This window comes from Pituophis catenifer, unplaced genomic scaffold, assembly GCF_029215685.1.
Source record: "Pituophis catenifer annectens isolate HBS135680 unplaced genomic scaffold, rPitCat1.0.hap2 SCAF_1, whole genome shotgun sequence".
Taxonomy (NCBI): Eukaryota; Metazoa; Chordata; class Lepidosauria; order Squamata; family Colubridae; genus Pituophis; species Pituophis catenifer.
Genome location: NW_027256881.1, coordinates 100,202,012 through 100,346,190, shown reverse-complemented (window position 1 = coordinate 100,346,190; position 144,179 = coordinate 100,202,012). Strand labels below are relative to the sequence as shown.

The following is a 144,179-nucleotide window of genomic DNA, read 5'->3' as shown; positions in this document are numbered from 1 at the left end:
ACCCTTACACATGCATTCGTTGTTCTTTTTGTGTTGGCTTTAAAAAAAAAAAAGAATAACATAACTACTCCCTGCCGATTATTTTCTCGCTTGTTTCAAGCTCTCGCATGTGCCAGCCGGGGCCATCTACAGCGCACCTCGGTGGAGACCGCACGAGCTGGAACAGCCAACAAGCTGGGACGAGCTCCTAGTGCCTATCAGACAGCTCGAATGCCCTATCAGCGAAGGAAACGGGCGGGCCTAACGAGCGGAAATCCAATAGCAGCAGACCCCCTGTACCTGTGCGGTTATAAAAACTCTGCGTGGCTTCCCTCACTTCGCTTCCACAGTATGGCCGGCGACATTAGCTAGCGCTCGCTCAATGCTTTTCTCTGTAACGGGAACACACGGAATACAAGGAACCGAACCGCACCGCATCGCCTGCACGCTTGCCTACTCCGCACTTCTCGCCTTCCATTTCCCTCCTTCCCCTACCCCAAAGGATCCTGAACAACCCGCCACCCTTTCTGCAACCGCTCGCTGATATATATTTTATATATGAGCGCGCGCACCCACACACACACACACATGTATTTTATCTTATAACTTAATATAAGATTACTGCCCCATCCAAGGTAAAACCTGCTTGGGACGGGCTGAGACCCCAAGAAGGCGCCGCGGCCCTGCCTAGAAGCAACAGTCCTATCAGCTGTAGCTGGTGTAGGTGAGGAGGGCGGCGGCGACAGCAGCAGATTTTGGTCGGGGAGCGTCGTTTTAATTTCTGTGGTTGGTTTTGCGGAGTTGTCTCACCATGATGGAGGAGAACGGTGCACACTTCTTCGAAGGGACTGAGAAGCTACTGGAGGTGTGGTTCGCCTGGCAACAGCCCTCGCCGCAGGAGCCGCACGAGAGTAATGGCTCCGGCGACCTCCGCACCATTCCCAGGTGAGTTAGGAGCCGGCAGGAGAGCCGGTGGGAAACGGGAGGGTTAGAAGAACATGGAGGGGGTTAGCCGGGCGAGTGGGGGAATATGCCCGGCCGGTGGCGCGCATGCCCTGGTGAAGAGCGGCCGTCACGCCGCACCGCTGGGCGGGAAGCGAGCGAAGCTAATGGCCGGGGAAGAGGGGCGGGCATGGCGGCTGCTCCATTCAGGACGGCGTTATGTTGCGCGAGGCGAGGGAGGGTCGGGGCCCGCCCGCTCCGAAGGGGAGGGGAGGGACTTTCACCGGGACGGCCTTGCTGGGGGCGGGCACGGGGGGGGGGGGGAGCGAGCCGGCTCCTTGAAGTAACGGCCGCTAACGTCCCCCCCCCCCTGGCGCATGCAGGCCCGGCCTCCGCGTGCAGCGGCTGATGGCAGGCAGGCCTTTTAAGTTCCCTCGTAGGCCGGCGCTCTGAGGGAAACTTAAACAGAAGAGCAGTTCACGTCGGGAAGGGCGGAGTTGTGACCTTGCTAGGGCGGGACGTGACCTTTCCGTGGCTGTCCTTTTAAATTTAAAGCAGGCCTCGGGGATTGCCGGTCGTCGCCTCTTTCCTCCCCCCCGTCGCCCCCCCGGGGGAATATATTCATTTCCAATGCACGGCGGGCTTTCCCGAGTGGGTCTCTTTATTTATTTGGCTTTGCGCTCCTTAACAATGGAGTGTGAACCTAAGTTCTTGTCTTGTGCGGAAGGGAGTGTTTGATCCCGTGGGAAGGTCGAGGGCCGCCGGGATTCTCGCAGGGTTTGGTATGAACCGAACGGGTAGACTTGATTGTTTGTTGGTATAAGAACTCGACGAACCCTAACAAGTTGGTCATCACAAGTGGGCGGGCAGGGCATCCACGGACACATCTCTGCACCAGCATGTTCTTTAAGAGCGGATTGGGTGCTTGGCTTGCAGCCTCGTAAAGAGGCTGGGACTATTCGGGTTTTTTCTCTGAAACTGGCTGCAGTTTAGTTATCTGATTCTTGGCCGCAAACCTTTTGTCGAAGTGTCGAGGAAGCAGAGAAGTTTCTTCTGCTTTTTCTGGTCTCTTCCAAGTACAGTAAAAAAAAAAAATACTAATCATGCAGGCTGTTGAGGAAGCTGGCAAGGATTTTTTTTGTAGAATTTATGGTTTGTTTGTTTGTTTTGCCCCTTAAAGGGTTAGCAAGAGCATGACTGTAAGCAGTGGCTGGGAGTGGGAGGTTTTATGTATGCATTTATTTGCCCTTCTGGAATTCAGGCAATGCAATGGGATAGACAGAAAAGCCCCTCCTGTGTTTAACTCAATTTGAAACCTTTTTTTTTTTTTTTTAAATAGGCTTCAGTCTCAAACTCCAGATGAAAAAGCTGCTCCTCCGTTAATGAGATCAAGCATTACTTTTTAGTGTTACTTTAAGGGGTTGGGTCTGGGACTGTCATCTAGTGGGCATTTCAGGAATGTGGAGGAGGCGCCAACTCCTCAATAGTCATGGGGGAAGGGTTGCATTCTCTACAGCCTTAAATGCACACTAATAGTACTAGTATTTTACTTGCACTGCACGTACAAAATAATAGTTTGAATCTGCTTCAGTAGAATTTAGACATTTTGAAAATTACAATGCCTAGTCTATATGCGTGTTTGAATGAGCTACATTTAGCAGAGAATAATTAAAGGTAAATGGAATAATGTACCCTTTCTGTGTATGTTTATTCTCATTCTCCTCTAATAATGTATGGCTAATGTGCTAAGAACATCAAAGAAATAATGGATAGTTTGGATAAGAAGAAAAACATGTAAAAATTTATATCTGTTCTCAGCTTTATGTAACTTTATGCATTTGTAATTTTTGTTAGCAAAGAGTAGTGAACTGCAGGAGTTTGTCTGCCAATAAATTACCTTTGTGGAATGCTCTCACAATAATTAGTGCACCTTCAGATTTTTTCTGTAAACAAAAGTCAATTTGGAAGGCCATGTCAAATCTCATTGGATAAGAGTTGCATTATGAATCAATTTGCCTCCTGTGCAAAAATGTAAACTAATAATTGGGTTTGTATATTTCTGACATCAAACTACATTATGCCTATATATATCAAATATGTAGTAGCATAATTTAGTTTTATATGACAGTTCTATATTGTTTGAATTAATCTGTTACAGATTTAATGGTTTTGTAATATATTTCGTGCAGATCAATTTTTAACTAAATCAGTTGTTTCACTTGATACTACATACTGGTTTGTGATTTGTACTGTTCATTTTGTAATGCAAAATCTATAAATAGCAAAATATAAGAAACTGCATAGTTACAAGTACCTAGACTGGATGTCTAATTATGTTTTTATTCTCTTTCCTTACAATATTCATATCATGGTACAAGCTTTTCCCTTCTCCAAATTTGTCCTTGAAATTGTTTTTTTATGTGGTAAATTAGGCTGAGAAATTACTGATGCATATCACCTATGATCTTGACCATACAGCATGGAATGTTAAATACCAGTGTGCCCATTCAATTATTCTGGTAAATGTTTAATTATTAAAAGTTACTCTGAATTTATCCATTTATTTTTCTATGGATGGCAACTGTATGTTTCTCTATAAACAATCATTCATGAAGTATGTCAACAGATAGTTTCAGTAATACCCCAAATGCTACTACAGGAATTACTTAAATTTATGATGGTTATAGACCCAAATTACATAAAAGAAATTATATAATGTAAAATACACTCTAGCATATATAGTAAAAGTCTGTACTTGTGTTTAGACTACTGTCATCAATACATGAATTCTGTATACTACTTTTTGACAGCAAGAGTTTCCCTGGAATTTGTTATATGCCAAAAGATACTGTACATAGAATTCATTTGTCCAATCTGGAAATGGGCGAAGAAGATGCCTTAATAGCTCATTACAAATGCCTTAGTAAAAATTACAGTAAAGCAGAATGTGACCCTGTAATTCAATACTCCATCTTTATAAGGACAAAGCTTTCCATCATGTGGAATTTTGCAGTATTTACTCTCCAACACTGCTGACAGTAAGATATTAAACTGTGGTAGTGTGAAGGCCTTCTGAAACACATGTTGATCCAAACATAATGCTAGCTTGAAATAAAATTTCCTTTGACCCAGCATGAGCTCTGATCATGTTAACTAGTTGGGTAATAAAATAACCAAGCTCAGAGATTAACATTTTTGCTTTCACTATTCTCCTGAATCAATGAAGGAGGGATTTTGATATCCGTTGGGAGATTGTTCCACAGGACTGGCATACTACGAAACAGCAACACCTTTGGTTTTAGTTCTCTTCTTTAAGCGGGGTGGGGAGTAAGAGCAGTTTCCCCTTTATAATCTAGTCAGATGGGTCTGTTCAGGTTGGAGTAATCAGTCTTCTAGATACCCAAATGCCAAGCCAGAAAAAGATCTGCAGATAAAGTCATATCCAGAAATCAATTGGTAGCTGGCCCAAGGTTCATGGCACTTGGCACATGCAGATGTGACATGCTGAAATTATCCTGAAATGTTTCTGATGTGTGCATGACAAATATGTCAAAACAAAAATGTTCTATGTACGCCAGTCGTGAATTAGTTCTTTTTTGAGATAGGCTGCAACCATAAAATTGTTTCCACTGAGCATAAGAATAACATACCCCTCTCATAATATGAACAGATGTCCTAATTTTCAGAGATGCATGATAGATATATCCAATCTTGGTAACACATAATGTATACATGTTTCCATATATTCTAGAGTTAGAGAACCTATGGCTTTCCAGGATGGCAAGTGATGAATACTGTTGGACTTGGCAGCAGTGAAATGGCTATGATTTCATATTTCTGGCAGTTTGATACTAATCCAGTCATTTTCACATAATACATTGTCCCCCTTTTTTTAAAGAGCCTGGTATGGATTGTAAATTGCCTAGTCTGAGAAATTAGATGTTATCCCTATCTCTATTGTTTCCTGAGGAAACTTAAGGAGTATGATATCTTCTTGTTTTGCAAAACTCAACTGCCAAAGCAAGAATGTGCTTCAGCAGTCAGTTTTGAAAACACACAGCTCTCTTGTAAGATTATAGTGACTGAAGCTATTGAGTCAGCCAAAATTATATAGACCTTTAAACAGTACTGTAGCTCCTGCCAAGAAACTATAGATAGGGCTGCCGTTTCCTATGAGTTGGTCATTATTTAAAGGGGGAGCATAAGGGTGGGCAAAACATTTCATGCACAGACCAAATCCAAATAATGAAAGTATTCTGTGATTCAGTTCAGCCAAACTATGACCCATCTGGAAGAGTAGGATGAACATTAAGCCACAATGTATTTGTTTGGTATATTAAACAAAATACATTTTCTAGTTTGTGCAGTAGGGTAAGCTAGCTTAATACAGGAAGGAAATATACAGACCTGTGCAACAATATGTTTGTGGTCTTTGGTATAAGAAAACTCTTGCTTTCCTCTGTACAACAACTAGGAAGTATAGAGGTGTTCTGTGGTTTAATCCTATAAAATCAGTCAAAGGATTAGTATTCTGTCTGACAACTTAGTTTATCCTCAGTTCTATCTTAAGATAATGACAGAAGTATTTGGCTTGCTGTGAAGTGTAACAGGCTTGGCATATGTGCATGGAATGGTTGCTGAGGATTTGAAAGTATTCACGAGAATTATATAAGGGATTTTTCACCTAATTCCGAGGAAATAAAAATTATTCCAGATTGTGTATTTTTATCCCTTTATTAATTTTATAAATAACCCAAGGCAGCACATTATTTTTATATATAACTCAAGGAGTACCTAATACCCTTTCCTCTTCCTATTTTCCCCACAACAACAATCCTATTAGGTGGGTTGGCAGAGAAAGTGACTGGTCCAGATAGTTTGAGCAATATGATCTAACTAGTGCAATGTCACAATATACTTGATCAAATATTCAAAATTCAAGAGTGTAATATGTAATTAACTGAATACTGTAATGTCTTTATATTTTATAGTCTATATAACAACTATATAAGTTTCAAATTTAAATAAACTATACATTTTTCTCCTTTGAAGTCATGAATTATGGTGACATCAAGCTCTATAACATAGTTTAGATTTACTACAAGTGCCTAAAGCTTTGACATTTGAATACTAGTATCAGAGGGCATTGGACAAGGTCAAAACCAGGCATTAAATTTGGTTTATAAGAAATATGCAGTATTTCAGCATGAAATACATGGTTTCCAAGAAGTTGGTAATTTAAATTGTCAAGAATCTGTAAAATTCAAATAAGTTTACAAATTCAGATAGTAATTTCTGACTTTCTACCATGTTGTCATTGTTGGTATATTTTTATGTCATTCTTAAATATACTTTTTTAATAAGTAATAATGAGGTTGATAATTATATTATTTGATTAAGTTAAATTATAGATATTGTACAATAGTTTGCACATTCTGTTAAGTTCCTTTTTTATACTGAAATGTAGATTGACCTTTTGTGATAGTACATAGTACCCTCTTATTTTAAAAAATGATGAAATTCACTTAATACTTCCTTTATTGTATTCCTTTTGGCAGGTTTGAGTGGGACAAACTTCTGGAGAATGTGCATTGTTTGATCATAAGTGTGACAAAAACTGACAAGCAGGAAGCTTATGTACTCAGGTAAGTAAATAAAATTCCTGTACACAATGCATGGTCTTGTTTTTAATGTATTACAGTTTTACATAAATATTAATTTACTTGCTACAAAAGTATAAAGTGATGTGCAATGTACAAGTAGTCCTCAATTTAACAACCATTCATTTAGTGACTGCTTGAAGTTTCAATGGCACTCAGGAATATCAGTTGCTCAGTTACCCTTCCTGACTAACTGGCTAGGATGTGATTGATCCCATTGTGTTAATACTTCCATATTGATTGGAAGTGTTCCCCTGCCTCAAGCAGGTAGTTATAAGAACATTATTGAAGAGATCATAGCATGCTTTGCTATGCAGTTTTAAGGAAACTAAATTTTTCGTTTTATGGAGAAAGTGGCTGAAAAGGAGTAGCACTGCAGCTTTTGATGCATCTAGTTAATATTGTTCACACCCATTTTTAAACAGCTTTTGGCAAGGATATACAGAGGTTAAGATTGTTGCCTTAAAGGATGACCCATATAGGTTATTGGACTGGGGAAATATGGCCTGAGTACTTTACCGAGATTTCTGTGCAACTTCTAGTAACATTTAACACTGACTTTATCTCAATGTTTTGATTGTAATGTGGTGCTAACCAATATACAGTGTACAATGTCCCACAGCTTTTTATTTTGTCCCACAAAATCTACATGATAATTTGAGTTGAGTCATTGGATTCAATTCTCCAGTCCTTGAGGACCAGGGTGGATTTGATTTAAATCGAGTTGATTTAAATCACTAGTAAAAAGGCTTGATTTAAATCAACTCGATTTAAATCATAATTTTTAAAGAGCAACTGTCATCTCTACTACTCCTTTGACCCACTGTTGACTCACCGGTAGTCCCAGTGTTGCAGAATATACAGCCTCATGCTACATAACTAAGCTCCATTTCATGCTGAATAAACTAAATTATTTATGTATCTTAAATAGAAAACTATCTTACAATAGATTTTTACCCCAAAAGTTTTTTATTAAAATAAATTCGATAAAAATAAAAAAAATCCGATTTAAATTTTAAAAAAATCTGATTTTTTTTATTTTTTAAAAAAAATCATTGATTTTTATCCACACTGTTGAGGACTCAGGTTCAACGTGTTCTGGGGAAGTTTGGTGACAGTGAAAGTTCTGTGCTAGTTAGCAGTATATTTTAAGAGATTTGCACTGAGTTTTCAAATTCTATATGGCTTAGGACTGGACTATTTCAGAAATTGCTTTTTTGTTGTTAGAAACTTGTCTGACAAGTAAGAGCTACAGAATACGCCCTTTTGAAACTATTCCACTATTGGAGGCTTACCTATTTGGCAGAAAGAAAAGTCATTCTGTGTTCTTGTTTTTGAAAATGGGATTGAGAATGAATTTTCATTATCAAACTGTAATAGAAACAAATGTCTATGGAGATTCTCAATCATCCAAGTCATGGTTATCTCAAATGTGCTTTTCAAAAGGCAACTGGGCTTTTGGGGGTTTTCCTTGAAAACATTTTGCTTCTCATCTAAGGAGTTTTTCAGTTCTCTTCAAGGAACTGAAGAAGCTTCTTGAATGAAAAGCAAAACATTTTCAAGGGAAAAAAAACAAAATAAAGTCCAGTTGCTTTTTGAAAAGCACTTTTGGGATAACCATGACTTGGATGATTGAGAATCTCCATAGACATTTGTAATAGGAAATGTTCTTCTCCATGTTATAGGAAGTAGTCCTATCACATAGATACAATCACTTCATTAGACTCCATTATAATATAGGTCAAAGTTCAGAAAAAAGTGCTTCCTTAACTGTTGATTATATTGTACATAATATGGTAAATACTTTTCACAATGGGGGGGGGAATTCCTAAAAGCACCCCATTTATAATAGCTTGTGGACAAATAATGATCATTTTTTCAAACTGCATCTGATGTCAAAAAAGACTTTCATTTCAACATTATTATAATAGTTTTCTATGTCAAGGCTTTGTTAAAATATTAATATATCAAATTAACATTTGTATTTAAATTATAATCAGTATTAAATATTCATTTTAAAATTAAGATTAAATGCTAATATATCGTACTACTATTAAATATTTTGAAAGAAAACTAACATCACTGTAAGTGCAACATACCCACATCTCGATTTCTTGGAACTTGTGTTGTATTGTTCGGATGTTTTAAATATTCATGCAATTTGAAGTTTGTCAGCCATTCTTGTAGCATGTGATGAAAACAATCATGTATTCTAGCAATGAAGTAAATTGGATGTTTCCATAAACAATTGCATGAGAAAGAAGTGAAAGATACCAGAACTAGATAAAATGCAGCAAGAGGAATTTATTGTTAAGTGTTGCTATTTAATTATCCACAGCACCTTGATCAATAATTGATACTATGCTTATATGCTGATAGTTAAGCTGGTTAAGAATGTGATAGAATTACAGAACTTAAGGTTGAAATCAGTTTATTATTTGTTGTAATACTAGATACAATGAAATGTCTATGGAGATTCTCAATCATCCAGATCATGGTTGTTCCAAAGGTGCTTTTTCAACAGGCAACTGGACTTACTGGTTTTTCTTGGAAGACATTTCGCTTCTCATCCCAGAAGCTTCTTCAGCTCAGTCCATCTGCATTTAAAACACAAAGGCCACTCTTTTGAAGGCTGCAAAGTCCACATTTTGGACAGAGAGGACTGCTGGTTTGAAAGAGGGGTCAAAGAGACCATTTATGTCAAAATTGAACAGCCCTCTCAACAGAGGGGGAGGGATACAACATAATCTATCTCCAGTCTACAATACAATCCTTTCAACAGTTCCAAGTAGGCTCCACACTCATTTGCACCGCTTAGGTGACCCTGTTGACACAGATAAACCTCCAGGTGGCCTCAACAACTCTCTAAAAGAATGCAAATGACCAGCTGTCTGCAAGGAGTAGAAATCCTTCCATTCCCCGCTATCCAGTGAGAGCTGAAGAAGCTTCTTGGATGAGAAGTGAAACATCTTCAAAGAAAAACCAGAAAGTCTAATTGCCTCTTGAAATGAAAACTGAGTAATGCAGTGTTTGTTTGTTACAGCACCTCCAGAAGATATTAGCTGTCATCATTATCATATCTTTATTGCAGAATAAGCGAAATTGTTAGCATAACAAGTAACATTTTAGTGTAATTGTGTGAGATATTCTTAAAAGAAGGAATTCTAACATATTAAAGGGGAATTTTAAGACCTGTAGGAAGCGCCACTTTAGGGAAGTAATTTCAAATTGAAGAACAAGTTAGGGGTACTAGCTTTCCCATATCTCAATCATTTTTTCTCTTTGTTTATGTCTCTTTTTTAAATTTTATTTTGGTTAACATGATGTAGTGCTTTGTCCACAATACCTGTTATTATAGAAGTATATTTCAAAATCAGCTATATCTATGAAAGGATGTCCTTATATTTATTGTGTTATAACCTACTGTTTCTCCAAAGAGTTCAAAGTGGATTACATGGGGTTCTCCTTAATGTTATCTCAGTAACTCTGTTATCAAATAGGTTCAGTTGAATTAATTAATAGCCTAAGTTATCCAAAGAGTTCCATGGATAAATAAGGATTCAAACTTGGTTTAACCATTAATCACCATTCTGATTCTAATATTTACTTCAATATCTGTATTTTGAAATCTGCTTTAATGCACTATGATGCATTTCCTTACCTCAGGATTAGATAAGAGTCTAAACAGAGTTGCCCATGTGGGTGTGGAAGAGTCAAAAGGGACAAATGATGAAAGCAGTATCACTGTAGCATAATGCAAGGTGGATCTTTTTTATGTGTTGCATGCATTTTAAATATCTAAAATCAGGCAATTTGTATCACAACAGCACTGTGCTACTTTTGTTATTTTGATGAAAGCATCAAAGCCTGCAGAAAGTTCTTACTCTAGAAAAAAAGGAAATCAGTGTTTCATGTTGCACCCTTTATACAAAGATTTATACAAATCTATCATTTGGAATTTCTAAAATCCATTCAGATACGAAATATATTAATTATATTTTTGTATTTTTCAGTGAGAGTAGCATGTTTGTCTCCAAGAGACGTTTCATTTTGAAGACATGTGGTACCACCCTCTTACTGCAGGCACTGGTTCCCCTATTAGAGCTTGCTAGAGAGTACTGTGGGTTTGACTCAATTCAGGTAAGAAAAGAAAAAAAATTCTGAGACATCTTCAAAGTTGTTAACTATCAATTATATATTAAATAGTATATTGACTTATTTTTTGGTATATATTTACAAAATATATCAGTAGTAAATGCTGAGCATCTAATAGTAATTTATTATTGTACAATATGTAAGAAATGTTTTTCAGATTAATTCTCCTAATAATATTTCTGGGATTTTCATATCTCATTCATACTCAGTCTTGCACTACATATTATCTTGTCTTCACTCTTGTAGAGCTCTGCCACTATGAATGATCATCTTAAGGTTGCTGAAGATGCAAACTTTGTTGTCAAGAGGTTATGCGGAAATACATTTAAACACTTTTCAGTGAAGTATCAGTGCTTCTGGGAGTTTGGATTGGCGAGTGTCTCAACACAAAGCCCGCAAAGATTCCTGCTTTTAGGATGACATACAGTACAAAATCATTGATCAGTATTGCTAATAATTTTATTGGTGACAAATGACCAATTTGCCCAATATTTTTTTGAAAGTTTTTAAACTTATTTTACCCCACTTCTGACTTATAAAATGCACCCCTCCACAGTATGGCTTTTAACTAATATGGCTATCAGAGGTTGTCTGAGATAGCTCATCTTCATAAAGATGGGAGTGGATATATTCAGATTTTTTGTTTGACTTAAGTTGGGGGCAGCAGGAGGAGAAAATAACATTTTCTTGAAGATGCTGAATAAAAATGCCATACCTGTAAGAAATAAGATACCAACTTCTAAGTGGCAGCACAGACTTAAATCAGATAATCCATATTCATAGTAAAGATGAAATAAGGATACTGCCTCAAATAGGCTGGCTTTAAATGATGCCAATTTAAGGTGGGGGATATTCAACATATGCTATTGGAGGCTTCAGTATGAGGCTTGCAAAATGGTCAGGAGAAGGAAAGATCTAAGAGTTCTCCTTTAAGCTAATTGGCATATATTTTATTAAAGTTCTTGATTCTCCTTTTCTATACTCCTGCTGAAACTGCAAGCAAATGCTTCAAGAATATTGTTCATATCCAACCGTACTCTTACATACTTCCTGAATAAAAAAAATGCACTTGATAAAATGCTAATAATATATATTCATTGTGTTCTTAAATATCAGTTCTGTTCATTATACAAATATGTCACGAACCAATCATTTTGAAGCTTTATAATAACAAAATAGATTATCCTTATTTGAAGAAAGAAAATATAAAAGCTATTGCTATTTCAGAGTTATTTACTGTACAAGTATGCATAACCATCCTATTCTCTGGTTTTAAGTAAATATAAACCACACTGATGTACCAAGCAGAGCTTTTTGTCTCTTTTGCTTCTTCATTTGCAATAACAGGAATATTGGGGATGGGGAGTAATATGTGAGACTTCAGGTAATCTTAAAGCATAAATTCGTTAAAAAATAAAAATAGTATATACTATATACTATATATATATATTTTGGACTATAAAACGCACCGGTGTATAAGACGCACCAAGTTTTCAAAGAGGTAAGCAAGAAAAAAAAAGTTTTTGCCCTCCCCAGCCCCCAGGAGCACTCTGCAGGCTTCCTAAAGCCTCTGTGTGCCCCATTTTTCGTAAAAATGGGATGCATGGGGCGGGGCTTCAGGAAGCCAAAAATGGCTGTATTCGATGTATAAGATGCACCAACATTTCCAACCTCTTTTTTTTTGGGGGGGGGGGGGGTGCATCTTATATTCCGAAAAGTATGGTAGTTGAAAAATTGGTCCAGTTGAAAATAACTGTTATTCTAAAGATGCCACTTTTTAATATTTATACTCCACCTTGGTATCTTTTATGTAGCAAATTATATTGTTTATGAATTTCTAAGTGATTACTGCATTCATTCATTTATTTAAGCATAGATGCATGTCTATATATGTATACAGTGGTAAAACCTTGTACAGTAGATAATTTCTTTTTATATAAGCATGCAATTGAAGAAAACATACTTACTTTATTTGAACTCTTGGTTCCCCTCAGAGCTTCTTCTATTCACGTAAAAATTTCATGAAGCCTTCCCACCAAGAGTACCCACATAGGAATTTCCAGGAAGAAGTAGAGTTCCTTAATGAAATATTTCCAAGTAAGTAAATGTATTAATATCTCTTCAATATTATCTCTTCAATAAGTATAAATGTATTATAATTTCTTCAATTTACAAGTAAATTGAATTTTCTCTTCAATTTGTAAGTAAAATCTGGCTACTCAATGTTTATGCATAGGAGACTGTTCAAATTAGTCATGATTTCATGGCTAATCTGACTGAAAGATATAATAAAAATAATAAAGCAGAAAGTTGCTCTGTCAGCAACATTTTATTTTATTTAACTTTTTCAAAACAATTACCCATGACGATTTTTACATGTGCAACATAGATGCAGTGTTGTTTACTATCAGTTTATGATAGTAAGAATGAAAATGCCATTTGTAACTGAAGCCTAATTTAATACACAGACCTTGCTTTTGGCATGATATATGTAATAGATTTATATGCTAATATTTGTGGAGCATGCATTTTGTTGAAATACTGTAGATTCTTCTACTTAGTAGTATAGAAAATGATTGTACAGGTAAAAAATAGAGGTGTACATTATTTGGATCTGAAGTGGCAAAAGGTGCTTTGGATCCAAGATGAACATGCTATGTACCTGTTGGTTCCTTAAAGAAGCTGTTTACTCAAGGAAAGGTGTAACTTCTTTAAGGAACCACTGAGAGGCTGAGTAAGTATACCCACATCAGACCCAAAGTACATTTCCTGCTTTGGAAGAAAATACTGCACACCTCTAAAAAGAAACTATGTGCTACTTTCTATAATATAGTAACTACAGTAAATTACTTTGATACCAATAAGTATGGTATAGCTATATATTATTTTCTTCACAATATACTTTTCTTTTTCTTCTTCTTCCTAGTGTTTTTTCCCCAAGTGCAGGGTTCTCTTCCCTTCTTTTCTCTTCTCTTTCTTATCAATCAAGTGTTCATCCACTGGTTGCAACAGGAAATAACTGACCAGCTTGTCACCCATCCTGACAAGATGGCTGAGAGAAAATGACTAGCCCAAAGTTAGCCAGCCAGCTTTCATGCCTAAGGCAGGACTAGAACTCACGAATCTCCTTGTTTCTAGCCTGGTGGCTTAACCACTATATACTGCAGTAGTAAATAATTAGGAAAAAATTCTTGACAAAAAAGATGTAATAGTGAATACCTAAAGCCAGAAAATAATTCATTAAAAGCATTTATTGGTACAGTGTTCCATGATTTCTTTATGAGTTACAGAATGTTATATAGATGTGTCTGTTCATATAGTCAGATTTAATCCAGGAATATAATGGAAAAAGTTCTTTTTATAAGACCACTTTTCACTTTATCTGCCACAGATGGAGCAGCATACTGCATGGGCCGTATGAATTCTGACTGCTGGTAAGTTTGCTTCTATCAGTATAACATTTGAAGCGGTATAAATCTTTTTATACCAGTTTAGAATATTTTTTTCTGAAATGCATTTTTTAAAACAGGTACCTGTACACTCTGGATGTCCCAGAGAGTCGAGTAATCAATCAGCCAGATCAAACATTGGAAATTCTGATGAGCGAGCTTGATCCAGCAGTTATGGACCAGTTCTACATGAAAGATGGTGTTACTGCAAATGATGTCACTCGTGTAAGTCTTGAATTGTGGTAATTAAAATAGATTAGATTAATTCAGTGAATATTAGAGCTTTTTGTCCGAACAGCCATTCATTTTCAGGCGGGGTGTGTGTGTGTGGGTGGGTGGTGTTTTTTTTCTTTACATACAATATGTGTTTAATGTCAATTCGTTTACATAGTAATACTTATTAAGTTCCTAATTTCTACCTCTTTTATCCAGCCATTAACAAAACAAGTCCCAGGTTTGAAAATATTCTGTGTTCTTTTCTTTTGGTGTGGTGATAAAAAATACAATTTCCCAATTTTTGGATATTATAATGCTATTTTTTAATGTGGGTTTCTTGAAGACAAATTATACCTATTTTCAATTTTTGTAATTGTGTAAAAAAAATTCCTTTTTAAGGGGGAGTTCAATCCGTTTATGTTCATTGACAGCATTCCACTTTCCTTCTCCACCTTCTTTACTTACTGGTATATATAGGTTTTATTTTCCTAGTTGTTCTTGCCTGTTTCTGTTCTTTTACCCTTGCTCCTTCTTGATCTGCCTTTTCTGTTTCTCCTTCTCATTGTAGATTTCTCTCTTCTACTGTTAGTTCCTCCAGTCTTTTATATTCCACTTTTTCTTTTGCGTCTTTTTCCCCAGACAAGGCTATATAACTATCATAAAATTCTGTTGCCTTACAGAATCCAGTCTCTATCTTTTACCATCCCAATTTATTAAAATTCCCTCTGTGATCAGCCATCTAAAATTTATTTCTCTTTCAATTAATTTAATAGTCAAAAATTTGTATTGCTTCTGTGAATCTCTTACCCTCCTAGGGATCTGTTTCAGAACCACAATCTCTTTTCCTCTATATTATAATGGATCATCTCTTACCTTTCTCAATATTTCATCTCTCATTGATTTTTTCACAAATCTCACATGTACCTCCCTAGTGACCTTGTGTCTCTTTGCATAGCTTGAATTTATTCTAAATATTTCATCTATCTTCCCGCCCCCATCTCTTGTTTCCCTATCTCTAGGGCACCCGTAACAACTCTATAATCAATTCCGGGAGATCTTCTTTATCTTCATATATGTTCTGGTTCTTAAAAAGTGTGCTACTTTTTCCATTTCTAAAACTACGACTGTAGTTTTATTTGCAGATTTTTATTTGCTTGTATCAGTCTTTGATTTATTTCTTCCATTTTTTGTTCTGCTTCTTCTGATTTGTCCTCTATTTTCTGTATTCTTTGTTCATTGTGGCGTTTCTAACAAGTCCTGTGTATAGGTTCAAGATCATCTTGAGGTGGATCCCTTTCTAATCTAAACTTTGTATACCATATATTTTTAATAATGACTTTTTTGACATGTTTATTGTTTTATATCTTTGTTGTGGTATACCATCCATGTAACTTCTTGTGAGATGGTTAGCCATATAAATTTGATAAATAAACAAAATCCTTTGGAAAGTTGATAACAGATAGTCCTTGAATTACAACCATTTGTTTAGTGACCATTTGAAGTTCAACAGCACTGACAAAAGTTACTTATGACCATTTTTCACATTTATGACCGTTGCAGCATTTCCATGATCACGTGATCAAAATTAGGATACTTGGCAACTGGTTCACATTTATGGTAGTTGCAGTGTTCCAGAGTCATGTAATTATCTTTTGCGACCTGACAAGCAAAGTCAATGGGGAAGCCAGTTTCACTTAACAACTTTGTTACTAACTTAACAACTGCAGTGATTCATTTAATAATTGCAGCAAGAAAGATCATAAAATGAGGCAAAACTCACTTAACAACTGTCTCATTTATCAGCAGAAATTTTGAACTCATTTGTCGTAAATTGAGGACTACCTGTACCATCTGCCCCTCAGCTCCATAAAGATAATTACATAGTTCAAATTTGAATGTATTCCAAATTACGGGTTCTTTTAGCATGCTAAAATATTTTCTTGACTATAATTCAACATAATTATATGAGTTTTTTTGTGAGAGGAGGGTTACTTCAAGTCAATGTTGACTCCTGGCAATTGCCTAGACATTTTTTCTTTGTAAAATTTTGGAAGGGGTTTTCCATTCCTTCTCTTTCTATGAAAGACTGCCTGTCCTAGCCACCCAGCTAGCTTTCTGCCAAAGGTGGGACTAGAATTCCCAGACTATCAGTTTTTACTCTGATCCTTTAATCATTACACCAAACTATTCTCTAAGTCATAGTTTAACCTAACAAATAAATAAATCTGTTGAATTAAAGCAGTGAATGACTCCAATCTTCTAACTAAGCAGTGCTCTTATTTCAGCTTTACACTATCAAAACTGGTATTTTTTTTAAGCATTAGTTTCTAGTTGAGTTTGATTTTTAAAAAATCTTCCGGTAAAATACAGAAGCAGCATTAAATTATCTATACAAGAATTCTAACTATTCTAAAGCTGTAGCTGTGGGGCAATTAAGCCTTCATCTCAGATGCACCTTTAATTACTATTGTTTTGCTTTGACAAGAGTTACATCTATAAATATAGAAGAGACCTTGGTTGGAAGTTATTTAACAACTACATTTACTTTTTCTTAAGCTTCTTTCTCTTTCATTTCACTTCAATTCAAAATTAACAAAATACCTAAAGGGAAAACAGTGTTTAACACTTCTCAGAATATTAACTGGAACAATGTTTAATGTTTCATTAAATATTTAATAATGAAATACCTCTAACAAAAACAAAGAGTAACAATAAAACCAAATAACATTTTTTTAAAAGGAGCAAAAGATGGTAAAACTGAGCAATAACAACAACAACAAAATAGGCACATTATTCAGAAGGGGCTTCAATCACCTTAATAAAGAGCCAGATCTTCAGGACTGTGAAAGAAAAATAATGTGGGTCTCAGATGGGACCTCATTATCTGAGAGAAGAAAAGTTTAATGATTTGGATGAAAAATAACTGTGGTAGACATAACATGAATCTTCTGAAATATTCATTAGTATGAATCTTCTTTATTTTATAGGTGAGTGGAATTCGTGACCTGATACCAGGTTCTGTCATTGATGCTACAATGTTCAATCCTTGTGGGTATTCAATGAATGGGATGAAAACAGAAGTGAGTTTGATATTTTTTTCTAAATTCCATTAAGTATTTGCAGAAACAATGTAACTACATTAAAAATACTAACATAGGTTATTTATTTTGCTCCTCTCCAGGGAACTTACTGGACTATTCACATCACTCCAGAACCAGAGTTCTCATATGTTAGTTTTGAAACAAACATAAGTCAGACATCCTACGATGACCTAATTAGGAAGGTCATAGACATTTTTAAGCCAGGAAAATTTGTGACAACTCTCTTTGTTAATCAGGTAAATATCTTTTACTTTGGGAACATGGTACAGATCTTTTAGATATGTTTTTAAAAAACTCCTAAGTTACATAATTGAATTGAGTGTTTGTTTAGTTTGGGAGTAGAAATCATAACCAGTCCCCATCTATACATAAGTAAACAAATAACAGTAACTGAATCTGTAATAAAGGGAATCACCCATCCTCCAATTGACTTAACATCTTTATCAATTAAGGGAAAGTAGTTGAATTTCATCATAACAGACTTAATTGGCATACATTTCTATGGCTATAGCTACCTCATTTAATGCAATCCTTATAAATTTATATGTAGTAAATGTTATGCAACCACTAGACATTCAGAGATGTAAATTTGAGGCATATGCATTCTCTATTATACATATCCTTAAGATAGATGATTTATGGAAATAGAGCTATTCTGTGGGATAGTACCTACAGTTGCTTCCACCATAACCAATTTCTCAGAAATCAACAATAGCTGCATAATCACTGTATTCTGATGTAAAATTTGCTAATTTTAAAGTTAATGTAATTTTCTGATTTTGAATAATTCTTGTAAAACCATAAGTTGCTGATCTTCTTTATGCAATTGATTTGTGAAAGGGATCATTTCAGTTTTACATATCCAGAAGATTGCTGCATATAAATTTAATAAGTAGCCAAGTGCATATATCCTTATATTCTACTTGTTTATTAATCTGGTTGTTCTGTCTTTCTTGTACATATTTTCTAACAGATCTATTCTGTGGTTTTGGGAAGCCAGGAGACATGCTCAATTCTTACTGAGTTCCCTCAGATACATTATTTTGTACTGGTTTTCCTGGTTTCTAAAATTCCTGAGTTTAATTGTTAAATCTATGTTAATTTCATTTTTAAAATTATTCTTTTCATCTATCACCATTGTGGAAATAACATATCCTTTCAAATTAATTTTATTTGCTATTCTATTTTTTGTTCTACATAATCTTATCAATCTCGAAATTATTGTGAAACATTTCTAAACTTATTCCCATACATTCATTCTCTTGTTCTCTTTCAAATAATTATACCTACCAGCTGTGGTTCTTGTCACTCAGCTCAGAAACTGAGTTCTTATACAGGACAGTACATGCCATAGTAATGCTTAAAGCGCCAGAGCACACACTGTTGTATAGTTGAAGATAGTTATTTCTACACATTGTAATATTCCAAAGCTGATTTTAAATGTTTGATTAGTTTTCTCCAAGATTTTATTACTTTTCCTTTCTTCTAGAGCTCAAAATGTCGCACCGTGTTTTCTTCAGCCCAGAAGATTGAAGGTTTTAAGCGTCTTGATCGCCAGATTGCCCAGTTTAATGACTACAACTTCGTTTTTACCAGTTTTGCCAAGAATAAGCAGCAAAGTTGATTAGGAGGAATGAAGAAGAAAAAACGCAAAAATATACCCAATAGAGGTGGTGGTGGTTGCTTTCTAGTAAATGATACAAGGGGCCATATTTTTCATATCCACCTCGTAGTTGCAGAAAGCCCTAGATGTAATCATAGTATAATTTTCAATTGTATGCATTATTATAACAGAGTTTTAGATATATTGCATGAACACTCTCTTCTGTGTTTAGATATTCTATTTCACTTTTGCTGTGAAACTGAAGCGCATGTAGAAACATTTTACTGTATGAGACTCTACAGCATTTATAAAAACAACTCAAATAGGTTTACATGCAACATAGTTTTTCTCCAAGTATCACCCAAAATTCCCCACAGACAAGGATTTCGTCCTCATTAGAATTTCCCCTAGACTTACTTAACTAAAAGACTTAGTTGGCAAAATTTTTTTCATTTGTATGCTGTAACAAATTTTAAAATAATTATTGAATGTGTGGTTTCTAATTGGCACATTTTTGCAACAACTGAATAACAGATTAATAATCACAGTTTAAGATGTTGAAACTGATACCGGTAGAACAAAACTGGTTATGCTTAATGGGATATTTTCACTTTAAAAATATTGAACAATTTTTATCACATTGGATCTGCATACAATTCTACAATGAATTGAAGTGGCAATTTGCTGTGGTTAGCACATTACCTTTTCACCTATGGGTGAAAATGTATTTGTTTAGTTGTCAACATGTTTTGACAGTTGTGTAATTTTTGGCAAATCCATTCTTGCTCCATGTCCTTTGTTTAAAGGCAACCCATAGCAGTTGGTGGCAGTCGTTGGACATCTGTTTTAAATATATAAACAAAATTTTGACAATTAAGGACACAGTTGATTCCAGGCTTTTCAGAGTTCAGATGCAGTTTTGGCATCTAGGAACCTAATCGGTTAGAAGATTGGTGCGCTTTATGGTAATTTTAACAGAGAAATTTGGTAGAAAACGGTGAAATGTGATTTCAAACTACTGCACAAAATAGCTGCCGTTTCTTACTGTGAAATATGCTGGCTCAAATGTTAACTTTATATTAATTCAAACACAGGCCCTTCCACTCTGTAATGTCCTGTGACAACAATGCATGTGATGTTTAAGCTAAATTTAGCAATATTGTGACTTCATCTGTGTTTCTTCCTAATTAATATGCAGTTCTTTTTTACATGGTGTAGAAGGCATTGGGTGATTTCGCTGCAGTGAGCAAATATGAGGAGCCTAAATACAGTCATGTAAAACATTTATATGTAGTACGTTAGTAACAAAATAGACATGGATTTTGCTTCATGGATATTAAATGCAAGTTCCTGAGAGAGCATGTTCTGTCACCTCAAATGCTGTGGGATTTCAGCTGTTGAGACCAGCAAATCTTATAGATGTGTCATTCTAATCCTTGGCTATGTTTTTGATTATGAGTGTTTTGTTCCTTTTGTATTTATAAAGGAAACATTTTTAGTGTTTCTATGTTATTAAACCTACTTGCTTGGAAATCAAGCAATTGGAACATTTTTTTCCTACCAAAATCAATAAATGTTGTTTCTGTGTAGCACCTAGCAGTTTATGGTGCTTTTGCTTTTTAAGGGCCAATTTTTCAAATGTTTTTATAAAGAGTACTCCAAGTCAATAGCACTCTTTGACATGAGATCTGTTCAACTACAGATTCCTTGAAGTAATGCTGGAAATGCAGAACTTTACATAAGCCTTGGATAGAAATAAAGCAGTTCAATGGATCTTCATGAATTAGTAGGCTGAACAAAATGGGAGGGGGATATGTTTGGTGTTTAAAATTATCTCTGGTGTTAGACATGGAACATTAAAATGTACAAAGATATATCTGTACCAGAAATCATAATGCTTCAATAAAAGTTTGCTTTCTAAGCTGCTGCAAATAGTAAAAATGCTACTACCCTGACTTAGATAATTCTGCTTTGTGTTTATAACAACAAAGCCTTGATACAAATTAACAGATGTTACCCATATTTTCTCAATAGTCCCTCTATGTGCTACTGAATGCCAGGGTGATTCAAGAAGATTAAATCTACTGGAAATGCTACTCTTGTTAATCAAACTAGAACTCTGTTCTATTCAATGAAAAAGCATGATGATTAAGAGTGAAAGCTGATATTAAAGATCTTTAAAAGTATCTCATTGTAATACTGTATAATCAATCTTAGAATGTTGTAAAGCTTCATGAAATTTTTACTACCATCTTTAATTTTAAAGACTGGTTTATTATTGAGATGAAAATTTATGAAATCTTCAAAGCTGAATTTACAGATATGCCATATCTTGGAGAGTGTAAGGAGCAAACTCTTATGTGTTCTACTGCTTATTTTTTACTAACTATAACATTTTAACTTGGATTAGTCTACATTCGACTGTGTAGCTCTTGGCTTTGTGCCCTCATGTATGAATTCCTATTTTCAAATCTTACAGGCTATTCCAATCAGAACTATGGTATGCACAGGTTTGCAATTGGCCTCTACAATATTATAACTTCAGAATCCATAAATTTTCATTTAATTGGACTCCATCTGAAGTCAGTAATTAAAGACTTCAAGAGAGGTGTTTTTTTAAAGAGCAAAACAGCACATCAAGTAGGAAACAAAACTCAACGAGACAGAACGAGGTTGGTGAGGGTGTTCCCCAAATAAATTCACCATTGACCCACCTCTCCATCCATCTCAAGGCACATTTTCCTACCCATTCATCAGCTGTGAGGCATACTAGATGGAGACAGTTATGAGATTTATAGGGGTGACGAAAGAACGACTATAAGCATGATTTTAAAAATACAGTAGCTTTCCCATCTGAGGAAATTTCAGGGATTGAATTTCTGCCTTTTAACTTTGGTTAATCACTGAGTGCATAGTCTATGAAGCAGCTAACTTCATTCCCACAAGTTTGTCTATTGCTTCATTAGCTCATTTTCTAGTGCAGACATGTTGGATTAAGATAAAATGTGGTTGGGTAATCTAGTTCAATATTTTGTATGAGCTTAAATCAAAATATAGTAATCACCAGGACCAGAAATGCACAAACTAGATTAAAAGGTTCATTACAGTAGTTCTTGTCTTAAGACTGTAATGGAATGTGCCCATTACAGTTGTATATCATGATGGTTGTAAAAAAATCAGGTAATTTTTAGGTTTTTTGTGGCAATTGTTAAAGCAAATGTGGCAGTTAACAAGTTAAATGTGGCAAACAGAGTTAAGTGAATCCATTGTTTATTATAGTATGATTTTCCTGAGAACAGTCACATGACCAGAGGATGTTATAAGTGGCCATAAATGTGGCCAAGTTGCTAAGAGCCTCTGAAGTGTGGTCATGTGATTGCAGGGGTGGTGGGGAACTGACCATCGAAACTTCAGAACCAGATTGTAAACTCTGTTTTCCAGATAGGCTGTCACTTCGGTCATTAAGTGACAGCTACAAGTCAAGGACCACCTGCATGTGGTTCACTATGTTGTGGCAAGTCAAAACATGATGGCTGATGTATCTACAAAATCTGACTTCAAAACCAAGGATAATTTTTCTAAAATGACAATTTGAAATGCTTATACAGAATCAAGTTCATCTATTAGGCCATATATATAAACTTTGATAAGACAGACCAAATAAAAGCATGTATGATAAACTCGATGCAAACCCTAAAGACCCAATAAAATAACAGGAAGAATTATGGAACAAATCAATAGTATTTACAAACTATGCTTTTAGAGAGAACTGATATAAAATGATTTACAGATGATATTCAACCCTGTCAATGATTGTTAATAGACAACTCGTATACGGTAGAAATAAATGCTGGAACTATCATGCGACAAGGAACACCCAAAAGTATCGAAAATTGAAAAAAAAAAACAGTTCAGAGAATCTTGAGGAACAAATTGGAAATGAAATCACTTTTTCCCTGAGTTAAGTATAAGTTCAGAACATCATAAAAACATTTTTACTACTTTTTCAACTGTTTCCACCAGTTTTTCATTATTGGCACATGATAATTTTTATCCATGTTCCAATGAATCATTTTGGTGACTGCACCCTTCCGAGTAAAATGAGGACCCAGATTGTTGAGGGCAATATGCTGACAAAACCACTTGGTGTAAAGCACTATAAAGTGGCATGTGAATCTTTAAGTGCTATTGTTCATAATCAGTTTGTGTGATCTTGCATGAGCTGAGTATATATGACATACTATTTCTTCTGCCTCTGCACAATCTACAATTTGAATCATTTGGTGATTTTGTTCAGTTCTAGCCTTGGCTCCATTGGTTCAAATAGTTTGCTTTTGCACAGCGAAAATCAGGCTTTCAGTTTCTCTTTAATGTTCCAACAGTAAGCAATTGCTAGGTTTTATCTTTATCCACTTTCCCCTCGATCTTTTGTAGAAATTGACCATTTAATACTTTTCCTTCCCAGCATTCTGTTCGTTTGTATTAACATTATTTTGATATTCATGTTTTATTTCCTGCACATCCAATAAGTTTCAATTTTTAATTTACATTGGTGCTTGTTCTTGATTTTTACATAATCAGCCAATGCAGGTTTTTTTTCTTCAACAGTTTGACCTGAAATAAACCTCTGCCTCCATTTCTGCAGGGCAGATATAATCCATATCACAGTGGAGATGTAACACATGGTTAATACTCATTAGCTATTTCCGTCCCAATTGTCCAGCTCAGCTTGTTTCCAGCTAATAATTCCAGCAATGATTGTATCATAAGTATGGCCCAGGCTTTGATAACTACTTTTACCATTCAATTTTATTTTATTTTTAAAAATACATTAAAAAATTAAATATAAAAAATTATAAAGCCAATCACTGTTGTAGAAAGTGTTAGCTACACAGCTGCAATAGTATTTCTCATCCCTAGTGATGCTAACGGGCAGAGATATTCCCCACCCTAATATGTTCACAGTAACTTTCTTACAACAAATCCCTGATAAAGCAGATGTATAAAGTGGGTTTGCATAAATAAAATGATAGGATGTGGGAACAACAAAGTATAAATCACAGGACAAAGTTAGACTTTTTTTTTTCCAAACCCTCAACCACCCTTCTCTAAAAATTAAAATCCGGGAGGCTGCTTCTGATTGATGGATTAAGCGCCACAAAATCATCACCGACTCTTAATGACCATCGAAATTGATGTTCTCCATGTGTCCATAGCCGCCCTAGTCCTTCAGCTATTCATTACTACTGTAACTTAGTCCATCCACCATGCTGCTTGGTCGTCTTTTTCTTCTTCCCTCCACCTTTCCCAGCAATATCGTCTTCTCCAGAGATCTGACTCTTAACACGATGTGTCCATAACTAGGATAATTTAAGCCTAATTCATTTCTATTTCGGAAGAAAATTCTGGTAAAAGAAGGAAAAGCCATGTTGGCAGGCGAACTCGAGTGCTGCGGACTACTCTACGCACTAGGCGCTTACCCCCCGGCGAACTGATCCGCCGTTCCCCCAGTCAGACTAAGTCGTGAACAAGCCGTGGTTAAAACCAGGCTACTGAGCTCAAGGTTCGCGCGAGGACCCACAACCCAAAACTCCCCCCCCCCTCCGCCCGCCAGGCGGCGCTTCTGCCGCAGAAGACGCGCGAGGTTTCAGCTGAGATGGCGGCGGGAGCGTCACGTGAAGCCGGCGGAGTCCCTGGTAGCATGGAGGCGGCGGATGGGACACAGCAAGAGGAAGAGGTCGAGGTGGGTTTGAGTGGTGGGGAAGAGCCCAGCGGGATGCGACCATTGCAAGATGCCTCTGCACGGCAACCGTCGGGGAAGGGACTTTCTCTCTTTCGGGATTGCCGAGTCTTGACGATGTCGCGGGGAGATTTCGCTGCCTGCGGATTGCCCTGCAGCCAGTGTACCAAAACGGGAGAATAATATGTGTAGCTCAGGGTTGTAATGAGGGGTCGTTGGTGCTCGCTGGGCTCGGTTATTTCCTTGCAGGCGTTTCATTACCCGAAGTAGGTAAGTAACATCATCAGTGCTACCATGTTACCTAGTTTGGGTAATGAAAAGTCTGCAAAGAAGAGTCTGCAGAGCGCACCAAGGACCCTTCGCTTTTGAATGGGCTGTGCTGCATTAACGGCACACACAACACCTGCAGCAGAATAAGAGCGCCCGTCAGCTTCTTTATAGGCTGGGTTGCTTTTAGGGAGGGAAGCGTGAATCTCCACCTCAGTGTAAGCTCCACTTCACCCGTAAGGAGGCGCTGAGGCTCTTAGCGCTGCTGCGTTATCGTCCTTGTTTTGAGCCGTCTCGGGCAGTTGAAAAACTCCAGCTTTTCCCAATTTGAAGTCCTCCAGATGTTTTAGACGTTGGTTCCACCAGTTCTGGAGAACCGGTAGCGGAAATTTTGAGTAGTTCGGAGAACCGTTAGTAAAAATTCTGACTGGCATGGCCCCCATCTATTCTCTGCCTCCCAAGTCCCAGCTGATATGGAGGAAATGGGGATTTTGCAGTAACCTTCCCCTGAATTTGGGAGGGAATGGAGATTTTACAGTAGCCTTCCCATGCCACGCCCACCAAGCCACACCCACTGAACAGGTAGTAAAAAAATTTGAAACCCACCACTGGTTGGTTCCCATAAGCCTTAACCAACACTGCTGGCTGGGCCTTGAAAACGTGACATCTGTTTAGAGACCAGCTGCTTGATTCATGAGCGATGCTCTCTGGAAGCGGAATTCTTTTCTACAGCTTTGGGAGGAATCTGGATCTGATGAGATCTAGCCCTTTTCCCTTTGAAACTATGGGGGGAGGGAAACACTTTACTTAGGATATAAATATCATTTAATTTGTATTTTATTTCATTAAATGGGGAAAAAGCTGAAGGAGAGAATAGTATGGATGCAGACTTGGGCTCCTGGAGGAAAGAGGTTATCTAATGTTATTGATTGTGTACTGTCAAGTTGTTTTTGGCTCCTAATAACCATATAGATCAGGGATCCCCAACCCCCGGGCTGTGGCACACTACCAGGTTGTGGCCTATTCGAAACTGGGCCGTGTGAGAAGTGGACTGGTGTGCACATGCATCTCCATTCATGCGACCCTGGTCCACCACTCACTTGGCCCAGTTCCCCTCCCCCCCACCAGCCAAGCCAGCAAACCACGAAGGTTAAGGACTGCTAATATAGATTTTCTCCATGACAAATATAAAGCCAACAAATGAATAAATTATTATTTTTTAAAGTTTTCTGCTGTTTTGCAGGAAACTGGAACTAGCATGCATGGCTTCTAGGGTAGTTAACTACTTAAACCTAATGGGAAGAATTTCTTCTAAATCATTTCTATTTTTTCTTTAATTGGTAACTTAACATATTTACTACCGGTACCCTTATCACAGTTTATGAACAAAGTAGAAAAAAATGACTTTGATTACCAAATGTGGAGAACTGCCTTTCCGAATTGCACGTGTAATCTTTTTAATGGTGCAATGAATGTAAAATGACAAAACATAGTTCTGTTTTATTTTCCAATGAATTAATGTAAGTTTGTCCTGTGAGTGTTAACTGTTAAGAATAGTGAAGCACTATATAGAAGAAGTATAGAAAATCAACAACTTTTGGGCAGTGGGGAGGAATGTTGGGTTTGAAATACCATGGTTACTTATTCTTCTGCTAGATTTTTATCTCACTAAAGACAGTTTATTTGGTGACATACACTACTTTCTACTTTATTTTTTTTCCTACAACAACCCTGTGGAATATATCTAGAAGAGAGAGAGTGACTATTTACCAGTGACCTTTACAGTGACCAAGAAGAAAACAGAACCTGGATTGTCTGGTGCTAATTCCCATACCATATAAGCTCATTTGGTTCTCATTTGGCAAACCAATATCAGAGGATGACACAAATAACTTCCACAGTATTTTACATTTGGGTGAAATGGTAGAGAAAACATTGGATGGCTGCTTTTTCATAGTGTCACAGTCATGCTTAAACACCCATATTGGAACAATGTCTGTGACAATAATGTATATTTCAAATGGGTATATATGCCAGGCTAAAAGATTGAGCTGTTAAATACACTATTTACAATGTTTTGTAATTTTCCCTCTAGGAACAATTAGTTGTGGTAGAATTGTCTGGAATAATCGATTCAGACTTTCTGGAAAAATGTGATAATAAATGCAAGATTTTGGTAAGTGTTTTTAACATAGTACAAGTTAATGTATCTTTTTATTAAAAAGTACAATTGTGATTCTATTCAAAATCTTTTAAAATGGCAGGAGTTAAACTACTAAATTTGTTTCTTGCTTAACAAAGTGGGTATGAGCGTGATGTTTTACTCAGCTTTTTTTTGCTTCTTACAACAAACATTCATTGCAATAGAACACATACTTCCATTCCTTACAACAGACCACATCTTAAAATCTCTTCATACATTTTCCTTTGCTTAATCAACATTCTACTGAGTACACAAATTCACATTCTTAATCTAGATTTTTCCACTACAACTTGTAGTTATTTTCATGCTATTTTCCTTATCAAACAGAGCTATCTTGGTCTTAGATACCCTGTTTCCCCGAAAATAAGATATCCCCTGATAATAAGCCCAATCGGGCTTTTGAGCGCATGTGCTAAAATAAGCCTCCGCCGCCCCCCGAAAATAAGCCCTCCCAAAAAATATTTAAATGCAGAGCTGGAAATCAGGTAAGACAGCAAGAGGAGCCCCATCTTGCTCCATGCGCCCCAAAATAATAAGATCTCCCCAAAAATAAGGCCAAGCCCTTATTTCGGGGTTCAAAAAAATATAAGACAGGATCTTATTTTCGGGGAAACATGGGTACATTGATTTCCAGATCCAGGTTCCTTACTACAAGTTATCTAATATGTGCTGCAAAACATGTTGGCTGTCAGCCAACAAATCAGAATCATTTGAATACCAAAGTATATATACAGTATGTTCACCAACCAATATACGTCTAATATCACCACAAGTATTCCTTATACATTTATCCATATTGCACAACCAAGGGAACATCATGTATCTTGGCCCTACTCTCTGTTTTATGATTTACTAAGTATTCTCTTTATTCTTATGGATGCTTTACTTCATTTATATGCTATTGTTATTGCATTTAGCAACCAGCCTGCTAAAACATTCCATAATTGAAACCTGTTTATCATTGTTTTTCTATATTAAAATATACAGCTTTTTTTTTTTTTGCTGTTTGTATATTTCTTGGTGCCTTACAGAAAAACAAAATGCTTTGCTCTGCTCACTTCCAGTTTGCTAAACTCAAATTTAGCTTATTGTCATCTCTTGTACACTTTTCATCCGAATTTGGCACAATTCTCCCTAAGTAAAAACCAATTAGATAGGGTAAATTTTGGTTAGTAATACTAAAGACATAACCAACAGCCCATTTTATCCAAGCTTACTCATTCTAGAAAGCATATTCAGGGTACTGATGAATATTCATGATGTCTGGATATTCCTGCTCATTACAAATGGCAGTGATAAATGTCTGTCCATGCACAAAACATTTTGTAATGACATGTCATTTTTATCAATTTTAGAGATATCACCCAGTTTAGATCATGCTTTGAATTCACTGACTTCCTTTCTCTCAAATGTGCTTCTGTCTTTATGATTTTAGGGAATTGACACAGAGAGACCTATTTTGCAAATAGACAGATATATCTTTGCTGGAGAATATGAAGGTAAGAAAAGTAATGAATAGCCTATTTTATAAGCTGTGATGTAAAGTAACATGAACCTTAAGAACCATTTTACTTTCTTTTTGTCTTTCTTCTTCGTAATTTTTTTATATAGAAACAGAGGGAACTTCTTCATCTAGTCAATAAACTGATCAAAAATTAATTTATAGTTTCAAATCAGTAATTTCCTTGATTATGTAAACAATCCTGAATGGGTGACCAAATTTAAAAATAAACCAAGGAAAAGCATGCAATTCTGTGGATAGTGAGGTTAAGCTTAATACTAGTCACATTTGTATTTAACTCTTAACTTTATATGTGCTCCACATAGGAGAATATTTGAGCCCAAATTGGGACACTACCTATTAGGGCAACAACTGGAAGATACATAAGCCTCCTAGCTAAAAAACAAACTTGTTTCTGTTCAGACTTGGAGGTAGAATCTGTCTCACATGTCCAGGATTAAACTCAACTTTCTGAGAGAGATGAACATCTTCATCTCTAAATCAGCACACTACTTAGATACTGTAGTATATACAGGTCTTTTATTGTGTTTGATCTTGGGCTGTAAATAAATTTTGAATGTATGCATGCAATCTTCTAATTCTTTCATAGACTTGAGTAAATATTACTCTTTAAAATAAGGATTTTCTTTAGCAATTTGTTTACTCTCATCCTCAGATACCCTTGGAACATGTGTAGTGTTTGAGGAAAACCATGATCATGGTAAGCAGTACTTTATATTTTAGTTTTTCTGTTTTTTTTTTTAAATGAGAAACATTCTGCTTTTTTTCTTGACAGTAGATGTGGAAGGCAACCAAAAATTGCAACTAAAATATAAATGCCACACAATGAAGAAACTAAATATGACGCGGACACTTCTGATTGAGAAAAAGGAAGGGGACGAGAACATAGGTGATTTTCAAATTCTAGAACTTCATCCTCTTTTTCTAAAACTTCATTTTTTGTTTCCTCTGTCTAAAAATACACTTCAGGTATATCCACAAGATTCCTTAATATCATGTATTGCTTTTATGCTTTTTTTCTGTCTAGGTTTCATATACTCTAATTGGGTTCACAGATAGTTTAAATATTATATTGCAGAATACATTGTTATAAATCATAGCAACACAACAATATTGCTTGTGTAACATTGTAAGCCAAAGCTAAATTACTGTTTTGTAAAACAGTCACAGACTGCTCTACATTGCTGTTTTCATGGCTTGTAAATACATACTTTCTCTGCACCACTTCAACATCAGATAACTTTAATTGAGCTTTTATAAAATTGTAGCTTAGCAACTCTTTCTGTTATCCTAATGAGATCTTAACCAGTCGATCATAATATCCTGAATTGTAAATATAAATTAGTTACTAAAAATGTTCCCACTCCTTAATTGATAGAATCAATTTGAGAAAAAACAGAGTTAGTGTATGTTCTGTTTGACGTCAGAATAATAATCTTGCAGATCTGGAAGGGCAAGAGCCCCATCTACCTTCATTTATCCATTTTAACGTTACTTGTCAGATCTATTGCAGATTAACCCAAACCTGCCATTATTGGAGTTCAAATCATGGTTGCCCATCATAAGAAGGACCTGTTATTGAAGATTAATGTGATACAAATATTTCCATTTAATGTTGTATTTCACTTTAGAATCCTTAAATTTAGAAGTAGTGTTTTTTTCTCATGTTTTGTTGTAGTACCTCACCATAGCAGTCATGCAATATGCATTTTTGTAATGCAGTATTATCTCAACATGAATCTTTTTAATCACAAGTAGCAGCCAGATAATCTTTGAATTTTGCTGTGCAGCAGTCTCAGTATGAGCATCATTTATAGAGTGGTATCACTGCTGGGAAACCAGAAAAGGGGGGATAAGAGAAGAGGAGAGCAAGGGATGAGACAGAATCTTCAATAAATGACATTTGTTTATTTATATTCTTCTTACTAACTCCTTCCTATCTCTTTCCCCTCATTTTATTTTGTCAGGAGGTGGCATAGAATGGCTAGATCTTAAAGACAAAGACTTCTCATACAGCAGACCAAACATGATTTGTAATTTCTTGTATGAAAAAGATGACGAAACAGCTGAATCCCAAGATAAGCTGACAGAAGAGTCTGAAGAAGAAGCCAGTGACAAAGGAAACATGGATTGGAATTTGGAACCTGGGATTCCAGCTGACAATGCAAAGGATGATGCTGAACCTCTTTTGGATACTCCAGATCCCATCACAGAGAATCCTTCCATAGAGAACAGTCAGAACATTGCTTCAGAAGAGCCTCCACATTGATATAAGCTGTTTGATTGAGCAGCAGTCACTGATTGATATTTGATATATACATATTGTCATTAGAAAGACTCTGAATTTGTATGCAAATTATTTTGTGAAAGTTTTGTTAGGATCACATTCCTTTTGTGATATTGTCTAATACATTTCCCAAGTTCTCTACCTCTTTGTTAAAGGAATTGGAAAGTGGAAAGAGAGACTTCTGTTGAACTTGGAAGCTCTTATTTTGATTACAGATTCCCTTCTCTTGCCTTCTCCCGGTTACTTCTTTTGCTTCCTATCTTGTCTGGTGAAGAATTCTGTAGAACTCAAGTTTGTTTTCTATTTTGTGATTTTTATATAATAAAAGATGCAACTCTAATAAGGACTTGGATTTTTCTTTTTGACCAATAGAGCTGCCTTTGCTTTTTATAATGTAAAATTATTTATCACAATTTACAAACTATGGTTTAAAAGAATCTACATATTTTCAAGCAGCAACCTCCTTGCACATATGTACAAACAGCAGCACAATGAACATTTAACCCCTTCTGAAGCTTAAGTGGAACACCATGAATAGGACGTTGCCCAAATAAAATGTGATCTAAAAGCAGGAGATAATGCAGTACAAATCATGAATTCCTTGACTCTAATTTTTTGCTTCTAACGTAAGATTCAAATTGTGTATACAGGTACTCCTCGACTTACGACCACAATTGAGCCCAAAATTTATGTTGTTAAGGTAAACATTCATCAAGTGAGTTTTCCCCCATTTTATGGCCTTTCTTGCCCCAATTGTTAAGTGAAGCACTGCAGTTGTCAATTTAGTAACACAGTCGTTAAGTGAATCTGGTTTCCCCATTGACTACTCGTCAGAAGGCTGCAAAAGGGGATCACGGGACACTGCAACCGTGTCATAAATACCAAGCATTTGCCAAGCATCTGAATTTTGATCATGTGACTATAGGCATGCTGCAAGGTTGTAAGTGTGAAAAACGGTCATATGTCCCATTTTTCAGTGCCCGGTTTGAACTGTCACTCAATGAACTGATAAGTCCAGGGCTGCCTGAAGTATATAACATCTTCAAGAACAGGGATCTCTAAAGTTGGCCACTTTTAAGACTTGTGGACTTCAACTCCCAGAATTCCTTAGCCAGCCATGCTGGGCTGGGGAATTCTGAGAGTTGAAGTCCATATGTTTTAAAATTGCCAAGTTTGGAGATCTCTGTTCAAGAACCATCGCTTCTTGGGGGGGGGGGGGTTCTTCGTTTTCTATCTCTATGTTCAAATCGCGGCGGATGTGATGTCACAACGTGATTTCTTTTTATAACTCTTTCCGGTGGCCTTAGTTTGTCTGGTCCACGTGGGTGAAGCTATCTGTCCTATACCGGGAAGATGGAGCCTTTAGACCGTGTGGTGTAAGTACCGGGTTTTCAGCGTTGGTCCGTTTTGAGTCCTTTTTTTCCTTTGGGGTTATTAAATGAAAAGCATTTCTGGGCTCGTAAGGGTGTGGGGGGGGGAGAGAAAGCATTTGTGTACTTAGAAAGTGATATGCGCAGCCTTTTATCAAGTAGATGCGGGGGAGAAAAAAAAGAAAAAGCTGGTTTTATGCTTGTGGTTAAGCTTGGCATGAGATTTGCTTAATGCATTGTAAGCCACCCTGAGTCTCCGGAGAAGGGCGGCATATAAATCAAATAAAAAAAAAAAATCACGGGGCATCCCGAACTCACGCCGCTTATCTTCGGTTGGTAGAAATTTGCTTGTAGCAAGCCTAAATATATCGGTCTAAAACGACCAGCCAGCGATCACAAGTCTGCACTACTATTAATCTTCTCATCGTTCCCACCACCCATCTCTTTCCACTTTTGACTGTATGATTGTAATTTTGTTACTTGTATCCTTACGATTTATATTGATATTGTTTTCTGATTGCTAATTTGTTCCCTGTGACTATCATTAAGTGTTGTACCTTATGATTCTTGACGAATGTATCTTTTCTTTTATGTACACTGAGAGCCTATGCCCCAAGACAAATTCCTTGTGTGTTCAATTACACTCGGCAAATAAAAATTATATTCTATTCTTTTCCCCGATCTGCTGTGGCTCTACAATTCTGTCCGTGTTCACTAATAATAGTACTCTGCAGGAAAATCACTAAATATCTTGAAACGGGTAAAAAAATCATTGCACTATATAATAAGAGGAAACAGTGAATTTCTTGGTGGGATGCAGCTAAACTGCCATTTGTTTTTTTTATTAAAGGAACGTTTCTTAATTTTAAGACTTTCGTGTTAAGGTGGTGTGTGTTTTCTCTTGAGACGTTGCAGTTACATTTCAAATGAAGTGAAACGAATGAATGTTTATTTGGTAGGTACTAATACCAGTGGTACACGTATGTATGCCTCTCCATGTTTTGGATTATGTACCAACTGCACAGCAGACAGATATGAAATACAGTAGTTACAATCTGACAAGTTGTTTGTTTCCTGCTTTGTTTCAAACCCTCCAGTTCTGTGATGTTTTGGTTCCGTGCTGGTATTTGGATGATTGCAAATTTGGGTTCTAGTTTATTCACTGGTATATCAAATAAAGTTAGTAATATTCTTGGAGAGAGTGGTGGTAGTTCTGATGGAGAATTATTTTTTCAACTCTCAAAAGAGGAATCCTGAAGCAGTTGATTCTAGGTGTGCTGGTTTACTGAGTGAAATGGGGTGAGGAATGAAGAGATGATATGGGTGTGTAGTACCTATGGCAAGAGGTCATGCTACAACAAACCAAGATAAGATATGTTGTTTTTCATCTTTACAGTGTGATTATGGAGTATCTTAGTTGGAGAGAAGAAAAACATTGGTCAGTTAGAAAGGAGAGATTCGAGGAATTATATTGCAACTTAGTTTTAATTTTTCAAACATTTAGATTGTCTGTTCCAGAGATATAAACAATGTATGTTGCTTTAAAATAGAAAACAATTAAATTATTGGTAGGCATGGAAAGAATGTGAATAAGCCTTCCATTCTTTTCTTTCTTTCCCTATGCAGAAATAAAATTTTAGGCCATGGAGGAGGAATAAAAATATTCAACTTTATTTTGCCCAATTCTTGAGAATGAATTGGAGATTGTAATTTCAGATAATTCTGCCCAATTGGTACATAGTCACATAGCCAATAACCCAAAGTTGGGTTTTACCCATTTAATGCATACTGTACAAACAGCTTATAAAAATGTAAATAAAAACCTAAACATCCAGACAGAATCAAAAACCCAGCCTTGGCAACCTGGTATGAATCAAGCTAATCTTTTAGACTTCTGGATGCCTCACTTCAGTGGGTCATGCTGAGAGGCAAGTAGTCTTTCTCAGATGCATTAGATATCATTTTTCCTTTTCATTCATAGATTCAGTTTGCATCAATAATGTTCTGCTGCTGGTTATATCATGTCTGTATTTTTTATAACTTGTCATGTTACAATTTTATGATGGGCAGCATTTAGAAGTGCTAAATAAAATAATAGCATTGTAGATCTTGGTTAAATATTTTGTGAAACTTCATTTATTATTTGTTCATTCGTTTTTTTCATGGCAGAAAGCCTAAAACAAAGAGAGCCAAAAGATTTCTTGAAAAAAGAGAGCCTAAACTGACAGAAAACACCAAAAATGCAATGCTCATAAAAGGAGGAAATGCAAGTTTAACAGTTGCAGAAGTACTCAAAAATATTGTAAGTATGTTTAGAAATTTCTGCAAAGGTAATGGCACTTCTTTGGGAATTGGATCCAGAAAATATACAATGTAAATCAGTGGTTCTTAACCTTTTTTTTACCACTAACTCCCTTTAAATATATTTTGTGGCCCCAGACCCCCAAATCTTAACTCAAGATTTAAATCGTTAACATTTCTTCAAGCCTTCACGGACTCCCTGTGACAACATTGCTTCCCCCAGGAGTCCACAGACCACAGGTTGAGAAACACTACTGTTCTCAATAATGGTAATAGCATTATTACCAATTATCACCAGAATCTGGGACACAATGAAGTAGGAATTCAGTCATTTAAATCTCAGCATTTGATTTTTAGTTGTTTCTGCTCCAGTTTTTTGTCTTATTTTCCTTGTAAGACAATAAGAGAAGAAATATGTTCTCTAGAAGTCTATTTTTTAATGGAATTTGTGGGAATGGTAACTTTTGTTAGCGATACTGGAATTGTGTTGACTAGAAGTCCAAATCTAGAGTGCATGGAGCCTTACACGTGTTATAGAGGAGACCTACACTTTTTCAGTGTTGTCTCTTCATTTTCCCTACTCTGCCTTCCTCAACATATCTGTATTCACTTAACTTATTTCGATTTCCATCTTGAGGGCTCAAGGACACTTATCTTTAAGGGTTCCCATTATAAGCAGATCGTAGTGTTAGAGCTGAAGGAAGAAAAGTAGGTTTAACAAAAGGAAAGGAAAAGGAAAATAGTTTTAAAAACTTCCAGAGGAGGATACCTTCCATGAAGCTGAGAGGTCATTTTTTCACTCTGTCACAGGGGTGGCATTCACTTACCTTCCCTACGGGTTCGCAAATGTGTGTGTGTGTGTGTGTGCGTGCTCGGCTCGCAAGTGCTGTCTTCCCGCATATGCAAGGCTTCCGCGCATGCGCAGAACCTCGAAAACATGAAAAAAATGTGATGTCATGATGTCCACGCAGGTGGGCGGGGCATCCCACAGTCGCCCCTACTGGTTTGCCCAATCTGAATCCACCACTGCTCTGTCAGAAGAACTCCCCAATTTGGCAAGGGTGGGGTGAAAGTGACTTCCAATAGCAAAATGTCATCTGTTTTAATAAAATCCTCAGGATATGAGAAGAGGACAACAGCGAAGGATACTAGATGTTAACATAATGTTGCTGTTCCATCACCATTGTGGGAGAATGTAATTGATCTGATTCAGATGAAACCTTTGTAGTGAGATGACAGTATTTGTGCCTCAGTGTTGCTATCGGAGCCAGCAAGTGATTAGCAGAGTTATTTGGTAGACCCATTACTGGAAAACTGTTAGTGTGCTTAAAGCCCGGTGAAGTCCTTCTGGCACTCATTAATCTAGGCTTTATTTGTTCTAAATTGATGTAAACAAATATATTACCATTTGAAGATTTGCATTGTTAACTGCATTGTTAAATGTGACTTCTAAATTAAAGTGTTCTTTTCTTATAGTATGCCCTGAAAAAGCCCTTCGCTGTCTTATATAAAAGGTAAGTGATATATTGCTGGTGTATTTTTCTCTGGTATTCAAATGTGATACAGATTTATATGGCAATTTGGTATATGTGTGTATACACCATATTTCCCCCAAAATAAGATCTAACCGGAAGATAAGCCCTAATGCGTTTTTGGGAGCAAAAATTAATATAAGACCCGGTCTTATTTTCGGGGAAACATGGGTATATTGTATATATATGAATGACGTATACATTCACACATTATAATAGGATTGTTCAAAGCAGTTGGAAGAGGTGTTTTAAGATCATTAAAACAGCCATGTCTCTTACTTTCTTCCAAATGAAGGAAATCTGCATGCAGAAACAGCCAGGAACACTTTCTAAAGCTTCAGAGAAGGGCCAGCTACTTTAACAATTTAAAAAGAAGTATAAAATATGCTTTTGAATTCTTTGCATAATTTAACTTAGATGTATGCACACACAGAGATACATGCAAATACACATACCTAATTCTACATACATGCACCCTAGTTTGTCAGCCAGTACAACCTATGAAAAGTAGGTTCTAGGTTCCAAAACCTCTCCCTAAAACTGGGTTCAGTTTATCTGGAGATGGGTTTATCTGCGAGTATATGCAATATGGTATTCATATAGTACAGAAATTCAACACTTGAATTTCTAATCAAAATACCATGAAAAATGTACCATCACAGATAAACCAATTATACATAAGAAAATGTTAAGGATTAGCTTATCCACAAGAGCAGGGGTGAAATGTAAAATTTGTTACTACCGGTTCTGTGGGCATGGCTTGGTGGGGGGGATGTAATGTGACTGGGTGGGCATGGCCAACTTTTTTTTTTTTTTTTTAAACTTTTCAGAGCATTTTTTCTAATGCTTTGAAAAGCTTCTGCCGATTAAGCAACTCAGCTGGGATCATCACACTCGCCGCCATCGCTACTGGATCAGGCGATCCGGTCCGAACCAGGAGCATTTCACCCCTGCACAAGAGGCATACTTTTCATGGTATTTTGGTTTAACATTTGAGTGTCAGCTTATCGGCAGATGGGCTTATCTGCAAGTATATGTGGTAGTTGAGGGAGGTTTATGTTTAATGCAAAAAAAATCTATAAAACACTGCGCAATAGAAAGTGTATATAACCAGGCAAATCATTTGATGTGTAACAGCCTTATCTAATCTAATGCTTTTTAGATACATGCAGAATTTGTATTGGCTCTGCTGACTGAAAAGATTGGGATCTAATCCACCTGGAGTGTATGTGCCTGGGCCTTCTGCCACAGCACAAATACATTTCCAAAGAATTGTATAGTAGTGAGTAATAGCTCAGGGTTGGAAGCAGTAGTAGAAAGAGAACCCCCCATATTTGGAAGAGGTATATCAGAAGCTGGAGACAAATTCTTTGCTGATACAGTGCCCAAGAATATTTAATTAGTTGCTGTATGAACTGATAAGGTAGTCCTGATGACCAGCATCAAAAACAAATGGCATCACAGTTCTTAGGTAAGAAAAGCAGCAGCATTTTACTTTAGATCAGTTTGCACATCATGCTAAACCATGCTGTGTTCAGACAGCACCCATTGGCTTCTTCTAATGGCTGCTATCTACTAACTACAAAGCTATAGGACAGTGATGGCTAACCTTTTTGCCGTCGCATGCCAAAAGTGGGGGGAGCGTGCAGGGGTCGCGCACGTGTGTGCCCACACCCATAATTCAATGCGCCCCGCCCCCCTGCGCTCCCCCCCCCCGCTTTTGGCACGTGATGGCACAGTGGATCAGGTAGGCCCATTTTTCACCCTCCCCAGGCTCCAGAGGCTTTCTAGGAGCCTGGGGAAGGCAAAAACAGCCTTCCCCACCCCCTGGAGGCCTTCCAGAGGATGGAAACAGAGTGTTTCCCAACTTCCGTTGGGCCCTGAAAAGCAGTTGGTTGGCGTGCGCATGCATACTGGAGTTGAGCTAGGATATTGCTCGTGTGTCCACAGATATGGCTCTGCGTGCCACCTGTGGCGTGCGTGCCACAAGTTTGCCATCATGGCTATAGAAGGAGGCATCCATGATTTGCTTAGCATATAATATGAACTAAGCAGGTTTTTTTGGTGGGTACTAGTTTGCGGGTAGGTTAAAGCAGGTATTTACGAGTTTTTTAAAAATCTGTTTCAGAAAGAATATTACAAGGCCCTTTGAAGACCAGTCCTCTCTGGTGAGTATTAGGTTTAGGCTTATGTATGTGAGATAGAAAAATAGATCCAAATACTTTCTGGAATGGTGAAATCTAATTTGGTTATACAACATCCAGTCTATATTGGCTATCCCCCACATTGTGCTAAATTAGGTCTCTCTTGTCTGATGTCACTAAGAGGGTTTGGACTACAACTCTTCCTTTCTAGGAGAAATGATTGAAAATGAGTTCAAAGCATCTCGAGAAAGGAACTGTTGAAGGATGTTAGTTACAATGCTGGAAACAAATAGCTGTTGAAACAGAACTATATGTGCCATTGCCCATTGCATATCTTCTGCTACAGCCATGATGAGGAGTTTGAACATTTTGGTGTTTTTTTTTAAAGCTATGACTAACTTGTCATCTGAATCCAAAGCAGTTCTAAATACTAACTGTAACTTGTTTCAAACATACCAGGATTAATGACAATCTGAATGACATAAATGTTGAGTGAATTAAGTTACTCTTTATCTACATACTATTAAAACTCTCGTTCCCATAACTTTTAACTGGGCAAAATCATGCGGCATAGGGCAACAATTTTTGAAACAAGGTATCTTAGGTGAGCTAATATAGACAATTTGTCTAAAATCTGGGACCCGTTACTCCCATGGAATTTGTAAAAGTTATAAAATTTAAAAAAATTATAAAACCTGACATAAAAATAATCACTTAACAGTTTATAACATAATAAAATGTTGTAAAACATTTCCTGTGGTCAACTCCTGATGTTCATGCTACACGGTTCAACATGGACTATTTTCAAAGCAGATTTATCTGAATATCTCCCAGAATGTTGAAGTCCAGTGAAGGCAATACATTAGAAGCCCTTCCATTGTTTTTCTTTCATGTGTCTGTCTCTATTCAGTCCTGTGGGAAGCTGGTGAAGATTTGGAGAAATCTAATGAGGAAATGCCTCTGGAATGAGATGACCCGTTGGGTCACAGGATATCTAGCTTAAGCTGAAAGCAATGATTTCTAGATTTCCTAAATTTATGCTCTTTTTCAGTCAAACTGTGATGGTTAGCTTGATAAAGCTTGAATTGGGCCATGGAAACAAATAAAATACCATATTTTTCGGACTATAAGACGCACCGAAGAATAAGACGCACCTTAGTTTTTGGGGAGGAAAATAAAAAAGCTGATTGGCGGGTTGATCAGCCTCTGGAATACCCCCAATCAGCTGTTCCCAGAGGTGAATTTTAGCAACAGGTTCGTTGGTTGTGAGCTCTGTGCCTTGCTTTTTTTTCTGCCTCTGAAACCTCTGTTTCAGAGACTTTTTTTCTGAAGCTTCGTTTCAGAGGCTTTTTTTCTGAAGCTCCATTTCAGAGGCTTTTTTCAGCGGGGCTACATTTAGAGTATAAGATGCACCCAGATTTTCACCATCTTTTTTGGGGGGAGAAAGGTGCGTCTTATACTCTGAAAAATACGGTAAATGCTGTTACGGTATTTTCTGAGTTCTCTAGCAATACATTTGTTTGCCTCTAGATGGCTCTGTCGCAGAAAAGATAGCTGATCCTTTGCATTTACCAGCATATGATATTGTTATTATATTTTTATCCAGCTTTTTAAAATATTTACATTTCTATTTAGGTCAACTGAAGAGAGCAAGCATGCCCAATATTTCTGCCTCCTATTTTTCCCACAAAAATATTTTCTAAGGCTTAAGAACAGTTTCCAGGCCTTATAGAAACATACTATAGCTTGAGAAAGCAGAATATGTTTTGATTATAAGCTAAAAAATGAGAATATTGTTTTTACATATTTTTTTCCTCTGTGGGTTACATTATGGGTGTGGAACAGTTATTAATAAAAAGGAACAATAATCCTATTGTTTTGGTTTATAACTTACCCCGAGGTCAGTGTATTCTCTTGTAAAGACGTTGAGAGAAGTTTGTTCTCAGTGTGAAGCTGTCATTATGTTAACCCAGAAAAAACTGGAATGTGAAAGAGTTCTGTCAGATTTTGGGGGGAAACGCAATATTGGGTGTTTTATAAATAGTACATTGTGATAACAATTTATATTCAATTAATCTTTCTGAATTTCTGAAAAAGGATAATTGCAAAATCTTTGCTGATTTTGATCCAGAATACTTCATAGATAACTGATAAAAGATAATATTTATAGCTCAGAGTGCTCTCTGAGCTCAGTTATTTTCTTGCAGACATTTCATTACTATACTAGGTAACATTATCAGTGCATTTTACACCCACTGTTCATTTAGTATTGGTTAGCAACCATTTGCAAATATAACTATAATAAACAGTAGTTTAAAAAAAACATTTTCTAACCAATGCATGCCTTTATGATGCTACACAACAGGAGTCTTCAGTGTGAAACTGATTTAAGGTCTGGTCAGTTTAGGCCAGGGGTGTCAAACGCACAGTCCGTGGGCTGCATCCGGCGTACAATAAGCCACAGAATTGGCCCTCAGGCCATCCTGGAGACAGTGAGGGACCGGCCCCTGCTGCCCTGGGACCGGCTGCGCCCACCCAGTTGGCTACAATGACCAGACCATGCCCATCCTGGCCCCCCAAGGGCAAACAAAATCCCGATGCAGCCAGCAATGGGATCGAGTTTGACACCCCTGGTTTAGGCAGCAGATCATTCTTATCGACTAATTAAAGTTACAGTGCTGAACTTGTTAATTTGATGTTAGGGAAAAGCAGCTCTGGAAAAGATAACTTGTTTAGGCAATCTCTCCACCTGCAACGGGGCAAAAAACAGGAGAAACAGGTCAGGCACAGAATACTGTATGAGAACTTTATCTGAATGAGACAGCAGCAGCTGGTGTTCTTTGCCATGTCTCTGTCCCGTGTTTGTTTAGCAACCATGTCATTTAATGACCAAGTTGTCAGATCAGAATGTGATTGCTAAACAAGAAGAAAGTGGAAACGAAATTGGGAATTGTAAGCCAATGGAATCTTTTCTTTTGGCAAGATTTACAGTGGTGTAATAGCTACTCGGTCTTCTCAAATTATGCCTTTTGCGCTGTGTTCTGCAAAGCATTTCAATATATTTAAACCTCCGTGTTCTGTTGTTAGGAATTTTTTTCCAAGAAGTCTGATTGTTCTTTGTTCCTGTTTGGATCTCATAGCAAGAAGAGGCCTAATAATCTGACCATAGGTAACGTGTCTGGGTTTTATTTATATAATTATTGTATATTAGAGAAAGTAGATCAAGAGCCTCTCGGTGTGTGAAAACAAGCCTGTTCTTGTCTTGAGCCAAATAGATGAAATTTAAAGAAAAGGGTCAGTAGGGGAACTGTGGTCAAGGCCAGTTGATATAAGCTCATCTCTTTCAGGGTTACAATCCATGTAGATAGGCTTTGATACTTCTGCTTAGCTAACTGTCTGGAATCAAAGTTTCTCTATCATGTAACAATAAGCCATAATGTTATTTTTTTGATTAGCTCAATGCAGACTAGGCCAGTATGGTTTGCTCATAGTGTAACTAACTCACTACTTTACTTTACTTTACTTTACTTTACTTTACTTTACTTTACTTTACTTTACTTTACTTTACTTTACTTTACTTTACTTTACTTTACTTTACTTTACTTTACTTTACTTTACTTTACTTTACTTTACTTTACTTTTTTACTTTACTTTACTTTACTTTCATTGCACAACGAAATTAAATGACATCTTCAGTATACATTATAGTTACAAAAATAAAACACAAACACACATCCTTCACATTCTATACAATTGAATTGAAAATCAATATTGCATTAATATTACACTGTATAGTAGAATCCCTGGTGCCCTGGGATGGAAGCTGTTTTTCAGCCTATTTGTCCTTGTTTTTATTATCCTGTACTGTCTGCCCGATGGTAAAAGTTCAAAAAAAGGGTTCTCAGGATGAGATGGATCTAAGAATGTTTTGAACTTTCTTAAGGCAGCGGGAGCTATAAAGCTCTTCCAAAGAGGGGAGAGGGCAACCCATGATCCTCTGGGCAATGACGTTGACCCTCTGGAGTGCTGTCCTATCTGCCACTGTGCAATTGACAAACCATACATAGATGCAGTAAGTTAAAATACTCTCTATGGTGCAGCGGTAGAAGGTCACCAGCAGTTTTTCAGTCAGTTGTTGTTTCCTGAGAAGTCTCAGGTAGTATAATCTCTGCTGGGTCCTTTTGACCAGTGCTGCAATGTGAGTGCCCCAGGTCAGGTCCTCTTTTATGATAACACCCAGAAACTTAACACTGGCCATTTGCTCCACTCGGTCTCCATTGATAAGCAAGGGCTGATTGTCAAGTGAGCTTGAGGAAAAGAGGATGTTAGTCTTGTTAGTCTTGTTAGTCTTGTCAGGTCTTCTAATACTTTCTAATTTTTTAAGGAAAAACATATGAGCACTATGTTTTCACAGATATCATAACGATGCATGAAGAATTGTATTTATTAGAAACATAACTATATGTATAAGCCATGTACCATAAAAAGGGGATTCATTTCTAAAATGGAAATATATTGCATTGTCAAAAGACACATTTTAATGATCTTTCACTCTCTTTTGGTAGGTCGAATGTATGACTATCATATTCTGGATATGATTGAACTGGGCATTGAGAAGTTTGTTGCCCTCAAAGATATTAAGGTAACATTCTGAAATATCACCAGTTCCTTACTGACTTAATTTGTTGGAGGTGTATCTCTTTTCTCTCTGATTACTGCTTCTAAATTGCTGTTTGATCAGTCTTTTAGTGTATTAATAAAGGAGAATATTTGTAGCTCAGGATTGACATAAGGGGTCCTTGGTGTTCTCTGAGCTTGCTTGTTTTCTTGCAGACGTTCCTTGCTAGCACTGATGATGTTACCTAATTTGGGTAATGAAACATCTGCAAGAAAACAAGCAAACTCAGCACCAAGGACCACTTTTAATGTATTTTGATCATATTTATTTGTGCCTTTGAGTCAGCACTGATAACTGAATTAGTCTTTCTTGACAATTTAATTTAATTTTGCAGTAAACACTTTTTTGTACTAGCACTTTTAAACTGATACAAACAGAAAAATCGGGAATACTACTTGAAACTCAATATGACTATAATGTGTGAAAGAGTATATCTTTATCCAGGAAGCTTTTCCCATGGTTTGTTCTCACTGGAATCTGCTTTTTGAACTTGGGTGATGGGATTATCAATGAAGAAGCTGTAGTTTGCTATAGTCCAGGGGGCTTGAAATTAGGTAGTCAAGTCTAGCCAGCTGTGATGGGTTACTGCTTTTGATTGACACCATCAGCTGCTCTACTTGTTCCAAGAATTCCTGGATATTTAAGCTGTTACTTTTGGCTGATGTTCCCAGGGCAGTGTTTACCAGTGGTGCTGTCATCTGATTTAAATAAAAACTTAGAAGATCAAATTGGTTTCAGCAGTTTAAGACAGCCTATATTGAAACTTATTTTTTAACCATATGAAACTATAGGAGCACCTGCTTTGTTTTTAGACAGTAAATGTACATATCACAGTGCAGTGTCTTAGAAGAAACACTCTTCTAATACGGTGCCTGTCATTTCAGTTTTTATGAGCACATTAAAGAATAGTTAACTTTTAAAATGCCTACCATATTTTTTGGAGTATAAGATGCTCCAGAGTATAAGACGCACCTTCATTTTGGGGGGAGGAAAATAAGGGGAAAAAAATTCTACTTGAGAGGCTCTCAGTTTGAGAGGCTGTGTTTGCAGCCTCCAAAAACTCCGTTTGCAAAAGAGCTTCTCTTTGCAAAGTCAGCCTCTCAAACAGACCTTTTGGAGGCTGTTTGAGAGGCTCTCTGTTTGGGAGGCTGCATTTGCAGCCTCCAAAAGGGTGAGGACCGGTGGGTGGGCGGAGCTACATTCTGTGTATAAGATGCACCCTAATTCACGCTATTTTGGGGGGGAAATGCGTCTTATACTCCGAAAAATATGGTAATTTGTTGGGTTACTTGTTTAATTGCCTTTTTAAATTTAAATATGCTGTCCACTAAATATTTTGGGTTGCAGTTCCCAGAATTCTCAGTTAGTGCAGACAACAGCTTGGAGTGTAGTCCCAACATATCCAAAAAAGGAACATCTGAGCTGCCAATTAACATTGGCAAGGTCTACCCAGCAAGTCTGTTCCTGTTGTGAGTGACCTGGTGATAGGTCTTCTGGGATACTTTTTCTCCTTCTCTTGGTCCTCTGCCAATCATTTTTTTTTTCTTTAATCTTTTAATTTTTATAATAGAACAGCAAGTGTCCGGAGGGAACAAAGCCCATGCTGATATTTGCAGGAGATGCTTTTGACATTGATGAGGAACACAGAAGGTTAAAAAGCCTTCTAATTGGTAAGCCATTTGAGTTAACCTGCTAGTGTCATATAGACCTGTTTCTTAAATTTTTTTGCTTTCAGGATCCCTTTCCAGTTTTAATAATGATGGAGGACCCCAAAAAAGCTTCTTCTTCTTTTTTTTTTGTATGAGTTATATTTATTTATATTTGCCATATGAAAAATTAAGTTTGTTATTGAATCTTGTAAAAATAATATTAAATCCAGTAGATATTAACATAAGATATTTTTCATGAAAAAAAAAACTATTTTAAAACTAATAAAAAGAATAATCAGAAGAATTACATTATTAGATATTGGTTTGCCAATATCTTTACTATCTGGCAAATAATTTTGTTTTTGTGAACCCCGAAGAAGGTCTTAAGGGATCCCAGGCATCCTTGGACCACCTTTTAAAATCTAACTCTTGCTCTTTTTTTGCCCTTTAGATTTTTTCAGAGGCCCTGTTGTGCCCAGTATTCGTCTGGCCGGCTTAGAACATGTTCTGCATTTCACAGCAGTGGATGAAAAGATTTATATGAGAAGTTACAAGTAAGTCTGTGTGGTGGTTGGATATGTGCCACAACATGCAGTCATACACTGACTAGGACTAGAGATGTGGTGTGTTTGTGTATGATTGGATTAGAGCACTGTTTCTCAACCTTGTTAGCTTGAAGATGGGTGGAGTTCAACTCCCAGAATCCCCCAGCCAGCAGCGCTGGCTGGGGGATTCTGGGAGTTGAAGTCCACCCATCTTCAAGCTTCCAAGGTTGAGAAACACTGGATTAGAGCAATGTAGGAAAGATGTTTTAGGTGGGAAAAACTCTAATTTCATCCTTTCAGGCTGGCTTCCCATGGTATTATCCCACAGATTATAAAGTATTGCATTGTGTGGTACACCTACTGTCTGTATGAAATGGCCGAAGACCCAATTAAAATGTTACTTAAAATCCTCATCTACTTAAAAGAAACGTAATGTTACAGGTAAATTAATTGTACTTAGAAATTTTATTTTCAAGCTAAACATGTTGATAAAAACTATGGATTCTCAGCACTAGCAAAGTGCGTATACATATGAAACACATATACCGCTCAAGCAAATTCTTTCTCCAAAAATCATGATTTCCTCAGAAAATGCCCACCAAAATACTCTCCTTTTAAACCAGGAGGTACCCTATTATTTCTACAATATTCCTTGTAGTTCAAACTATCCAGTTGTGATTGGTTTTGTCAGTATTGCTCTCCCACTTTGTTAATATTCATTAACCTTTACTGTGCTAACACAGCTTAATGTCACCTACTTTGCAGTAAAGCCCCACTGTATTCTATTCTTGAAGGTTTATCTAGATTTAATTATCTGTTTTGGATTGTTATAGAATAACTGTTAGCTTTATATTGTTATCTTCAGCAATTCAGGGTCTGGAATAGAGTGATTGTTGAATACTGATATCCCTACTTTGCTGTTCTTTGCATTTCTGTGAAAGTTGAACATAGACACAAGACCTGTTTACAAACTGTTGATCTCAAATTCCATCTGCTTTGCTATGATATCAGTTCAGGTTTATTATGACCCACATACATGTCTTAGTTTCTTAATATGTTTGAAATATTAGGGCAAGTTGTCTTCTGTGAATATAAAACATTACTATATACGTACTGAGACAAACTTTCAGAATTTTTCATACAACATGGCCATATCTGGAATATCCCGAACTTTGAGAATTCTTTTTGAATCCTGTATAGAATCCAGTCATAAAAACTAAGTTTCATGTGACTGCAACCAGTGCTGTGGAGTCGGAGTCGGAGTCGAGGAGTCGGAGTCGGAGGAAATTTTGGGTACCTGGAGTCGGAGTCGGAGTCGGCAAACAATGCACCGACTCCGACTCCGACTCCTACTAAATTTAGATTGGAATTTTAAAAAAAGCAAGTTTAAATGTCCCAATTCACAAAAAGTTATAATTAATGACTTCTCTACTGTAAGAATAAAGACCAATGCATGCAGTGCCTCACGTAACCGCAAAATGAACACGTTAAGTGACCGTGAAGAAGCATGCTTTTCATGTGCTTCACTATAAGGCACGCAACGCACAATTAGGAGTGGCAATACTTATACTTTCCATAGTGTTGTGTTCTGCTGTTACAGGGAACGCAGCGCCCATGGGTAACCTAGCCTCTCACTGATAAGGGATTAAGTAAATATGTTTTTTGCAGGACTAGAGACACTTGCATAAGTGAAGGGAATGGAGGGTCAATAGTTCAAGACTGAAGCTGTAAACCATTGGAAAAACTGCTGTCATTCAGCTAAGGCTATAAAAACTTGTAACTCTGATTGTTAGCTTAAACTTTAAACATGACTAAACACTGTTTAAATTTATGAACCGGCCAAATACTCTGTTCAAAGAAAATACATTGTATGTTTGTATGTGTGTTTCTAATTATTGTTATTTATTCATATTTGTTCTCTTTTATTCTTTAAAGTTTAACAATTCATTCTTTATCTTAATATCTTTATATTTGTTTGGGGTTGGCTTTCTTCCCTTTCATCTTTTTTATTGTACAGCAATCTTTCTCCTCAAACCTACCACCTCTCTCTTTTCTTTCCTTCTTACTTTCTCTTCCTCACCCTCTTCTTCTCCTCCCTACTTCCTCTTCCTTTCTCCTTCTCCTCCTCTCTTCCTCCCTCTCTTACCCTCACTCCTACTCTAATTTCCCTTCCCTTCCTTCATCCCTCTCTATTGCTGTATCCTTTTATGTATATGGACTACTCAGAGGGCTGAAAAAGTTATTTCTGACTGGTCCTCTCCCTTTTGACCAGTCCTCGAACTTACGACTGTCCTCACATTTTACGTTTTTGCCCTATCTTGTCACCATGGTGAAGAGAAGCAGTTGTGAAATGAGTGACATGGTTGTTAAAAATGCTGCACGGGCATAAATGTGAGGATGGTCATAAGTGTGAGGACCAGTCAAAAGTGCGAGGACCTGTCAGAAATGACTTTTTTCAGCCCTCTATACACATAGCCATGGCCACCCGGTCACATGACCAGCTAGCCACACCCACCCAGTCACATAACCTCCAAGCCATGCCCACAAAATAAGCCACGCCCACAGAACCGGTAGTAAAAAAATTTAGAACCCACCCCTGGTTGGGGGTCACCACAACATGAGGAACTGTATTAAAGGGTCGCGGCATTAGGAAGGTTGAGAACCACTGGCTTAGAAGAACTTGGTGGAACAGCTTCTTGGATTCAACTGTAAGTGTTTATATTGTATAGGACAAATCATGTCTAGGTTTAGTGCTGGGATATATAGCTTATTTGTTTGTATAAAGCCATGTACGTACAACTTACAAGACTGTGTATGTTGATATTAAAAATCTAATTATATGCCAGTTAGTATAACATATTTTATATTTTAGGGAAAGAGGCATCCTAAACAATGACAAAAAGACTGCTAACAACAAACACAACAAAGTCTACTGTTTATGAGCACTTTGCATTATCAAGTGATGGAAAACATTACGTGTGCCAATGTATTAGAAAAGATGATGATGGTGAAAAACAATGTGATGCAAAAATTAGCAGTTTCAGTGGGCCTGATAAAAATGCACCTACAAGAGCATCAAATTTGAAAAGACACTTACAGCGTTTTCATCCCAAAGTGTTAGAAGCCGTGAATGAGAAAGATAGCAATGAAAACATTGCATCTACTTCTGTGACAAAAAACGTTCAGAAATCTACTGGAGAACAATCACAAATAAGAAAATTCTTTATATCTGACAAAGTTACCATAAGGATGACACCAGAAAAATTCAAACACCACATTATTGAAATGGTAGTAAAGAATAGTGTACCACTATCCTTCTTTTCACAGACAGCCTTTTTAGGCCTAAATGGAGAAATGGCAAAAAAACTTGGTGTTTCTCTGGAAAGAGAAAGTATAAGGAAACTTATAATTGAGGAGGCCAAATGTAAAAAGGAAGAACTACAGAAAGTTATGAAAGGACGTTTTGTCTTCCTTAAAATGGATGCATGCACACGTCACAGAGTCAATTATTTCGCTATTAATGTTAGATTTGTGGATGAAAATAACAAAACAATAACACGGACCCTCGGAGTAAAGGACACTCAGGCACATCACACCAGTGATTACCTTCAGAAGTTAGTGGAGGGTGTTCTAGAAGATTTTGAAATTAAAAAGGAACAGATTTTATGTGTTGTGACAGATAACGCTTCTAACATGTTGAGCACAATTGAGAAGATGAAGGCAGATGAAGAAGGTATCAAACAGATATTAGACTTAGAGGAAGACAGCTCTGCAAGTATTAGAGAAAGTTTAGAAACTGAAGAGAATGCTGACATTTTTTTAGACAACTTTGTTGAAGAAGCATTGAAGCTTGCTACTATTCATCATATGCGATGTGCTGTTCATACACTGCAACTTGCCATAAGAGATGGATTAAAAGATCGCCATGCAGCTACATTAATTGGCAAATTACGGCAAGTAACTGTTGCAGCCAGGGCCCCAAAAACAGATGCAATTTTGAAAAGACGTGCAGGAAAAGGAGCCATTTTGGATCAAACAACTCGCTGGGGAAGCAGTTATTTAATGGTGAAGCGTTTGCTTGAACTTAAAGACTTCATAGAAGAAATGGACAATGAAAATCTTGCATTAACTGCAAGCCAGTGGACACAAACAAAAGAGCTGGAGAACCTTCTTTCTCACCCCTTCACTGTCACCAAGAGGTTGCAATGTGATGATCTAACCCCGGGTAAATTCCTCTTGGAATGGAAGAGCCTGTTATATCGCCTGAACAAAAATGGAGGGTTAATAGCTGAGGGCATTGCATCTTCAATGATGAAAAGAGAGAGTCTTTTGCTGGAAAATGAAATCTTGTTAGCGGCTATTTATGTCGACCCAATGAGCCGACTTTTATTGAACAGTAAACAGATTGCTACTGGGAAAAAGGCCCTCTATGATGTAGCAGTTCGCATGAAGGGATTACGACCTGAAATACCTCCACAGGAGGATGGAGTTCTTTTAAGCAATAGTGGTAACTCAGAATCATCTTCTTCAAACGAAGAATTAGACTTTGATTCCTTCTTAGACAAAATGGAAGTTGCTAAAGGAAAGCGACGTCGCATAAGCGTTACAGAACCAGTAAATGTCCAAATAAAAAAATTCCAACAGGAGTTTTATAAAGCACTAAAAGAAGTTGAAAAGTATGATCGCTCATCAAAACTTACTGTTGAAGAAGCCATCCTTGTTTATCCAGAGATCGTTAGTGATGTGGCCAGAATAGTTACTGCAATGCCACCCACCCAAGTCAGTGTCGAAAGATTATTTTCAGCCCTAAAAATAATAAAGTCTGACTTAAGAGCCTCTATGAAAGAGGATCTGGCAGAGGCAATTCTCTTCCTTAGAACTCTACATTGAATTGATTTGCATTTGCTAAGCCTATAACTACATTTCAAGATTAATATAAACCATTTCTAGGTTTTACAGATTTTGTTTTTGGTTCATATAGATAAGCTTTGTTTTTGTTCTAAAACAACCAAATAATGTGGTTTGTATTTTTGAACTGGTAAAGTTCCTGTTCCTGATGTTTATGCCTGCTGCTACTATCCAGCAACTTGATTAATTAAATTAATAAAAAAAAATTAATAAAACTTTGTTGTTTTCATTGTGTTTGTCTTTTGCTTAAACTGTTCAATACAGTAGACTGTTGGCTTCCCAGCCAGTAGTCCTGTGGTAATGACATGTATGTTGCCTTTCTTTCCTTCAAGGAATGTATAAAATACATTCGCATATTAATACAGAGGAGTCGGAGTCGGGGAGTCGGAGTCGGAGTCGGAGTCGGAAGTACAAAAAACTGAGGAGTCGGAGTCGGAGTCGGAGTCGGAACATTTATCTCCCGACTCCACAGCTCTGACTGCAACTGTCCAAAGTCTGGGGCGTGAAGTTTTATCATAGTCTCTCTGTCTCTCTCATAAGATAAGAGAAGGAGGTTGGAACATAAGATCAGAGTATATGATCACCAATGTTTATAATCTAATAACATCAGACATTATATTATGCTTGGTTGACTAACCATCTCAGTGGAGAGAATAATGAGAAAAGAACAAATCAGACTTATGTATCAGTCTGAAGATTTTGGAAACTGCTGCCACTCGTACAGGGAAATTCCAGCTGTTTAAAATTTTTAAATGTTTTAATATCACAAATGTCAATCTACTAAGTGTTAATGAGCAGGAATATAGTTCAGATGCAATAAGAACCGGGTTTCTGATAAGATTATAAAAGGAATTTGCTTTACTTTCAAATGATGAAAGACAAAATACATTGTTTACCTTTTATGAGCGGGTACATCTCTTTTCAAACTTAGTCATGTCTGATATTTATTAATACAGCTTTGGTAGAATGTGGCAATGATGCATGTTTTTAAACAACTGGTATGTGCAGGGGGACTTGGGACTGATGAACCAAGAAGAATATTAATTAAGAATTAATATTAATTAATTTATGTTAAAGTATATTAATTGCATCTAGCTGCTATTAGGCTACAATTGGTCATTTCTGTGTGTAATTTCAACAAGGATGGAGAAGAAATTACTCAGCTATCCTTCAACCAATCCATTTCTCTTATGAGATGATCAGGCTACTATTTTGGAAACTGGATTGCACCAAGTCCTTAGTTTTGAAATTAAATATGGATCAAAAATAAACTGATGAACAACTGGATGTCATACTTCTCTATTGCTGTAATAGTAGATGGGGAGAGTATGTATAAATAAAAGGACAGAACTGAATGATGCCAATGGTAAAGTGGGTGCATGGTGGTGAGATCAGTATCCAGCTGTCTTCTAGACACAGCAGAACGATGTTGAAGTTTTCTTTTTTCTACCCAGACTTTAGATTTGGAGGCATACAGGCGGAGAAGGAAGAAAGAAAATCTTGCATGGGTTGCAGGGCAAATATAGTCTAGAGATTTGCTTGTCCATCATTGGTTGTAATGTTGTTTTCCAAATGTAGATACTAAAATCTAATTACCCAGTTAGATGCTTCAACCCCAAACCCAGCAGTTCGTCTTTATCTGATGCTGACCAATTTTTGATCTTCCTTGCCCTTTTCTCCACCATTTCTGCTGTTGCCCCCCCCCTTTTTTTCTTTTCTTTCTCTATCTTTTTTATCCAAGCTGCATTCCTGCTGTATTTCTGTTATTTTTTCCTGCAATATACACCTTTAGTTTCTTTTCTATAACCTCTTTAATAATATTTTTCGGCACTATTTGATCTCATTAAATTGTTCCCTTTGAAGGTTACTTGCATAGCCAAAAAAGGACATTACAAACTAATGTTTACCTCAAAATACTTTTCTGCAAAATAAGCCAAAGTATGTTATCTATACGTTAAATGAAACAATATTTTCTATCTCACAAAAGTGTATGGCCATTATTCTGCATAGTGTTTCTCCAGAAAGAATCTATGGAGAAAGGGCTGCTAATATTCCTTTGGGAGGCAACATTTATGGCATATTGTGGGGTGCTCCTTTCTGCTTAGTCCTGATCCAGGATCTTTTACACAGTACTTGATTTTAGTAAATATTTATCCATTGATATTATTTATATAGACCTGATATATTTTTGCAAGTTGGCGTGAGGTATTGATATGAACTGCATACAACTGATTAGTTCTTCGTGCTGAAGTGTCTGGAAGAAGGAAGATTGCTACAAGGATTCAGAATGTCAGATGAACTAATCAAATAAGTTTTTTTCCCTTGTCCTATTTTCAAGGGTGTTATTGAAAAAGTCTGGTTGTAAAATACCAAGGATTGAACTTGAAGATATGGGACCCTCATTAGATTTGGTGATAAGGAGAACACATTTGGCATCAGATGATCTGTATAAGCTGTCACTAAAGCAACCTAAAGCTCTCAAGGTAGGTGGACAAGTCTTTATACATTTAATGCCAGGAAAGTCTGCCCCAAGTGCAGAACTGAAAGTGATACATAACTGATATATATATATATATATATATATATATATATATATATATATATATATATATATATATATATATATAGGTCTTTGGTTATTCGGGTCTTCTCCCACGTAAAATTGGAAGTGTCTTGGCGACGTTTCGACGAAGTCTCATTTGCTCCTGGAAGCACGAAGCCGAGAACACCAGCCTGAAGATGACGAATGAGACTTCGTCGAAACATCGCCAAGACACTTCCAATTTTACGTGGGAGAAGACCCGAATAACCAAAGACCTACACACACACACACACACACACACACACACACACACACACACACACATATATATTTGTTTGTGGATCAGAGCAACTGAACTACAATTCTTTACAGTTTTATTTACTTAATTAAATTCACTAATATGTGCTACCCTGTTTTTCTTAATGTACTTTAAGGATTACAAATGTCCTTTGAATCTACTTTGGGAATGATTGCTGCTTGGCTTATTTGTAGTCACTATTTATTTTATTGAGGTAGGGATATCCTTGTATGTATGGCCTCAAGCCAGTCTTGATTCCGGGCAACTGCCTGGACTAATCCCTGCAGTTTTCTTGGCAAAGTTTTGGAAATAGTTTGCCATTGCTGCCTTAGACTGAAAGAGAATGACTTTGTGCCTAAAGCAGGACTAGAACTCATGGTCTCCCAGTTTCTAGCCTGGTGCCTTAACTACACCAAACTGGCTCTCCATGGATGTGTTTAGGTAATATCATAAAGAGCTAACATGATATGACAGAGTTAGTCTAGTTTTGTAATCCTTAAATCATTGTTTTTGGAGTTTTGCAAATTAAACCAGTTTTCTTTAACTTGAGTGCCTTCCTCATATGACATATGTGGATCAATCTACAGGGCTTCTGATGAGAATTCTGGGAGAGGTCAGCATATTGGAAGGCAATAGAGTTAGGGAGCGTTAGAATTGAACTTGGTCCACAAATGAGACATCAATACAATTTTCCAGATGTCATGGCTTTGTTTTTCCTAATTAATTTAAATTAGATGAAATAATGAATTAACTAATTAGATTTAAGTTGTAATGGAAGGACATTTTCCAGTCATTGGATAAGGATTGCATTTTGAAGAAATGTCATTCTAGATAAAAAAAAAAAATGGGCATTTTCTTGTATTTCTAGCCGAAGAAGAAGAAGAATGTCTCTCATGATGTCTTTGGGACAAAATATGGGCGGATTCACATGCAGAAACAGGACCTGGATAAACTGCAGACTAGAAAAATGAAAGGCTTAAAGAAAAGACCATCTGAAAAGAAAACTGAAGGTGGAGAAGATCCAAAGAAACTAAAGTTGGAATGAGAAGTTTAGACTGGAAGGAGCATTGGCTCCTATCAGTGAAATGCCATATAAACTTAAATCTTACCATGTAAATTTTACTATTTTTCCTTTTTCTGAAGATGTTTTTAAACAGTGGAGGATCTTAATTTTTTTCTAGTCAAGTTTACCTGATCTTTGATATAGATATGTCTGGCCATTATAGGTGCTTGATCTCGCCATAATCTTTTCCCGATCTTTAACATAAATTATTTAGAATATAAAATACAGCATTTGTTTGTTTTTTCAGGGGGTTGGAGCGGATTTGCTCAAATATATTTGAGCAAATATATTTGATTTGCTCAAATTATATAGAGCCGAAGGCTTGTCTAGAAATGAAGATCAATTTCCAGAATGTTTTCATTTCTTTTGACTAAGAATAAAATGAAAAGGAAGCACGTTAGAAGCAAGATTTTTCAAGAACTTTAAAATGTGAATGCATATAGAGCTATAAGGTTAGGAACAGCAGGTGATTTCTCCCCCTCTAGCTTAATATTTTTGGATTATAGTATGTATTCTTGCTTTAGGGAAAAGCAACAAAAACTGCAGGCGTTGCAAAAAGAAAGAAAGTAAACAATGTACATGCCTATAAACAAACTTACCCATCATGCTATGACATACCTAAGTCCAATTAATGTACAGCTAGAAAACAAAACAAAAAAAATTCTTGGTTGATAAGATTTATTTGAGCAGAGTCCAATTTGTTATCAAGATAGCTTCTCAGCTTCTGTATTCATTTCTACATTTCCAACCTACACAATCCAGAGACTCTTCAGCCTACATAGACTATAAAAAAATACCAAGCAAAGCATCTACAGCTTAACAACTATAAAGAGCAAAACAATACCATCCAAATAGAAAACTGCAAACAATAAAAATAGAAAATGAAGGTGGCATGACAATATCAAGACAAGGTTCTCCACAACAACTCTGTCCTTAAAAACCTCCAAAATATCAGGAGGGAAGAGGCTGTTCCATAGTGCCAATCTTGACTCAGAAAAGCAGTGCCTCCCAGACCTCCCAAAAACATGACATCATATATGGCTTTTCTTTCTGTGACCTAATTGGTCATAGGACACAGGGTGAAACATTTTTTACTGAAGTCTTCTTTTCAAAGTCTTTTCAGATTTGATGCCGATACTCTCAGAAACTCTTACAAAAACATTTCAATATCCTGTCCGTTTGCAATAGACCTTAACTTCAAATGGCTGGTTTAAAAAACTTTAAAAAGCTTAAATGGTCCATTAATAATGCCCTATAGTGCTAGTGCTAGTAATTTGGTAGAATTAATTTAGTAGCATACTTGAGATGAAGTGTCTTCATCAAAGTCTGAAACAGCCATGATTCATTTCAGTTTAGAGTTGTTAGAACATCAGACCTCACATGAAGGATGATTCTCACTTAACAAACTAAGGGCCAGGGTTGTTTCTTTTTAATAAAGAAGAATTTATGCTACAATCTAGCATAAGGGCCTGGTGGCTCAGCAGACAAAAAGCATTGTGATTAACACCAGCTGTCTGCAATTACTGTAAGTTCGAATCTCACCAGGCTCAAGGTTGACTCAGCCTTCCATCCTTTCTAAAGTAGGTTAAATGAGGACCCAGTTTGTGGGGGCAATAAGCTGACTTTGTATAAATATACAAAAGTATGAAGGCTATTGCTTAATGCATTGTAAGCCGCCTTGAGTCTCCGGAGAAGGGCAGCATATAAATCAAATAAAAAAAAATAAATCTAAATTGAGCATCCATCTCATACTGGGAGTCGGGTTGGGGTTGTTAACAAAAAAAATGCAAACTAAAAAGCAGCTCCTTTTAGGTACCAACAAGGAACTATAATTGATTGCTTGTCCTTTATTTATAATGTGATATATATGAGTTCATTCATTTGACCCTTATTCGGGCTTCAAGTGGAAAGTTGTTTGTTCAAAATCTTTCCCAAATCTATAATCCATTGTTAAAGATGGCTCTCTTTTTCCTTATTTACCTCTTTGAAAATTATTGTGATTTAATTATTTGGCATACATGTCATAAAAATGAGTGGAAGATAGTGAGAAATGTGACTACACTTGTCATTTTCTTTTAATCAGTTGCTGCTGGCAATGCTTTAATTATAATTTTTTTTATTGTTCAAGCTGCCCTGAATAACATAATGTTTAAAATTATTTTGGTTTCAACTTGACAGCACGCTATTGAACAAGCTACTTTTTGTGATGTATGTTGGGAGTGATTACTTTCTTCCATTCTTCAGTTTCTTAAAAAAATGTTTGATGCGCCGATAATCATAAAGAGGCCACATGTGGAGATAATAAGTTTTTAGGAGCAGCATTAGATATGTTTGGTTAATGAAATCAAATGGAACAGATGTGCTTATGATGAAAAAGTTTAATTTAAATATATTATTTAAATACACAGATTTTCTACCTTGATTTAGACCAAGATGAGGAAAAGGCAAATTTTATTAAAACTAATTTGTCCATTTAAAATTATACATCATTTTTAAACAGTCAATAATTTAACATAGACACATAAAGGAAGAAACTCTTTAAAAAACTAACTAGTTGCAATACTAACGTTTTTCCTACCGAATTTGCTGCTCCTTGTTGTTGATATACATTGTGGATGTACATCATAAATGTCTTCTGATTCACATACTGTATTACTCCACAGAATAGCTTGTTTAGCTAAACATATTGCATGAATTTGTTCATTGTGTTTTGTCATGATTTATGGCTTAGCATGATATCAACATTAAGTGTTGATGTGTGCATGAGACTGCCATGGAGTAATTTTTAAAAGGATTCACGTTAAAGGAAATTATATTACTTTCATACTAAATAGATTTCTGCCCTCTGTTAAAGTTGCTTCAGTGTTTAATATCCCTGAATTACACAGGGAGTATTTTTTTTTTTACGGAAGGAGATAATCATCTAACCTAAATGGTTGAAGTCAAAAAAACCAATTATAGTGAGATAATGATACAAATTCTTAGGTTGGGAGGGGCACGGAAATGAGCAGTGGGCAGCATTTACAAATGAGATGCAACCTAGTGTTGATTTTAAATTATCAGAGAGAAAATGCTATCAAAATGGAAAAGCTTCAGTGTTGTTGAGAATGTAAGTGGAATCCAGTCGTATCTCAAAAGCACGTTTACTTGGTGACCGTATTATTTAGTTTTACCATATAGCTGCCGTGTATATGTTTAATACCTGTTTTCATTCATTTATAAATGTGTGTGTATGTAAGAGAGAGAGCATTTTGTGTCAAGTATTTGTATGAAAGTAGGAATGAACCTGTATCAAAGATGCAGGATTTGAGAGGCATTCAAAATAGGATGTAGAGGCAGAATGACTTGTTCTAGGAGAGTTCAGTTTTTGCAGCATGTGTACAAATACTAGAATGAAGATTTTTAGGAAGATTTAGCAATAATGATTTACAGAACAAGAGATGGTTCTCAAAACACGAAATCTGCAGAACACTGTGTTTCCATGTGAACTGGATGATGTGATAGCACTTAGGTGGAAAAGTACTAGGAAGTATGAGAAGAGTAGCAAGCTGAAACTGGCCAAGCTTGTCAGAAATTATAAAAATAGATGGGAACAGCATGTACCCTGTTTGGGGCCCTCATAGCTTAAAAGCACCTTTTTGTTGTAGCTGCTGCTGCATAGTTTATAAAATCCATGGACCTGTGCAGTAGAAATATTGTCATGTAATATTTTCACTATCTGTGTTTTTGTTGTGGCAAAGCTGTGCATGTGCATGCATGTGTGTCTTTCCCATCCTATCTTCCCATCCTTCCATCCCATTGCAACCCAATCACAACAATGGATTAACAATTTGTTTGTGTTAATCTATTTTGAGCTGAACAGGCTCACGGTACGAGGGAGTAAGTAACATTGGCTTGGTACGTGCACCATGTTAAATAGTGATTTATTTGATTTTGGCTCAGTGCGTTGTATGGGCGCACCCATTGTGCCTTGTATGGCATGGGTTGTGGCTTTGTACTATATGTGATGTCAGACTTTGGGTTTCATCAACAAACAGTAATCAATCCGACCCTAACGTATTACAATGTGCTTTCACAAGGTTGCACTAATTTCCTTCACTTGGTCCAGATGTTCCCGTAAGATTTTTAGCTTTAGAATGTTTGCTCCAAACCATGTAATCCAGTTACCGGGAATGAGTTGGGTTTTTGTTTTTCTTGCTTTCTCTTGTGGTTGACTAACACAGAGGATTTGTTTGGCAAATATATTGTCCTATACAGCAGTTCTGAAGTTTAGATAACGAGAAATTCTAGATCCAGCTCCATGACCAGTTTCTTAATGCAAGAGCTGAGTGGGATTTTAGAAAATGATTAGTTCTGTAGATGAATATATACCTGAAAATAGAAGTAGCCCAAAATCCAGAGAATGGGAAGAAAGGACTGTTTATTCAAAGAAGTGTAATTGTGCAGCTGAAATACTTACCCTGTGATCTTTGCTAATAGCTATGGAAAGCAACTTTTTGGTCCAAAACATTGTTTGGAATATAAATGGCAATGAAGCTGTTGCCAGCAGAATGGGACTTGTTCAATTTATGCCTCAACTTACTGTTGCTTTGTAGCACAAGGGTGAAGTCTGAAAACCCTCTTTGAAGCAACAGATCTGATACGTAATCTATCCAGCTGAGTGGACCAGTCAGCAAAGAGAAATACCTGTTGTTGTTTTAGAAAAAAGATGCAATTTAATTAAACAAGCATAAATATGTTATCTAATTCAACAATATATATTTAATTCAACAAATTAATTTAACAAATATAAAATATTGCATAAATATTTTGTTGCACGCACAAACCCAAATGACGCCTTGGAGCCCCTTCAAATTAAGAATGGTAATTTAGAACAGGGCAGAAGAGAGAAATTGGAATATATGTGAGGATTAATCACTGCATTTTTCAGAGTATAAGGCGCTCCAGGCTATAAGATGCACCTACCATTTTTGGTGACGAAAACTAGAAAAAGAAATCTGCCTCTGCCTCCCAGCAATTTTGCCTGGTTGCAGCAAACAGCAAATAGCCTGCTTTACTTTCATTTTCGTTTTCAGCATAGCTTGATTAGCACAAGGGAAAAAAAAACTGCTCCCACCAATTTACCTCCTTGCAGCAAGCAGCAGAGGCCCGCGCAAAACAGCTAAGAGTCGGGAGGCCGATCCAACAGGCAATCAACTTGTGCTAATTAGGCTGTGCTGAAGCAGAAATGGGCTGTTTTTTCTTGCTGCTTGCTGCAAGGAGGTAAATTGTTGGGAGGCAGAGGCCAAAGGATAGGGGCCAGTCGGTGGCCGGGGCTACATTCAGTGTATAAGACACACTTAAATTTTCACCCCCTTTTAGGGAGAGGAAAGATGCGTCTTATACTCCGAAAAATACAGTATATTAATTCATTGTCATTTTTTTTTCTGTACAGTCTTTATTTCCCCTGGCCTTATCTATTTGTTGCCTGCCTGTTTGCCTGCCATTGAAAGCCCATGGCAGTCTTCTGACTGCCCATCATATAAAAACTTTGCACTGCAGATCTGCAAATAGGAATCTCTGGAGAATTTTGTTAGACTGAAAAGCAAAAAAAAAAAGTCGCTTGTGTGGTTTTGAGACCGGACCTACTGTGGGTTTATTTGTGCTGTGTTTTGTTACCCTGCAAAATCTGCATGTTTACTTCCTCTGTAGCACTTTTAGAAGTTAGTTTTAATTTTAGAAATTGTGTCTGACAGATGCTATCTTATCTGGCCAGGCTGGGGTTAGCCCCTACCATTATAACTCTTCACATTTCTGCCTTCCATTCTCATCTTCAATATCTATATGCACACAAAAGTATAAATTAATAACATATTTTCAGCCGCCTCCCTCATCAGACAGAATTGGGGATAGTCCAATTTGATACCCATGCACATTGGATGTACCTCTCTGAACCCCTTATCAATAGTACCTGGGGATTCAAATATTGTAAGCCAGATATAAGGAAAATACGAGCAATGCCAGCAATATGAAACAGTATTTTGAGAATTCTGAAGAAGTCCAAACACATCCGTCTCTGAAATGAGTTTTTTGTTAAAGGCTATAAGCTTAATGGTTGGTACAATACATGTGGAATATATTTCTTATTCATCTCTGTTTGCACTTGATAGTGTCTATGGCATGTTAAATAATCACAGAGGCATTATATGTACTGTGTACATCCAAAAATTCAATATGTTGCAGCTGAAGATCAATGGAAATAATAATGCACAGCAAGATTATTGGGGTGAGGGTACTAATAAAGAAAAGGAAACCCTATATTGAATGAATTACAGTATATCTGCAGGAATGTTTTTCTTCTGCCTTAAATGTTTACCTCTTAAAAAAAAACGAATATAAAATTGCGGCTGGTGAAAAAGGCACAGATAGAAGTGTAGAAGAATGCAGTTTTGTCTATTTATACATTTCTAAAAAAATATTTTTAAAGCTAAGAAAAAAGCAGTCTTCTAAAATGTAGCAACAGCACTTAGAATTATATACCGCTTCACAGTGCTTTACAGCCCTCTCTAAGCGGTTTACAGAGTCAGCATATTGTCCCCAACAATCTGGATCCTTATTTTACCCACCTTGGAAGGATGGAAGCCTGAATCAAACTTGATCCAGTTAGGATCGAACTGCCAAATTGCTGGCAGCCAGCAATCAGCAGAATCAGCCTGCAATACTGTAACTCAAAACACCACCACCATCGCTTTTGCTTTTTCATCATGATTAAGGGCTTCCTTGTAAAGCTGTGTCAGGAAACCTTCCTGAGAGAATTTACAAGAAATAGCTTTAAATTATAAAATCAATATACAGAAGACATAAAGAGGAGAAAATGGAATTGTTCCAAATTACACAATATGGTTAAGGCCTGAATTCCTGTGGCCTGTGACACATTAACTTGTAACGTGGCTGGCCCTTCAGCAGAAAACGAGAAAATATCCCGAATTCAGTAGTGACTCTAAAATTATAAAGCTGACTGTTTTTAAACCCTCATTCTGAACTTGTCATTTTATTTCAGACATTGACAAGCAAAACAAATATTTTGAAAAAGTCCCATGTTAAGTTGCTCAATTCAGTATACACACAGAAACTGACCAGAATAAAATGTTATACAATTGTATAACAATACAAGGACAATTGTAAATTTTAAAAATTGGGGCTTAAAAAAAATCTAGTAAGATATGCAATTTTAATAAGGCAATTAAATGATTAGTTAGAATACCAGAATAGTAAAATTATCTATTTAAAGGATAGACCCCATTATAATGGTAAAATCCAAGGGAAAAATGTACGATCAGTGCCATGCAGTAATGTAGCATATACTTTTTCATAATGTTTATTACACGTAAATATTTGGATTTCTGAGAAATATTCCTAGTACATATTATGAAAACACATGACAAATAATTAGAGGGCGAGGATGTTTTCTGTTGTTCCCACTCACATGTTTGCAGTGGCATTCCTTTGATTACACTCTCATTCCATATTATTCGAACTGGATCATAAAGTGCATCTCAACAATATTGCTAATCCCCTCTCCACCCTTCAACCTGACAGGGTTATCTTTGCAGATAATTCCAAATGTTTTGATTTCCCCAATAAATTAAAACTGTTGATTTAGGATTGTTGTCTTCAGTCATTTAGCGTTGGCTACTGGGAAATGTTTCAAATGCGTTCCTTCCCTCGTTCTTCACAAGAATTTGCTCTTCCTGTCACATGACCTCATTGCTGCTACTCCCTTATTTCAGAATGGATGTCAAGTCAATCAGGAGGCCCAAGTTTTTTTTTATTTGACCTACTTTTTAGCTCTAAATCTCTTCAGATTTTTATTTGGTTCTCTACTGAAATGAGGTAGTTATTTTTGTCTCAAGATAGCCGATCATGTCAGCATGCTCAAATGTTTATATCTGCCATTGGAAGGAAGAAGTGCATCCTAATATGGTCATTTAAAATAAAATATTTATTCGATGCATATAGCTGCCCATCTCAAATGATGATGAGGAGTTAACAACAACAAAAATAAAGAGGCAGTTGGCTACTGAGACAGCAAACACAAAACAACCACTAATACAAAAGTAGTCCTTGTTTAGTGATTGCAAATGGTTCTGGTGAAATGGTCACTAAGTGAGGGAGAAAGTTTGCTGGTTGCTGTTGTCTCATTCAGATAAAGTTTTCTCATATAGGGTCCTGTGCCTGATCCACTCTTCTCTTCTTTGATCCCCTCACAGGGTGGAGAGATTGCCTAAACAAGCTATCTCTTCTGAGTTGGTTTTCTTCACAGCACGAAGTCTCTAAAATCTCTGAAAAGTGCTAACTTCAAGTTAACAAGCTTAATTTTGTGACTTTAATTAGTTAATTAGAACCCTTTGTTGCCTGAAACTGACTACAGTGAAGGCTTTTTTTTTCTTGTAAATGTGTGCATTGGTTGAAAAATGATTTTTATTACTATTTGCTATCATCTTTGCGAATGGTCGCTATCTGAGGTCGTTGTTAAACCAGGAATACATATACCATACAAATATTTCAGTAAAACTAATTTACAGGCTCTAGAAAACACCAATCCCCAAGCTTGGGAATACAGCTATGTCTTCAGAATCTTGCAAAAGGCCAAGAGGGTCAGGGACAACATGATTTCTGAAGAGGAATGATGTTCCATAAAGAGTTGCTGCAACAAAAGGCTTTCTTCCTGATTCCCACCAAGTGGCCTTTCCTAGCATGGACCCATAATATCTCTGAATTGGCCTTCCACAGGGGGCCTGGGTTATCTTGAAAAGGGTCACCAAATAATTCTGGATGGAATAAAGGGAGAAAAATTGCAATAGCAATAGCAATAGTATGTAGACTCACATACCATCCCATAGTGCTTTACAGCACTCTCTAAGTGGTTTACAAAGTCAGCATATTGCCCCCAATAATCTGGGTCCTCATTTTACTGACCTTGGAAGGATGGAAGGCTGAGTCAATCTTGAGCTGGTCAGAATTGAACTGGCAGTGAGCAGTCAGCCTGCAATACTGCATTCTAACCACTCCGCCACCACAGGTGTTTTGTTTCCCTTACTACCATATGGAATTGTGGCTCTATGTCCAGGAAATGTTTTGTTGGGCTCACTCCTTGTCCCACAGTGGTATTCTAGGTATCTTTCAGCTGTTTCATCTCCCTCAACTTCTCAGTAATCCTTGGGGGTCTGAGGGAAAAGAATGGATATAATCCAACCCAAAGCCCTCACAATCAATTCGCTCCAGCAGCAACCAATCCTTGGTCAGAATGTAGACCAGATAGATCTTCGCAGACAATCCCAATCTTCTCTAGAACCTTACAGGGTGCATCAGTCCTCTGGATTGTACCAATCAAATAGTTCCAGTCTCACCAGTGGGGGAGAGCATCAGATAACTCCAAGGTCAAGAAAAACAATCCGATTATGACAGAGGAAATAGCAGTCTTCCCCTACTGTAGATCACATTGCCTTTATTCCAAGAAAAAAACTAAATCTAACATATGGTCATTGTTATATGTCAGACTATCAGGCCCTTGATGGCTATGAATCATCTTTGACTCTTTCCACAAGCAAGGCAAGTTGAAATCTCCAAGGGCAATGAGCCTAGGAAACTCCACTGCCAACAGGGCCGCTGTTGCCCAACCTAACAAATAGGGTCTTGCAACCTACCTGTGGAATTGTGCCTTTGATACCACCAGAGCATCTTGGATAACATAGCCATCCTCTATCCTTGCCCTGAGTTCTCAGTTGATGCGATACCTGGGTGGGCATATTTCCAAGGAGGAATAAATCAGGTTTTGATGCAAAGTTGTAAACTAAAGATCACCATTCCCAATTTGGAGTCTTTTGGTGTCTTCAAAGATACTGCAGTTCCATTCACATAACTTTAGCTAACATTGAGGGGGCTGGTGTAGAGCCAAACCACAAACATTCCTTGCTTTATTGTAATTTTCTTAGCCTAATCCCCAAGCTTTCATTTGGTAACTCTAATTTCCAATGAAGAAACAATATATTCTGATAGTAAGATAACCAATAATCCTGTGTTGCAAAAGAAATTTCATTCTCTGAAGGCAGCATTGTTATCCTCTCTCCAAACTCCTAAAGTAAGGTTAATACGCACTGAAACAACAAATTGTCTATAATACCGGTAGTCTATGCAAGGAATCCTTTATTCCATGATGGAGAATTTTTACATTTTTCAAAAAATGTCAGAATATTAAGTTTGGTCTTTGCCTTTACTTTACCCTGCCATTTTTTTTGCCTCATAGAACACATGGATCATTCTATTTTTTCTATCAGCAGTGGCCCTATCAACTGAGATACCTAGAAACTTTCAAAAAAGTTTCCTTAAAGCATCCAAGGAATCAACATTTGTTTAAAGAATGCAAGATATAATTTATTGCAAGCATTAACTTGATCTCCTGAGCCTATATACAATTCTTGTCCATTTAGTTTGTCAGCAACTGGACATTTTTTCATCACAAAGTTTGCCCCTGAGAATAAAATGGTCACACAAACCTACATTATGCAATATCCATTAAATAGAGAGCACAAATAATCAATGTTATGAGACACTAACTAGAACAATTTAAAGAAGCTGTCATGAGGAAGAACGAAAAGAGGGAAGGCATAAAATAACAGGCATAAATACACAATCTCCTTTTGATCCAATGAGTTTTAGAAGTGTTAGGTTGACATTACAAGTATTTCCTGATAGGTAGAGGTGAGTACATAAAATATACCCATGTTTATTTGAACATGGTGAACCTTGCTTCGTTTATCTTATGCATGAAACGGATCCAGTAGACTGTGTTGGGCACAGTCCAGACAAAATATAATACTTCTAATTAAATCTTTGGTTTCAGTGATCAAGAGTTTAGCACCTGCTCAGTTCCTGGATGAAACTGACAAGTTCTAAAACTACTTAAACTGATATGGCAGGGCCACAAACACTGTTCGGAAATAAACATCAATACTACACGGATATTGAATTGAACATGATTTTCTGAATGATTTTTTCTTACCACATCCTTGCTCAATAAATAGATCAGAGATTAATATTGCAGTTTGCTTGAAGATCCTCAGGCTGTCTTTGGAACAAAAACAAGCTGATGGCAGGAAGAAGTTGTGCTTGCAACATTCACTTGTGACTCAGCTCCATAACAGTTTAAGCAAAGCAAAACAAGAGCATGAGCTGAAGAAAACCTTTTGTTCTTTCTCTTGGAAGGAAGTATGGTTTTCTTCATTCTGCATATGAACCCTAGTAAAGGTAGAATGCCTTCAAGAAAGCAGTTCAAATCCTTAATTGCTTTGTACAGATTTTAAATGTATTTCTTTTAAAATAATTCATTTATTTTTACATTTGCAGCTCTGGAAATTTTGACCTTTCACATGTGTCATACAGGGTAGAAGAGAGCAACTATATACACATTTGTCTCCCTCTATTTCAAGCTGATTGTGATGTTGCAGAGTGGAGTGGACAAAAGAGCCCACCTACAATTAGGCAGAGAAAAATGCTGGAAGATAATCCTCGATTCTTCAGCTTGAGTCCTCCCAGCCTTTTCCGTTTCTAAGAGGTGAGATCTGTGCGCATGCCATATAACCATACCTGAAGTAGCCATCTGCCTCTGGATGAAGGGAGTCTGGCAAGAAGAAAGCAAACTGCAGATCTTTCAATGCACCATTGTTGCTATTTTGTCATGCCATTCTTTGTAGTTAGTCTGTGCAATGTTCTTGCAGCAACTAATGAGATGGTCCAGTGTTTCTTTGACTTCTTGCATAGGCGGCACTTACTATCTGTTGCTATCTTCTCAATTCTGGATTTGTATGCATTTGTTCTTAAGGCTTGGTCTTGTGCAGCCAGAATTAGCCCCTCTGTCTCTTTCTTCAACTTTCCTGCTCTTAGCCATTGCCAAGTCTTGTTATCATTATCATTACTATTATTGCAAGGTCAGCTGGATTTGCTTGTCACAATGAATTATGTAATATGATTCCCAAACAGCAATATCTGGAATCAATGAATATACTAATCCCAAATAAGGTAGATCAATTAATGGCTTAATGTGATGTGTGAATCCCATCTTTGACTCTCCAAATATCTGCACACCCAAGTATTTTATAGAGAATGGAGGTTTCTGGAGTAATTTGGAAGTGAGGGTCAGTGTGGGAGAGAATTCATTGTGTTATGGGATATAGGTTGTCCATTCCAAACCATTTTTATTCTTTTTTTAAACCTGTACAGAGGAGGAGGAGGATTCAAAAGTACTTGCAAAAAAAAAAAAAAAAAGCAAGGGGGAAAAAATCTTTGTAAGTATCAGAAAGGACAAACATCTTTTAATAATCATGTGGCATTTTTCATTTGAATTACCTGTATTTTGTATTCAGCTGGGTAATTAATTGGAATTAATGTATTTGGTTTAAAACGTTTACTTTAACAGCTTTTACCAAGTTGAGAAAGGGCAGTATGGAAATGTTTTCTACATGTTGATTTTACAGACTCAGCTTGAGAACTAAAACTTCAGATGTATTTCTTGCTCATGCAGCAATAAAGATTTTGCAAACACTGTAGCCTGCAGCCCTGTTAATCATACACCAGACTGAAAAGATTCTAACAGAGCTTTAAAAAACTTAAATGGAAAGGGGAAAAAAAGGTTATTAGACTCAATACAGGAAGCAGGAAAAGCAGATGTATTGTCAGGTACAAATATTTGTATTGGCACTGGCTGCATGGCCAACATTTTCTGATGGGATGAAGCAATCTTGTGCATTTGCTCCATGCTGAATGCTATCATTCTGTCAATAGATTGAAAACATCCTATCTGTCATCACAAAATTTGCAGAAGGACCTAAAGTACAGAATTTGGGTTGGTTGGATGTAATCTTTGTCATTAGTGAGGTGGAGGAATCTAATTTCAAACCCTGAATGTTTAATGATCAAGTCCTTTTTCATGTGTTAATAGGTCCATCGGTAAGTCTGGTCAACAACGATAGGCACATCATGTTAATTCATTATTTTGTTAACCATGGTTTGTTGAGTAAGCCATAGTGTCTGGATTCTCACAGCACAGTAAATTAATACCCAGCAAACCACACCATCCCTTCACTTTGTAAAAATGCAGTTAGTGGTTGGATGAGAGATTTAATAGGATAACAGGATAACAGAGTTGGAAGGGAATTTGAGGTCTTCTAGTCTAACTTGCTCCTCAAACAGGAGACCCTATACCATTTGTGGGAAACTATTTCAATTACTTGAATTATGCAATGGGAAAAAGGCACCATATAGAAATAATAAATAATAATGTGCTAGATTTTAGAATTGGTGATATGCATTTGCATTTGACATTCTGTTAGCTATGCAGCTTATTGAACCAATATGATACGTGCAAACCAGCTTCATATTGTTCCCAAAGTTATAGGTGTGCACTTTCCTTCCAGATGTTGTTTGTTCTTATGTTCTAAATTGACATTCAGCTTTAAAAGCCAGGGCCCTGTTCATTTACCCAATTATATATTTATATACTCACACATGCTTACAAATATAATCATCCATGTTCTTATTCAATAATATTAACATATTTATTTTTAGCCAAATGCATTTCCTTTGCCTCAAACTGTCTTAACAGGAGGAGCCCGGCCATTGATTAATAGCAAAGTGGATCTAACAGAGAGGCATAAATTAATTCTATTTTGGGAAATGCCATGTGTCTTGGATTGTTGTTTTCCTTGAATAATTGTTTGAGTTTTGGGTATTAAATGTTATTTTTCACCTACGTTGAATTAGAATGGAATATTACAGGCATTGTAGCAATGACATTTAAAATCTGGAAATAATGCTTTGAAGAGTACGAACAATGAGTGTTGATATACTACATATGTCCTAGTTGAAGTGATCTAGGGCACTAATATATCGCTTTACGGTAGTCTTTAGATGCGAGATCCTAAGTTTCCATAGACTAGCCTAAGTATGCTATATGCAAAGTTTGAGCTTTGGTTTTGCTGGTGGAATACTGGCCAAAATATACTAGAACTGACTAGTACTATCCGTATCTTGAGCTGGAACAATGGCATGGATATAAATACGTCTGGTAATCCAATATTTGCTTGCTTTATGGTAGTAAAAAGTTATATATGAAAATCCTGATTGACATGCCTTCACCATGGCAGACAGAAGAGGTCAACATTCATGAGTGTGCATGATAGCCATAACATCTGACTTCATAAATCGCACTTGTAAGAGAAGAAAAATGATAAATAGCATGAGTTTAAAAATTGAAAAATGAAGATGTATCCCTGAAGCTAAAATAAAGAATAAGAATATAATAGACTTGAGCAAATGTAACCTAATCTTGTAAATACATATAGGGAAGGTGTATGTTTCACTGTGGGCTAACATAAGGACTAACATAAATGTCAGAAAATAATGAAATAATGTCATCTAAGTTGTAGTTGGTGTGTATGAAAATAACACTCCCTAGGTGGATGACAGTTGCAAAAATAGTCACAAAGAGCTAAGTGCGATTAAGATTAAAAGATGGAGATAAAGTTATTTTGATGGAAATAAATATTTTTTTGAAAGTGAGTAAAGATATTAAAAAGGAGCTTCTATCAAAATGAATGGAATTAAAAATAAAAGAGATGGAAATGGATTGAAATGAAACTAAAGTGAGAGAATTTAAAATGTACATGAAAAAGATAATATGTTTTAAAAATTAAATGAATACTATAAATGATAATAGCCAAGAAAAAAAATGATGAAAAGGAAGTAATCAATTCTGTTAGAATGGTTAAAGAAAAAAAAAAGGTAAGTCTATAGGATTAGTATATTATAACAGGTGCCGTATATTATATTATAGTTTTTTTTATATAATTATATGAGTATATTAGATAATCCTACTAATATAATCCTATAGGATTAGTATATTAATGTAATTGTGTAAATGGCAAAACATAGATATGGTTTGTTTGCCAAATGGCTTGCTAAAAGCACATGGTTTTTTGTTCCTGATGAAAGAAGGATGTTGTTGACAACTAATACAGGAGTTAACAAAAGTACATGCAAAATTTACAAGGGATTAGCTTGTTAAGCATTCCTGGTAAGAGCCTGGCAGAATTCTACTTACCTACCTTCATCCTTTGGGGACACATATTCTTTGGGATGCAGGTGAGGAAAACTTAAATGAATTACAGCATACGCTAGATGAATTGTGTGATGTAATAGAGATTATAGAGCACAGTTGCAGTATTTACTAAGGAAGACATAGTGCATTATGTAATGGATGCTGAATGAATACAAAAAAGAGCAATCATATGGAGAGACAGTTTGGTCTAGTGGTTAAAGCAAGAAACCATGAGTTCAAATCCCACTTTAGCCATGAAACCAGCTGGGTGACCTTGGGCCCGTTACTCTCTCCCAGCCCAACCCACCTCACAGGGTTCTTGCTGTAGGGAAAATAGGAGGAGGAACGTGTGTTGGATATGTTTGCCAGCTTGAGTTATTTGTGAAAATAATGAAGGTGGCAGTGGAAAAATGGAAAAAGTATGCTGAGGTGGTATATAGCCAGCAAGGTATAGTAATCAATCATATGTTGAAGATGGAGATGCAGATATTAGTCCACCTTCATCCACAGAAGGTCAGGAAACACCAAATAATCTGCCTTGACTTCCTGTAACAAAAGGTGGGATAAACATCAAATGTATTTATAAACAGGGAAAAGAATGACAGTCAAATTGCAAAACAGAGCTATCAAGGAAAAACAAATTACTCAGGAAAAAGTGGAAGACTTTTATTTGGGTATTAAATGAAAAGAGAGAAAGAGAGATAAAAAGTTTAAGGAACAAAAGTGAATGGTGTTGGTATAAAGCTGTGTTTTCTCTTCTGTTTCTTATCTCATTCCTTTGTTTCCTTATTACTTTGGTGTTTTCTATATTTCTATATTTACATTTATTGTATCCACCCCACTTTAATGCACTCTAGATGGCATACAAAATCCATAAAAACCTAAAGCAGTCAGTCCAGGCTAAAACTATCTAAAAATGGCAGAAATCACACAAAACCAAGTACCCCCCACCTCAAAAAAATATAACAATACATTAACCCAGGCCTTAGAATTGCCAAGGGTTGGACACAACTGAATGGATAACATCATCATCTGCATCTGCATCATCATCATCATCATTTATACCAATAATACTAAGATCTCACAGTTTACTGGGATTCTCGCTTTTCTTTATCACCTCCAATACATTTAATTTTACTCTTATATTTATTGCCCATCGGCAGTTAGCATCATGTGCATTAAGGCAAGAAGAAGACCTTTCTATGATCCTTAATTTGATGAATCATAGTTTTTAAAATAATGTTTGCTGGTCTTTCCAACTTCACAAACAAATTAATTCACCCATTCAGCTGGGGAAGGCAACCAACAGGCAAACATGTGATACATGGAAATCTAGCAGTTGTGTTGTCAGGTTTCAGTTGTGCAATCTGTTCTGGCAGCCCACCGAAGGGGTACTCATCTTACGTGGATTGTCCACTTCTCTTTTAAATGAATTATTTGCTTCAGGGGTGGGTCCTAATTTTTTTTTACTACAGGTTCTGTGGGCGTGGCTTATTTTGTGGGTGTGGCTTGGAGGTCATGTGACTAAACGGGCGTGGCTAGCTGGTCAGTCATTTCTGGAAGATCCTTGCACTTACGACCAGTCCTCACACTTACGACCCGACTCATTTGTTTGCTTTTAACACTGATCAGCTGTAGGACGGCCCTTTGAAGCCCCGTGGCAAGAGTTAAAACAGTTTTTTTTCCCTCTAATCATCAGCTGGGACTCAGGAGGCAGCAATAGATTGGGGGTGGGACCAAATAAAAGGTAAGAATAACATGGGGGGGGTGGGGGGGGGTGGGGGAGGAGAACCGGTTCGGTGACATCATATCGTCACCGCTACCGGCTCGGCTGAACCGGACCGAACCGGGAGGAACCCACCACTGATTTGCTTGGTATCTGATCTTTATTACCATTAAAAACAGAGCTCAAAGTCATGAGATCTTGGGAATAATGATTTATGCACAAAGTAATGTAAGTTTTAGGGAGAAAATGAATTTATGACTTTCTAGGAAGAAAAGATACTTCCCCCCCCCCCCCGTGAGCTTCAAAATAGAAATAACGTAGCATTGAAGAAACATGACTATTCATTTCTAAAGAACATATTTAGATTCAAAAGCTTTTAAAATGGATTTACACAATGCAGTGCTTGCTCTTTTATTCCAATTTATTCCTATATTTGCTTACAGGGATATGAGTTGCAGTGGATAACATATGGCTCGGAGATTTTGCACACTCAATAATTTGATTGCATGGTGTCCTAGCAGCTGTGTTAGCTTTTAGAAAATCTGAACTCGTCAGCATAAACGAAAATACACTTTCTTATTACTTATTAGAAGGCAATCGGTATCAGTCATGAGTCATGACCTTTGACAACTGGTAATTGTACTATAACATATTAACTATCAATGTAATTAGCAATAAAAAAACGAACATATTGGCAAGTTTTTATGTAAATAAACATTCAGAAAATATGAAAATATGAGAAATGATCAGCTGTGCATTTAATGAATTATACAGTAGGCTTTGGAATTAAATATATAAAGGAATCTGTACAAAAGAATCAGCTGCTCTTTGAACGAAAACAGCATTAACCCCGCAGAAACAATCAATATTTCAGTCTGCAAGCTAATAGATTTAAGATGTGTCACCATCCTTCCCAAGTCAAGACTGTTTAAAATCTCTGGGTTTTAGAGGGAAAAAAACTTTTAACATTTGCTGTAGAGCTTCATATTGCTAACTCTGCCTCTTTGCATCTTAAGGATAGATAGATAGAGACAGACAGACAGACAGACAGAGAGGCAGATCAATCAATCTCAGTCTAGTCTGGGGAAAGAGGCTACAAGTACCCTGTAGAAAAGTGCTTTAGCCCTCAACCCCCATCATGTTTTAAAACCCTGTTAAAGTTCCACTGTAGTCAATTTGGAGATAGTCACTTTGTAGACAAGTCGCACAACCTTAGTGGGCCAATTTAAAGCTTATTGGAAAGATCTCTTCAAGGAAACTAAACTGGGTCTCTAATCCCTGTCTGGAAATGCATGACTAGTACACCAGGAGTCACACAATCCTTCTCTAGACATCCAGCCTCAGAGGAATGGTAAGAATGGGGGAATATTTGGAGGGGGTTGAGCCATCAATCATTTTGACAGGAAGGAAGTCATTCCTAGCTTGATTTTCCTTGCTTACATAAGTAACATGTTCCTTCCTGCCCTAGCAACATTTAAAAAGCAAACCCAATAAGCTGTATCTTTGAGATTTATTGTAGTTGGCAGCATATGGAAGCTTGTAGCTACTTAAAAAAAACCTGTAATGACATTTTTATGAGTTAAGTGAAAAAACTACCTTCTACAAACATCTTAATCATTGGAGTAAAACTAACCCAAGGAATATTGGATACAATAATGCTGAGTTTTACTGGAGCATGTATCCAGTGTTCCTTGGGTCATTTCATATGACTGTGGAGCTGTATAGCACTGCAGTCTATAAAAATACAACTTCAGAGCAGGTCATTTAAACACTGAGCCTTCAGGGTTTTCCTAAAGGTATGAAGTGATACAATTTAATGGGTCTCTATTGAACATGTATTCAAAAGAGTAGGGTCACCGCAAAACAGTCCTTCCCCTTTTGCTCACCAATCAAATTGCTTTCAGGCAAACCAGTGCAGATCTTAATGTGAATCCAGGTTGGTGTGGGATAAAGCTTTCCATTTGTCCTTTTCCATACAAACATCAGTATTCAGAAGCATCTTTCGAAGTCAGCAAATACTCCATTAGAAAAATAGTAACCAAAATAAAATTTATTTATTTTTCCAAAATAAATAAATAAATCTGCCAGTCACTGTCTTTCACTCCAATCCACTTTACAGGGTTGCTGTTATGGAGAAAATAGAAGAAGGAAGTAGTATTAAGTACGTTCAGCACCTTGAGTAATTTATAAAAATGATAAGGGTAGGATATAAATAAATAAATAAAACCATGCAGATGTTCAGGCCTCTTTGCATCCTCCCTTAGGTTGTTCCTGTCTCTGAGTTTAGCTGGGTCTGAAAATGTACCACGACATTGAGCAGTTAGTGTTGTTTTGTCTTACTATGGTGTTAGAACCCCATTTTTTTTAACCATAAGCTTTATTTGATAGATCAATGTTAAATGTCAATAACAAGCACTCCAGTTGCTATGTGTAGTAATGTTTTAATACTTATTAATACAGAATCTGGTTTAGGGGTTCCTTTTTGTGGGGCAGCTTGAGGAATCAGGCACTCCACATGAAGGACTAATGCTGCACCTCATCCTGACAACCCCAATCTTTCCGCTTATTTACATGTTGGTTTTTTGCATCTCCATTCTGAACCCACAATTGAAACAGCCTTAGGTTGTCCCTAAGCATCCCCATTTAAAAGTACTATTGTTTCTCCTTAAATTGACATTATTCCACCATAGCTTTTAAGATAAACAAAATCTGAAACACTTTTTCTCCTGTTATCTTGGAGGTGAAGTCAGTTAACCTGTTTTGGGTGTACAGAATACAGAATAACAGAGTTGGAAGGGACCTTGGAGGTCTTCTAGTCCAACCCCCTGCTCAAGCAGGAGACCCCATACCATTTCAGATAAATGGCTATCTTCTTAAAAATGTCCAGTGGTAGAGCACCCACAATCTCTGGAGGCAAGTCGTTCCGCTAATTGATTATTCTGTCAGGAAAGTTCTAGATTGGATCCCTCCTTAGTAAATTTCCACACACTACTTCTTGTCCTGCCCTCAGGTGCTTTGGAAACTAGGTTGGCCCCCTCTTCTCTGTGACAGCCCCTCAAATGTTGGAAGACTGCTATCATGTCATCCCTAGTCCTCCTCTTTGTTAGATTAGACAAACCCTGTTCCTGCAACTATTCATCATATGTTTTAGCCTTCAGCTCCTTAATCATCTCTGTTGCTCTTCTCTGCATTCTTTCTAGAGCCTCAACATTTTTTTTCTATCATAGTGACCAAAATATTGGATGTAGTATTCCAAGTGTGGCCTTACCAAAGCAGTATAAAGTAGTATTAATACTTCAAGTGACCCTGGTACTATCCACCTGTTGATGCAGCCTAGGACTGCATTGGCTTCTTTGCAGTGGTGGGTTTCACTTACCTTTGCTACCGCTTTGCTCACACACGCTCACTTCGCTCACATGCACGCCACTTCTGGGCATGCACAGAGCGTATTTGATGACATCCAGGTTGGTGCGTGGAGCCTCCCGCCACTGTTGCTATTGGTTTTCCCAAACTGGGGCAAACCAGTAGCAACCCACCACTGCTTCTTTGGCAGCTGCAGCACACTGCTGGATCATACCATATTAGAACATGTTTTGGGAGTGCCTACCAATCTCAGCCATAGCCATTTTTCTCCCAAGGTTGCCCTCTCTACAAGAGTTATGTTTCCAGAATTTCTTTTATAACCATTATCTCCTTTCCCTGTTCCTGATCCCAACTTCAGTCCAGGCTTATGACAACAGGATAGCAGACCTCCCTTATTTTACTTGTGGGGGGGAAAGAGACATATGGCATGCTTCTGTATTAACAATATTGTCAACTGACATCAGTTGCTTTAGATGTAACAGTCTGGATTCTGAGCTGGATTTGTTGCTTACTTGTCAGTTTGTTTTGCTGAATTAAGAGATCTGGTTGGTTAGTTTCTGTTATTTATACAATCTATGTATTTGTACAGTCAGGTTATGGTCTGCTTCCCACTTCTGCTCAAAGAAGAAACCATATGTTTCTTCTTCTTCTTTAATTTATTATTATTTTTTTTAAATTGGAAGATGCTCAAATGGCATGTGGAAAGACCATGGGACATATTATCCTAGAGAAATCCAGGCAGAATCTGGAAACAGAACCTTCCTCTTCAGGCTGTAATGCCTTGATTGATGGATGTTTTCCCTGCTGGCTAATGGGATGTCGTCAAAGGCAGTAGAGAAAACCAAACACTTTAGTTGTCAGGGGTAGCACACTCACAGATCAGTCAATACCATTTGGTAGCTATTTGGAGCAGACATAATGGAGACAAAATAGGTGGCCTTAAGAAATATGGTCAAATATTAATATTAAATATTAAACCACAGAAGTAGGAGCACAGTGGCCTGGTGATTAAGACACTGAACTGGAAAGTTGGCAGTTCGAGACCCAAGTACCGTGTGACAGGGCGAGCTCTGGTTTTTGCCTTAGTTGCTGCCAAACTAGCAGCACAAAAGGATGCAAATGCAAGTAGGGAGATAGGTACCACCTCAGTATATAGTCATGCTGGCCACATGACCATGGAAGTGTCTTCGGACAACGCTGGTTCCCTTGGCTAGGAAATGGAAATGAGCACTATCCCCTAGAATCGGACAGGACTATGAAACCACAGAAGGAATAATGTTGACTCATTTCATTGCTTTTTTTTCTCAGTGTCAGAATTGGAATTGTAGGGGTTTTTTTTACCTGGTAGGGATTACAAGTCATATCTTGTAAATACCAGATAAAATGCTACTTTTTACTGTGAGATCAGGGCACCCTTTTCAAAATCTATGTGATTTGATTTGATTTGATTTATTAAGGCCACCTGATTCCCATAAATTGCTGGGTGCTTGCTAAATATCATCCATCCATCATCTATCTATCTATCTATCTATCTATCTATCTATCTATCTATCTATCTATCTATCTATCTATCCATCCATCCATCCATCCATCCATCCATCTATCATCTATCATATATCTAAAACACACTTAAAACTTCATTGCCCAGGCAAGACAACAGCAATAACATCTAAAGAAACACAGAAGGTGCTCCACTGGTAGATTAACCCCAGACCAGAGAGCAGAAACAGATCTTAAGGCACTTTTAGAAGAATTAGAAAGTGAAAACCAATAGTACCTCTGGGGGGATGGTATTCCAGAGGGCAGAAAATGGGTCTGAGCTATACCATCTGAGGCTTAGAGCATTGGAAGTTTGCTCTTATCTAGTTGGGTTAAATGTTAAGTATATTGCTAAGATTACAAACCTGTCTCTAGTGTTATCAGTTACAAACACTCTCCTTTCACTTACCCATCAGCAATAGCTTTAAGCAAATATTGGGAAGTTCTCTGCTTTTATGGCAGAGTGTAATTAAAGATAACACTGAACCAGAAATCTCTAAAACAGTTCTGTCTTCACAGAACCTATGAAAGCAATTGCAAGGAAAGTCATAAGTGCTTATCCATCTTTATCCTAAAAAAATCCAAATCCACATTAGCAACCTGTAGATCTTTGCCGGGTGGCTATACTTTGCCTCTAAGGAATGGCTGAGCTAAAAACTAAACAACAACAACAAAACAAAATCCCACAGATGTATGGAGCGATGTAATGGCTGAACATGTACCAGCATTGCACCAAAGTTGGAGATTCTCTGGCTCTCATCCCAAAGCTCAGTTCTCTTCTCCAAGCTGCCATCTTCATCCTTAGCATTATCTTGTTCCAGGGATGGTTCCAAGAAGTTACGCAACCAAGTTATTCAACCAATTGAATTTCCAAATAACAGTTCATGACTGTTGTGTGTAGGGTTACAGGGATCTTCACACTATTTTACTCTTTGGCATCTCCAATGGCTCCACTTTCCCAGATGTTTGCAGCTTTGGACTTCAGCCATTTATCTAAATTGCCAGATGCACTGCACTTACGTAACTCCAGTATCTTTGCCTACTGCACTTACTTACCTCATAAACAAGCTCCTTTTAAATAATAATGTGTTACATAAAAATGCTACACAAATTAATCCCAACTCATGATAAAACATTAAATGTACCAGATTTCCAAAACAACTTATCAAGTGGGGGCAGCAAATGTTACGCCATCACTCACACAGCTTTGCCCCAATTCAAGAACAGTTAGACAGTATTTTAACTCAGGAAGGAGACAAATATTTAAGCCTGAAACAAATGTGGCTTTTTAAAGGAACATTGTTTATATGGTTCCTGTCCTTTTATTTTTATTTTTTTGTGCTCATATTTTTCAATTGATTCTGACTTCTGTTAACTTGTTCAATAAAACAGCTCAAATAGAGCAAAGTCAGCAAAATGTGTGAACCTCTGTCTACTTTCACTTCCCAATAAACCTATAAATACTTTGGATCAAGTTACCCAGCTTCATGTTTTATTTGTAACACCAAAGCAAGACATCTGTTTGCCTCCACTGCTGCTAACTTATCTCATTTGTAGGCCTGAAGTTCCCTGGGAAAGAAACCTGGTATGCCTATTCTTTGCACAGGGGTGGTCCAATAGTTCATTTCCAGTGTGATGGTGATGATGATGGCATAAATAAATGTTTTTCCTGTATCTCTGTTACTTTAGGAAGTGTCACAAGTCTTGGGCTTCAACCCTTTCTTCTTGAGAAAGTCCTGCATGACCAAAGAATACATTAGATTTCCTCTTGTGTGGATGGAAAACACTAATATCAGATGCCCTTTTTATCAGTTTTATGTTCCCAGCCAATCTACCCCCCCACAAAAAGGAAAGAATCAGATTATTGGTTTTCTATACTGATGATCACTGTTCTATAGAAATGCTGTATGAACCGAAAATGACCTTGGATGTCTTCTAGTACAAGCACAGACCTATATCCATGATGGCGAACCTGTGGCACGCAGAGCCATCTCTCTGGGCACGTGAGCTGTCGCCCGTTGCTCTTCTGGGTTCCAGCGCACTGGCCAGGTTGTCTTCATGTGCATGGGAGCGCCGGAAACCGGAAGAGCAGCCTCCCAGTGAGCATAAGCGCGCTGGGAAGATGACCTTGTGGGTTCCGGCATGCACATGCGCACCAGCCATCTGATCTTCGCATGAGCATGTCTGCCAGAAACTGAAAACCAGGTGGCCGGTGCACATGCATGCACTGGAAACCAGAAAATCATCTTCCCAGCGCACTTATGCTCACCAGGTGACTGCTCTTGCGGTTTCTGGCACGCACATGTGTGCGCATGCTCCCGTTTTGGCACTCAGTTCACCAACACTACCCTATACTATTCCAGACAAGTGGCTGTCCAGTCTCTTCTTAAAAGCCTCCAGTGAATGAGCCCCCACAAGGCAAACTATTCCACTGGTTGATTGTTCTGCAGGAAAAAAAATATACTTCATTTTTTCTCTTTATTATTGTGGTCTGATTTGAGAGTTATGTTGACTGAAGCATTTTCCACCTGCTTGTACTGGTTTTTTTTATTTTGGACAATTCCAAGGCTTTGAGATTTTCATAAGCTACTTCAAGAATACTGGAATGCTTATGAATAAATAATATATATTCTAGAATATCTATTTTGTTGCACATAGTCTATTGACCTTACAGATATATCAACTAAGTCATCTATCACATATAAATATTTCATTAAAACAAATATAAAGAAAAACATTAATAAAATTGCTAATTATGAGATTTTTTAAAAAATCCAATCATATATAAAGATGGAACAATAATTAAAAGTTGACAATCAACAAATAATGTTGTGGAATATATGAAATATTTTTATTTATTTATTTATCATATTTAGGAACTACCCATCTCTCTCACAGTGATTCTGGGTGGTGTACAAATAACATACTAAATGCATAAAAACAATATATAAAGTATACATAAAACTACTTGCATACACAGATGCAACTGATATATAAGAGTGACCAAAGGTATACACATTGCCATGATTGTCCTATGCTTTCAGAGCTGAACTTTTATTGTTTTTAATCTTCTCTAAATTTATAATTAAATTACATGATTTACATTACATCGAATACCAAATATTAATGACAAGATCAAAAAGCTATTTAGCAATACGTGCAAAAACATAAGACCTGAATGTTTACCTTAGACATAACTTCTTGGGAAATCTTAATCTAATGTCCAGGATCTTCATTTCATTATCTCCACGAACAAGAACACACATACACAGATATATCAACAATTTATTTAATCAAAGGCTGCTTCAATCACAGTTCTATGTGACTTACAAATAGAAATAAATTAGAACAACAGAAACAAAAAACAAAAACAAGGAAATAATCAGAAACAATAATATGACTTCACATTCCATGTCATAGAAAACAGCAACTCTTTATAAAATAATACAGAACATACTTTGGCTAGCCAGAACCCAAACCACCCGGCCCCAGGGCCTACTAAAAAGCCAGGTCTTATAGGTCTTAGGAGCTCTCTAAAAGATGATAGGGTCAGGGCCATATGGACTTCCAGAAGAATGATGTTCCATCGGACAAATCTGGGTATAGAAAGATCCTCCAAGGTCCTGCAAGTTTCCTCTGCTTTACCAATGGAATCTGGAGCAAAGCAACCTTGGAAGATCTTACCAAAAAGTTCCAGAGTGGGCAGCCTGTAGGTAACCAGGAAGCTACAAAGAGCCTTATGGGAGACAATTAGTAGCTTGAATTGCATCCAAAAGCCAACTGTCAACCAGCACAGCTTGTAAAGTAGTGATTCTGTAAGAGTGAAATGACCTACTCCCATAACTACTTGCACTGGTGCATTCCACACCTGCATTCCAAGTGGTCTTTATGGGCAGTCTTACGTAGAGTTGGAATGGAGGGCAGCTGATCTTTTAAATCAAAAGCCAGACTTATGTGCTTCATCACATCCTCACTGCCAAACCAATTGGAACTAGAGAGAATTGGTTTGGAACTAGCAAACCAGAGAAGAAAACGATTGCTATAGAATAATGTTCTCTATCCCCAACCCCAAAGGTAGTCCCAAAAGAAAGATATGATCAATTTATATTGAAAGTTGCGTAGAGATCAGGCAAGGCCAGCCAAGTCACATCAACCCTGCCCTGCCCCACCAGAAGTCTTCCATAAGTGAGGCCAGTGTCATCTTAGGCATTCTAATCTAAAGCCTGACAGAAAAGTGTGCAGACAATCTATTCCTTTGAGAGCCCTCTAGATTTACAGCCCTACTACTTTCCCCAAAGCAAGGAGTTTGGAAACAGGTTGAAAAATCATCTAACACTGCTCAGTCCTAAAATGACTTTTTGAAGAAAAAGTCAATACTTTTCCTCAATACTACCTTTTCAAGAAGGTAGTTACACCTCCTCACTTAAAGATGAATTTACCACAGCTTGAACACAGCCAATAGCAATTGTTTGGGCAGCCTTAACCAACTAGAAAGGATAAGGATGTATCAGCCATCTGGCAGCACTAACACTTGAAAAGATCTTGTCCTTGTTCCCAAGAACTAGGGCAAGACCCAGCTTTAATCAACTCTATAGCAATTGACCAGTCAAAGCCAAATGGATCTGAGTGATTTTATTCATCACATGCCTACAATGGCTCAGTAATTCCTTACAAAGATTACAGGTAGCCTTTTTTTTTTTTTTACTAACTGCCTTATTTAGTGACTAATCACAGTTACTACAATGATGAAAAAATAACTTTATGGCCAACCCTCACATTTACGGTCTTCACAGGAAAGATTGTAAAGCAAAGGAAACCTGAAGTAAGATCAATGACTGAGTTGCTGATCCCAAATGTGGTCTTTAAACAAAGGCATGTTCTTAATACCCCTCTCTCCCTAAAAGGGTCAACGGTAAAGGAACTACTGCTCAGCATTTTGCAGCTGCAATAAGATTCCCCTCTCCCCCGCTAAAATATTTCTTACACTTCTGGAAGTCTTGGGGTGCCCAGCAACCACTGTATAAAAGCTACTGAGTGGTGTTCTAAGGGTCACACATGCAAAATCTGTGCTGGACAGAAAGCACCAAGACTAAAAATAATCCCCTTTTTATTAACAAGAGTTAATAAGATTACCTCCAGTGTGTTCAAAATTGCTTTATAGTGGAGAAAATAAAACCAAGAAATGAAACGGAGACTGCACCCTTTCCCTCCATCTTTTGGACATGGCCAGGATCAAACCCAGCTCCTCTCTTTGTATAATCCTATCAGCCCTCTATTGACTCTCCCTACACCCCCCCGACGAAGCCCTCTGTAGTTCCATCTAAAACATAGAAGTGTCTTCACAAGCTCATAATTCACTGTGTCACGTTGCTGTCATGTGACATTTTGCGACATTTTCACCATTTGCAGAGCTGGGGTGGGCATGATCTGTGTGACACACATCCGGCTCATGGGCCGCCAGTTTGACTGAGTTTGACTATAATTATTATAACTGAGTATAATGAATATAACTGACTTTTACTATAATTATTATAGTCTAAGGACAGCCTAATAAGGGATTTGCAGCATCATGGTAAACTGAGGAACCCCAATCTCCCATCCTCAACCAGCCTGTTGACTTCAACATTCCAGCTCTAATAATTGACTTCCTTCCAGAAGGTCCATTTTGTCTAACCACAGGATCCCCACCCAACAGTCCTTTTATAAATTCTTTTCTACTTTTTAATAAGCATCTGGCTTTCCATTTTTTAGCCCCCCCCCCCTTTCTTGGAAACCATCCACCTAAAGATCAAGAAAGCTTGGTTCTTCTCCCCGTTGTTCTCTTTCAGACTGAAACCATAATACCTTCTGTATACTAAAGATTACAACTGGAGGCCCTCTAGCTTTGTGGGTGGGACACCCAAAGGCCTTGACATTTGTGCCACCATGTCCTATAGCTAGCAGATATCTCTCTTGAAAGAACACCTGCTGCTGTTTTCTTACTTTAGTGATAAGGCTCACCCTGAACATTGGACGTATTTGAAGTGAGGTTGATAAACCTTTGATGATTAAGGCTGGGCTCTAGTCCAGAATGCTTTATACTAGAGCTAAATATACCGTACTTAAAGGCATCTTTTATTTATTTATTTTATTTATTTTTCATATTTGTATACCGCCCTACTCCCGAAGGACTCAGGGCGGTGAACAGCCATAATAAATACAAATACATATAGAACTATTAAGAAACAGATTAAGTAATTTTTAATATATGGGTCCTCTTCTGGATTGATACCTTTGATGACTGCTTCATTAAAGAAGAATCCTATCTACCTGGGTCAATCTTTGTCAAATGATGTGGGGTGCATCTACGAAGTTAGCAATACTCCATGGTTTCTCCCTACTTGTCCTTACGTGCAAACGGCTGCCCTTTTGCTCTGTACCTTGGCAAAAGTCGTTTTGTTTCCCTACAGCCCTGCCAATAAATTGTCGCTAACTTTGGGGGAGGTGGCTGACATCAGAGACACACACGCACGCACAAAGGCCAGCCTCTGAGAGAGAGAGAGAGAGAGAGAGAGAGAGAGAGAGAGAGACCGTCGTCGTGCGCAGAGATCTCCTTTCTCACGCGACTTCGCCACAGAACGCGTGGCCAGCGGACCTTCCCCAAGTCTGCGGGTTTCGATGCTGCTCGTGCAGCAGAGGCAATCGCCGTTGTCACCGACCCACCCTCAACCCTCGTCCAATCGCCTTCCTCGGGTGGTCGTCATCTCTTTGACGGATGGGCTTGGGCTGCTCGGCGCGCGCGGGCCAAGCAAACAAACAAACAAACAAACAAACAAACACACACCCGAGCCCCCTCTTTCTCCCGCTCTCGCCTTTCCTTTCCTTACCCACGCGCGCGCTCCAGCGCTTTTGTCCCGCTTTGCCCACTTCGTTGGCCTCATGGAGAGGGGGAATAGGGGGGCGGAACCTCAGCGCCCCCTTTAGCCAATGAGGACGTTCGGAATATTGAAGGACGGGGGGGGCACCCCCGAAGAAGGCGGGGCGCAGAAGCGCATCTCTGGCTGGGAGGCCACGCCTCCTCGTGGGCTGCGCCTTCAAAAAAAAAAACCACCTGGAAGAGGCTCGCGCGAACGGCACCGCCTTGAGGGCTGGCTCGCTCGTGCGACAGGCGGATTAAAAAAAAAAAAGGCACAATAATATGCAAATCGGGCTCCGAGGTTCTTGAGTGGTGTCGCCAGCGCGCGAGGGGAACGTTTCTCTTCGCGCCCGGCGGCCAAGTTCTGGCTCGCGCTCCTCCTTCCTCGACGCGGGGCATGTTCTAAGGAGCGCCGAGCTTGTAGCCCAAGGCCGCCTTTCGGCGCTTCGGCTTCGCGGTTATGTCTCCCGTCAGCGAGGAGATGGAAGCGGGGAACGCTCCCTCCGCTCCGCCAGAAAGTGAGTCGGCGGGCGAGGACGAAACGAAAAAGTGGAACGGAGAATGGTGCCCGCGGGAAGCCTCGCACGCCTCCGGGGTCGCAGAACTTGACTTGGTGGCTGGGCTCGGGGCGACGCAGGGTCCTTCCGAGAAGGAGCAGGGTGAGCCGCCGCTGTTGCAAGGGCACCCGGAGACGGCCGAGCCGCCGGAGGGAGGCTGGGGCTGGGTGGTCATGCTGGCCTCCATGTGGTGCAACGGGACCGTCTTCGGGATCCAGAACTCGTGCGGAATCCTCTTCAAGTCCTTGCTGACGGAATTCGGGGACCCCAAAGACGAGCAGCTGAGGTTCAGGACAGGTAAGGGAGGAAAAGTGGGCGCCTCCCCAGCTGCTAAAAGCAGCCAGGCGATGGGTCCGGGGATTCCTCAAAAGGCGAAGGGGTGGGGAAAGGGATGTCCCGTTCTTGAGCACAGCGGGAAGGCGACGGGAAGAAGGAACCGAGCCGCTTTCTTCCAACTCGTGGATGGGGCTTGTAAGCCCCACGACATCTGCAACATCTCCCAAAGTTCGGAGTGCTGGACTGCATGACAGCTAGATACCCGCCTCCTCAGTGGGAGTGCTGCGTGTCCTGCCCAACGGTGTCCTGCCTCCCAGATCTGTGCTCTGTGCAGCGCTGTGTGTGTATGCAACAAATGCAAAACTCTGCTTTGAAATCTATGCCGGAACATTTCTTTACACCGACTATGGCATACCTTTTTAATTGCAAGAAAACTGTACCTCTGCCTCCATGTAGTCCTCGGAATCAGGCTGCCACAAAGATAGGGACATCTTTATCTTTTTCTTTTTTTTTTAGTAACCTAAAACTCTGTATCTCTCATATCTATGCAGTCATATGGTCTGGGGATCCAACTGTGAATGTTATTGGGTTTGTTTGACATCCTGCATAAAACACTTTTTCTCTGGTGTTCTCACCTTGAACTCCCCCTCTTTTTTTTAGTTTTTTTTTTAATATCAAGAGCCTTGGTAGTACAGTGGTCTAAAGCACCCTGTTATTAAGACCAGCTGCCTGCAATTACTGCAGGTTCGAATCTCGCCAGGCTCAAGGTTGACTCAGCCTTCCATCCTTTCTAAGGTAGGTAAATTGAGGACCCAGTTTGTGGGGGCAATAAGCTGACTTTGTATAAATATACAAAAGGATGAAGGCTATTGCTTAGCACATTGTAAGCCGCCCTGAGTCTCCAGAGAAGGGCGGCATATAAATCAAATTAAAAAAAAATATATTGTTGCAGGGAGGGATGCCAGTTCTGATCTGACAGTGGCATGGGGAAATTTCTTTGTAAAAATCTAGTTGTTTTTGTACCACAGGGGTGGCATAAAGCATTAGCTCTGTGACCTGTAGTTCCCTCTGGAGAAATTGCTCTTTTCTCTTGTGTAAGAAAAGAAAAACGTCATCCTGGAAGCAAGGATATCCTGGCAAATGCCACCTTGTGTTCTAGAGTTATATGAATTCTACCTGGCTACTCTTACTTGTTGAATAAACCAGGAAGTATGATAGCTCCCGAAGCACATTCAAGCCACGCGTGTATATCATTCTAAACTACAGTAGGTTGGCTACGGTTTAGCCTAGTGTGTTGTGCGAACCCAGAAATTTGAGCTAAGTAAACTATAGTTAACCATGTGTTAGCCTGTAAATATCACCAGTACAACTCAATAATCAAGGTGAAATAATATTTGCTGGGTAAAATTGTGAAATACAAATACAAAAACAACCACATAGAACTTAAAATCATGCTGTTCTCATAGAAATAATAATACAAGGGGGAAAACTGTTAAGGCATGTAAATTTAATTTAAAAATATAGATCTTTTTATTACATCTTTATTTTAGTCTTTATTTTGTGAAAATAAAAAACTGATAGAAATTTCTAAAATGTATACTATAATTAGAAAAATGTTTTTATCATTCTTTTTGTAAATGACAGTGTTCCCCACCCAAATAACTTGAACTTAAAATGATTTTAATTTGTTTAATATTCCAGATCTAGATATGCATAGTTATATGAACTTTATAAGGAAAGTTTAATAGCTAGTATTTATGACAATGTTTTTTTCCTTCAGTAAAAAAAAGCTGAAATTATGTTGACTATCTGTTGATTTCAGTGTAGACTACAAATCTCTATCAGCTTGTGTAACAGTTCCATTGAACTCAGCAGGATATAGCAATATATACCACTTCATAGTGCTTTACAGCCCTCTCTAAGTGGTTTATAGAGTCAGCATTTTCCCCCCAACAATCTGGGTCTCCATTTTACCGACCTCAGAAGGATGGAAGACTGAGTCAACCTTAAGCCGGTGAGAATCGAACTGCTTGCAGTGGGCAATACAGCATTCTAACCACTGCGTCACCATAGCTCCTCTATATTTCCATCTATACATGTGTAGGATTACATTGTTGGTAATTCACTGCACAGTACATTTTTGGAGGTTGCCACTCAGTTGTACATTGCAAATCTAAGTATTATACATATATTCTTTACCCAATTGCCATTCGTCTGATTTGGGTTAATATTTCTTTACCTAAAACAAAATTAGCTAAATTAACATTTTAATTTTAATTCCTGACAGCACCTTTATCAGATTATTTTGAAAATCATTATTAGGGGAAACTGTCATCGACATAGTGTACATGAGTTTGGGCAGACTCAGGGAGACAATGGCTGGTGTGCTATGAACAACAAGATTGCATCTTCCTATTATGGTTTCAATGACTGCAAATGTCTAGTTGAAACTGAGCATGAACATCACTTATTCACTGAAAAGTAAGTGATAAACTTTATATAATTGCTTTGACTTGGGCTCAAGGAATATTTAATTATTATGTATTTGAGTTAGAAAATTATCAGTTGCTGTATTTCCCCAAAAATAAGATCCTGTCTTATATTTTTTGAAACCTGAAATAAGCGCTTGGCCTTATTGCCATGCACTCAAAAGCCCGATTGGGTTTATTATCAGGGGATGTCTTATTTTGGGGGAAACAGGATAAGTAATTTAATACGTCTGGTTAGCTTGGCATTGAATATAGTAGAAAAGTAATGACATCATTACATTGTTGTTTCTAGTTGGAATATATTAATCTTTTTTTAAGAAGCAAGTTTATCTGACATTTTATGATATGTGTACATTGTGTAAATATATATCTACGTTAATATAATCTGTCATTTTAATAAATAGACTAAGTTCTAATTTCTAGCTAGAATAAATTGCACCTTAGGACTGATACAAGCTGAATGAACGTAGACAGCAGCAAGTATGGGCTGAAATATTCAAATCTCTTGGTGGGACATCTGAAAACTGTCTCTTGTTATTCTATACAGTAATAGGGGAAGAGAAGGTGGTGTAGTGCAGGGGCTAGTCTAGGTAGTTATTAGGAGTAAACAGTGACTCAGAGCACAGATTTTTTTAAAAAAGGGGAAGAGGGGAAACAGGTGGTTTGTCAGGAATAAGGTCAAAGGATGTAAGCAGCGGAAAAGAGATGCCACCAGGCTTTCCTCACTTAAATATATTTATTGCTGAAGTTTTGAAGGTATTGTTATTATTCAAACTAACAGGCTGCTACAAATGCAGGACTAAGGCAAAAATAGACTAGATAGAATCTATTTCCTTTATACTAGGTCCTAGGACAACTCACCATGGCCACCTTGCGGCCAACGTGCCACGACCAACTTGACGCAGCTAACTTGTGGCCAACGTTCCGTGGGACAACTCACCGTGGCCAACTTGCCATGGGACAAGAGTTAATAATATAAAAGAAATGGTAAAATAGAATCATTAAAGGATGCCAAAGGAGGGACAAAAAAGAAATGTGAATGATAAAAATTAAAATATTTTAAAAATTAATTAAAATGATTAAATAGAATTATAGAATTGTCCCGCATTGAGTTTTCTTATGGTGAATTGGCTGTGGTGAGTTGGTTGCAGCCAGTTGGCTGTGGCAAGTTGGCCATGGGGAGTTGGCAGCGGCAAGCTGCCATTCCGTGGCAGTGCTTTTTAAACTCATCTGAATCTAACAAGTCTCTCTTTGCCTTCATAGCAGCGGTAGTGGATGGGTGTAAAAGTATATCTTTCTTATAACCAGAAAACATTCATACCAAGCATCTTTAGAACTGTGCAGAAGAAAAGCTTAGAATGGTAAAAGCCTTTGGAAAGAGGTGAAATAATTATAATATATAGGAATAATTCTAGTGCTGAGCGTGAGGGACTGTTCCAAATATGTGGTAAATAAAAGAAGCAATGTGTTTTCTTCACTTGTTTAAAATATGCATTCATTCAGCTTCAGATCCTTCTTGTGGCTCTCATCAAACAACTGCCTCTTTGTTAATTCTCTATCCCAAACCATCCATTTTCATATGTTTCCTGAAATAAGTTGCAGTAAGCTATATGAAATGTATTTGAGAATCAGAATCTCTAAACACAGCATTTCCTTATAGAGGAACACAGAAACACTGGCATGCTGAAATGACCATCTGATATAAACAAAAAGAAATTTACAGAACAAAATCTGCTTTAGACTACTTGAAGATACTATTCGATTGGGAATAAAAGAGATGAATATAAAAACACTTGTTTTATTAGTGAATATTGAAGTAATTATTGCTTTAAAAAATGCATCACAAAATGCCTTGTTTAGTGATTGCCTTGTTTAGTGACCATTTGCAGTTACCATGTTAACGGAAAATCAACTCTTTCTGTGCTGGTTACTTGTTTTGAAACAGAAATTTTGTTGCATAAGACTGCACAAACTTTGTGGTTTAAGGTTTTATTATGGTGATAATTTTTTTTGTTCTTAATTCCATGACCTCATAAATTACTTTTTGTTTGCAGAGATAAATGAATCTGTAAGATTTTCCCCCCAGAGTCTACATTTAAATCCATGCTCCTCTAGAGCAGGGGTGTCAAGATCGAGGCCTGTGGCCCAGATGCAGCCCACAGGGTGTTTAGATCTGGCCTGCGAAGGACCGGCCTGCCAGTGAAAACAGACCTTGGGAGGGCATGTGCAGCCCTCCCGGGCTCCATTTTGACCACAACAGCCTCCTGCAGCCCTCTGCCAGTGAAAACTGAGCCCGTGGAGGCCGCATGCAGCTTCCCCAAGCTCCGTTTTCGCTGGCAGAGGGCTTAAGGAGGTCATTGCAGCTGAAAACAGAGTGGGAGCAGGCTGCGCGTGGCCTCCCTGAGCTCCATTTTTGCTGGCAGAGGGCTACAGGAGATCGTCGCGGCCCAAAACAGAGCCTGGGTGGACCACTTGCGGCTTCCCTGAGCTCCGTTTTTACTGGCAGAGGGCTGCAGAAGGCTGTCGCGACAGAAAACGGAACTTCAACAAGTGACGTTTAGCTGACCATACCCATCTCGGCCCCCTGAGGTCAAACACAACCCTGATGCAGCCCTCAATGAAATTGAGTTTGATATCCCTGCTCTATCCTAGAGTCTTCAAAAATAAAGATAAATCATTTGTTTTTTAATCCTTTCAGATAATTTGATAAATTTGTAATATTTAGAAAGACTTTCAATGCAGCTGTCCAGAGCAAAGAGCTCTACAAAGACAACTGGGTGACCTTAAGCCAGTCAATGGCAAACCACTTCTGCAAAACCTTGCCAAAAAACCCCTGCAGGGACTTGTCCAGGAAGTCTCAGAATCGGACATGACTGAGGGGAAGAAAAAAAAATCCATTATGTAACACAGGCCAACACAACTCTCAGAGGGGAAAGGTCCAGATTTGTGGCAGCTAGCAACACAGGGGCAGCAATGGAGTCAGTGGTGTCAATAAGGTCTAGAGGCCTTGCAGGCACCCAGCACTATATCTTTCAGAGTGGTGGTGACTATGAAAAACTAGGTAGAAGATCCTTTCTGGAGGAGGTGACGTTTAGTGACCATGGATTTCAAAAAACACCAATGGGCTACCCAAGGCTAGTGGGCCACACTGGGTCTGCAGAACTTATGGGCCTGATGGAATAAATGAATCTGTTAGAGAAACTGATTTATTGACAATAATTTGAAAAGTTCGTTATACTAAACCAAGCTTTGTCAAATTTGTTTTTAAATTAGTTTTACAAATGAATTTCTGATATAGCACGCAAGAGATTAGTGCCAAGCAACAGGAAATTTATCGTTTTCTAATGACATGGCTTGCTTCTTATCCATTTTTACAGTAGCAATAGCCAGCCAACATAATGAGATTGTTAGGCTCACCTAATTAGTGGTAGAGAAGAAGGTATGTTGATTCCTAATATAGTGCATTATTTTTCTTAAAGTTTATAGACCAATCCCTTAATAAATTTGTTCTTGAACTGTTTAGATACCAGGCTAACTATTCTGGTATGCTCTGGAGTCATTTTTCTTCTATTTTTTGAAGACTAAATGTTTCCTATCTCCTGGCACTTCGCCCTTTATCCAGGCACTCTGAAGAATTACAGATAGCTACAGGAGTTGCTAATTAACGTATTTATTAATATCAGATGTTCCTTTTTTCTTTTTATGATACAAATTATTCAAAATCTGTTATATAAATTTCCATCTTTAAGAAATAGATTTAGCTATTAACGGTGCTGGAGAGAAATACTGGCTGAAAGAAATATTAAAGATTTGCTATTTCATTTTTCTAATAACAAATTAAAAGAACATAAAACATAAGACTTAATGCTAATTATTATGAACAAAATATAAAGTTATGTTTTATCAGAATTTACCAGATGTTACAAAACTGTTCAACTTTTAATAAAGTATCACTAGTTCATATTTCTTGCCATTTAGGTCTTGCTTAGTAAGTGTTTTAAAAAATTAACTCAGGAATGATATTTTAGAAACTTTGCAATTAATATATTAACATTTGTATGTGTTCTACCTTGAAAATATAAATGGATTAATATTAAATTGTATATAGCAACAGCTAAACAGATAGAATCCATGTATTTTATGTAGCTCATAAAGGAAGTTTGGATCTTTTAGTGTTTCAAGGTTGATTTTATTGGATAAATCAATTATCATCCATTCCTGTATTCCCAAGAGGTCAGAATTGCAGTGGAAGAAGTCAAAGGGCAATCTCTGTGAGGTTGTTTACATTTCTTCTGTGGCTTGCTTGATACAATGAACTATTTACTTTACAAAAATCTGTTCCTAATACTCATTTATGTGCAACATAATGTTGCTTCTCTTGCTTTTTTAAAAATGGACACCGGTAAGTTATGTTGTGTAGCAGAGAGCTAATTTAGATATTTTGGAGACAACTATGTCTCTAAAAGACAGAGTTGAGAGGATTTTTTCTGCATCAAGCTAGCCAGAGCTATCTCATTATCTGGCCTCTACTTTTATAGGGCTGATCACACTTTGTAATATTCTTCATGTCAGTTTCAGTAAAATCAAGAGAGTATATTGGTGTTAGACTATGGCAGAGGAAACGGCTATGTCTTTACTTGACAGTAGAGCTCATGAGTGGTTTGGAGCTTTCCACTTGTGTGGACTTTAGTATTCTAACAATGACCATAATAAAGAATTCTGAGGAAGTCCTCAAACTGAAAAGATTTTAGCAATGGAAGAGAATATTTGTAGCTCAGGGTTAAACTGGCTGTTTTCTGATTATTTGTCTGAGTTGGTAGCTCCTTGATTGGGGTATTGTTCACTGCTTGATTGTTAATCTGGTATTAATCCTGGTGTTAATCCCTGCTTACCTGGGTGTTGATTGCTGGCAAGGAGGTGTTTTGGTCTTTTTGTTTCCTTTTTAGCTTTTTGATTGTCTCTTTTGAGTGATGTATAAATATGGTTTATCTCCGTGTGTCTGTTGATGGTAGACTTCCAGGAATTCCCTAGCATTTTTGGACGCATCTAGGATGCTCACAATTTCCCATTTAAAACTATAGTTAAATCTGCCATGTATAATACAATTAAGGAATTTTCATCATGTCTTCTGACTGCTAGTTCAAGTTCATGGATGTTATCTGCCAGTCTTCTGCCTGTCTGTACATAGTGACAGTTACAGTCCTTATACCGTACGTTGTAGATGACTTCTGTAGGTGACATCTTCTTGTGCTACTGGGTCTTTCAGTTTATTTAAGATGTTTTGGATGGTTATAGTTTTATGTGCTATGGTAATGCCATGTAGTTGTAATAGTCTATTGGTTGTTTCTCAGATGGTTTTGATGTATGGCAGTGTTATCTTTTTCATAGCTTGTGTTGGTTGTGCTGTAGTAGGTCGAATATTAGGTACTTTTTAAAATAAAGTTGCATGCGTATCTATTTTGTGGGAAGATGTTGTATAGGTGTTCTGTTTCCATTTCCCTGATGTTCAGGCAAGGTGTTTGTGCTCATCTAAATAGAGTTCTTACACAGCTTCTCTTGTGGGAGATTGAATTGTTGCTTTGGTAGTGGAGCACTTGGCTGCTGTGAGTGGTTTATGATACGATATGATATGATAAATTTATGTTTCTAATTTGTCACCATTTCTTCTGCAGTTGAGGAATGTGCTACAAGTTGCTGATTATTTTTCCTGTAGGAGTAGATAGCCCCATCTTCACATCTGTTCTTTGCATTGTCCTGATCAAGAGTTTTTAAACCCAGCATCTCCGTTAGCCATCCATGTGACCTGTCTACCCTCTATAAGCAGGATCATTATTATTATTATTATTATTTTGCTTCCATGCCCTTCGTTTGTTTTAGTTCTCCATCATGTTTAATTTGTTCTTCCGCATTGGAATGAAAAGCTCCATGGTAACTAAACTCAGGACAAAAGTCCCCAGTAGCGTAACTGTGTATATCCTTGCCACCCCACTATGCTTCCCATAACCGAGTGCAATCAGTTCATTAGAGCATTACTTCTGTGAGCCAATCAGCTCATCTCAACACATCTTCTTAAGGAACAGGATGCCCAGGCACGGTATGAACAAATTAGCAAAATCTGCTGCTTTCATGGCAGATACTACGGTAGGAAATTAACATGGCCACTAAGATACAACTCTTGCTGAAGAATTGTTACACAGCCTCTAAATCAAGATAAGTCTTCTTATTGGAATCCTTCAAAAGTACTAAGCTATTCAGAGTCCCTATTTTAGGGTTTAAGCTTGAGTAGCTTTGTTAAGCAAAACCAAACAAAGTCCTTGACCAAGAGGAGTAGGGCTTCTGAATGTCAGTTTAAAAGCTCAGGAATTTCTGTTGTATCTTAGTGATTAAGGAGGGTGGGGAACTTCTCCATAAGGGGTTAAGCCTTCAGCCCAACACTCTCTTCCACTATAAACAGAAACAACATAATCACAGTGTCCCTGTGGGTGGAAGGTTAATTATTTTGTCAGTCTCACTCCATAAAATATTAGATGTGTGGCTTCCTGTACTTGCAGCATAGAATTCACCCTTTCCTCCCTCATCAAGATTATTTCATCCCATCTGTGAGATGACTAAGCACAATTTGGGCCACCAGTCCCACTTGAAGTAACAGCTGACTATAGTTGATTTGTCATTAGAGTGGGGGGAGAAACAGAAAATCAGACCCCTTTCATTTTGTACTTTGTTTTGCAGACAAATTCGTTTTAATTTTTGTGATGATGCTTAAACTCATTGGAATATATTAAAACAATAAAAAAGAAAATGACTCCTCAGGTTCAACTGTATGGACATCTCCAAGTTGTTTTTTTGACAAGAGTACAGAAATTATTTGCTTTTGCCATTTTCTGGGATAGTATTATTGGGGTGATGTAGCATAGTAGGAGGTTGATGATGATGATTTCCAAGCATACCACACAGCCCTGGAATTTTCCATTAGTGTACCCAAAGTTTCATCAGAGCCAACATTATTTAGCTTTTTGAACAATGTGAATTTAATTTCTGCCACCTTGTAGTGACCATAGGAATACTGAAATTCGTGAACATTGCCATCCTTCCTTCACATAGATCTTGCAACCATATTGTATTAGTTGTTTTTATATTGTACTAGGCTTCTATTAGATTCCTATCTTTTCCTACCAGCATTCTTTGAATTCTTTACGAATGTAGGTAGAACATTTGTTCCCACAGTAACCAGTGTAATAGTAGTCTTCTGCTTATGTTCTCTAGCAAGTAATATTTAAAAGATTATGTCTGCATACCTTTCTTAGGTCAGTTTAGAATCAATGATTGTTCTATAATTCTGGATTTGCATCGTACCTCCAATTTGCTTGTCTGGCTAAGAAGCTGCAGAACGGATCTGGTGGCAAGATGTTTTTAAATGCCAAAGTGTGGTGTAGTGGTTGAGGTACTAAAGCTAGAAACCAAGAAACTGAGTTTTTATCCTATTCTTGGGCACAGGGCCAATTGTTGGGTCAGTTACTCTTTCTCAGCCCTATGAAGCAGGCAATGGCAATCCACCTTTGGAAAAAAATAAATTTACCAAGGAAATCTCAGGAATTGGTCTAGATGGTCCTTGTAGCTATATTGCAAACTGTTGCTGTTAATTTGCTTGCTGAATTTTCTGATGCTTCAGGGTTTTAAAAATGGGAGAAATTGCATTGCTTTTTTATTTTGGGCTTCCTTTTGTCTTTAAAATCAGCATGAAAAGATGAATGCAACCAACATGAAACAATGAATGCGACCAACTTGTCACATGGTAATCTGGGAAATTTGCCCATTTCTTAAATGGATGCAGTATAGAAATGAAAATGACTTTGGCTGGTTCTGAACTACTCCTTATCTAATTTTTATTTTCTTGCTGGATACATTATTTCTGCCATGAAGATGCTCTACCTGTCTCTCCCTGGATTTCTAAAGTACATCATTATAGCTCCCTGACTTTTTGTACTGAAGCTGGCTTAAACATTGCATTATGTTTAAACCAATTGAACACTTCCTTTAAAAAAAGTCATTCATTTATACATCCAGTTTCAAGCCCACCCAACTCCACAGAAGCTATGTATAGCTTGCAATTAAAAATTGAAAATATTTTTTTATGAAAACAATCAGAAGAAAATAATGCAGTTGATCAGAAAGCAGAATCAAAAAATCCAACGGGGATCAATCACCATCCTACCCCAAGGCCTGGGAGAACCACCAAGTTTGCAATAATTTGTAGAAAGTTAAAAGGGTGGGAGGAGAAAGGATCTCCTGAAAGAGGGAAATCACCTCAGAAGGCAGACACTATTACCAAAAAGGCACGTCCAAATTTTCTTTGAAAACTTCCAGTGATGGAGAATCCATGACATTTGGGGGCAGGTTGTTCATCTTATGGTCAACTAAATCTCCCTCCCTCCCTCCCTCCCTCCCTCTCTCTCTCTCTCTCTCTCTCTCTCTCCCTCCCTCCCTCCCTCCCTCCCTCCCTCCCTCCCTCCCTCCCTCTGTATGTGTCTGTACGCATGTGCTTTTAAGGCTACAATATTCCTTTATAAAATTATCTTGGATTAACCACTGCTGGCCACAAAGAAATGCTTAGCACAAATGTTATAATAAATCCTGAAAGTTACAGAAGTAAGAACCCATGAGTCAGTTTCTAGAAAAGAATTTGTCTACATTGCATCAAAATGATATCCCTTCCCCCGACTCCCATCTTTAAGTAAGTTTTTCAAAAATGCCTCTATTTTCAAAATTTATTGAATAAATTTCTGGTGACTATTTTGTGTACAATTTGCAAACAATATGGAAATAGTTTTCTGTTACCTTCATCTGGGATCTTCCCATACAGTCAATCCAAATACTTATTGGATCTGAGACTGCTTAGTTTTGGGGAAGAGTCGACCAAGATTGCTGCAGTGGGACCTCTCTTCAACTGTTTTTCATACATTATAGCCAAGCTATTCCTTTCTGTGCTAGAGATACTCTTTCTTCGTGCCATTATGCTTCCAGAGAGTAAAATAAATTTGGTCTTATCTGGATTTGGATTCAGTCTATTCATACACTATTCATCTGCTTCATCATAGCTATCAAACACTGTTTTCAAGTTAAAGACAATTTCTTTGTAGAAACATACAAATAGACATGCTGACGGCAATCAGTTCTTAAGCCATCTGGAATAAAAATGGAGCAGAGGTAAAACCACAACTGCACAAGAGACAGCCGCATCTAAGTCCAAGGAAAATGATGATGCCAACATTTGTTGAGAAATAGGATAAAACCTGTCTGTTTTTCTAAAGATTGTTCAGTTCTGATCTATTATATCAAAGGCTAAAGCTGCTTGAAGAATCAGAATTGGGGTTCTAAAAAAATCATTTCTGACTTTTTTCAAAACTATAGAGGAATCACGTGTCATCCAGGAATACCTGAAGTTTTTATGCTGCCGTGTGGTCAATTACTTTGAGACGAAGCTAAAAGCGGATCTAAATATTACCAGATTTTTCTTATCAAAGTATTGTTTTTCTGTAAATAAATGAATTAATACTATCTTAAAATTTTGTGAAAACTTACTCTTTAAATACACCAACTGCAGAGACCAACTTGGACCCTAGAACAATGTTCCTGCCAGGCATGAAAGACCAAGTCTACACATGAAGTTTCAGTTTAACTGAATTATTGCTAAAAAGCCTATGCATAGGAATCTTTTCAATTAATGGTCAGCACCTGGTTATAATTTGATACAGGTAACAGCAATCAAGGGGGGACTGGACTTAGTTCATTTGTAATGATTCTAGGCTGATCCTTCTTTTTACTTTTCTCCCTGGCTCTACAGTTCCAAACATGGTCAATTTGGAGGGTTTTTTTTTTTTTTTTTTTGTCTTTTGGGACCCTTCAGCACTGTGTTCCTTCGTTTTGCTGTATTCTTTTCAGCTACTTACTCTGTTGTGTATTATACTAAGGATATAGCAATAGCAATAGCACTTAGACTTACATACCGCTTCACAGTGCCTTAGTGCCTTAGAGCTAAATGGTCCTCATTTTACCAACCTCAGAAGGATGGAAGGCTGAGTCAACCTTGAGCCGGTGAGACTCGAACTGTCAAACTGCTGGCAATATAAGAAGGTTAATGTAGAGCTTGAACAAGTACAAAAAAGGACAACCAAAATGAAAAGGACACTAGAATGGCTTCCATACAAAAAATGACATTGGAGAAGATAACAGGGGGAGGGCCAAGTCAAAATATATAAAATCATGTGAAGATCTTGTGAGCTTGTTTGTCTATGAGCCTGCTTGCTTAGTGACATTTCATTCATTATCATGGTTGAGTATGAGGTTTGCTGTTTGCTTATATATGGTGGTTTGCCCTTCCAGGTTGATAGGGTGTGGTTTCTTCCTCAATTGTTCTTGATTATTATATTTTTTTCTACTTGATTGGTGTCTAAAACACCATGTATGACATAGGTAAAATTGACAGATAATTTTTTTCTCCCTCAAAAGGAGAAATTGCACAGCGTGATTAAAATGGAATCCAAGTGTATGATATATTCCTTGCCTGCAGCAAGAAACAAGATCTTTTAGAAAAGGAAAGAACTTGGTAAACTTGTATAATATAAGCAGAATGCTTGCTCTGAACATTTGGTTCATTCTTCAAGAATGTAGTTGAACAGATCTGCCTCAATTTGGACACGTACATTTACAGAACGGCTACTTGATGTAACTGCTTAACATTTTAAGGAAGAGAAGAGTTTGTACTTTAACATCTTAACTCCCTTGACTGCCTTCTCTTCTGCCATTCCTCTTTGTTATCTCTGTTTATTTTTTCCTTTTTCCAGCATACCCCCCTCCCCAAAATGTCGAGATCCGCATACCCCCCCTCCTGCATATGTAGAGATGGGATCTAGCTCTGTAGGAGACTTTATGAGATTAATTTGGATTCCAAAGGAATTCTTTGAAATAAAGATTATGTTAAAGGCTGGGGTTAAAAACCAGTAGTTGATTAATTGACTGACTGACTGATTGAATTATAGTCTATTTTTTTCTCTTGAGAACTCAAAGCTTTTTAAGGGAATAGGGTGTAAGCGGTTTCCCTTACTTTAGATCCGAAACAGGCCTGTGAGATAAATTTACAATGACCATATTTTCTTGGAAAAAATAAAAGCAGTGAACATATTTTCTTGGGAAAAAAAAACAATTGAAAAGGGGGCAAATATGAAAGAGGTTCATAAGGATAAAAATTATTTTTGTTTATAACTGCTTTGCAAAATTCAAGAACAAAACCAAGAAAAATAAAAAATTAAATAAATCTAAAAAACTGTTGAAATAATACACTGTACTTTATAATAAAGGATGTATGGCTAGTATAGGTAAATTAGACTGAAAAAGAATGGTCGACTCAAAATTACTCACTGGTTTTGTGAGGGCCTTTTGAGTCCAGGTCCAAAACTTTAAATTATTACAGACTTTCTACATCAAATTAAAAAATATCGTAAGGGCAAAAAGCCTTTAAAATGCCAAACAAAGTATTTATCAGAAGACTGACATTTCTGGGGATGTCCATTTCCCCAATATTTATTATTTATTTATTTATTAGTTTGATTTATATGCTGCCTTCTCCAGAGACTCAGGGTGGCTTACAATGCTTTTAAGCAATAGCCTTCATACTTTTGTATATACCTGCTTAGTAGGGCTTTTTGGGGCCCCCTAAGCGGTGTTCTATTTTATACAAAGTCAGCTTATTGCCCCCACAAACCGGGTCCTCATTTTACCTACCTCGGAAGGATGGAAGGTTGAGTCAACCTCGAGCCTGGTGAGAATTGAACTCGCAGTAATTGCAGGCAGCTGGCAGCTAAATATTACTTTAACAGTAGTTTAGTCCACTGTGCCACCAGGCTCTTTTTATGAGTCATTATGTAAAATTCACACATTTCCACAGTAGTTTCTGAAACTAATTTACTTTAACACTAAATAGAACTTGCAGCAGAATATGCTTACACTGTCTTTATTATTAAAACATTAGAAGGCAATGGGATTTACTTATTAATTCCTGTGTAGAATTTAGCTATCCCAGTGGGCATGATTTGCTATACACTTGATGATAGCTTTTCCACATTTCACAGCCAGCATAATCAAAATTCTGGGACAGCTACTTTCTGGTATAGGCTCTGCTGAAAGAGCAGACTACTCATAATAAAAGATATACTTTTTTAAGTAGACGAAGGCCCTGTCTGTAAATGGTCAATTCCATTTTGCCTTTAGCCTTAGAAACTATGAAACAGCATACAGGTATCCCTCCTTAATGATGGTAATTGGGTCCAGACTTTCCATTGGTAAGTGACTTAGTTGTAAAGTATGGTAAAGTATGATGTTACATGACTGTGCCATTTAGTAATGATAGTTCTGGCAGTCCATGGTTGCCATCGTTAAGTGAATTACCATGATTTGTTAAGTAAAAACTTCACGTGATTGTGACTTCTGACTTCCTGCTGACTTCAATCCCCATCAACTTTGTTTGTGGAAAGTTGACAGGGAAGATTGCAAATTGCAATTATGTGACTGCAAGATGCTACAGAAGTTGGAAATGTGGTTCAGTTGCTGAGCACTCCAATCACATTGACATGATTGCAGGAGCTCTCCATTAGCCAGAATTTGAGGGAGCTTTTAGAATAGAATAACAGAGTTGGAAGGGACCTTGGACGTCTTTTAGTCCAACCCCCTGCTTAGGCAGGAAACCCTACAACACTTCAGACAAATGGTTATCCAACATCTTCTTAAAAACTTCCAGTGTTGGAGTTCTGGAGGCAAGTTGTTCCACTGATTAATTGTTCTAACTGTCAGGAAATTTCTCCTTAGTTCTAAATTGTTTCTCTCCTTGATTAGTTTCCACCCATTGCTTCTTGTCCTGACCTCAGATGCTTTGGAGAATACCTTGACTCCCTCTTCTTTGTGGCAGCCCCTGAGATACTGGAACACTGTTATCACATCTCCCCTAGTCCTTCTTTTCATTAAACTAGACATACCCAGTTCCTGCACCTGTTCTTTATATGTTTTAGCTTCCAGTTCCCTAATCATCTTTGTTGCTCTTTCTAGAGTCTCAACATCTTTTTTACATCGTGGCGACCAAAACTGGATGCAGTATTCCAAGTGTGGCCTTACCAAGGCATTATAAAGTCGTATTAACACTTCACGTGATCTTGATTCTATCCCTCTGTTTATGAAGCCTAGAACTGTGTTGGCTTTTTTGGCAGCTGCACCACACTGCTGGCTCATATTTAAATGGTTGTCCATTAGGACTCCAAGATCCCTCTCACAGTTACTACTATTGAGCAAGGTATCGCATATATTGTACCTGTGCATTTTTTTTTTGCCTAAATGTAAAACCTTACTTTTTTCACCTTTTTTCATTTGTAAGTACTACTTGTTCAATGCCGTCATAAATTTGAATTGCCATTGAATAAGTGGTTGCTAACTGAAGGCCACCAGTAAATAAGATTTGTATGCTCCAAGTGTTTCCTCTTTTACACCATTCATTTTCTCTAAATTATTTTTTAAAGGAACATGAGTCTAATGAAGTTTAGAATCTTAAAGGTTTAAAAGCATACCCTTAGCATGCAGTCTGTAGCTGAATTTTTTGCAGCTCATGAGGATTGATTGATTGTTAAAATTTATAAACAGTATCATTCCAGAGTTTCAGCTCATTAGCATACAGCTGGATATGAGGGACAGAGCCCTACTTCCCTTCTATTGATAGCTGTAGGAGAATAATAATCTGGGAGAAAGCAGTCAGGAGGCAGAGGCATCTGATACATTTTGCTGCCTCCCAAAATGTAGCAGCAAAACTTTTGACTTTGGATGGGTGGTGTAGACTGTTTTTTTTGGTTAACCCTTTTTAAGTTCCCAAAGCATAGTAATTTTGCATTTAATATCCACTGTCCCCACAAAACCTTTAAAAAAAAGATTAAAAGTGTTTGGCTCTACCCACAGTGACTTCATTGTATAACCCCTTAGAACTGAAACTATTTGCAATGAGTTATTTAGCCCTGGCGTCAAAAAAAACCTGCCCATCTGTACTCTATAAAACATCTGAATATTAATACCACTGCAGAACATTGATATGGATGATGGACCAGCTGTTCCAGAAGATGATCTGATGGGCAGATTCCATTTGGAGCAGGCAGTCTTGCAGATATGCATGTTCAAAGCCATAAAAGGTTATTTTCATTACCATGCCCTTGAATTATAGTTAATTTAGTAACTATAATCAACATTAGTTGGTAAAGGTTATAATCTAAAGTTTTACTAAGTATTTAATAAGTATTTTCTCTTTCGAAAAAGCAACCATTCAAAGGTACATTTGCACTGAAAAGGAGATTTATGACTAATCCTTGAATTTATGGCTGTCGCAGTGTACCCGTGGTCAAGGATCACCATTTGTGACTCACATTTTGCTTCCAACAAGCAAAGTCAATGGGAAAGCCAACAGGTAGTCTCAAGCTGTGGTCACAATACTTTGTTCTTATTGACTGAGGTGATTTGCTTAATGGCAGCAGCTGGAACTAACATCATAAACTGGGTATAGTCACGTGATATTTTACTTTATGACTGCATTGCTTAGTGACAGAATTAGTGTAGGAGATGAGCAGACTAAGCCTGATAGTGGGGTCAAATGTGTCATCAGTTTGAAGTCATTATGTTCTCACTCAATTGACCCTTATCTAATGCCAATTTGGTTTGACAATTAGTAGAATTCTTGTGTATCAGTAGCATGTGATAGACTTTTAGTGCTTTGAACTCAACTCCTATTCCTGATTACTTGCACCTGACAATTACTGGTCCCAACTGCAATCAGTAAATGAGGATTACTGAAGTTCTAATCTATAAAATGCAAGACTACATGATTTCTAATCAAATTCCAGTAAAATTACATTAAACCTCTTTTTCATGTAAGTTACGTTTTCTATGGTTATTTGATTTGCACAATAAGGAAATAAGTTTTATATGTCAGTTTTTTGGTGTGTGTGTTTTGTGTATGAAACATATGAAAAGGGAAAATATGAAAAGCATTCATCTCTTACATATTAATTAAACAAGAAGCATCTTGTTAAGAGATATTTTAATATCAAATTATAATTATTTACAAAAGCAATTAAATCAGCAATAAAAACTTCTATAGATAGTTCTGATATACTCTGCAGTCTCAGTTTCTAAATTATCCTCCAGAAGAGAGTCTGGGAATCAGGGGTGCTATTCAGCAGGTTCTGACAGGTTTTGGAGAACCAGTAGCGGAAATTTTGAGTAGTTCGGAGAACCAGCAAATACCACATCTGGCTGGTCCCAGAGTGGGGTGGGAATGGAGATTTTGCAGTATCCTTTCTCTGCCATGCCCACAGAACCAGTAGTAAAAAAATTGAATTCCACCACTGCTGAGAAGTACAATACTTATTGACATATGGACAAAAAAGATATTCAGATTGTTGTAATTGATAAAGGATCTTTCCAAACTCTGCAGTATCAGTCTTTGTGCAAGTAGAAAATAATATAATATCCATTTCTATTCTCAAGAAATTATTTCTGTCATGTCAAAATCTCATTTTAAAAAAAAGATGGAAAACAGTCTTTCAAATAATGGTTTATCTGTATATTTATTTATGCACATACAATAATCTATATATCTCACACTTCCAACCTCAGGGTGGTTTTCAATATATTTTTATAATATAGCTTTATAAGTATTTGCAAATGTATATAAAACATGTCTATACCAGTTCCTAACTTCAAGTCCACGTGAGGTATTTCAAAATACAAATTATTATTCGCTTGCTAGATTTTGTTTCATGCTACCTGAAAACTGGAATAAATATTACACTGCATATTATCAAACCTGCCATGCTAAATCAATTCTAATTTTTAATCTTTTCTGTAGCATTGGTGAATTCTTTATCGATGGGGATGATTTTCTTCTGTTCTCCCATTGTCAGTGTATTTACCAACATATTTGGTTGTCGAAAAGTAGCTGTAGTAGGAGCAGCTGTGGCTTTCGTTGGGCTCCTTTCAAGCTCCTTTGTACGGTAAGAATACTAATTTTTACTGACTTTTCAAAGTGCAGTTGCCCTCTAGCAGTATATTTGGGGCACTCCCTTGACAACTGTAATATTTCTTCTGCCCAACCTCCCAACTTTCTATCATTAGATCATGATCTTGGTCTTAAATCATGCTTGATGACAGAACAGATCATGATCTTAAGGGTGCTCTTGGGTTCTAAAGTCCTAGGATAATACTTTCAATATGACATAATTTTAGTCAAAACACTAAAATTATGTCATATTTAAAGTGTTATCCTAGCACCTCAGAATCCAGTCATGATCTGTTCTGTCATCAAGCATGATTTAAGCAGCCAATTCTGGGGTAAAGTGGGTAAATGAACTTTTCCTCATATTGCTCTATGTTATTTTTGTATTAAAAGTGAGAAAACATCTTACCCCAGGGATTATTGTACAGTATTTTCAAGAAAATAGTGAGATTTTGCATGGACTGCTTTTGAGCTATGAACTCGTTGCTGCCTATTTATCAATGCTTTGAGGTAAACAGATTCCACACAGATCACAAGAACTCTGTTTTATGGTTGTAGTGTATAGGAACAGAATCTTGAAAGCACAACAGTTTCTCTCTTTCTCCTCTGAACCTTATACTTAAGCAAATCAAAGCCAGACAATCTTGAGTTTCTTTGTCACACTTTCCTCTCTTTTAGGACTAAGTTAATGCTTATGTAACTGCACTTGCCTTCCTTCTTCAAGGTTAACGCCATATGTCTCTACACCATTCGTTCAAGACAAAACCATTCAGATCTTCCTTTTCAAATTTGAAAAGATTGTTCAAAGTAGTTTGTAAAATTGCATAGGGTTGTAAAATGCTGTACAGTATTGGAAAAAATTATATTATACATCCCTGCATCATTAAGGATGCTTATAGTAGCACTTTATATCCCGTTTGAATGTTTAGTAGACATATTTTCTCTTTATTTAGTTAATCACTTCTGGAAGTACAGTGGGTGTGTGGTTTTGCTTTCAGCCTCATTTACCAGTTCCAGTAGCTGGAAATGGTTTCTATTCATGCATTTCAATCATGCTGTGAAGCTTCCCTTGACACTTCCAGTAAGCTAATGAAAGTTTCAGAAGATGCTTTTTTATATGCCCACAGAAGAGATAAACAGTACATTTATCAAATTTACAAATGATACGGATTTACTGGCACAGCTAGAATACTGGTCTCAAAAATGGGTGTAGGAAAAAAATAAAATGTCTATATTTATCTCATCCTTTTAAAATATATATTTTGGGTGTATATTTTATAATGTGCATAATATATTACAATAGTACTATGTGGATGTAATTTATAAATAATTGAGGATGCTCTTTTTTTTTTTTACAAAAAATCAAAATGCAGTAAAAAATTTGGAGACTGCGAACTAGAAAGACAAAAATAAAATTCAGTTTGATTTAATCTTCATAAATTAGAAGAATTGGATGAAAATAACAAAATAAAATGTAGCATACATCTTGTTACTGTTCTTCTTTTAGGAAATAGCAGCCAAATGATCAAGTATATGATGGGAATAGAATCTGAATATGAATCAACAGTGTGATAAAACTGTAGAAAATGTCAAATGTAATTTTAGGCTATAACAGAATTATAATTTCCATATCCCAAGAAATATTTTTCTTCATTATGCAAACCATGTGAGAAACAGTATCAGAAAACTTATTTAATGTATAATTAATGTTGGTTTGAACTATGCAAAATTACATTTTGGGGATAAACATTGGCTCCTGTAAACATTATGAAAAGATAGCCTTTTAGATATGACATAAACAATATTTTAGAGTAGAGCCAGCGTTAAGTATTAAATTATCTTTGATTTTCTAACAATATCCAAATGTCAATATAAAACAAAATTGAAAAATTAAAAAAGGAAAATATGCCAAAGACCACTATTAACACTGTTTTCTATTTGTTGTAGCTCACTTGGACCTCTGTATTTCACTTACGGAATCTTGCTTGGCTGTGGCTGCTCATTTAGCTATCAGCCATCCCTGGTCATTTTGGGACATTATTTCAAGAAGCGCCTGGGACTAGTGAATGGCATTGTTACCGCTGGGAGTAGTTTGTTTACTATAACACTGCCTTTTCTTTTAGATGAACTGGTCAGTTCTGTTGGCCTCTATTGGACTTTTCGAATCCTATGCATTTTTTTATTTATTCTCTTCCTGGCTGGCTTTACTTACAAACCTGTCATGCCTAATACCAAACAAAGTGAAAAAGGGAAGAAGTTCAAATTACCTCCAGCGAAAGAAATGTGCAATTTTTACATTTTCAAAATTCTGAGTTATAGAATCTGGGCTCTGGGGATTCCAGCTGCTTTATTTGGATATTTCATACCTTATGTTCATCTAGTAAGTATTCATACTTCTTTCTGTTTTTATATTTTATTGCTTACATAAATGAATATAATAAATTTTATGTTATAATGCTTAGCTTTTTTTAAAAGTTCTTTTTAACAAAAGACCAGTTAAGATTTCTTCATTTCCTTCACTTTATTTAATTTGTGTAAAAAGCTATATTAAACTGGGGTAGGGGGTCTTCAGACAATTATTTGCAGAGCATAATCTTGGTTTAAGACCTAAGACAAAAACTCAGATATGAATAAAACAGTTGCTGGCTCAAAACCCATCTTTGGGGATTACTTACTTACTTACTTACTTTATTTGATTTATATACCGCCCTACTCCCAAAGGACTCAGGGTGGTGAACAGCCAAACAGTAAAAATACATAGATACAAAATTTAAAAACAAAGTAAAATCGAATTAAACAATTTGGCCCAGACAGATTAAAACACCCCAATCATTGAAAACCGATTAAAATTGCATAATTAAAAAGAGGAAAAAGATTAGGCCAGGCCCGCCTGGTGGATTACTGTTAAACCAGGAAATTTTCAATCAACCATAATTTCTTTTTTTATCTGTTATGTTTCATAGTTTGAAGTCTGTTTAAGATCCTGATTTATGCTACAGCTCATGTTTATTTTTTGAGTAAATAGAAACTTAATTAATAAATCCATTATGTTTGTGTGCTATAAAAAGAAGAGCAAAGGAACTGTTTGTTGGGGCAAAACATCTTGGTCTGTTCAGTTGAGATACAGTCATGTGAATTTATTTATTTATTAGATTTATGTGCAGTTTATCTTGCTAGGATAGAATTAGGATATTATATAACAAATGATAAATTTAAAAAATCTTAAGGTCAACTCTGGCATGTGGAGAGTAAGAATGGATTTGTTCTCCTATATCTGGGACGAAATTTAGTAAGGCAAAGAAACCTTATAGGGTGATAAAACTTAAAATCAAGATACAAGTTCATGTTTATTACTTAATATGTTAATTCACATTTCATTTTAAAATAACTTTTCTTACATCCTTAGAACTTATACAGTTTTTCTGAAACTGATTGAAATTAATGAATTTACATTTCTGAAACAACTCCTTGGTTCTATTGTATCTTTTTCATTTCTACTTTATATTAGGAAAATATTTTTGGTTGCTCAGTTTCAAAATTTCTAGTTTTCTGGCTGTATGTTATGTGAGAAGCGAAATTTACATTTGTGCATCCCCCATGTAGCACGATAGAACTGGAAGCTTATAGATGTAACTGCAACTATACATATTTTAGTACTCATATAGTTCTTTTTTGTCTCTTTCTTGCTTTGTATTACACTTCTTCCTCCATATCTTTTTACTCTATTGTATTCAGTTTTTCTTAGCTTCCCCCTTCGCCCCACCCACTCCTTCACATCATCTTGGGTAAGATAGAGCGAGGAAAAGGAATCCATTGGGCCATCTCTATTGTTGTATTTCTGCTGACAATGAACACAGAGAAAAACAAAGATAGAGAGCAGGAGATCGGACTCCTCAGTTTAGGGTGTTTTCATGCTTGAAAAAAAAAGTGAAAACCTTGAGATTTTAATTGATACTTTTAATGCCTCGAAAATGTGATAACTGTAATCTGACCTTGCTGACATTACATAGTCCTCGACTTAGAACCATTCATTTGGTGACTGTTCAAAATTATGACACTGAAAAAAGTGACTTATGACTGTTTTTCATACTAACGACCTTTACGGCATTCCTATGGCCATGTGATTAAAATTTGGACGCTTGGCAACTGACTCATATTTATGGCAGTTGCAATGTTCTGGGGCATGTGATCCCCTTTTGTGACCTTCTGACAAGCAAAGCCAATGTGGAAGCAAGATTCACTTAAGAACTGTGCTACTAACTTAACTGCAATGATTCACTTAACAACTGTGGCAAGAAAGGTCATAAAATGGGGCAAAACTCACTTAACAACTCTTTTGCTTAGCAACAGAAATTTTGAGCTCAGTTATGGTCGCAAGTCAAGGACTACCTGTACTTCTTCAGAGAACTTGTTTGGTGATTTCTGAAGCCCAGAAATTTGAGATGGGGAAACTTGATGCTGAATTGTTAGAATTGTTTGAACAATATAAGTTTGCATCTGATCACAGGAAGGGAGTTTCTTGATTTCTCAATGTCTTTGCCTTTTAATATTTTTTCCATTTGTTTTTCTTGTTCTGTGCAGGCAATAACAGAGATTTTGTCTTCATGCACAACGACACATTTTTAAAAAAGATTACACTGACTTAGTTGATAGAAGAAGTAAATTTGGGAATAATGGTTCTAGGTGCATCTCTTTGGATCCCCTTAAAGCAACTTTGTGGCACCAGGGGAATAATTCTGAGCTGAGGGCAGGGATATGGATATCTCTCAGACATTGTGTGAACACGACATGAGATCTCAATGTTGGGAAAAAATAGTGCAACAACTTATAGAAGAGTAGGCACTGGAACCAGGCACAAATTCAGACTAAGGGTAGCTGATATATTTTTTAATTTGACTCTGTAGAGGCCAAGTCAAGATTGGCAAGATTGGTTGGGCCAGTTAAAGTTTTAGTAAGTTAATTTTGAAAGTGAGAATTTTCAATGGTTGCCTCAGAGGAGGCTTGCTAACTCAAAAAGCAACAACCAGAAATTCAATTTCAAAAGAGTCAGTGTGGTGTAGTGATAAAGCTGTTGTGCTAGGATTGTAGAGGTTCATCCACTCTCAGCCATGGAAGGACATGGGATGACTTTATGACAGTCTCTCTAAACTCAGATCATCTCATAGGAATATGGGGGTAAAATGAAGGGAGATCCTCTGTTCTGTAATCTGTCTTGTGTAGTAGTTTAATGTGCTGCACTAGAAACCAGGAAACTAGGGTTCCAGTCCTCCCTCAGCACAGAAGCTGACTGGGTGGCTTTAAACCCAATCTATCCCATAGGGTAGCTGGGAAAAAATATTCTAAACTTTTGTAATCTTTTATAGAAGAGCATATATAGCATTATATAGAACACCTCGTGCTGTACAAAATAACTAAAGCCATGGTAATAACTATGGCATATGAAAGATACAATTTGAATTAAGGTGGTCTGACTTTGTAAATGGAGCTGATGAATCCATGCAGGGAAGTAAAACTGTAATTGTGAGTAAAAGGGCTAAATTATATGTCACATGACTGGCAATACAAGTTATAGGTATGTGTGAAAGTGGGAATCAACAAACTGATGCATGTTACCTTCCAGTAAATGGACGAAAAAGTGATGAGTTTGGAGAAAATGTGCAACATTCTGTATGGAGGCAATCTAGCAAAACTTAGTGAAAAATTAGATGTTAGATTACTTGAATGAATGGGTGGGAATGAGACAGGAGAGTAGAGAAAAAGCGATAGGGCCTTTCAGGAGATGAATATAAGCACTGGTATAATGTAGTGGGAATAGAAATATTTAATGTTTATAATAAAATGTACAGATACGGTTGAGAATGAATGAATATTGAATGAATATGAATAAAATGCAAAAATAAATGGAAAGTATAAAAGCACATTGGTGTTTTGGTCATAGATAACAAATGAATCAGAATTAAAATGCAAATGCAATATAAGGGAAGAATGTATGGATGAAGAAGAGAAAGACCAAAAAACAAACAAAATAAAACAAAAATAGGGAGGGAAGTACGTTTAAAGAACAAAAGGCAGTATATAATTCAGTCTCTGATGTGGTGGAAATAAGGATGGGGGTGAAGATAGACAGTGTATAGTGAATGATATCGGTGTAAAGAAATTTAATTGCACTTTTTCTTATATCTCATGATTAATTCATTTAAATTATCTTAACTCACGCCTGTATAATATTGGATATCCAAAGAGAAATAATGTATTATGTAGATAAATTTTCTACACTGGACTTTCAATATCTTGAATAGGGGTTAGAGAGAGTGCTTTTGATAAAAAGTTATATAATGTATTATATAATACAATATAATGCTAACATTATTTAGTGCCTATTTAATTCTTTACAATAAAAAATGTCATTTCATATAATTGTACTAAACTCATTCAGATTGGAAAATAGAACTTCTAGTTCAAGTTGATTTTTTGGAGGAAAGTGTTTTTGTAAAACAGACTTTTGCCCACTTATTTTCTTTCTTCTATTTTTTGAAAATATAATTCTATTGAAAATTGCAGACACAAGAATAAAACTAATGCAAACTATAATAGAGCAGACAAGAAGCATCTTCTTCCTTCTAGATGTTCAATGAAAATAGCAATTCAGAGCTATCATTTTTGGATGGAATAAGGTCAGAAAAGCCTGGTCTGTGCTTAATCTATCTAATCTTCATCTTAATATCTACAGATTGGAGTTTCAGTTACTTATTGATAGATAGATAGATAATAATGAACAACTTGTTTCTTAATAATGAATAAACTTCTGCTGTTCATCACTAGATTATCATAAAACCTAGTTAAAATATATAACTAGAGGGCAACTTGATGTGATATGTGCTTCAAGTGAACTATTGTTCCCAAATCCTGTGTTTCAAATACACTGGATCTCAATAATCTGCAGAGCAATTTACAGGCAAATTGACAAGATATTTAGTCTCCTCCTGAAGACAACCCCTGTTCTGGCTTCCCTCAAAGCCCAGAAAAGATCAACTATAGTTTTCAGTAGACAAGCAGTGACCCATTGGACCATTGTTTCAGAGATATCTTCTCACTTGAACAGAGACATAGAATGATTATGGGTGGGGCAAAAAAAAAAACAAAACAGTGGGAGTGACTACTGATTTTCTGTCATTTATCCTACTGATTTCCCTTAGGGGAAGCTGGCAGTGACCTTATAAATCTACCTTCCTTCTTTCTTGTTCCTTCCTTCTTTCCTCCCTCCCTCCCTCTTTTGTCAGGCATCCTTGTCTGCCTTGCTTCCTTCCTCTCTTCCCTCCCTCTCTTTCCCTGCCCTTTCCAATAGGCAGTGGCTGCTGCTAGGTTGGGCAGGAAACAAAGGAATGGGCTAGAGGTCAATGGGGTGCAGAGGACAGGTGGAAGATGTCCGATTTCTTCATCGACTTTCTCTTTGCAAGCTTCCCATAAGCAAGGGCTTTGCTAGCGGGAAGGTGGCAATGAGTGTTGGCAGTCATATCAGTTCCTTACGGGTTTCCAAACTTGTGGGAAGTTGTCAGGGAACATTGAAAATGTGGATCATGTGACTATAGCTGATTGCCGCAGCAAAGCAGTAGTACTGAATAGCAACAGCACAGTAGCACTGAAGCAGCAAAAATCTTACTAAATTTCATTCCCATAGGAATAATGGATCCCAGCATTCTGAAAGTTAGCCCACTTGAAAAACCTTAGCTGACAAAATTTTACCCTATGATGCAGCATTTCGTCCAACTAAAGATTACAAAGTATGAAGCAGGCAGAAGGTTGTTTGCTCGCCAAGTGGGGTAGACTGTAGGCTTTAAGAAGCATAGAAATCTGGTTTTCAAGAATTTTGATTTCAGATGTGCCCCTGCTTCTAGTTATTAAAAGACAATGATTATTTTGGTAGCTGGTAAATCATTATAAATGAAGAGTAATGGTAATTGTGGGAGAATGTCCCCAAAATCAGATGTTGGAAAAAGAGGTATTGGCCAAAGGCCAAACAGGCCAAAGTTCACTTGTGATTGAGTAACTCTAATTTAGTGTAAACCTAAGTCAGGATATGAACTTCATAATTTATGGAAAGATCATCTTGGCATTTGGAGTAGTTAATTGATAGCAGAAAATATGTATGGGAGCTGCAGAATGAGGCAAGAATTGCAAAAACCTTTTTTAACATTAATAGGGATGCCCCCACCTGTCATTATCAGCTTCAAATAGGTGTCATCAGTACTTTTTTCCCTTATATATTTTGGTAATAATTTGAATAAGTCAAACTTGAAAGAAACAAATATACTGGGATTGAATGGCATCACTGCAAATTTCTCATTTTTCCCCATACAATCAACTCAAGGGCAAAATGCAGTTGTGGCTTTTTTATGCTCCTTTATATCAGTTGATTTATGCAAATATTTCCATTCACTTATAATTGAATTCCATCTTATGTTATTTAACTGTTTTTTGAGCCATTTTTGTTTGCTTATTTGCCTTGACAGCAACTAACTGCTTTAAAGATATTGTTTTGTGTTTTTCAATTATATATGAATCAAATGGTACTATTTTCAGGATTATTCTCTATGAATATTAACCATAATTAAATCTCCCATCATCTTTCTCCTATCTTTTTTCTGTTCTCTTTGTCTCCATACTGTGCTTCTTTTTCATTAACTTTCTCTGTCCAAATTTAATATACTACTTGTGCACTAAAGTGTGATCTTGATTTTTACATTAATATATGCAAGGCCCCAAACTTCCATGACTCTTATGTGCTTTACTTGCTTTCCTAATCTTTACATTTATTTTCCTTCAGATTTCAACTTCTGCTGCAATTTGACAGTGCAGGTTAGTGCTCCCCCCTCTCTTCCCCTTTAACAGCACTGTATTTGCTATATCTTTGCACTTAGGAACATTTGCTTGCCAGTATTTATGTTTGCTTTATTTAATCCTTTTTAATTGTGATTCACCTCTCTCTCTCTCTCTTCTCTCTCTCCTCTCTCTCTCTCTCCCTCCCCCCTCCCTCTCTCTCCAGTGAAAGTGGAAGGAATAATCTGTTTCCATATTACTGTAGAGTCTTTAAAGCTACAGCAGGCAAAAGTGGTGATCAAATATTATAATTATTAGTGACCACTGACAATTATTAGTGATTTCTTGTACATATTTTCTTAGAAGAGAGGCTTTCTAAGAATTTCCATGATATTCACCCCGTCATGCAGTGCTAGGGCTCAAACCGCTGGAGCAAAGACCATCTCCAGCATCATTATAACCCACTGAGCTACTACTGCATCTCCTGCTCCAAAATAACTATCCAACATTTCTCAGTCTACATGAATGCTTGGAGCAGGGCCTTCATGAAAAGCTCCAGTAGAAATATATGGGAAGAAGCATTGTTTTGTGTTGGCTATTTCTCTATAAGGTGACTTTTTTGCTCCCAATGTATATATTTCAATATATTTATTTATATTTCATTCAAGCCCTTCTTTTTTCTCCCAAGAATGAATCGTACCCTCCTCTATTATGTATTCACATTATTCAGTATCTTGCCTGTCAAGATGAAACATTTAAATGAAATCCCTTGTCTCATGTATTTACCACATCAGCACCAGCATTTTTTTCTTTAATTATGGCATTAAAGTATATATTTAACAGCTCATATACTTTAAAAAGGAAAAGTGAATAGACTTATAGCTTCTGCATATCCTACCTGTGATGAGAACCTGTGATGAGAAGGGAAGAACCACTTAAAGACACGTTCTTTTTAGAGAAAGAAAAAAAGTAGAAACCTTTGGTGGAAACCTGTGTCTCTTGTGAATAATGAGACCTTTATCCTTCTATAGAGTCATGCAAAATGTGTTCAGCTCAAAGCTTTTAAGGTGTTCCAAGCTCAAAGGAGACTTGTGTGCATTCCATGCTTTCAGAACAAAACCTGACCATTTCAAATACTGACATTTTGAGTATTGAGTCATAGGAAACAGCTTTCAAGCAAGTTGTTTCAAACATTTGAAGTTCAAAACAAAACATGCTTGTTCAGATAGTTTTGTTTCAGGGTTGAAACAACAAAAATAGTTACATTTTGAGCATTATTGAGATGGCATGTACCCAGCGTGACTGATTTTTGAATAGGACTATTTTGCTCTTACCAAAAAAACAAAAGGTTCCTTCTCCCAAGTCAGCAGAAGAGAAGTATTTGATTTACTCCTGTATCAAAGGCAACTCTCACGTGATAAAAATTAAAACTATATTATACAGTATCTATTGTATCTTTAATACCGTTTGCTGGGTAAGCATTTGATAAAAGTTAACAAAAAACTGCTGGCGGTATGTGACTGGTTTTTTAAAAAAATAAAAATAAGGTGTAAGGATGCAATTCCAACACTTTTTCCAGAGTAGGAGTGTAAAGTTATTGAAGCATCAAAGTACCAACAACTCTAATGAATGAGATAAATAAAAGGCCATTTAGGCCTTGCTGTTGAGGTTACACATGCCAGAAGTTAATACAGAGGTAGTCAGAAAAAGAGAAAATAAAAGATGGGGCACTCCTTTTCTTATTTCACAAAACTTATTTTAACTTATTTAGAAGTAGTTTGCATTCTGAGAGGTAACTGCATTTCAAATGGTTGAAAGCCTTATACTGAAGTTCATACATGTTACCAGCCATGTCCCATAAGATGGTATAAATTTTAATCATCTTTTTTGGGGGGGAAGGGAGGGATTGTTTCTGTTTTGTCTGCTTTATATATAAATAAGAAAACATGATATTTATTTGTATTTATCTTTAAAATACATATCTATACATTTTTAATTTATTGTGGATTATGAGCATCTCTATTTCAAAGATATATCTGCAAAAATATATGAGGCAGGCAGGATAATTAACAGAACATTATGCCCAACCTTTTTCCTGAACCTGCTATTTAAGTTTCTGTGAAGTTTTCAGAGGGTTACAATAACACAGATAGAATAGATAAATGATAAATGAATAATCATATTCAGTTTTGACATGGTATTCGTGAGAACATTTATTTGGAAAACATTCTCTGAAATAAGTTTGATATGCTTTCAAGTCCAGGTGTTTATTCTCAGTATATCCAAAAGCAAGGAATACAGAAGTACATGTCAAGATAGTCAGAGCCCCCTTGCTTTTAATTATTATGACTTTCAGATTTTGCTCAAGTTTCTTAGAATATTGAATTGGTGTTCCTAAATTGCAACTATGGATCTCTTTATCCATGTGCACCTTACCAAATCCCAGCAATATCTTTTTTTCCTGCTGCATTCTAATGAGATTACTTTAATCCTGGCATAGCCCATAAGTGAGACAGGCTTAAGTCATCCTGAGTTATGAAGTAATGTTTCCTCCTGTATTGTATTCTGATACTCTCCTCAGTGATATCTGAAAAGTAGGTAACATCTAGCAAGATTTTTGTCACTCATCATTTAGAGGGAGCTCAGACAATTGACTTGGGAAAGAAGAAATTGAAGCAAGAGAAGTATTAGCAGCTAGGTAGCCCATTTCATGCCAATTCATTTTTCTGCAGACTTAAGGTTGAGAAGCAGTGCTTTCCCACTGCTTCTCAACTAAGCAGTGGGAAAGACCTTAGGTATCCTATGATTTGCACCAGATGGTTCATTTATGAAAGAAAAAAAAGGAAAGAAAATACTGTTCTTTAGTATTATAGAGCACTTCTTCCTGTAAATATTAAGAACATTATAGTGTTTAATTTCTCCTGTAGTACCAAAGGATTAAATGAATTTCTTACAGTTTTAAAAAAGCATAAATCCTATCTATAGAAACAGTTGTTTGCATGTTTACATACTAACAGATCAGTGGTCGGTTTCAAAAAATTTTACTACCAGTTCTGTGGGTGTGGCTTGGTAGGTGTAGCATGGCTTGGTGGGCGTGACAGGGAAAGGATACTGTAAAATCTCTATTCCCACCCCATTCCAGAGGAAGATTACTGCAAAATCCCCATTTCCTCCCGATCAGCTGGGACTTGGGAGGCAGAGAATAGATGGGGGAGGAGGGGCCAGTCAGAATTTTTACTATCGGTTCTCCAAACTACTCAAAATTTCCACTACTATTTCCACTAAAATTTCCAAAATTTCTCCAGAACTGGTCAGAACCTGCTGAAACCCACCTCTGTAACAGATCTACTTTTCAACCACATTACTATGTTTTATAAAGCTGTTATAATCTAAAACTTTGAGCTTTTACAAAGGGTTTTCTTTTTTAAAAAAAATCAAAATAGTATGAAAAAAATGAACATTTGAAAAATAATTTTTATCAGTGGGGTTTATTGATTAGTCTCTTAAACCTCTCAGTTAAATGGGTTTGTGAGATGAATGAGAATTCTGTTATTTTATTTATATAGCTTTGAAGGCCGCCTTCTTGCCTGAAATGTCCAATAATTTCTGATACATGCAGTATTATTCTTTCCTATTTTTAATTTTGGTCCCTTAAATTTAAAGTCATTTAAATATTTTAAAATATTTAAGAATAATTTCACATCTTCTTGATTCTTTTGATACTTTAAGTTTAACGTTTAGATATTTTTCTTTTATAAAGTGTTTATACCTACGCATAGTGTTGACCTTGTTTATTTTTCTGAACATATTCCTGCCTTTATTGAACAAAAACAATTTGATTCGCATGAATTAGCAGGTTATCAGGTGTGAACAATAAGATCCATATGTGAAGAGTTCAATTAGCTACTTTATTGCTCAAGACTATTTCACAGGAATCTTCCCAGACTGGCAGTCTGCAGTTAGAAAAGATTAGATAAGGTTCAGTGGCATTGAAGTGTGTGTTTGTGGAGGTGTCAGACCTTGCCCTCTTGTGCCTACATAAGGATTCCAGACTAATTCCCTGCTTGACTCTTCCCCCTGGCTCAGCCAGTCTCTCTGACACAGGTGCTGAATATGAATCTGGCATTCATCTTTCCTTTCACACATTTGCCCAGTAAAAATTAGATTAGTACCATAATTATGCAGTGGAATCTTCACTGAATCACTTCTATTTTTCCAGCTTACAAATGATTCTATTAGAATTATCATTGGTTAGATGTTGGTTCATGGAAGACATTCTGCAAATATGGCACTGGTTCATAGCTGCTTTTCTTATTACTTGAACTTTTTTTTTTTTTTTAAATTTGATTTATATGCCGCCCTTCTCCGGAGACTCAGGGTGGCTTATAATGCGCTAAGCAATAGCCTTCATTCTTTTGTATATTTATACAAAGTCAGCTTATTGCCCCCACAACTGGGTCCTCAATTTACCTACTTTAGAAAGGATGGAAGGCTGAGTCAACCTTGAGCCTTGGCGAGATTCAAACCTGCAGTAATTGCAGGCATCTGATCTTAATAGCCAGCTTAATAACAGGGTGCCTTAGACCATTGTGCTACCAAGGCTCGTAACTTTTGATTTTGATTATATATTTGATTTTGATTATATTATATTTTGATTATAAACTTTTGATTATAAAGGTTACAAAGTGTAGCTGTAACACTTGTTTTTAACGCTTTTTCCACTTCTTACATTTTCCAAGTCCAAGTCTGGTAATTATATGATTTAAACTTAATCAACTTGTAATTACAATAGGGAAAATGAATTCAATATGGCTTAGTTACATTTGTATATGGAGATATTGTATCTGTTGTGACTTGATTCTGTGATTTTTATAAATGAGAACAGTTTAGATACATCCTTTTCGACCTTATCTTGGTTTACTAAGTTGAGATATAAACAAGTACTTTATCAATGAGTGTTGCTTATTTGTTTGCCCATTTACATGAGCTTTTATTAAACTAAGAAATCTCTAATTAGTCAGGGTAGGATATTATGACTGGCTACAGTACAAAGCTGAGTCATAATTTGAAGCTGGTTCTGAATTTTATTGGTTGCATCACAAACAGAAGAACAAAAGAGGAACATTTACGAACAAATTTATAAAGCTGAGATATGATTGTTTAAACAATGTGTATAAATATAATAAAATTTTAAAATATGGCTGATTTTTTGTTATATTAAAATCCTATTTTTCCTCCTTCTGAATAGCTAACCCACGTGAAAGAACGTATTGGTGAACATGTTCCAGATGTGACACTTCTGCTTTGTCTTGGCATTACTTCAGGAATTGGTCGACTGGTTTTTGGCAGAATTGCAGATTATATTCCTGGTGCAAAAAAGGTTTATCTACAGGTACTGCTAGATTACCAATAGAAAATACATTAATAATGTATTTCTAGATGTTACAGGCCAATAATATGAACCTTTTGGTGGATTTTTTTTCTATATTTGCTACCCTTAATATTTTCAGATATGCATAACTTTTGCAGAATTATGTCTGGCATCTAAAGACCACTGAACTGCTGATAAGTATTTAGAGGCACAAGAACGGTCCAGGAGATCTGAGATAATTTTGTATATGCATAGTTCTCATCAATAATATCCATGAAGTAGTGCTGAAAATAGCATGTTATATCAATAGCACATTTTAAATATTTCAATCTATAGATATGCCATACTGATTCTTGAAAATTGGCAGAAATATTGTCAGATGTCACGTATTTTCAATAGAACATCTATTTTGATGTATACAATTACTACACTAAAAGTCTGTAGAGATTCTCAGTCATCCAGGTCATGGTTGTCCCAAAGGTACTATTTCAGGAGGCAACTGGACTTCCTTGTTTTTTCTTTGAAGACATTTTGCTTCTCATCCAAGAAGCTTCTTCAGCTCTGACAGGAGTTTCAGGAGTTGCCTCCTGAAATAGTACCTTTGGGACAACCATGACCTGGATGACTGAGAATCTTTACAGACTTTTAGTGTAGTAATTGTATACATCAAAATAGATGTGTCATGACTCCAACTAAATTTATCGTCATGGCAAGAACTCTCTCAACCATCATACTTACCAAACTGGGATAAGAAATTAATGGGACAGAAGCCTCCCAAATATTACTTGCAGGACCAACATTTACAAATATTGTTCAGAATTTCCAGAACAATGAGGAATACATGCTCCATAGAACATAGGAAAGGATCTTTCTTACATATTCTAGAAAATAACTGAAAATATTTGTGTTAATGTCTAAGCTTTCATGCAATCCATGTTAGTAACTTCACTATCCCATTTCTGGAAAGAGCAAGAGAACTAAAGAGATGAAAGACTCAGATTTCAGGCTGCAGAGAGACCTTTATACCTATCTTGTAGCCATTTACATAAGTTTACAGACAATACTAGTTTAGTTTAAAACAATGCTGAGAAAACAGTGAATGCCCTGCATGTCTTTGTGGATACAGGAATTGGGGAAATGTCAAGCATGTGGTTTGGATTTCTCCAGTCCAGGGTCAGGTGAGATTCATTGTAGTTCTGGTCATGGTGAGGTCTGCCTTTGCAAAAAAAAATATGTGATGGAGCAACGAAATGCAGCAGTTGTTTCTGTTGAAGTCTTTTTCCCATAGGAAATGTAATAGAAATGTAAAGACTTATTTTTATATTTATGCCCCAGCAAAATCATTTGTAAGAAAAGTCATTAAGTTGATCCCTTTTATTCCACTTTTCAAGGCTGAGTAAACATTTCTTCAAATGTAGTTTCACCTAACAGGAGGAAGGCATTCACTGTTTTTCATATGAAGTTTTTTATTGGTTTCAGTGCTAGGATATAAGAAAAAGAAGATTAGATCAACAATGACCGACTCGTTGCCTAGCAGAAATCTTGAAACCCAATATCTTAATATTAGTACAGCACACATTTCATATGTAATGTATAAAGTGTTTTCTTAAAAAACAAAATAAAACATAGGCATGCTTACTTTATCTGAAAAATATAAAACTTACAAGAAACAATATGGGACAATGGACAGAATACTGAACTTGAGCTGGCACAGTGCTTGGGCAGGATGTTAGGTTTGGATGAGTTCATCAAAAATTACTCTCATTCTTTTAATGCTGTTGTGGTCACATCGGGTGGCAGCATTTAGCTGACCATAACTAATCTTGAGAAAGCTAAACAGGATCACATTTGCTTAGAACTTAAATGGAAACTGCCAGGATATATCCAATTATTAGACCAGACCAGGATATTATGGTAAGCAACCCAAGATAAGGTGAGAGCAAATCATGTCTGGATGTGACCATGCGGTTAACAGGAGTTGAGACTGATTAAAGAAAAGTGGAGAGATTATTTTTTATAATTACTTCCCAGGAAAGTAAAAATTACTGGTATATTAATTATCATTATCATTATGACAGCCATTACTTCTAAGATAAATAAAGTGTTTTTCAGGATTTAATACTCTCGTAGAGTATTTGAACAAACAATGTAATGGAATCTTATTATTAAACAAAAGAAAATGAAACATTCTTGAAATATTTAAGGAATTGAGATCTTGACAGTCTGAAATGTTAAGAAGCCCTCTCTTAATGATAGGCTGGTTCTGTGTTTGATCAACACAGAGGAGTATGCCTGAATGGATTAGGCAGATATATAGAAGGCTAAAAGCAGGTTTTTAAATTGGACTCAACTAATACAGTTTACAGTTTAAGTGTAACATGTTGCATTTGCCAAGCTTCCATAGGCAACCTTGTACATTCTCTACCTAAACACTCTAAAATATATTTCAAGGCAGCCTCGCAAAGAACATATTTTGGCAATCCAATCTTAAAAGAAAAAATAACATACAGCAAGCCAGTAACACAGCATAAATCACTAAGGCAAGGCCTGGTTCTTTTCTAGGGAAAATCCAGTTACCAAAACAACTATGAATGGAAAAAAAGTTCCCTGGCCATGTGGCCATGGCCATTTGAACTTCTAGTAAAACTGCGGAGCCTAAGAGTATTTCTAAACAGCTTCCTTGCCTTTTTAGAGGGAATGTAACTTATTAAAAGGAAATGGCATACCCTTCTTGAAATTGATGGTTTTCCAACTTTGAACCTCATCTATAACAACATTTCCTGTAGATAAGGCTTTGACATTCCCACTGCTGAGAGGAAGACAGTCTGCCTTGGTAACCTTCCATGTGGACAGAGCTTCACTTTCTATAGTTCTCACCCAGAGGGACCAGTGGAAACAAAGGAAAGGGCTGGATGTCCTGCACTTGAATGCTATGTTGCACGCCAGACATCTGGATGGATTCTCACAATTGTTCCATGTGATTTATTTACACCACAAACACAGACACAGAGTCCTTGATTTATAACCATAATTGAGCCTGGAATTACAGTCATAAGACGTGTTAGTTGTTAAGCAGATCACCACATCACCACACCCAATTTTACAGTCTTTTCTGCGGTGGTCATTAAGTGAATATCACAGTTGTTATATGAAGTCATTTTCATTTATTTATTTTTTGGAAACTGGAAGTAAACACCAGAAACCAGCAAAAAAAATGTAAAAATTGTGACTGCAGGAAACGGCACATAGCTTTAAATGTGAGCCGGTTGCCAAGCATCCTAAATGCAATCATGACTGCGGGGGTGGGAGGGAGTGTGTGCGGCCATCAGAATTCTGGAATCGAGTCATAAGTAGCTCTGGGGCAGTTTATTATAACTGTGAATGGTTGCTAAGAGACTGGTTATTAAACAAGGACCACTTGTATCCCACATTTGTTTTTATAAATAACTCAGGTCAGCAGACAGACCTAATACTCCTTGCTCCTCTATTTTCCTCACAAGAATAATCCTGTGAGGTGAGTCGGGCTGAGAGAGAGAGTGACTGGCCCAGTCACCCAGCCGGCTTTCATGTCTAAGAAGGGACTAGACCTCAAAAACATCATAGAGTTATGCCATGTTTTTGTAACAATAATGCTGCATATAATAATTTGGACTCCTTACAATAAATAATTGACAAAATATGTTTTTAATGTCCCTCAACTTGTAGGAGGCCTTTTGGTCCAATACTGGCTTTCATGGGAAAAAAAAAGAGTAAATGCTAATTAATTTCTCTTTCTCTGGCAATCCACATGCAATCTTCCAGAGACGCTCTGAGGTGTCTGGAGAACACATTGAAAATTGTTGGAGGGGTTTGCACAGAAAAAAGAAATGTGAAAATCATCTACTTTGTTCACAGATATCCCAATTCGCTGATGGAAGAACTTCCTATCAGCAAGTAGACACAATTAGATAAAAGGACACTTTCCTAAGTCAAATAGACTTCTGATGACTATATAGACACATCAGTTTAGTTCTCTTGATAACAATAAAAAAAGGGTTTGCTATTACTTTCTTTATAGTAGCAGTTATAATGATCTTACTCCCTAGTTTACTTTACTACTTTGGGATTTCCTTGAATTGAAGAATATAAGGAATTTAAGAACAACTATGTCAGATTTTGCTTAGTTTTGTTTGTTTGTTTAAGAACATCTAAGTTTGACCTAGGTGGAAAAAACTTTTATTAATTTTTGGTGAAAAAAAATCATTTGTCATGGATACAATAATAGAATCCCTTTGCTGTTTTTCATGATTTCCTTTCCTCTTGTATTCCTCTTATTCAGGTGATATCCTTTTTTTTAATTGGCCTGATGTCTATGATGATCCCGTTATGCAAATCCTTTGAAGCTCTTATTGTTGTCTGCCTTATCATGGGCCTTTTTGATGGATGCTTCATTTGTATCATGGCACCCATTGCTTTTGAGTTAGTTGGTGCACATCATGTTTCTGAAGCAATTGGATTCCTTTTGGGCTTGATGTCTATACCAATGACAGTTGGCCCACCTATTGCAGGTAGGCAGAAATGTTTCATTAAATGTGTAAAAAGCATATCAAATAGTAATGCTGTTATGTTTTTAACTGTTTTAACTGTGTATTTTTAATATGTTGTAAGATGCTCAGTCCTTTAGATTAGGTGGCCACAATACATTTAACATCATCATCGTCCAACAACATCTGCCTATATTAAACTTTAGAAAGGACTTTATAGGTTGATAAAAATGCCAATTCTAGTCTAAATATCTGTGACCAACCACAATAATAATAATAAATGAAGGTAGTACCAATAATAATAGATTCCTTGGGAGCAATCCCAAAACAACTGGAACACCATCTGCATTGACAAAATCATCCTCAGTCAAGAACCAGGATTTAGTAAAGGCTTCTTGTTGGAGGGAATCTCTCTTTATTTATTCTTATTCTTTCCATTGGAATAGCATAAAAAGGTTTATACTACAAGGGAGATTGTAGAAAACCACTGCTCTTCCTCCTTACAATATCAATTCCCTGAACACAATTTATATATCACCTAATAGCAGTTTTCCTTTTCTGAGGCTTCTTTTGAAGAAAAGAAATGCTTTATTAAACTACAAGATTTTTTAATTATTATTTTAAGACCTATGTTGGGTGATTATTGTATGTATAATGAACTCAGGGAGTACTTCCACGTTTTAAAAACCTGCTGAAAAATCTACCTATTTAGCTTGAGTGTTATATATTATTTTCTTTTTCCAGGAAAGTTACGGGATCTCCTAGGCACTTATGATGTGGCATTCTACCTAGCAGGAATTCCACCTATTATTGGAGGAGCTATATTATGTGCTATCCCATGGGTGCATGAAAAGAGGAAACACAAAGAACAAGCTACACCTGTGAATGGAGAAACCACAGAAAAAATGCTGGAAATCAACCCCTCCCCTGTATCGGACTCGTATGAGAAACCTAGCAAAGAATCAGAAACTGTTATTTAATATTGCTATTTTTTTCTACCAGATTGAATTTATTTTTATAAAATTATGTAGCTTTCTGTTTATAAACTGAGTGATCATGATCATGCTTATTGGCAAAGCTATGGCGAGCAGTGTGGAAATAGTATCAAGAAATCTTTTCAGCTGTTTTGGTTGCATTTACAAAATACGTTTCCACTTTTATATGACCAATGTTATAACTGAATATATGCTAGTGAATGTGTAGGTAGAGATATATGAATGTATATTTGGGAGTGAATATCTGTCCTGTTTTATCAGCTGATTTCCTCCCAATCCCTTCACTTTTATAATCTGTCCAGCAGAGTGATTCAGCTGGAATTTTTAATAGCATCTAGTGGTTTTAAAACTATTACTGCTAATTTTTAAAAGTTCCGGGGATGTAGATTCAGAATTTTTTAAATTGTGGTAATTGTTTTGCAAAATGAGATCTGCTCTATAGAGTGTTACCAAGTTCAATAACTTACAATGCCTCATTGTGTGATTTGCTTCTTGGTGAAGTTTTGGCCTTGTTTGATTCAGTCCATGGTATATTGCTTCTGAAGGGAATATAAGGTCCAGCTTAATCCAAATGCATACCAATACCTGACACCGTGATGGTGAACCTATGGCACGCGTGCCAGAAGGTGGCACTCAGAGCCCTCTCTGCTGGCACGCGCGCCGTCACCCCAAGTCAGATCTCCGAGGCGTTTCTTTCGTGAGCTTCTGTCCCTGCAAATGATGAAACAGAAGCTCACGAAAGAAAAAGATCTTACCTCTTGTTGCACTGCCGGTGTTGGGATGCCCTGCCTCCCCTGGTCAGCTAGTCTTCAGATCTCTGCTGCGCATGCAACTGTGCACGCACATGTGTGCATGTGCATGTCTGTGTGCACATGCACACACCTTTCATTTTGGGATGCGCGCACACATAGTTTGGGCACTCGGTGTCTAAAAGGTTCACCATCACTGACCTAACATAACTTACAATTACAGCATTTATTTTTATAATATTGATATGTACACGATAAAACAGAATATTATAAATGCAATACTGACACTTATTAGTTTTTTGTAAATTTTCTGTTGCTTAAAATTTAATAGTTCCATTCTGTATTGCTTCCTGTTTCAATATAGATAGTACTATAGTAAAGTTAGGGCTATTTCATACCGAATAGTTCAATTAAAGGCTGATTTTTTTTTCATGTGTATATGGGAAAGTATGTGCTGAAACACATGACCATCGTGTCATTTAGTGCCTAGGAATTATAGTTCAAGCAATTATTTGTTAATAAGGTTTTAAAATTACAGGTAGTCCTCACCTTATGACCATAACTGGGATTGCAACTTTTGTTGCTAAGTGAAGCAGTTATTAGATGAGTCACGCCCAATTTTATGACCTTTTTGCCATGATTGTTAAGCGAGTCACATGGTCATTTAGTAAATCCGGCCTCACCCATTGACTTTGCTGGTTAGAAGCCCCCTATGAAGGTTATAAATGATGATCACATGAACCAGGACACTGTACCTGTCATAAATACATGCCAGTTGCCAAACACCCCAATTTTAATCACTGTGGGGATTCTACGATGGTTGTAAATGTAAGGACCAGTTATAATTCATTTTTTCCAGTGCCTTTGTAACTTCAAGTAGTCCCTAAAGAAATGGTCATAAGTCAAGGACTATCTGAAGATATGTTAAGTACACTGACGTGAATTTTTCAGTTATATTTGCATGTTTTTATTATTGATTCAGAGTTCAGCAATTTTACATGTGAATTGCTTTCTCTGTTGTTTTATTTTCAAATCAAAAGATATATTTAAAATAGCATTAATTATTCAAGTTTCAGTATTGCCGTGCATTTCTCTGGTCCTTCCTGTGCAATAGCACAATTATTAAAAATAACAATCCTGTGGATGAAGGCCAATTCTAATTCTATCTTGCTCAGGTCCTGTGCTCTGTACCAACAGCAGAAACAAGCAGGATAGATACTGAGAATGACATGGCAACACCCACATGGGTTATCTCTCAGTATTTTGAAATTAAAGCTGCATTTGGCTGAATAGATGTGGTACCTTTCCAGGTCTTGCAGTATTCTATCCTTTTTTCTCAATAGACACATTTTGCAGAATCCAGTTCATCTTGGCAGCTCTTTAGACCTCCAGCTGAAGGATGTAAACTGACCATCAATTATGTACTATGTACATACTCATACTTTTTTTCACCTGCAGTAAGCAACATTATGCAGTGTGCAAAATAAGAAATAGTGAGCCCGTCAAATTAAAGCCTCAAGATAAGAAAACACGTGACTAAATCTGATTTAGTTTCATGCTAAAGTATTTCATCACTTCAAATCATTTCACTCTCCACCTAGTCTCCAAAGAACTTTAGGAAGCAATGAATGTTAACTAATCAAGGAGAGAACCAACCTAGAACTAAAGAGAAATTTCCTGACAGAACAATTAATCAGTGGAATGACTTGCCTCCAGAAGTTGTAAATGCTCCAATGCTGGAGGTTTTTAAGAAGAGATTGGACAACCATTTGTCTGAAATGGTATAGAGTTTTCTACTTGAGAAGGCGATTGGATAGAAGACTTCCAAGGCCCCTTCCAACTCTGTTATTACGTTATTCTATTTGAGAATAAATGGTATTTGACCATTTTCACCCACTTCTAAAATAATCTTTTTAGTTCCATCAAAGCTTTTCCTCTGCCTTTTTCATTCTTGAGTGCTTCTTGCTCTATTTGACTACATTTTTTCAGCTATATATTTTCCTTTTTACATTATAAATCTATCAGCTACACTTTTTATACTTTCTATTAGCATTATATCACATACTTCTGCGGCACTCAATGATTGATTACTTATGCGCCATCAAGTGAGTGTTGACTCTTATCAGCCAGATAGATACATTTTCTCCATGACAGCCTGTCTTAACCTGATCTTTCAACATCAGTGTTTTCGTTCTATTCCAGTGTCCAGTTCACCTTATCTACCCTTTTAATTCATATTTTTCATGGAGGACTTATTATCCTACTGGGGTCATTCTAGTTTCAGTCATATTTTGTTTTAGGGTTTCCCCATTAAGTTCTCTTTTCCCTCAAATCCATTCTTTACACTATTCAAAAATGGTGGTAGTTTCATAAACACAACCTCTCTACATCCTTACACTCTTTACTAATTCTCTTAACCTTTCATCATAATCATTTTTGCACATGAATATACTTACATTTAAACTACATATTTGAAACAGATTTTTCTAAGCAGACATTTACCAGTTACCATCCTCATTTGTTCTTGGGTCTCTGAATTGCTCATTTAGTTTTTTGTGTTCTCTCACCTTGTTCAAACCCATCCATTGATGTTACCCAACAAAATAATTTTTCCTACATCATATTCATTCACAACATCGCACAATTTTACTAAAACTCATCGCTGGCATGTACACCATTTACTAGAGCTATTGTCAACCTACAGAATATTAATTTTATAAGTATAACATTTTTTTGACAGCAATTCATCCTTTCTGACATAGATTTTAGCTTTCATTTGTCATTATATCTTCTCTGCATGTATTCATCAACCCCAGAATATTAGAGTAATTTCATTCACTTCTTGATTTTTGTTTGGTTTAAGAAAATCCTGTCCAGAATGAGACACTTTGTCAATCTGCTGGCATTGAGACTTAACAAACTACCATATCCTCCCACTGCCAATTCTCTCTTGCTGAAGTACTATCTCCCATTTTTCTGTTCTAGGAAAGTATCTAATTCCTTTTTCTGGGTGGGTTTTACTGGGCATATGAATAGATAGAAGAAAGATAAGATAGGCAGAATTGATAAATACAAAGTTGAAGCATCAAAATGCCTATACAGACACAACAACTAGAATTAAAGTAAATTCATACTATTCTGTTGGTCTCCAACATCCTTTAGAGTTAATTTTAGCAAGAATGCTGTATTAGCAGTTTCGCCATTTTTACAGTCATGAAGTAGAAAGCAACCCTTTGGACCTGAGGGTTAAATCCTACTACCCTAAGTGACTGGAAAAATGAAAAATGTTGCAATCTCACAGGGAAATATAAATGACTCAGGGGAATAAAAACAGTAATTAAATATATATATATATATATATATATATTTGTTAACAGTGTTATAAACACTGTACTATTGTAGCATTCCTGGTGAAGATGGTTCTGGAACACGCACAGAGTAACCATTGATTCAGCTGTGAGGGTCACTCTTGCCTTTAAGATGTAGCCAATGAAGTGCTGGGATTAGTATTAAAGGACATCAGCCAAAGCAGACAGGAGTGCCTGGTAACAGGGGAACAGGGCAGGGCAAATAAGCCCTTAGTTTCACAGACATATAACATACCTATATTTGCTTTTTTCATTTAATCAATTAATCCATGCTCTTTATCATTTACTCTTATATTCCAAGTCACAATCTAACATATGTTGTCACTAGATGAGCCCATAACAACTCATCACTACCACTCTACTTGTATTTCTAAAAAAAATATAACCAAAGCCATTTTACACTAAATGCATACATGCTATGTGATGCAAGCTAAATTATCTACAGTTTAAGAGACTAGCTTGCATGCCAACATACTGTTGCTTGCATCCCACTAAATAAAAGAGATATAATATTTTAGCACTCATTCAGCAACTGCATACCACTCAGCAAAATCCTAGCAAAACCCAGATTGCTGTGGCCTCCAGTTCTGGTGACCTATTTAGTGGTGGTCTTGGACTTTTGGCTCCTGCTCGAGAAGTCATCTTGTGCACCAATTGAATTGAAAAACTGTCTGTTTCTCTGGGCATTGGGTATTATGATTATACAAGGTATTTAATCATTTTTCAATGGTTTATAATTTTGATTTGGCTTCATTTTCTTCTATTTTCTGTTGTTTTATCTAGTTCCTGTTTCTTGTTTTACTTGTATGTCACAATCTCTGAATTGGGCTGCCATATCCAGTAAATAGATTATCTAAATAAATGTGATCATTACAGCATCTTTGTCTTTCTAGTGTTTTTTAGCTCCAGGACTCTTGTGAGGCACAGAAATGTAGCAAATGAACTTAAATGGCTTCTTCAAAGGAGATTCAAAAGCACTGAACAGGCGAAGGTTTCCTCTGTATTTACCAATAAAAGATACCCATGGAATGGCTTCTGTTATTTTTGCTTATTTATTAGAAACAGCAAGGAGGTGCTTCAATCAATTTTATGCTATGTTTATGGAAGAGGAACATATACAATAAAGAATTTCATTTCTGAGGTGTGTGTGTGTTATATCTGTGTTTGTGTACAACTGCAGTTTTAAACAGATAGAAAATATTGTCCACAGGTTGTTGAGATGCCTGCATATATGGAATTGTTTTATATTTTTGGTCATTTCTCATAGAGATCTACAGGACATAATCATAATCAGATGTTTTCTGTTTTTCTTAGATTTCAGCAAAAATTTCTTCTAAGAAAGATGATTTTGTAATGTTTTGTTGAGAAAGTAAACCAGTCTTGAACAGATTACTTCAGTTATTACTTTTATGAGAGAATTTATCGCTGCCTTTTTTTGTTGGATCATCTTTTTTATTTCTGTATTGTTGAACTATTTTTTTTCTTTTTTCTCTTTTTTACAAGTCCTAAAGGGAACTGGACTACAGTACTTAAAGAAGCATGTTAACACATATGAATTTATTAGTCAAATGATGAAGAAACAATCTGTTTGCTTAACTGGATATTTATTTTATAGGCTACTGTAGTTACTACCAATTCAAAGAGATAACTCCTCCTTTGTAATGGATTAAAACCAAAATACAAAAGATGACGTAAATAAAATTAAAACATCACGCTGATAAGATCCTTGGAGTAAAATATAGTGAACCTTGTTTTGAAATTGTTCAAAACAATTTCCACTACCAGGGGGACAAAAATATAACCCCCCCCCCAAATCTGCATCAATAACTGGTCCTTTCCAGGCTTTCTGAATGCCAGATAGGAGGGAGGCAATGAAGAAAAGGAACATTCCCATGGCTGTTGCAGGTGCTATCCCTGAGCAAAGAGACATGGAAGGAGCTGCTTCTATTTAGATTTTATGGGATTTCTCTGCAAGAAAACCAAGGATGGTTCTGAAGAAGACAATCCTGCCTTGTCTGCATTAGTTTTATTAGCAGAGCAGATCTTAGCATTTTGATATATACATATGGAATAATTATCAATAATGGGATAGAAAATAAATTGCAATTCCATGCAGTTTATCCTGTGCATCCCATGTAGAAAACAAGAACATTCCATATCTAAGGCTTCAGAAGGTGAAGATGTTTGTGAAACACAAGCTGATTTGTCAATCCAGATACTGAATAAACAGAACATATAGGTAATCCTCGACTTGCAACAGGTCACTTAGTTAAAATGGCACTGAAATAAGTGAGTTGTGATTGTTTTTCAGAGTTACAACCTTTGCAGCATCCCCATGATCATGTAATCAAAATTCAAATGTTTGGCAACTGGTTCATATTTATGACCGTTGTTGTGTCATGTAATCACTTTTTGTGATCTTCTGACATGCAAAGTCAATGGGGAAGCCAGATTCACTTAACAACCGTTACTAAATGATCAACTGCAGCGATTCACTTAACAATGAAGGCAAAAAAGTAATAAAATGGGGCTAAACTCACTTAACAAATGTCACACAACAACAGAAATGTTGGGCTCAATTGTGGTCATAAGTCAAGGACTACCCATAATGCCAAAAAGCTGACCAGATGGGCTTTTAACTGAAAGCAATTTTTTTTTGCTTTTGTCTCTCTCTGTCTCCGGGTAGTAGGAACGTCTTGAAATCTAGAAAAGAAGCAATCTTGATTGGAAGTCAGGAAATTAGATCACTGATTTCTAAAAGCTTCTAACAAGTAAATATTATGAATCATCAAGTCATTGTGAAATCTTAGTAAATGCACAGATGGATCATCTCCGGGATGATCTGCCCTTACCCTAACCGTTGAGATCTCCTGATGCATCCATCACTGTGCTAATAAAATCCTTTTCACCTTTCTACTTCAATCCTTTCTGGCATTATGTATTTCTCAAGGGAACTGGGTTTTTGCATAGTATGTCCATTATGTGATAATGATAATTTGAGCCTAATAATTTGCACCTTAAAATAAATTTTAATTGATTTGTTCCATTTGTTTGTTTTCTGACAATCTATGGCATTCTTGGGAGTTTTCAAAGTATCAATATTATTTTTATCCAGTTTCCTGAAATTTCCTGCATGATTCTGTGATCTTCGTGATCAGGTATAAATACATCAGGGCATCTGAATCTATTTTCCAGCGCTTTTATTGCTATGCATTGTAGTGCTAGTTTACAACTCATTTGATTGTTAGTTCTTTGTTGGTAGTTCATTCTAAAAGGCAAAAGCTATTGTTACTTCATTGCTAGTTCTAAGGATGGCTGCTAACATGTTGTAGCGTTGGAAAACATTCCTTTTTTTGTGTGTGTGCCTTTTTTATTTTTGATGTCCTTAAAGATTTTGTAATAACCTCTTTTTGTCAACAGCTTTCAGAAATTCTTTGCTAAGTGTCTTTCCAAGAGCTTTATTTTTCTTGACTTTTGCTTCTCTTCTTGGCAATTTCCGCCATTTGTTCTTACATGTAATTTGATTTCTTCTATTCCTTGGTCTTTGGCAGTTTCTTTAATCCCTGACAACTTCCTTGATTTTGTTTCAAGTTTCTCTAGTTCCCTAACAAAGTGATTCCTGATCCTCTCCTTGAAAATGATGAGCATATATATACTTAGTCATCATATCGTAGGGACTGGATGGCTTTATTCTTCCACTTTAGCTTGAGTTGGAACATGTATATCAGCAGTTTGTGACCTGCTGTGGTTAGCCCCTGGCCATACTTTTCCTATTACAATATGACTGAATTCTTCCATCTTTTTGTACCAATAAGAGTTTAATTTTTGTGAACTCCATCTGGATATACTCATGTATGTTGGCATCATTTTGGTTGTCCTAAGACTGCAATGAAGAAATAATTGGATTGAATAGTTTATTATTCTAAGCTGCTTGTCTGCTTCATTTCAGCTTATAGGTCACATATCCAATTACCTTTTTAATGTTTCCAACTTGGAAGTAGCTCATGTTGCTGGGGTATTTTTATTTGTATCCCAACTTTATTACTTTTACAAATAATTCAAGGCAGTGAACATATGCAACACACCTTCCTTCTATTTTCTCCACAACAACCCTGTGAAGTGACTTGGGCTGAGACAGAGTGACTGGTCTATAGTCACCCAGCTGGCTTTCATGGTGAATTGAACTCATGGTCGTTCTAATTTGGTGCCTTAACCACTCAACCAAACTGGCTTTAATGTTTGTCAATTTTAGATTGAAAATTACCATAAAACCCACCAGTTTCTGCACTGGTGGAGAATAAAATTGGAGAGTAAAATTGGATAATTTGCTATTGAGAGGGTATCTTCACAATTTCATTGTGATTTACCATTGCCTTTTCCAATGCAGTATGAAATTCCATTTTTACTGTTGTCACTAAAGCAATAATTCACGTCTAGCATATTCTGCCCAATATATTTACCTGCTTGCTTTAGTTGAGCAGCTGGGATGATCTTCATACCTCTGTGACATTGCTGAGTACCGTATATGTATTTTAGTATATACTCCCAGAATATTTTAGTTGTTCCTGATAGAAAACTGCCATGTTGAGGCAGGATAGCAGGGCAGGAAAATGGAATAATTAGTATTATTAAATTTAGATGCAGTATAAGCTTGGTTTGGGAGCGCTGCCTTATTTTAAAGAGACTGGTCTAGATTGTTGTGCCTGTTGTGTGTGCATGGGAGACCCTACATTGATGGAGCAACTGTCCACAATCACAATTACCTTTTTCACCTGTTTTTGTTTCAACTTTTTTTCTTGTTTTTCTGATTTGCTGTGTATAATAAAGACTGATTCTTACTGAATCTGTGATGTTTATTCTGGAAAAGGAGACCAATTTTCAGTAGAGGAGGAATGGAATAGCTTCTTTTCACTATCTGATCTAAGGGCAGCTGCAACTGATTGCACTAGAAAATAAAGACATGGGATGAGCTAGCCAGCCAACAGACAGGATGGTCAAGGGATTTCCATCAGCCCCCATAGACTACTCTGCTTTTGAAATAATAATAATAATAATAATAATAATAATAATAATAATAATAATAATAATAATAATAATAATAATAATTTTATTTCTATACCGCCCTTCTCCCGAAGGACTCAGGGCGATGTACAGCCAATTTAAAAACACAGGACACAACAATAATTAAAAATTAAAATAATTAAATAGATTTGGCCGATTTAAAACCCCAAAAATTTTAAATACCCAATTTAAAATTATTATGTTGATAGCCCTGCCTGGCGGAATAACAGGGTCTTCTGTGCGCAGCGAAACACCCGGAGTTCGGAGAAAAAATATTCACTTGTTATAATTTAGAACTTACTAACTACAACTTTATAGCCCAACTCAATAGATATAAAAGGCTTCATTTCCCACAGGTAGATAAAGTTGCACAGTTATGTGCCCACGCTGTTAATCGCAACGATATTACATTCATCAATTACCAATGTCCCCAGAGGGCAAACCCTTTTTCGGGTATGAAATTTTAATTCAAGGGCCAAATTCTATTTTGCTTTCAAATAACCCTATTTTTCTGTGCGGTGGCCAGTTCGAAGAAAATTCTCAAATTATGGATCAGAAGCCGAGATAGCTGCACCTCTGCTTGCCTCGGCCACTTAGAAGAATGAAGGGAACTATGTTTGTTACAGGTGCCCAAGGCAAGGTAGATCATGCCCGCAATACAGCTGCACCTGCCAGGAGTAAAATAAACTTTGTTTTTGGAGTATTTCCTTATTTGAAGCCACAGTTGTATTGCCTGCACTCTTTACTAACATAAGGCGATGAGCCACCATTCTCCCGGGCTCTAAAATCTGGCTGACCTTCCTCCCACGGACCGCTCTGGATATCAGTGGCCGCAGAATCCGATTCCCGCTTTGGATGTTCCTCTTCCTGTCTTGTACACATGGCAGACCTCGACTAGCGCTGTAACATAACTTTCCCTTCTGTTTTCAGGCTTTTTCTTTTTTTGTCTGTTTTAATCCCGTACTCCGGGAAATGAGAGTTGCTTGCAACGGAGACTCTTGACAATCTTAAGATGCGTGTCGTCAATTATTCAATCAACCAAAAGTACTTTTAACTGATCGTCAACAGCAGCGGGCTTTCCTGCAAACAACTCATCCAACGACTCCTTCGCGTCCAGTTGGGGTTTGCTTTTTTCCTTACAAGTAAGACCCAAGTCTTACTCAGAATAACAGAGTTGCAAGGGACCTTGGAGGTCATCTAGTCGGTTCACTATTCATTTATTTGTCCTTTCGTTTGCGATTAATATCTGAATGGGTGTCGGTTTGTATAGGCAATCCACCCCACCCTTATGTTTTATACTTTTTTTGTGTCATTTTGTAATGAAACGCAGGAATAATAGCAGTTCCTCTACGGTGTAGAAAAGAGAGACCATTAAGAGATTAATCTCCTTTGCTGTGTAACCATACTCCTTCCTCAGTGCTCTAGTACACGTGTCACAAACCTTTCGGACCTCAGGGACCACTGCATTCATAATTTTAAATCCTGCGGACCAGTAATATGATCTGCCTAATGACTGGCTGGGTGGGCGTGGCTAGGTGGTCATGTGACTGGATGGGCGTGGCCAACTTAATGTCACTCATGTCGATGGACGCCTCACCCGCTCTACTTGCCCCTCCCCTCCCAGCCACTCCTCGCCTACCCACCTGGGCTCCTTAGGGCCCCAACAGGAAGCAGTTGTTGGAGCTAAGCAGTCACAATGAGAAAGAGTTGGCAAAACAGCTCAGTTCAAATTGGACTTGACCAAGAAGGAGGCTCAGCAGAAGCACCTCACTGAGGACTACGAGCATAGGCTTTCCAAGCAGAGGGAAGACCTGCGGGGGTGCAAGGCCAGGTACCCGCACCCGGAGGCTCAGTGAGCTGAGATGGTCCGCCAGTTCCAGGCCATGATGCAGTCCCACTGGAACGAGGCCCTCCGGCACTTTTCCACCTGCGGTGCTTCCATCCAGCCTTTACCCAAAGCCCCGCACTAGGAGGCCGAAGCAGACCCCAAGTCGGAATTTCTGCCCCCCTCCGACCCACACAAAAAGACCCCAAAGGGGGAGACTCTCTGCAACAACACAAACATTCATTCCACATATCCGGCCCAGGGGTCGTAGTTTGAGGACCCCTGATTTAGTGCAATATAAAAAATGCAAATAATTTTTCTGTGGACCACCAAAATTTTCTCATGGACCACCAGTGGTCCACGGACTACCAGTTGGCGACCGCTGCTCTAGTAGCCTCTCTTTCCCAGATGATTTGGCAAACGTCACTTTCAACCCTCCAGCAAGAGGGAAGGGTGTGGAACTACGTCAGGGCCCACCGCCTTCGCTTCAGTGGGCGTCGGTCACGTCAATAACCGGAGAGGCGAATTAATTCGCCTGAAGTCAGCCAACGGGAGCATTCGCCAACCTCGGCGTGAAAGGGAGGCGTTTATTGCGGCGACAGCCTCCGCACCGTAAACAGCTGTTTTCCGGTGCTTTCTGGGAATTGTAGTCTTAAGGTGAAAGGCGCTCCTTTCGCCTGCCATGATGCCGGCGGCTCCGGGATTAGTCGGTCACGTGTCGCCTGTCCGGGTCTGCAGCGGCGGCCTTCGGGTGTGAGACATATGGCGGGAGGTGCAAAGAAGCAGGTCCGCTTTGCCCGGCTGGAAGAAGAGGGAGCGCGAGGAGAAGCGGGAGCCCCCGGGGACGCCGCTGGGGAGGATGCGGCTGCTGGAGAGTCGCCGCCTGGAAGCTCGGCGCCGCTTGCCCTTCAGCCGGTCGTAAAGGTGGCCGATGGCAGCGGCCGAAGAAGCCGGGCAGGTGGTGGCCTTGGCGCGGGAAAGCAGGCGGCGGCGGCGGCGGTGGCGGCTTCCCGGCGGGCACTGAAGTGGTGCATTTCGGCTGCTCTTTGCGCCGCTTTCCTGGGCCTGGTAAGGAGGCGAGAAAGCCAGGCGGGCGAACGAGCCGGGCAGCGAGCAGGGTGACAGCCGGCTTCGCCTTCCGACGACCCAGCGGGCGCCTTGCCCTTATGGCCCAGCCGCAGCTTCTTGGGAGCAGCGAAAGAAGCCCGGGGTTGGGCGCTGCCCTCTGGCGCCCTTGAAAGAGCGGCAGTCGGCAGATTGATTGAGCTGCCCCGCTGGGGAGAGATCCGACGGGGATCTCTCTGCCTTCCTTGAGAAGAAAACCTTGTCCTGTTGGACATAGGAACAAATGGAGACGCTTCGCCTTTTGGGCTGCTTTTGTTCAAGCCTAACCTACAGGTAGTCCTCGACTTACCGGCCCAAAACTTACGTTGCTAAGTGAGAAGTTCGTTGTGGGGTTTGCCCTGTTTTACCATTTTTCTTGCCACGTTTGTCAAGTGAATCACTGCAAGTTGTGAAGTTAGTAACACTGTTGTTAAGTGAATCAGGCTTCCCCATTGTCTTTGCTTGTCAGAATGTCACAAAAGGTGGATCCCATGACCCATCCCACGGGGCACTGCAACTGTCATAAATATATGCTAGTTGCCAAACATCCGAGTGTAAATCACGGGACCGCGGGGATGCTGCCACAGTCATAAGTGTACAAAATGGTCATGAGTCACTGTTTTCAGCGATGTAACTTCGACCGGTCAGTAAACGAATTGTTGTATGTCAAGGACTACCTGTACAACACTCTCAGTGTAATGCTGACAATGACAGCCATAACCACTACATCACATGGAATGTTCTCATTCTGCTCTTGCTCTGGAAATTTAAAGTAGGGTGCCTGGTAGGTCTTCCAGTTTCATTTTTGCAACAACCATCTAGGTTGGGATGAGAGACAGTATCTGGCTCAAAAGCACTTTGTGAACGCTGTGGTCATCTGGAAGCTGGGTAACCTTGACTTCAAACCAGCATCCTAGCTTCCATGCTAAAGAATAAATAAAATACTTCCTTTTGTTAATGAGTAGGTCATGTTCTTCATGATACCACTAGATGGGATTAACAAAAAGGCTTGGTCTCGGATGCTGTAGATAGAGGAATGATGTTTGGCTCCTTTTTTTATTTATTAGTGAGACATGAAAACTCTAAGAAACATGAATTTAAATTCAATAAAAGTCTGACTAAAATAAAATAAAGTAAAAAACTGAAACAGGTAGATAAAGGTTCTGATAGCAGATCTTTTTGGAGAGTGGTATTGGTGAATGATAATAATAATAATAATAAAGTTTGATTAATGATGGTAAATTTATTTTGGATAGGGTTGCATTGCCCGTGAATGATACAAGAATAATTACTTATGGAGGTTTTGATCCATATAGACAACTGGAACCAGAGATCTGGAATGCCTTTTGCCAGTCCTGGGTATTTGACACTTTGCCTATTTTCATACTGACAGACCTGTTTTCAAAAAATATCCTTGAGGCCTATTGTGTGAGTCTCCTACTGGATACAATTTGATAGATGATGATCTGAGAAATAAACTTCTTAGAGGATGCCTTAAGAATTTCTGAGAAAGAAATTTCTCTCACCAATGAAGACAAATATACGTCTCCAGCATCCTGCAGAAATTTCTCTATTCTGGGCAATCTTCATGGATATTTCAACTGGTGTGCAGAATTTGAGTGTGTGAACAAACTGATGCATATACACACAAAGTTCACTTCAATACAACTATCCTTATAAGCGTAGATGCTTCTTCTAATAATATGTCAGCAGTTGCAACTTTGGCTTTATCCATGTGGTTTGTGTTATGAATTCTTTCAACTATTTTGTGATACCTAAATAGACTGTTCCCTAGTCATGATAGTCATGTGATACTCTAAAAGAACAGTGGGACAACCAGTTTGGTGTGGTGTAATGATTAAGGCATCAGGCTAGAAACTGGGTGACTGAATTCTAGTCCCGTTTGAGACATAAAATCAGTTGAGTGATCTTGGGAAAGTGTCTTAGCCCTAGGAAGGAAACAATGGCAAACAGCGGCAAACCACTTCTGAAAAACCTTGCCAAGGAAACTGCAGAGATTTGTTTAGGAAGTTGCCAGGAATCAAGATTGACTTAAAGACATCAAAAGACAAAGAAACCTTAAGCAATATAAGTTGCAAGGAGCTACAAATGGAACTACTACTGTTGCCAGGCCTTGTTTATAGGCTTCATAGAAATATCCTGTTGGTAACTGTGGAGAAAGGGTGTTATTCTCTGGTGTACTGCACAGAACAGTGAGGGTAGATATAGTCCATTAACTTAAATCAGCCTTATTTACAAATAAGCATGCTTAGGATTCTAAAGGTTGTAAGTTAACTATTGAATTATTTGAACAATTTTGCAAAGCTTTATTAACAGCTATTTTTATTTCTTATTGATTTGATTTATTTCTAGGGGATGGCTATTGCTATTCTAGGACCAACATTTCAAGACTTGGCTGCAAATGTGAACAAAAATGTCAGTCAAATTTCATATATCTTCGTGGGCCGTTCAATGGGATACTTTAGTGGTTCTCTAATTGGTGGAATACTTTTTGACTGCATGAACTCCAAGTTACTTTTGGGTAAGTGGACAAAAATGAATATGAATAATATAGATTGTTGACCTTGTAGTAGAAGAGGTGTTGCATATCTATCCCTAAGCGAGTTATAATTGTGTTTGTGGATATACTGTATTACACTATAGCAATAGCAATAACACTTAGACTTATATATACCACTTCACAGTGCTTTACAGCCAGTGGTGGGATTCAGCTAGTTTGCACCAGTTCGGGAGAACTGGTTGTTAACTTTCTGAGCAGTTTGGCAAACTGGTTTTTGGAAGAAATCATTAGGGCAGAGAACCGGTTGTTAAATTACTTGAACCCCACCACTGTTTACAGCCCTCTCTAAGCAGTTTACAGAGTCAGCATATTGCCCCCAACAATCTGGGTCCTCATTTTACGCACCTTGGAAGGCTGAGTTAACCTTGAGCCTGGTGAGATTCAATCTGCCAATCTGCTGGCAGGCAGCCAAACTGCCGGTAGCCTGCAGAACTGCACTCTAACCACTGCGCCTCCGCGGCTTTTAGAATGAGAATTAGACACAGGTAATATACAAAGTTGAAAATCCTTCTACTTAGCTGATCAGAAATGGGATAGTAATTGTATCGGCTCTTTCCCTCTAATCTTTTCCTGGTTATTTTAACTTCATCCAAATGTGTATCCATTACAGGGATGAACAAAAGTATTGGAGGGGACCTTGGAATCATGTAGTTCATCTCTCTGCAGAAACCTTCAGAAGAGTAGATTCTATCAATTCATAAATTTCTCCTTGCAAGCCCTTGGTTTTCTTGATTTTTGTCTTCTGCATGTGTCCTAGTTGGTGCTCATCCTAAAATATAATGCTCAGAATTTAATATTATTGGTGCTGTCTACCAACCAGGGGTGAAATGCTCCCGGTTCGGACCGGATCGCCCGATCCGGTAACGATGGCGGCGAGTGGTTCGGAGAACTGGTAGCAAAAATTCCTGCTCCGCCCCCCGTGCCCAACTGAGCCACGTGATCATTAGAGCCTTTTTTTTTATTTTTAAAAGCATTTTTTCTACAACCTCTTCAGCCGAAAAAATGCTTTTAAAAGTAAAAAAAAAAAAAAAAAGCCTCTGATGACCCCAGCTCAACTGGGATTATCAGAGGCTTCTGAAAGCATTTTTTCTGCAACCTCTTCGGCCGAAGAGGTTGTAGAAAAAAAATGCCTTTAAAAGCCTCTGGCGATCCCAGCTGAGCTGCCTGATCGTCAGAGGCTTCTAAAACCATTTTTTTCTGCAACCTCTTAAGGTTGTAGAAAAAATGCTTTTAAAAGTAAAAAAAAAAAAAAAAGTTGGCCACGCCCACCCAGTCACATTACCACCACCAAGCCATGCCCACAGAACCAGTAGTAACAAATTTTACATTTCACCACTGCTACCAACCAATAAATCAGGCTATTTTTGCTCTGGGCTTTAGTCAAATGTCTACTGCATCCCGTTTTTTGCAGTGGAAAGCCTCAACAAAACAGAATGCTTGCATCACTTGTAATATGCTGTACTCTTTGGAAAAATATCAGGACTGGAATTCTTATAGTTTTAGGACAGTGACTTTAGGCTGTGATTCAAAAAGCATTTATATCAAAATAAGGAGCATAGAGAAGTGAAATATTTTGATACTTCCTGTTCAGCAGTCCGGTCTACTAGAAAAGTCATTCCCTTTTTAACATGGTCAAGGAAGTGCTTTTTTATTGATAGCTTCCTTATTTGCATTAGTTATTTAGAACATTACTTCAGGCTCTTTTTAATCTCACTCAAGCGTTCTCAATCCTTTTGCCTTGGTTTCAGAATCACAATTCTTTAGTAACAAATGGGTTTTAGGACTTTTAAATACATTACTTATAAAGATGTATCACGTAGAAATACCACTGAACTGTCATGTAAGTTTAGTGGCATTTCTATATGAGACTACCTTCCTAATCTCTATGGAAGACTTCCTTTTGCAGTCTAGAGGCTTTCAGTTGAATTTGGAACTGGCTTTTCCAGAGCTCCATTTTGTGCACCATTCCTAAAACAGCCTTGCTTACCTCCTATTTCAATTATTGTAGCAGACTGTACATGGGACTGCCTTTGAAAAGCATTTGGATGTGACAGCTAGTCTAAAACATGGCAGGCTGGTCAAGGGATGAGTATTTTTCATTTATACTTGGGTGATCCCACTGCTTTGGGGGGTTTCATTGGTTGCCAGATGACTTCAGGATGGAGTTGAAAGTGCTTCTTGTCACCTTTAAAGTCTCATGGCTTCAGACTCGGTTATCTGAGAGACCATCTTCTCCATGTTCATCTGCCCATCCAGTCAGATGAAATTTCTGGCCAGGTCTCATCTGGTTCAAAAATGCCATCTGAAGGTGCCTAGGAAACAGGCATTTGCAATTGCTGCTCTTAAGCCTTGGATCTGGTCAGTCCCTTCTCTCCTGGGTTTTGGAGAACATATAAAATCCAGCTATTCCAAGTAGCTCAGGAGGAAAGCATGTTATGAATTTTCAAGTAGCGGTGGTCATATGACTTCATATGCTTTGCTTCATCTCTTATGATGGGATTTTTAAATTCATTTGGGGTGAATTTATTGGTGTAGTTATTGGAGGGATTATTTTATGAAGTTTGTGGTTGTTAGTCACTTAACGCCTTTAGGAATGGACAGCATATTAACAAACTAACTTCAGAATTCTAAAGAAGTCAAAGTTTGGGGAAGGATGATAAGCAATTTTAAATTGTGAAGGAAATTGTTTTCTATGCGGCAGTATTTCTATTGAAGCAATGCTTTCTAACAATTGAGTCACCTTCTGGAAACTGTTAAGACAATCCAAAATATACTATTCAGAAGAAAGCCCCATAGAGATCGATAGCATTATTCCAAATTATAAATGCTTATGATACATTTGATATAGGACTGCTACATTAAATAAGCTACCTTTCTTCATGATATAGTAATAATTCTAAATACAAATAAAATTTTTACTGGCTTTGAATTTACTGGATTTAAAATGAAATATGGGGAATTTTAATTCTTAAAATGTTCTATTTTAAAATTTTAAATTATATTTATAGGCTTCTCTATGCTGGGTACAACAGTAGGTCTATATGCTATTCCATGGTGTAAGAGTGCCATCTTGTTAACAATCGTGATGTCCATCATTGGTTTTGCAATGGGAATTCTGGATACAGGTAAAAAAAAAAACTTACTACACATAATCTATTTTTTCCTTCCATCATGTTGCGATCATTCAATGGGACTGTGTTGTTGCCTTCCTTTATAATAAATTATGTGTTCCTAATACATTGCTAAGTGTGTATCATGTGCACAAAACAGGTGAACCTGAAAATTTCCTTACTTGACCAAAGGCCAAACTAAATTTCACCACTTGGTTATATTTGCCTTTTCCTGTTTGCATGCTCTTCTGGGGTTGGGGATAAACATTCAGAGATTGGGAATTGCATGTACTTTAGTCCTAAAATAGTTGATTTGTATATAGAAAGTTTTCTTCACATACGTACACATGCAGATGGGATGCATTCATTGAAAATAACGTGATGTGTAAAATTGTGTCTACATGGATGTTGTCAAACCCAGTTGATGTACAGTTGTTTCAGGATATTCTGTAGACTGAAAATACAGTTCAACTATCTGATAAATTCAACTTCCAATTATTGGTGCTTTAAGTACTTCAGTAATGTTCTGGCTAATGTTTACAGGAGATCATTGTTTTTGCTGAGGGGATCAAGAAAAATGCTATAGTTCCATGGTAGAGACATAGAAAGGTGACTCAGACCAGGACTGAGTGAGAGAGCAAGAGAGAATGCCAAAATATTGTTTAAAAGAGTAAGAGTAATGGACACCTTCATACAATTTTCTTAACAACAGCATGGAATTGGCTTGCCGAATAACATACAGCCCTATAGTTTTCTGGTAGTCCTGCTAAACTTGTAAGTGGATATTAAATGAACAGAAGTATAGCTTAGAAATCATAGAAAGTAATAGTTCCACTTTAATCTGTATTCATACAACCTTTAGTTTGTGTATTGTGTCCAGTTCTGAACACTGTATTTAAGGTTTTAGAGAAAACAAATATATTTAGGGATAGTTTTGAAGAAATTATGAATGTTTATCCTTTGGAAGATTCAGAGAGGATATGGTAATACTTTTCAAATACCAGAAGAGTAGAGTAATTGGCAGATCAAGGCCTGTTTTCTAGTATTCCAGAGTTCAGGATACAGAATATTATGTTGAAGTTACAACAAGGAAAACTCCAACTGAAAGTTCGAAAGAACTTCTTGAGCTGTAAGAGCAGTTAGTAGCATAGTAGAACCAATTGTCCAGAAAAGTGATGGGCTTCTGTTCATTGGATGTATTTACATGGATATGATGCTTTAATTTGGATTCTGGCACTTAGCAGCGAGTTGGAATTGATGTTTTAAATGGCCACTTCCTAAATTGGCCTTCATTGAAATATAATATATAGGAAAGTGTAGCTGTAGCCATAAGAAAAAGTAATTTAAAGTAATTAAAAGATGAAGAAAGCATATAGAAGAGATAACCCTTCTGTAAGAATAGAGTATCAGATGAATGGCAGTGTTCTTGGAACTTATTTTATTACTTTTGGTTAGATTTATATTCTGTTTTTCTTAGAGCAGCTTCAGTTTTTTTCCACAGCAGTTCTGGAAACTAGGTTGGACTATGAAAGAATAACTAGTCCCAATTCATCCACTGAACTTCCGTGACTGAGGATAAAGTTGAGTTTGGATCTCCCTAGTTCTGGTACATCATAATAATAGATGGCTTTGGCTTCTAGAGATTCCAGTACATTTTACTCCTGTCCACATTAATTTGGACTGTTGGAATTGGAGTCCAGCAATATCTGGAGGATCCCATGACTCCCTCTCCTCTGTTGAGTTCATGGTCATTTCTCAAAGTTGAAAACAGGAATGACCTGTAATGATAAAGAAACAAGACAGCGAGGGAAAAGATTGCTTTCCTGATGACAAAATTGCAAAAGTGTAGTACGTACCTTGAAAAGATGAAAGTTGGAATACGAAGGGAATGGCATACGTTAGGTGAAGGTATCATGTAAGTCTATGAAACTTTTTCATATGAAAAGTTGACCCTGAATCTTTATCTTTCAGGTGGGAATGTTCTGGCTTTGGACACATGGCAAGCAGAAGCTGGTCCTCACATACAGGCCTTGCATTTCAGTTTTGCCCTTGGAGCTTTTGTAGCTCCCATCCTGGCGAAGATGGTACTGGGTGGCTCTGCCTTTGAATTGCAGATACATCTGGGTAGCAATATTAATAACGAGTCAGCTATGAATTCTCCTCCTGGGGCTACATTGTTGCCGAAGCTTCATTTAAACTGGAATTTTGTGTGGTCTTATGCTGTGATCGGCACTTACCTCTTACTCGTCGCATTGTTTTTCTTTACTTTATATTTGAGGAGCATTCCTGTTCGAGATAGAACAAAACTTTCCATGCAGAAATACCAAATTGCGAAATATCACCGTGCTCTCATAGTACTTCTTTCTGTGTTTTTTTTTTGGTACGTTGGAGCAGAGGTAACCTATGGCTCCTACATTTTTACTTACGCAAAAACCTATGCTCTTATGAAAGAAACGGAAGCAGCAGGGTTGAACTCTCTCTTTTGGGGAACCTTTGCAGCTTGCAGAGGATTGGCAATCTGCTTTGCGACCTGCTCTTATCCTGGATCTATGATCCTAATAAGTATCATAGGCTCTACTGTGTCATCACTCTTTCTGGTCCTCTTCAATGTACATACAGTTGCTCTGTGGGTCGGTTCCGCGGTGTATGGTGCTTCAATGGCTACTATCTTTCCCAGTGGCATATCTTGGATAGAGCAGTACACCACTATTCAAGGGAAATCTGCAGCAATGTTTGTCATGGGTGCAGCTCTAGGAGAAATGTGTATTCCTGCGGCGGTTGGCTTCCTTCAAGGATATTTTCCCACTCTCCCAGTGCTCATGTACACTGCATTGGGAGCAGCTGTCATGACAGCAGTACTGTTCCCTGTGATGTGTAAATTAGCGGCATCAAATGATGATGCTAAATTGAAGGATGCGGGAGATGGGGAAGTTCAAGAAGCGTTATTGTCCAGCACTTATCCTGAAGACGACGAGGAGGATAATGAAATCAGAGAATGGAATGAAGTAGACTTTGAAATAATTGAGATGAATGACACACTCCAGAACTCTGCCATAGAGACCTCTAAGAAAATCCAAGGAGAATTTACTACCACCATCTCAAGCCAGCCTCCTTCAGAGAATTTGTCATTTAATTCTTCTCCTGTACTTGCTGTCAGATCCCCAAAACAGAAGAGTTCAAATAAGAATGATTAAATTGTCTTATTGTAGTGCAAAAAAAAAAAAATTCAGGAGATCAGAATTTCAACTTTAAGATCATATATTCTTTCAGTATTGGTGGGAAGTTTGCTGACTTCTAAGCAAGGCCTTTTTATTTTAAAGTCTGAAAGGAGTGGAACTCCTTTGTTTAACCATGAGAATGACTGAAAGACAAAGTAGAATATTTCCTAAATTTCTTCTTTTAATATTTTTTCAGGAAAGTGTGAAAACTGTAATTAGAATGAATAAACAGAACTTGTTTTCTACTCCAGTGGTCCCCAACCTTTACGGATCGGTGGATCCGAGGGGACGGTAGGTGGAGAGGGGATGGTTTAGTGTGTGTGGCACTTCCACCAATGTAGCTTTGTGCATGCACATGCTCGCCCACTGCTTGTGCAGCCCGGTTACCAATGGGCCACTGTCTGGCTCCGGGTCGTGGACCAGGGGTTGGGGACTCTTGTTCTCCTCATTGTTGGCTTATAAAATGATGTTTATAATTTGTGTACTGTCCTACAAGTAGCTGAAGAATAAGAATCTTCAATTCATTGAGGTCATTCTGGAAACAAGATAAATCTGGAAAATCAATCCTTGAAGACCTCTGCATTTCTAACTCATGTGTTTCATGTGTTTAGATGGAATCCTAAATATATTCTATCCTATTTAACAAAAAGAATTATTTTTTTAAAAAATAAGTACATGACCACAGTTATGGTTAAATTAGCAAATACGTACCGTATTTTTCCGAGGATAAGATGCACCTTTTTCCCCCCTAAAAGGGGGTGAAAATTTAGATACGTTTTATACACCGAATGTAGCCCTGCCCACCCACTGGCCCCCACCCTTTGGCCTCTGCCTCGCAGCAGTTATCTCCTTGCAAGCAAACAGCAAGAAAAAACAGCTCCTTTCAGCTTCAGCACAGCCTAATTAGCAGGTTGATTGGATCTGCCTCCTGACTCTCAGCTGATTTGCTCTTAGCTGTTTTGTGCAGGGCTCTGCTGCTTGCTGCAAAGAGGTAAATTGCTGGAGCAGATTTTTTTTTCCTTGTGCTAATCAAGCTATGCTGAAAACGAAAATGAAAGTAAAGCAGGCTGTTTGCTGCACCGAGGCAAAATTGCTCAGAGGCAGATTTCTTTTTCTTCTTTTCTTCACCAAAAAAGATAGGTGTGTCTTATAGTCCGGTGCGTCTTATACTCCAAAAATATGGTATTTTAAAATTTTGCTCAGAAGCACTTTGTATAATGGAAATAATTGCTGAAAAGGATTTGAGTTTA

The 144,179-nt window shown here is 37.3% G+C and overlaps 5 protein-coding genes and 1 long non-coding RNA gene across 7 annotated transcripts; 5 read left to right on the top strand and 1 right to left on the bottom strand.

Moving 5' to 3' along the window:
- Positions 1–334: 334 nt before the first annotated feature.
- Positions 335–21,031, top strand: AMD1 (adenosylmethionine decarboxylase 1). The gene is made up of 9 exons (XM_070932813.1): positions 335–924; positions 6,480–6,566; positions 10,595–10,721; positions 12,731–12,833; positions 14,128–14,170; positions 14,266–14,410; positions 17,389–17,481; positions 17,583–17,738; positions 18,992–21,031. The coding sequence occupies exons 1-9, from the start codon at positions 791–793 to the stop codon at positions 19,124–19,126; spliced, it is 1,023 nt and encodes a 340-aa protein (XP_070788914.1). The 5' UTR covers positions 335–790; the 3' UTR covers positions 19,127–21,031.
- Positions 21,032–24,761: 3,730 nt separating this feature from the next.
- GTF3C6 (general transcription factor IIIC subunit 6) lies at positions 24,762–31,467 on the top strand. 2 transcript variants are annotated; one of them, XM_070953293.1, is made up of 6 exons: positions 24,762–24,848; positions 27,208–27,288; positions 28,751–28,814; positions 29,493–29,537; positions 29,613–29,726; positions 30,805–31,467. In XM_070953293.1, the coding sequence occupies exons 1-6, from the start codon at positions 24,762–24,764 to the stop codon at positions 31,104–31,106; spliced, it is 693 nt and encodes a 230-aa protein (XP_070809394.1). In that variant the 3' UTR covers positions 31,107–31,467. The 2 variants fall into 2 exon arrangements, with proteins under 2 accessions (XP_070809394.1, XP_070809404.1); XM_070953303.1 differs by having other exon boundaries at positions 24,770–24,848; positions 29,616–29,726.
- Positions 31,468–32,426: 959 nt separating this feature from the next.
- Positions 32,427–54,390, top strand: RPF2 (ribosome production factor 2 homolog). Its single transcript, XM_070953279.1, has 10 exons — positions 32,427–32,500; positions 34,664–34,796; positions 36,272–36,309; positions 38,456–38,495; positions 41,559–41,640; positions 43,037–43,113; positions 44,720–44,819; positions 45,250–45,352; positions 52,590–52,734; positions 53,960–54,390. The coding sequence occupies exons 1-10, from the start codon at positions 32,478–32,480 to the stop codon at positions 54,134–54,136; spliced, it is 918 nt and encodes a 305-aa protein (XP_070809380.1). The 5' UTR covers positions 32,427–32,477; the 3' UTR covers positions 54,137–54,390.
- An 18,658-nt stretch (positions 54,391–73,048) lies between these two features.
- Positions 73,049–76,968, bottom strand: LOC139308877 (uncharacterized). Its single transcript, XR_011599765.1, has 2 exons — positions 76,638–76,968; positions 73,049–73,137 (listed from the first exon to the last, which is right to left on the bottom strand). It is a non-coding gene; the product is annotated as an uncharacterized lncRNA (long non-coding RNA).
- A 6,045-nt stretch (positions 76,969–83,013) lies between these two features.
- SLC16A10 (solute carrier family 16 member 10) lies at positions 83,014–126,908 on the top strand. Its single transcript, XM_070932812.1, has 6 exons — positions 83,014–83,664; positions 102,061–102,205; positions 104,155–104,587; positions 116,273–116,416; positions 120,714–120,942; positions 121,663–126,908. The coding sequence occupies exons 1-6, from the start codon at positions 83,271–83,273 to the stop codon at positions 121,896–121,898; spliced, it is 1,581 nt and encodes a 526-aa protein (XP_070788913.1). The 5' UTR covers positions 83,014–83,270; the 3' UTR covers positions 121,899–126,908.
- A 6,678-nt stretch (positions 126,909–133,586) lies between these two features.
- MFSD4B (major facilitator superfamily domain containing 4B) lies at positions 133,587–142,930 on the top strand. The gene is made up of 4 exons (XM_070932811.1): positions 133,587–133,984; positions 136,394–136,562; positions 139,610–139,726; positions 141,683–142,930. Exons 1-4 carry the CDS (start codon positions 133,679–133,681, stop codon positions 142,903–142,905), a joined length of 1,815 nt encoding a protein of 604 aa, XP_070788912.1. The 5' UTR covers positions 133,587–133,678; the 3' UTR covers positions 142,906–142,930.
- Positions 142,931–144,179: the final 1,249 nt, after the last annotated feature.

What these genes read in the sequence shown, in the direction of transcription:
- AMD1 (XM_070932813.1), top strand. Translation starts at nt 791, where the DNA reads ATGATGGAGGAGAACGGTGCACACTTCTTCGAAGGGACTGAGAAGCTA. An exon ending in CTGCAAATGATGTCACTCGT is followed by an intron (nt 14,411 to 17,388) that starts GTAAGTCTTGAA and finishes TTTATTTTATAG; the next exon opens with GTGAGTGGAATTCGTGACCT. An exon ending in CAACTCTCTTTGTTAATCAG is followed by an intron (nt 17,739 to 18,991) that starts GTAAATATCTTT and finishes CCTTTCTTCTAG; the next exon opens with AGCTCAAAATGTCGCACCGT.
- GTF3C6 (XM_070953293.1), top strand. Translation starts at nt 24,762, where the DNA reads ATGGCGGCGGGAGCGTCACGTGAAGCCGGCGGAGTCCCTGGTAGCATG. An exon ending in AGCAAGAGGAAGAGGTCGAG is followed by an intron (nt 24,849 to 27,207) that starts GTGGGTTTGAGT and finishes TTTTCCCTCTAG; the next exon opens with GAACAATTAGTTGTGGTAGA. An exon ending in ATAATAAATGCAAGATTTTG is followed by an intron (nt 27,289 to 28,750) that starts GTAAGTGTTTTT and finishes TTATGATTTTAG; the next exon opens with GGAATTGACACAGAGAGACC.
- RPF2 (XM_070953279.1), top strand. Translation starts at nt 32,478, where the DNA reads ATGGAGCCTTTAGACCGTGTGGT. An exon ending in GAGCCTTTAGACCGTGTGGT is followed by an intron (nt 32,501 to 34,663) that starts GTAAGTACCGGG and finishes TTTTCATGGCAG; the next exon opens with AAAGCCTAAAACAAAGAGAG. An exon ending in TTGCCCTCAAAGATATTAAG is followed by an intron (nt 43,114 to 44,719) that starts GTAACATTCTGA and finishes TTTTTATAATAG; the next exon opens with AACAGCAAGTGTCCGGAGGG.
- SLC16A10 (XM_070932812.1), top strand. Translation starts at nt 83,271, where the DNA reads ATGTCTCCCGTCAGCGAGGAGATGGAAGCGGGGAACGCTCCCTCCGCT. An exon ending in TCATACCTTATGTTCATCTA is followed by an intron (nt 104,588 to 116,272) that starts GTAAGTATTCAT and finishes CCTTCTGAATAG; the next exon opens with CTAACCCACGTGAAAGAACG. An exon ending in CAAAAAAGGTTTATCTACAG is followed by an intron (nt 116,417 to 120,713) that starts GTACTGCTAGAT and finishes CCTCTTATTCAG; the next exon opens with GTGATATCCTTTTTTTTAAT.
- MFSD4B (XM_070932811.1), top strand. Translation starts at nt 133,679, where the DNA reads ATGGCGGGAGGTGCAAAGAAGCAGGTCCGCTTTGCCCGGCTGGAAGAA. An exon ending in GCGCCGCTTTCCTGGGCCTG is followed by an intron (nt 133,985 to 136,393) that starts GTAAGGAGGCGA and finishes ATTTATTTCTAG; the next exon opens with GGGATGGCTATTGCTATTCT. An exon ending in AATGGGAATTCTGGATACAG is followed by an intron (nt 139,727 to 141,682) that starts GTAAAAAAAAAA and finishes TTTATCTTTCAG; the next exon opens with GTGGGAATGTTCTGGCTTTG.